The sequence below is a fragment of the Schistocerca serialis genome, chromosome 3 (genome assembly GCF_023864345.2).
Source record: "Schistocerca serialis cubense isolate TAMUIC-IGC-003099 chromosome 3, iqSchSeri2.2, whole genome shotgun sequence".
NCBI classification, from domain to species: Eukaryota; Metazoa; Arthropoda; class Insecta; order Orthoptera; family Acrididae; genus Schistocerca; species Schistocerca serialis.
Genome location: NC_064640.1, coordinates 673,852,578 through 673,996,756, shown reverse-complemented (window position 1 = coordinate 673,996,756; position 144,179 = coordinate 673,852,578). Strand labels below are relative to the sequence as shown.

Here is a 144,179-nt window from a genome sequence, read left to right as displayed (position 1 = left end):
AGCTGGCGACGGCTGGATTTTTCTCTGAGGAACAATCACGTGGGGTTCCATGGGTCCAGTGGAGCACATGCAAGGCACCATGACGGCAAAGGACTATCGTACGCTAGTTGCAGACCACGTACAACCCGACATGACAATCATGTCCTCTGCTCGTGGTCTAGTGGCTAGCGTTGCTGCCTCTGGATCACGGGATCCTGAGTTCGACTACCGGCCGGGTTGGGGATTTTCTCTGCCCGGGGACTGGGTGTTTGTGTTGTCCTCATCATTTCATCATCATCATCATTCGTGACAGTGTCTGGATTGGAAATGTTTCAGAATTGGACCGTGAACAAACTGCGACTTTGTACGGGCGTTGATAACTGCGCGGTTAAGCACCCCACAAACCAAACATCACCATCATCATCATCATGACAATCATGTTTCCCGACAGCAGAGGCATTTTTCAACAAGATAATGCACCATGTCACAAGGCCAGCAGTTGACAGAGTGGTGCTAAGAACACTGTGGCGGAATACAACTAATGTGTTGGCCCCACAACTCGCCAGATCTAAACCCGTTCGAAAACATCTACGGTGTCATTGAATGTGGCATCAGATCTCATCGCTCCCCTCCCCAGAATTTACGAGAATTTGGTCACTTGTGTGTGCAGATGTGATGCCACCTCCTCCAGCGACCTACCAAGGCCTCATTGCTTCCATGTCACGACGCGTCGCCGCTGTCATCCGTGCCAAAGGTGGACATATAGGCTATTAGGTAGGTGGTCATAATGTTCCGGCTGATCATGTACGTAATGTCGTCAGTAACAGGCTGAAAAGATCGGCCGGCCGCGGTGGCCGAGCGGTTCTAGGCGCTTCAGTCCGGAACCACGCGGCTGATGACCTCAGATGTTAAGTCTCATAGTGCTTGGAGCCATCTTTTTGAAAAGATCTTAAGAGTGCTGCAGGGAAATCGTGCTGAAAAATTATTGTTAAGAAAAAAATTCGATACGGTGTCCTTATTTCGAGTTAATTGACATAGAAGTCAGCCAATCTGGCTGTTGAGCGTGCCGTTTCAAGCGGCCCACCAGAGACGGTGTCGCCAACTTTTTTTTTTTCTTTTATTTCTTAAAACTGAACAATAGAACAATACAGAATTTGGACGTGTAACGGCAGTAAGGATTGAAGCCGAGCCATAGGCTGAGCAATCTCGAGCGCTATGTACGCTATGACAACTGACACTAACTGTATCTAGCGGGCCGCTTGAATTTGTGCGTCCAATGGACTGATTGACTAACTTCAATGGTAATTAACTCTAAAACAGCGCAACGAATCACAATTTCTTCTTAACAGTTATTTCTTAGTACACCCTACCCCGCTCCTTAGGAGCTTTTTATACTGTTTATGACCACCCTGTATATGGGAGAAACAATTTGTCTAACGGTTTCGGCTCACCCCGTCGGAGGTTCGAGTCCTCCCTCGGGCATGGGTGTGTGTATTGTCCTTAGCGTTAAGTTAGTTTAAGTTAGATTAGGTAGTTCGTAAGCTTAGGGACCGAAGACCTCAGCAGTTTGGTCCCCTAAGACCTTACCACAAATTTCCAAAATTTCTAACGGTTTAAATGCCCTACTATCGTATTTAAATCTGACTGCGAGAAAGAAAGCGAAACCACACATTTTTCACTGCACAGTGGTTTTTTTCTCGCAGTCGATTTTAACAGAATACGTGTACATTATTGTTTAAAAAAGTATATAGCCTCTGTTTGTCTGTCTGAATGTTTATTTGAGTATGAAGTAAACATTTAAAGTAAATCAGACAAGAATATTTGTATACCATGTAAATAGAAAAGTATGTAGTGTATGTCTGTCCGAATGTTTAATAGAGTATTCCGTAAAAGTCTGAAGTAAATCGCCCACGAATATCTCGACATTTTAGCTAACAACGTTCCCTCGTTATATATAATAAATATATTGGGTTGGTGTGTAAGTTAGTAGAGTTTCTCCATAAGTTAACAAACACAACTAATACAAATAAACAGAGGATTTAGTCGTCAACAAGATATTCTCCTCCATTATTTACAACGGTCTACCAACGCTGGGATAACTTTTCGATTAAGTGACTGTAGAAATCACGTGGTTTTGAGGCGAACCATGTTCGGAGCACGTTTTCATCCGAAAAGGAAGCGCGCTGCTCTCCGTTGGATCTTCTCTATCTCTTCTATCAACCCTATCTGGTACGGATCCCACACCGGTGAGCAGTATTCAAGCAGTGGGCAAACAAGTGTACTGTAACCTACTTCCTTTGTTTTCGGATTGCATTTCCTTAGGATTCTTCCAATGAATCTCAGTCTGGCATCTGCTTTACCGACGATTAATTTTATATGGTCATTCCATTTTAAATAACTCCTAATGCCTACTCCCACATAATTTATGGAATTAAGTGCTTCCAGTTGCTGACCTGCTATATTGTAGCTAAATGATAAAGGATCTTTCTTTCTATGTATTCGTAGCACATTACACTTGTCTACATTGAGATCCAATTGCCATTCCCTGCACCATGCGTCAATTCGTTGCAGATCCTCCTGCATCTCAGTACAATTTTCCATTGTTACAACCTCTCGATATACTACAGCATCATCCGCAAAAAGCCTCAGTGAACTTCCGATGTTATCCACCAGGTCATTTATATACATTGTGAACAGTAACGATCCTACGACACTCCCCTGCGGCACACTTGAAATCACTCTTACTTCGGAAGACTTCTGTCCATTGAGAATGACATGCTGCGTTCTGTTATCTAGAAACTCTTCCATCCAATCACACAATTGGTCTGATAGTCCATATGCCCTTACTTTGTTCATTAAACGACTGTGGGGAACTGTATCAAACGCCTTGCCAATGTCAAGAAACACGGCATTTACCTGGGAACCAGTGTCTATGGCCCTCTGAGTCTCGTGGACGAATAGCGCGAGCTGTGTTTCACACGATCGTCTTTTCCGAAACCGCTTGCTGATTCCTACAGAGTAGATTTCTAGTCTCCAGAAAATCAGGTTATCTGTTGATTATCCGCGTTGCACTTGCGCGATATTTCGATCACGCAAGGCGCAGTCTTCATCAGGCGCTCCCTGAGGCTGAATCCAGTGTCGAACGGGTGCTAATGCGGGCTTTGGCTCTGCGCCATCCGTCCGCACCGCGCCAGGCGCTCCGTCCGAGGTACGCGTCCGCTAGGGGCGGCTGTCGGATTATTTTCTGGCATATGGTGTTCAAACTGCCGTCCTCAGGTACTTGACTTGCTGTCTGACGTACCACCATCTGCACCCTGTGTTGCTTGTGCTGCGTTATTTGGATGTTGCCTCCGTTGCGTCTTTAGTAGATTGAGTACCGGATTCCAGGCTGAGCTAAGTTCATATCGAATATCACTGTTGATAAGATTTTGTGAGCCCTTTAATTCCATGGATTCTTTAATAACGCTATCCCAATATCTGGGTGCCTGTGTCAGAAAGTTGACATCATCTTAATTAATCGAATGACTTACTGCCAAACAGTGTTCCGCCATAGCTGACTTGGAAACCTGGTTCAGTCTTATGTGCTGTTGGTGCTCCTTACATCGATGTCAGCAGTCCTGATAGTCTGACCGCTATATGATATAGCACATTGACATGGTATGTGGTAAATGCCCGGTTGCTGTAGGTCCAGATCACCCTTTACACTCCCTAACAGAGACTTAATCTTGGTTGGTGGTCGGGAAACGCTCTTGACGTTATATTTGAGAATAATTTTGCTGATTTTGATGAATATTGGTGCAGCATATGGCAAAAAAGCAACTTTCTTTTCTTCTTCTTGTGATTCCAATGACCCTTCTGGTGGAGACGTAGACGCAGTGCCTTCTGAATATCTTTGGATAATATCCGTTTCTGTAGAACACAGACTGCAGGTGTCCTATCTCTGTCGTCAAGTAGTCTGGATCAGAGAGAGTTCGTTCCCAGTGAACCAGAGTTTTGAGTACACCGTTCTTCTGCGCCGGATGGTAGCAGCTACTGGCTGGCAGGTACAGATCGGTGTGAGCTGGTTTTGGGTAAATACTATGAACAAAAGTGCCATCTGCTTTCCTCTGAACAAGAACATCTAAGAAAGGGAGTAGTCTATTCATCTCTATTTACACTGTGATTTTTGTTAGGATGGCGCAAGTACAGGTGTTCCAGAAAAACAAAGAGCATTTCCCCTCCGTGAGGCCAAATAATAATGGTGTTATAATAAAGGTATCTGAAGAAACATTACGGTTAACCTGGGTTCCTTGCAAGCGCCTCATCTTAAAATCTCTCCATAAAGTGGTTCGCCCACCCCGTCTGTTTGCTCATAGACTTGACCACCATATAGGAAGTATGTTGAAGTTAAAATGTGCCTGAACAAGTCCAGGAAAACGCCGTCGAACCCGTTCGACACTTTATTCAGCCTCAGGGAGCACCTGATGAATATTGTGAGTTATGCGATCGAAGTATCGTGTAAGTATGAAGCGGATTAACGGCAGATATCCTCATTTTCCAAGATGACAACGCCAGGCCGAGAATGCAAGAAAATCAATATTATTTGTATTACTTGCAATGTACTCGTAGTTACGTATACAAACAACCATCAGCTGTACAAGGGAATGCCGACATTAAAAATTCGTGCCAGACTGGAAATCGAGCCCAGATCTCCCAGTTTATGCATGCAGTCGCATTAACCGTTTTGGCTATCCGTACACGACTCACGTCCTGACGCAAACTTCGGTATATCACTGTTCTTGCGTCACAAACTGCACTCATACACACAGTGTATAATTTCTGTACAGGGGAGGACATTTTAATTGAAAGTCGTGGTCTGGGATCGGCTGACAAATATTGCAGCGCCTGTGTTATTAACAAGAACGATGCAATGCAACTGTCAATACATTTCATGTATTTAATAACGTCGGTAGACGACGCAGTACCTATTCCTACGGACATTAATATGTGTCTGAAGGAACATTACATCGTTCTTCTTAACAACACAGGCACTGCAATATCGTATTTATCTACCGATACTGGGCCGCGACTTTTAATTAAAACATCCTTCCTTGTGCAGGAATTGCCTGAAGTGTGTCAAAGTAGAGGTTGTGATACAGGAACGACGACATATGGAAGTCTGGATCTGTCCGTGAGTCGTGCATGTATAGCTAAGGTAGTTAAGGCGAGTGGTCGCGTAAAGCGAGTAATCCGGGTCCCAATCCCAGTCCAGCGCATCAAGTCCGCCTTCCGCAGGGAAGCGACTTGGACGTCTTTTATACGTCCCCGCTATGATACCGCGCATGCAGTGTTGTTGTGTACCTTGGCCGTCTTCGTGCGCTAAACTTACATAGAAGAAGAATGAGCTATTCATACTGCAAAGCGACAGTGAAGCTCAATTTCTCGAACGAGCAGGCATGACCGAAGGAATTGGAAATAGAATAATTCCTATGAGACGAAGTCTGGATTGATTATAATGATCTTGTCGACAGCCAGCATTCAATCGTGAGCAGCGTGGTATACGTAAATATGGTCAGTGACATGGCTTTCGATGAGATTTTTAACTCGACGCGAGATGGTTTTAAATTTCGACATTCGGACAGACATATAAGTAATGTGTTAATGGAACATGCAGGACTCGAACGGAGGACTATTCTTTTGGGTGTTCAAATTACTGTTTGAAGTTACCGCCGAGATGGTGGTTGCTAAGCTGAGCGCCTATGGAAAGGTGATTAGACATACAGCTGAAAAACTATTGCATTTCACCACATACCCCATTCTTAATGGATTGCAATAGATCCGCATTGAATCTTCCAAACATGTCCCATCCTATTTGTACATCGGCGGCTGTCATGCCATCATCATCTATGATGGTCAACTGAAGACATGTTCGGGATGCACACAAGAAGATCGTGGACGTTCCAGATGCCTGCAACATCGAATTACCCATTTACCGCTAGGGACGAGCAGATAATGACTACACCAATGGCGCTTCCATTGACGTACTCGTAAGTCCAGGCTCTACAAGTCGACCACTACCCGCTGATCGCGGCGTCGTCTTAACCACGACCATCGTCGCCTCTGGAACGGCAACAAGACGATGCAGAAGGAATGAAGACGTCGATTGAGCCCCATCCATATATGCCTTCATAGCGAAACGATGGGAGTGACACAGATGGTGTGCCGGCCGCTGTGACCGAGCGGTTCTAGGCACTTCAGTCCGTAACGACGCTGCTGCTACGGTCGCAGGTTCGAATCCTGCCTCGGGCATGGATGTGTGTGATGTCCTTATGTCAGTTAGGTTTAAGTAGTTCGAAGTCTGAGGGACTGATGACCTCAGATGTTAAGTCCCATAGTGCTTGCAGCCATTTTTGAAGAGATGATGGGGATGGAAGTCGCCTCCATGGATGTGCCAACTGAATCTTTCGTCCCTGACAGTCAGGACCCTCTGGCTTCTTCAGACACCGATACTCATGTGCGCAAACAAAGGTCTCCAAATCATAGGACGAAATGTCAGCTGGCTCTGTAGGAATCCCGCCAACCGCTGTCTGAGGAAGAAAATGTCCCCAATGACAACGATCCTTACCTGCAGGATGAAACAGTCACGGAACCTCCATTCTGCCCTCTAGTGTGGCCAGCAATGGCGATGCACACACACAAACACACACACACACACACACACACACACACACACACACAGCAAAATGCGTATGGATGTAGGACAAAAGTCAGAACCATACCACGACTCCATGGCGAATGAAACACTGACCAATATGGACAGAGTGCCTCAACAGGCGACCAATACCACCGCACGTTGCTATGGTCCTACGACGCCGAGGAAATCCTACATGATGGGGCGTCTGTGACATCTGCAACCACGCCACTTCACGAATTCTAGCTGATGAAGGGCTTACGGGGAGGGTGCTCTGGAACACTGTGGTCTTTCCTTCCCTCATGAGTGCTTCTAATATCGCAGTTCAGCTGTGAGCTTATTGGATATGATCTATTAATCTCAGCACCACTGATACGCTGGTGAAGCTCCAGATGTTCCGTGACAAGTTGAAGGCAGCGGCCCTTGGTGTGGCCCTCTTGCAAGAAACTTGGCTTCATGTGCTCTCACCTATTTACAGGTACGACATCGACCATGTGCCATGCATGGACAACGGCAGCAGGACAGCCATACTCCTGAAGGAAGGCATTGAGCTGGACAACGTCATCTACCTCCCATCAGCTTGGGGTCTCGCCATTACTTTTCAGGGCGTCGAGATCATCAACTTATATGCTCCCTCTGGTACCCATAATCGAAGAGAAAGCAACCAGTTTTACATATAAGAGATTGCACCATTATTTAGGGATCGTTACGACCACATCGTCCTCGGAGGCGACTTTAACTGCGTTTTTGTCCCTGAAAGACCAAATACCACATTTCACAAATTGCGCAGAACTGAACCAGTTGGTGGATGAACTGTACCTCACAGATACCTGGCTACACTTACAATCGGACGGGCAAGGATTTACTTCTGTACCCATCACACACATTGTCACAAGACCAGGACTTAGGGCGGCGACGCTTGTCGTCATCACTGCGGCAGAGGCTAGACACTTGACAGGACCTTTGGTGTCGGTGGACTTTGACAGTGCCTTTGACGGATGAATCATGAATGCCTCGATGCAGTGTTGCGACGGATGGGATGGCCTTTCCCCCAGCATACTATACAGAGACGGGTGCCACCCTGAGACGGGCTGAGGGTGTGCAGCGTGTGGTCTCAATACCTCTCACGGTTGAAGGTTATTTGAAGTACCCGCATGCTAGTGTTGGTCATGCAGATGATGCGCCACCTGCACATATAGCTGCCGAGTCAGTTTTCAATCCCGAGGTGAAAGGGTACAGATATCGATCCTATGACTTGAAGGATCAAGTCTACCATTACGTTTCTTTGCTCCATCGCAGCAGCATTGCTGGCGGGGGTACCCCATAGTTCTACAAGGGAGAGACTGGCACTTGGAGATCGTTTAGAGTGAAGGATTGAGTCAGTATAGCTGGAGGATGCCTGGGGGGCAGATCTCGGGTGCTTCCCGCAATCACGCATAAAAGTGAAGTATGTGGAAAGATTATAGTGTGTCGTGCCAGAGCTATCACGTGAGTAGGATGCATATGTGTGTGAGCAAAGTGAGAATGTTGAAACTCAGTACTAATTTCGTACCTGAGGAATCGTTATATAATTAAATGGCGATTGCACAGTAAGGAATTGGCAATGGTAAACTCATATAAGCTAGTGATAGATGAGTGACCGTAATTGTAGTGTGTGTGCACTCATAAGCATTCGGAATGTCTGCTTGAATTTAAAGTGGAATAAATTAGCTGTGTTGCACAAGAGTGTTCACATATTACAGCCACTTCCTCACTATTAGAATAATTTGGAAGGGAACGAATTATGGAACAGAGTGGGAGAATAGATAGAGCATGCACTGTAGGCTCATGGTCAGAATTTTAGTTATTGGCGCGTGTACCTTGGGAGTAAGTTTTCCCACCAAAACTGTTTGCTTATGAATGTCTGATGCCTAATTTTCTAACCAGCCAGACCATAGAAAGTAATAACCAACTATAAATCGATAAACAGTGTGGGTGGAATGCTTACATTTCGCGAGTGTGGCAGGACCCAACTGTTTAGTCTAAGAAAGCCATAATAGGAAGAGTAGAACGAGTGCAAGAATAGTTTTCAAATGTTTGGATATGACAGAGCAACCGCTACAAGAAACCTGGAGCCAGACCACAGAACCAGACAAAGGATCAAACAGGTGCCACATCACAACGAACAGCAGGCAGCAGTACACCAGCTAGCAGCGGCAAAAATATAGAGTATAAGTGTCGCAAGTTTCTGTAGGCCATTAATTAAAATGATTGCTGTAGAAGTAGTTTAACAGTATAGCATAGGCTAGGATGTGATAAAAATTATACGTGTTACGAAAAGTGATATTTTAGGAATTTTAAGTATTGATGGAAATTATGTAATATGTGGGAAACGTAATAGTAAAATTAAAGTTGCAAAACTGAAAATAAAATAGCGATATATAAGATCAAAAAAGAAAAAAACAGATGAGAACGAATACCACAGCCAAATGTAAAAGAAGGACAACAACGTCTACCAGAAAAAGAAATTAAAAAGGAAAAAGAGTATAATGGGGAGGAATATCTGAGAGGTGACCATACTGAACTCTCTTTTGAGAATAGCATAGCAGAGGAAATCGAGGGAAACTCGGCCACACCCCGAGCAATAAAGGTGGGGAAAGCGAACACACCTAAAACAGGAAGGCGCGATCAGTAGTAGCGAGCAAAGATTTTGGGTATGGCATGTTAACAGAAACGTCAAAACAAAGAATTGCAACCGGTATCGGTCTCAAACAACTGATACATATTTTGACAGGTATGCGGAGGGAGCAAAAAGAAGCTTTAAAAGAATTGAAGGAACAAGGAGTGAAATCGTAAAAGATTGGAGAAACAAGAAGAAAATATCAGAAAAATCGTTAAAGTATGCGAGAAGAGGATGGGTGAGAAAATGTGAGAGAAAAACAGAAATGAAGGAAGATCCGGAACAACAGTCCAGAGTGATAGTAAAAGAAGTAACACAGTTGTAACAACAAACAGACAACCAAAATCTAGTAGTACAGGGAGTGCAACAGACAACACAAGCAGTTAATGGATACCGATACTGTATTGCAAGAAATAAATCAAGTTAAAACAAAGACCCAAGTTAATAACATAAACAACGAATTCAAGGAAGATTGTAACGAACAATTTATGGAAGTCAGGACACTAGTAAACACTGTGACGAAAGACAAGAGCAGCTAAGGTGTTGCTATCACGAAACATGTGAGAAAACTGAATAAAAATGTGTCGTGTCTTAACTATGAAGAGAAGATGTCGATGCAATTTTTGTATGCAGCGCGATTGGAGAACTGGGCGCGACCGTTTACGAAAATTATGTTCCAGATATGCCTCGTACGGAATAACATGAATAGGCACTGTGTTTCTAAGATGAAATATGCGGAAAAACTAATGAAAATGTGTTGTCTTGATTTTGAAGATCAGATATAGTTACAACATATGAATGATGCATGTGCTGATGTAAAAACATGAAATGTGCACTGTGATAGAACGCAAAATACGTGATCGCTAAGAGGACAAAAATGTAGAAACGGTGGCAGCAAAAGTGCATAAAAAGATCGCCAGAAACACAATGCAAGGTATTCGACACAGGCGGGCGATAGGAAGAAGAGCGCGGTCCGTGCGAAGCTATATACAAAGGATGGGCGCTCGGAAGAGAGTGCGCGAAACACATAACGGTTTCAGGATTGGCCCAACCTGAAATTTATTTAGGAGGACTTTGAAGAACTAGAGAATTAGACAGAAACATTTACGTAATAAGATGTTATATTGAAAGACAGGACAGTAATCACACTTATAATCGAGGTTAAAATATGCGGGCATATCAGTACATCATTAGCAGACTCGGGAAGCCAACTGTGTGTTGGAAAATGGCATGTGAGAAGAGGTACTGAAACCAGGAGATGAAATACCGAGTTTGCTGGCCAAGAAAGTAGCTGTAAGTGAACATGGGAAAACAGTTAACTGCCAAGTAGTGTTGCAAGTTGAAACCGACAGATAATCATATCGAATGGACGCTGCAGTCGTGCATAATTTTCGAGAGAAAGTCATTATGGGCTCCAATACGTTGACGGAGCAAAATGCAGAGATAGATTATGGAAGAGATGAAATGAGTTTTTACCACTGAGAAAAGGAGAAAAAAGTAAAATTTAATGACAAAACGACAGATAGCGTAAAAGGCTTTTCCCCGCATATTCCAATTGGCAGCTTGTGAAGAGGAAGTAGTGATGTGGGAGATGAAGTACTGTCCACACTTTACACCACGTAGTTAAGCAGAGTCCGGGACCATCAGCGAGATGCGATGCTGCAGATGCAGTTAGCCTACCCAGCTGGTAATACAGCACACACGACTTTTGCGACCGGTGCAGTGTGGGACTCGGCGCCGCCCGTGACTTAGCGACCTGTGTGGGGGTCGGCATGGGACGTGATGGTGCATGGACCTGCCCAGTGCATCCCGCATTTGTCTGAGTAAATAAAACAATTTCTCTCCTAGCCCAGGGCGGTAAATTTCTAAACAGCATAAATGGGCTCGCAACTAGGGTGGGGAAAATTGTTTATAGCACAAGAGCACTTAAACCTAAGACACTGGATTTTTACATTTCGCGCCAGTTTACACTTACGACAAGTGACCTACATCCATCATGACGTCAGGGAAAAACCCAGTAGGAAAAGTGACGATCTTGGATTCTAATCTTTGCACAAGCGACCCGGAAATCATGTAGGCTAGGCCATTATCTTCAGGCTCGCCATTTGGGATTCTATATTTAGCACAAGTGGCCTGGTAACCGGCAGCTCTGCCATTTTGGATCAGCATCTTAGATTCTTATGTCATAGCGCAGGGGAAATCCCAGTAAGGCAAATGGCCATCTTGGATTTTATACTTAGCACAAGTGGCCATCTTGGATTTTATACTTAGCACAAGTGGCTGTCTTGGATTTTATACTTAGCACAAGTGTCCATCTTGAATTTTTGAATTTCCAACCAGGACTTTCGAGCTAATTTCGGGAATCCCACCATTTTATACTTATGGCAATTGGCCTAGGCCTGCTGTGACGTAGATGTGTGGGGTGAGGACTAATAGGGAGAAATACGGTAACAGTGCATGATGTCATAGATAATATCATCAGAAATCTGGCAACAATGCAGAGTAGGCAAGAACTAGTGAAACCCTACAACTATCACAACAGGCACAAGAACACTATTGCATACTTTTGCAGCAAGCTTGCTCATAGGTGAACAGAATTCTATAAAGAGACTGTAGGAATATGTTCATGTTTCCCAACTCACAGATAGCCCTTATCTCGTTGTCTGGATAATGTCATCTTCACAGAGGTAGCTGCACTGACGAGACGCAAGAGAGTTAATGTCATCTCTTTCATTTGTCAGGCCTGAAATGTGGAAGACAATGCTCTTACTGGTTCAGAGTTGGGTTGGGTTGTTTTGGGGGAAGAGACCAAACAGCGAGGTCATCGGTCTCATCGGATTAGGGAAGGATGGGGAAGGAAGTCGGCTGTGCCCTTTGAAAGGAACCATCCCAGCAATTGCCTGGAGCGATTTAGGGAAATCACGGAAAACGTAAATCAGGATGGCCGGACGCGGGATTGAATCGTCCCGAATGCGAGTCCAGCGTGCTACCACTGCGCCACCTCGCTCGGTTTACTGGTTCAGATCCAAGGTTCGGTTATGGGGGTTGGGGTGGGGGTGGGCGCAGCACAGTTTGTTACTGTATCTCCTCTCCACCCTCGTCACCAAACGTAGCTTTCCTTTATTCCTACTTCTATTAAGCAACATATGCCTATGGTTTTAATAACAACAACAATGAAACATACGAGTGTTTGAATATAGTAATAAACTGTTTAATAATTTATTTCTTACGTCAGTGTTTAGTTTACCACTTTAGTATAATGTCCAGGAAATTACAGTCCAGAGCCATATACCATTTTAAGGGCCTAATATCCGAAAATCTGAGATGTATTTATTCAAAGTGGTAGCTTGTCCCCAAAAACCAGACTCTTCTCCCTGTTTTTTCTACTGTGGGAAACCTGTGAGCCACCAGCTGACACAAAGAACTCCACGGTTGTCACCAACTTTAATGATAGCGATCGGTGAATATGTGTTAATTACCACGGCATAACCTTGCTCTCCATGGCTGATAAGATATTTCCTAGAATTCTATTGAATAGCCTCCAGGCTCTTTCCACGACTGTACTTCCCGAATCTCAGCGCAGATTTCGCCCCTCCAGAGGAACTATTGACATGATCTTTGTGCACGACAACTGCAGAAGAGGTACAGGGAACATAAGCCTTTACTTATTTGTGTTCTGTGATATACTAAGGCCTTTCATGCGATGCCCAGAGAAACTTGATGGAAGGTCTTAAAACGTTTGGCTGGCCTGAACACTTTGTTCGACTGACTCAAGATTTCCACGATATGTCTGGGAAAGTGCTACACCAGAATGAAACGTTTAACAAATTCCCTATTAATAGTGGGCTCAAACAAGGATGTGCCCTTGCGCCAGGCAGCCATGCAGCAAGACATCGCCTGTAAACAATACGGGTGTAGAACTAAAATACAGATTTGACGGAGGGCCATTTAATCATTCCAGACTACATTCTAAAAGGTTCGTAAGTCTCATTCAGCTAACTAAACTGAGGTGTGCCGGCGATTATGCTTCTCCAGTTCACATATCCGCAGAGCTGCGACAGTCTGTAAATTGTTACCGTAATGCGTAAGAACGATCTGGCCTAGGGTTGCCAACTACCCCGGGAAATGCTGTAATTTCACTTAATTTGGATGAAAATACCGGATCCCGTATTTTTCAAGAAATATCCCGTATGGTCAGATTTACGTCCATTCATTCTTTTAGACGATGATTGCTTTGATGCTCTTTGTCTCCTCCTTTTCTATATTTTCCTCCCCCCTGCTATCGATGAATTTAGGCTCGCCAATGTGACTTCTGTTCGGTGTTGCATCGGCCCAACACATCTCGATGCGTGACGAGGTTCTCCCGGTTCACTTTCGCTCAATCGTTGTAGTTGTGTTCTGAGAGGGCAACGTGTGCCAGTTAGGCACTGAAACATTTTGTAAAGAGTTAAATATGAGTGTTGCTGGTGAGTATGATGGAGAAGAAAATTCACCAAGGAAGAAAACAGAAAAGTTACGAGTGTATCGCTGTAATTCGGAGGAAACATGCTCGTGGATTGCACATCTAAAGAATACTCGTCATAACACACATTGTTCTTTCTGCAACAAGGATTTTATTACTGCAAAAGGTGGCAACACAGACTGTCTACAACATTCGAAAACGATAGGTAAGTAGTATAAATTGTAGACTTATACTCATTGTTTCCTTCATGTCATTCATTTGTTAATCTGGAAAACGCAGTAGTGACTGATTAGTTATTTTTATGTCTTGGTATCTCACAAAGAGAGGGAAAGGGAAGTCAAGCAGGCAAACAAGATATCTAACATCTTCAACGGCACATCACGAAAAAATTATGCAGCACAGCTGCAGGAGAACTAGCATTTATGTATCACAATATAAAACACAACCTCAGTTATAATAACATGGACTGCAAACGTAAACTAGCTAAGGAAATGTTAGTGATTTGTGTATTTCAAAAACATTCAGTGTGGTCAAACAAAAGCTGAAAGTCTTGTGAAAGACGTTCTGACTCCTGAAACTGTGTCCGATTTTACTGAAATTTTGAAAGACCAATGTAAGTCGAGCTCATTTTTCTCTATTTGTTTTGATGCGTCTAAGCGTAAAAACGGGAAAATATTTCCAGTAGTCTTACGGTATTTTGATTCGGATGTTGGAATACAAGACAAACTTTTAGATTTACAGAACAAAGTGATGAAGCAGCCATAGGCATTCACAAATTGGTGAAAACTTCACTTGTGTCTCACGGTGTCCCCAGTTGAAAAGCGTAACGTGCAGTTAATGTAAATGTAAACTTTGGAAAGCACAATTCAATTATGAATCTGCTACATGAGCATAAAATAAATATTTTAAAGGCTCATTGTTCCAATCATGTTTCACATAATGCTGTAAAACGCACATGTGGCACCTTAAACGTTGATGTAGAAAATCCAGTTTTAAAACTGTATGGCCATTTTTGCATTTTAAAATCATTTTTTTAATATTCAGAAAGCGAATGGAATGCAATTCTTTGGCATTATCCTACCGGCTGGTTAAGACTAACCCCTGCTGTTGAAAGGATAATTAAAACCTGGGGACCCATAAGAAGTTATTTTAAAAGTGGTAATAATTGTCCTAAAGTGCAGGAGAAATGTTTCAGTGATTGTGATGACCCAGAAAAGGAATTAATATTACAGTCATATGTATTGTTTTTCTCAAACTGATAACGTAATAATCGAATACTCAAATTAGAATGTGCTGACATAAGTGTAATGGAGCCATTTGAAATATTAAAAACTGTAATTAGTAAACTGAATCAAAGAAGAGTTGACAAATTTTTTAGCAGTACTAGAAACAAAATGTTAAATGAATTCACTTCTTCCAGAACAGTTATTGTGACAGACTTTATAGATTTCTGTTCCACTTTGCTTAAGTATCTAAATCAGCATTTCACATTTGATGAAACTTTCTCAGTAGGATCTTGTATACCATTCACTTTAGTATCTGAACTTAAATTTAAGCACTTTCAGAAACTTCTGGAATTTCTTCGAATCGAAGATGATGAAGATGCTTTGTATGAGGAATTTACCAATTCCTATGCTGTTCTGAGAAATTCCATCTCTCAGGAAGGAAACGCGTATAAAAATGGGTTTACGTTTTCACTTCTTTAAAAAACTGAAATGTCATTTTGCCTATTCTTTTAAAGGCAGTTGGATTTGTTTTCACTGTGCCTGGATCAAATGCACGTAAAGAATAACAAATGGAGTGACACACGCAACAATAGTAGCGTAGATCTAATAAAAGCAGAACTTCAGGTTAAGGTAAATTTTGAATATAGCTGTAAAGAAATTTTCTCTTTTCTAAAAAGTTACACACTTCGACAGAAAGAACCACAATCTGTTGCCAAATACCAGAAAGCCATCAACAATTAAAAGCTAAGATTTTAAATGACTGTAGGTGTTATCTGTCAGGTGTTGAAACTCTGTTCTGGTGTTTTTTCTTTCTTTTTAGTATTGGCAGAAATGTATGTAGTTTGCGTTGTTAATGTTGTGACATAATTTTTATAGAGAATAATAATACAATAAGATTATTTACCATGTGTTATTCTGAACGAATACTCAACTTGAGAATCCTTATTTTTTGCATTTAGATGATGATGTTTGGTTTGTGGGGCGCTCAACTGCGTGGTTATCAGCGTCCGTACAAATCCCCAACCTTTGCTCAGTCAAATCTCACCACTTTCATGAATGATGATGAAAACACAAACACTTAGTCATCTCGAGGCAGGTGAAAATCCCTGACCTTGCCGGTAATCGAACCCGGGACCCCATGCTCGGGAAACGAGAACGCAACCGTGAGACCACGAGCTGCGGACTTTTTTGCATTTATCCTTTATTTTCACTTCTGTTATACGCTGTTATACCTTATCTCCCCGTTGAAGAGTTGGCAACCGTAGTTTGGCCTGACCATCAGTATCCATGAAACAAAAACACCTTCACAGCCAGTTCCTGGAACTCCCTTTCCAGATTTAATTATCTTTCTGTCCTGCACACCTTTTGGAACAAACAGAACACTTTCTCTCTCTAGCAAGTATATTATCAACCAACCGTTCAACAGAAAAGGACGTGGAGAACAGAATTCATGCTGCACATGTAGCTTTTGGACATCTCCTACACAGTGGCTTTCTCAATAAAGATCCGACACTATACATAAAATAGACGTGGTTTCTACTCTGCTCTATGTCTGCGAAACTTGGACGCTATATTACTCTGATCTTAAGTACCTGGAATGCTTCAACCTGCAGCGGCTTACATACATTATGACCATCAAATCGGATGACTCTGAATTAAATGCTGCTATTCTTGAGAAGCCAAAAATTTACAATATAGAAATCAGATGGATTGGGCATGTCCAGCGGATGAGAAAAAAGACTTCCTCGACAAATTTTGTGTAGTGAACTGAGCGCAGATAGAGGGCCACGTGGCGTGCCTGTGAAGCACTATAAGGGCCAATTGCAGAAATAATAAGTGTCTAAACAGTGACCCACGTAATTGGTACGCTGCAGCAGTTAATAGTAATCACTGGCACATAACTACTTCAGCTACTATCTTACATTTTGAGCAGGATCGTCCGTAGCAGGAAAATTAAAAATGTCAGAGATGCGAACTTCACCTGCCACTGTTCCCCTCACTATGTTTAATTTATGTGGCCGTATGTTTCATGTCAGGATTGGTCTATTAAGCCATCAAAAGCATCTCCACAGCTGAACTGCCATGCAGTACTGAAATGTAGGAGTATCATCTGCCGCCGCCGCCACCGAAGACGACGACGATGACTACATGTGCCATGTAGTTAATTTAAGAATTATAAAAGCAACTTAACCCTCCACATTACCGACATATTCAACAAAATATAAAAATCCAAGTCTGCACCACCGTTATCAGTATTTCGTTAGGCACTAAGATCACGAACACTGGTCTGCATACTATGAATATGCGAGGCCGGCTGTTGTGGCCGAGTGGTTCTAGGCGCTTCAGTCCCGAAACGCGCAGTTGCTACGGTCGCAGGTTCGAATCCTGCCTCGGGCATGGATGTGTGTGATGTCCTTAGGTTAGTTAGGTTTAAGTAATTCTAAGTCTAGGGGACTGATGACCTCAGATGTTAAGTCCCATAGCGCTCAGAGCCATTTTGAGAGCATGTAAATGAGGGGAGTTCTGTTTCTTTTAGTCATTTCCACATACGTTCGAGAAATAAGACTTTTTTTTATTTTTTGTGGAGAGTCTATCCCCTTCTATCTCCCGTTACTCAAATCCGAGTGATTTGCTGGTTCTACCCACGGACTAACGAACTCTGTCGCATTTTTTGGTGACAGCCTATACAGTCAGCCTCTGAATGTGTGCCTTTACGCGGCTGGAATGTCACTGGTGGATGCAAGCCCGTCCACATGGATAGGCTCTCATGGAAGGAACTGAAAAGTCTCCTACATTAAACGTAGTTTGTCATTTTCAAGACTTACTTTCGATGCAACTATATTTACTAAAATATAGCTGTAAAATATGGAAACTGATTATATATCAGTCAATTTCCATTCACAGCCAACGTACATACACTGTCGGAAAAAATTAGCACACCCTTTTAGAGATTCCCATATCACTCAAGATTTATTGTTGCAACAGTGCATATGGAGTCTATGAAATGATTGCATTTACAGATCAATAGGACAAGCTGTTCTGATGTACCAGGTATTCAACCATGCAGAAACACCCATATTAGTATGTGGTATAGCCTCCTTGGGCGACAATGCAGACGATGACTCTGGCATCTAGTCGATCGTACAGATGGTGAACACTGTCCTGCGATACGTTATGCCACGTTTACTCGATCTGTTCACGTAGTTCTATAACAGTTATTAGTTGACAAGTCGCATGAGTCGCTTCTCAGTCCAGTATATGCCACACGTGCTCGATTGGAGACAAGTCTAGAAATCGTGCTGGTCAGCAAAGTTGCTCCACGTCTTGCAGGACTCGTTGTGTTTCACAGGCAGTGCGCGAGCGAGCATTATTCTGTTGGTACAACAAATCACCTTCCTCTTGCAAGAACGACAAACGAACGCGACTAACAACATTCTGCACCTACGAAGCACTGGTTAATGTCCCTTCCAGAAACATCAAAGATGAAAGAGTGTTGTAACTTATCGCACCACAAACCATAAGGCCTTGGATGGGGCCGATGTGTTTTGAACAAATACGCTTTTCGAATAGCACTCACCAGGTCTACATTGCATGTGCAAACGTCCATCAGTTACGTGCAGGCAGAATCTCGTTTCATCGTTGAAGACCACGGTTCGCCATTCCATCTTCAAAGTGATTCTCCGAAGACACCAGGCGAGCTGTGGACGTAGATGTTGTGGCGTGAGTGGAAGACGGAATAGAGGTGTGCATGACCATAGTCGCACTGCTAATAACCGGTTCGACAGTTCTGCGCTCAGAAGCCCTCTTATCTGTGCTGTGGTAGCTCTTCGATCTGCCACTGCTGCCCTTCACAACACGACGATCTTGGCGAGCGTCTATGCTGCGTGAAGCAGCTCGGCGAACTTTTGTGGCAATTCTCCGAAAAGACCCTCCGGCCACAAGGAAGGCAAAAATTTCACCCATCCAAATCAGCTCCGATGGCAGTAGGAAGCGCGGTTGCTTCTCTGTGGCACGGCTTCCTGCTTGCTTCAGACGTTTGCACCACACTGAGCCTTCTAGCTGTGAGCGTTCCCTATTAAGCGCTCTGGTAGCTAACCCTCTACGCTATCTGCTGGCGGACGATGCTGAAACCATTACCAGTACATCGACTATCCTCCAGGAGGCAGATTATACCATCAAATTAAACTCAACGTCGTCTTTCCAGGTGTACAAATTTTTTTCCAGCAGTGTATAAATGCAAACACTTCCACTAAAATGTTTCTGGGAGCGGGATCACGGGCTCCATGACGCTCCCCCCACTCCTTTCGGTCCAGGTGTACGTGCTTTTATTCTAGCTTTCTGTGTTTTATTGTTCTTGGTCTATCAAAGGTGTAGCTCTCCTGCTGTCATGTAAATAACCTCGACGTATTGCCTGGACATTCTGTAACGTTGTTGCTTTAATTTGGTATAAAAGCGGTGTTGATAGACAATAAAAGCGGGTTAAAAGCTGTGAGCTGTCTGGGGAAGTTAACCTTGCATTACTGAGCAACTGTTTCACCAGGTATCCAGTCTAGCTTATCAAATTCCCAACCAGACTAACATTAATTATAATCTTTTATAAGTCATACGACAACCGGTGATATGTATATAAAAAAGAGAATTTAAATAAAAAGAAATAAATCAGTTTATATTTGGAAATTTATTTTAACATTGCTCATTGAAATTTCAGCATATTAAACTTGATTCATAACTAAACTGGTGCCTTATTTAGGATTTTGAAAATGTGAGTTTGTAATCTTACAGAACACATCAAATATGGAGCCAAGATTGGGAGACTGCATACAACACTGCATTCATAAAATAACACACGAAGAACGTCGAAGCACATGCAAGAGGAAATTAACCACAACCAACCGATTCAATTTTCACCCAAAGAAGTTACGTTCGTAGCGCAATCCTGTCCGTCATGTAATTACCACACACTGGTATACTAAATGCATATTAACTCTCTGTGAAATCTTCCCGAAAAGAATAGCTGAGGGCTACTTTGATGATTACACCACTGCTTCACGTGGTCAACTTGGCTTACACAAAGAGTGTAACTCCACAATAATTCTGATAATTGAAATAAATTAGATCGAAAAGCAATATACAAAAGAAAAACCTTGAACTGGTTACTATCGTCTTACTATTGACCTGATGGGTCAAACAACTGTATTAGCACGTGGTACTGGTCTCACAAAGTATACCCCACGTGGGTTGAACATAAAGAAAAGTTGCTGTATTGAAAAATATTGTCAAGACGAGACGTTATAATCTCACGCACATTCGCATTTAAGATTGATGATCTTAGTTAGAGTTATTGATCAACACGTGGTCCACTTTACTCACAAAGTAGTGACAAAGCAACTACCGGAATATATTCTGAACTTCACACTCGAATTACACTGCGTAGCAATTTAAGATAACATTAGATATTTTAGAGCTAAACCTGAAATAAAGGTGATTAAATGTTCAGTTAGGCTGAACTTAAGAAATCCATTGTCCTGCGGACTTAGCAGACACGCACTTAGCCGGAGATCTTACCACTTCACACGCTCGCCGCGGACAGACTGACGTGGTCCCTTCCTGAGGGTGGCTCACAAATACAAACGGAAGTGGCCAGAGAGGCAGCTTCCTATACCAACATGACAAGGGATGGACAGGACCATACTAAGAATAGAAACCTCTCTGCTTTTAGAAAGCGTAGCTACCTGTTCCGACGTTGGTCCTACTGTTCTCTAGCAGACAGGCTTGTCTGCTACCCTCAAGCATTCAACTAAAAATACATTTGCTCATTCATCCTCTCACACAGAAGGGAAGGGGGATGACAGTATCTTATCATATACAGTATATAAAAGAAAGCGGATGTAGGTTCCGTATGAGACTGTGTGACATGAATTACATATAAACTGTGTTTTAAAGTGTAGTAGTGTGACAGATCGTTCTTGTTTATGTGTAAAAGTAACACGTTTCACTGCTCAGTCTCCTCCCAGATAGTCAGAAACGCCACAGTAAATTTAGAAGAGGAATTTATGCCGTAAATGACAATAGATTTAAGAAATTAACATTAAAGGAATCCAACAGAGACCTTTCATAACCCCAACGCTCCGGGAAAAGACTGTGCAGGGAATTTTCTGGCCATGCTAGGACATTCCCAAGCAAGCTTCACACACCCAACTTAAACCAAAAATGTAGAGAAAAGGCAAAAGGTCACCAGCTACTTGCTAAAACACAATAATTTCAACACATCTTTAGAATCTACGAATTTCAAAGAGAAAAAACAATCTGTGACACCTATTTAAAAGATAGTGTAGACCTAATTCGGTCAGCAAGTAAAAACAATGGTTCCTGTGTCATTAATATGAAAACAAATTTCTGGTTGTTACCCTTATGGAGTTCACCAGTATTTGCTCATTGCAAGAGCCAACTGATCACAGGAAAATTTATGACTCTTTATTAACAAGTAAAATTTATGAAAATAGCAAAGGTGCCACAGCAATTTAAAAAACATGAAAATAACATCAGTATTATAAAGTAGAACATTACAATGCACAATCCGCAAAAGCAAAAAAAAAGTTAAGAGAAAAAACATGTTTTACAAAGTGGTTATCGCAAAAAAAATTCTATATCTTATAAAACTAATAATTAGTAGAATCAAAATAACTTTGTGGCACTAATTTAATCACTCTACTATATTTCAGTTAGTTAGCAAACAATGAGCACTGTGTCATTATACTGAAACTACTATTAATCATGTGATTGTTACCCTCATGGGGTTCATCACTATAAATATGCCCCATGCAAAGGCTAATCGATCACAGTCCAATGAGAATGAATAGCTATCTGACTGATAAACGAAACAATGCCACAGGAATGAATTTACGAAACAAAATATCACAAATCTAATACATCACACAAAAACAAACATTGATCAACAAAACAGCTCTAAAAGTACAATAGTCAAAGTCTAAAAAAAAATAAACAATAAATAAAACACCTGCAAAAAAAAGAGTCGAAGTCTAAAAAAAACAATAAATAGACATGCAAAATACAAGAGTCAGTGTAATAAACACCAATAAATCGAACCCCTGCAAAACACACGAGTCAAAGTTTCTCTGACAGAAACACACATATATGCATTTAACTAAGAACCGAATAATCACTGCTCACTGACACACTCAGTAGTTCCACTGTTCCGAGGAACAATATAAGGGAGGGAGGGGGGAGGTTCGTCGCCGCAGCTGTCAGTAGGGATTTTTGTCCATCTGTTGCGTGCAATCCCGCCGTCTCTGCCCTCTCATGAAGTTTCTCTTGGTGGCCCGTGTCACGTACATCTCGATTTGGTTCCATGTTTGTGTTGTCAAATTCGTGCGGTATCCTCGTTTGACACGGCAGGTTTATATTCCTGGGCAAGGATGACACTTAATGACTCTTCTTTGTGCCACCCTTAGCTACCAGTGAACATCGAACTACGATTTACTGTCGCTTGACAGTGCGCATCCGCCAGGAAATGTTGATAGGCGTCGTTGAAGTCTGTCAGTTTCTCTGGACAGTATGTGCCAAAAGGCAACACACCCCTTGTGTTGTTACATTCTTGAGTTATCCTCAATTGGCTCGCCGGTTTGATATTCCTGGGCAAGGATGACACTTAATGGCTCTTCTTTGTGCCACCCTTAGCGTCCAGAGAAAAACGAAACATGATTTACTGTCGCTTGACAGCGGGCATCCGTCAGGAAACGTTGATAGGCGTCGTTGAAGTCTGCCAGTTTCTCTGGACAGTACGTGTCAAAAGGCTCCACGCCCCTTTATCCCCTGTCTTCTGTCGTTTCACCGCGCCCGTCTCGTTACGGTCGCGTGCGTGTGGTGCGTTGCCAGCAGATGGATTTCCGCGCGGTGGACCACTCGCCCATCTCAGGTCATCGCCTCCATGAAGGGTCACACTGGTGCGGCCGCCCATTAGGTCCAGGTGCAAGGGAAAGTGTTTGCCGCGTACCCTTCTTTTGTTGGCGACCGCGTCCCCGAAGTGGCCCAGTTGACAGTGTGTCCTGCAGGGAAACCCGCCTGTTTACAACTAGTCCTCCTCCTCGCTGCTCCCGCTGTCTCGTAAGAGTTTAGCCGGTTCGCTTTCACATTCTCAACTGCATTCACAGAAATTGTTCATTACATATGTGATTACAAAATGTCATACATAATACCGCTTAGTATTGTCTTTCACAATTTTTAAGAACAAAAGTGAGACTTATTCTTTTTTTAAATAAAAAAGTTACATGAATCGACAATATAAAAAATAAAAGTTAAATGACTTGACAATAAAAAAAGAAAAGTGAAATGGCTTGACAGTATAAAAATTAAATTTAAATGAACTGACAATATAATATCTAAATCCACATTACTAATGTGGTTCACTTGCGTTTTAAAAAATCAAATGCTACTTATTAATTCACTAAAATGAATAGGATTATGCCTTGTGGAAGTATAGGTCAGGACAGCATAGGGTTCACATGTTATTTACACACACACACACACATGCACACCTGTTGTCTATACTACAAACTAACTACCCATAAACATGTATTACTCAAAATTCTACTTCTATCCACTACTAGTTAATCCAACAAGCTACTTCAATGCTACTTCAACAAAGTGTTTACACCACTACAACATTGTTCAAATTCGTCCTCTTCCTGACGCTCGCCACATATGTCTTGTCACATGATAAATATGGAGAAACTTTCCTTAAACATACACAGTAAAAAGAACAATGGTTATTTACACGCCAAAACATTTATACCAGTTGACACACCTGATAAGAGACTCGCAATTATACATTTATCATACTCATATGTTTATACATAAAACAGTAAGACAATTTCATCTAAAATTACGTTATCACAAGAGTTAATCACGCAGATGACTCTGAGAAGGTTAAATTTTATTTTTTTATTTTTTTTACAGTTTATATTACATTTTCTTACCCATTTTGCTCCAATTTCGTTCCTTCTTTAAGTTACCTTTCGCTTCCAAATCAGTTATTTCGCCTGTGGTGGTTATTCTGGATTCATTTCTCATGAATGGCAAAATTGTGGTCTCCTCTATTCTGTAAAACAGTTTCATCTTAACATATTAAACTTACAACAGATACAACAGATCCGAATGCTCCTGTACTTTAAATGACAAATGTTTTGCTTCACCCTTATTACATTAAACCAAGCTTTCCTTCGGTCCCATAATCAAAATTATTTAATCTTCCTCTACCTTCAAGAGGGAAATTTCCTCAGTACAAATCATATAGGCTGCAGTGCATCCCACACCAGCGAAAACAGTAAGCTGTAATGCTCACAGCATCAGCATAACACTTAAACGTCGCTTTTCTAGGACAAGTATTAACGCAGAATAATTTTTCAGGCTTTGGCTCAACATCAATCAAGACTACAGAAAGGATCCATATTTCTGTTCCATTCCCCATTTGCTGAAAAACTGCTCGTATTTGACTACCACAATAATATTTCAGGGCCACGTAAATTACACAAACCACAATTCTTCTTTCACCTTGAAGGGAATCAATATACTGACGAAATCCACAGACAGCACTTCACCTACTCAGCTATAAAGAACAAAAAAACATATATCATCAATATTAACATATCATCGCATATTGGGAAGCCAATGGTTAAACAATCGTATTATCGCATCCTCCTTTCAAGATTCTAAACTTACTCATTCCTTTCTCAGAGTTCTCCTATCTTAAAATATTCATACAGCACGCATACTATAGTAAGAGATCCTCATTTATACTGACAGATATAGAATAGTAATAGATAGATAGTAGCACTGAAAGCAGAAAATCGGAAACAAGGCTACTAACAGCTGAGGACCTGGGTTTGCCAGACCCATAATACCCACAGATCGGATATTCCCCTGAGTTTTGCATTAATTCAACACAGATCTTGCTTCTCTCAGGAGCGACTCTTTTCAATTTACACAAAAAAAACCATAAGTAGCATTTCACTTGTTCACAAAGAATCCTTATCTTCACATTTGAACCAACCTAAATCATAATTGCACAAGGGAAAAATAACCGCAAACATCACTTCAATCAATCACACAGAAACATCTTTATCATTATTTTTACCAACAAATTATTCAAAATGCATATGTCACAAATTTAAACTAATCAATTCTTTCTCCTCACCGTCCTCTCTACTCCTCACTATCCTCTCTACACACCCAATGTACTCATTTGCCATGTCGCTCAATTGTTCCGATTGGGCGCCTTCTGCGCTGATCATTTGTCATTGCCGGTTTTGTCCATTTCCATTTGCTGGATTATGTCTAGGGTTGGCCGGCCGAATTTCAACATCATGTGGTGCTCCGCCTACAATCCTATTCCCACCGTGTTCATCGTAGTATCGATTCTGGTTGTCGTACCTGTAGCGTTCACGATCCTGTCCACGTCCTCGATCATTTCCGTTGTTCCACCTGTGTTCGCGACTGTTACCCCAGTTTCTATAAGGTCGGTCCCGATTATTGTTCCGTTCGCGTCGCGACGACCAGTCACGCCGTTGATTAGTACTATGGCCACGACTGCTATCGCGCTGCTGTGCCCAGTAATAACTTTGTGCCTGATTAGGCGGGCATTCTGCTGTATTATATTCCAACTCTTGGAGAAGTGTCTTAAACGTTTCCACGTCCTCTTTGCATCGTCCCGCAAGACTGACGTGGCGCAAGTGCATCGGCAATTTGGTGATGCATATCCTAATTAGTTCTGCAGGCCCGTATGGGTCGTATAGAAATTGATTTGCCTGCAGCATGTGGTCGAATAGGCGTGCTGGGCCGCCGAAACCAGACTGGTTCAAATTTGGCAGCATAATTGTGCCATGCTTGACCCTATCTTGTGCCGCTTCCGACCAATAGGCGGACAGAAAGGATTGTCGAAACTCCAGAGTGGAGTTGCAGTGATGCCCTGCCTACCTCTTGCGAATCGCCGGTTTGCCTTCCAAATAGCCACACATATATTCAATCTTATGTGAACATGCCCAGTCAGGGGGAAGACAGAACTCAAATTGCTCGAGCCATGCTCGTGGATGCATTCCTTTTTGCGAATTTCGAAATATCTCAAACTGTCTCACCGTAAGGAAATGTTTGAAATCAAATCCCCGCATTTCCTGCCGGCGAGGCCCTTGAATGTTTCTATTTTTCTCATATCTGCCCCTCAAAATACGTTCTTCCCTGTCGTCAAAATCTCCCTCGTGGCCAGAGCCCCTCTCTGCACTGTGCGTACGGCTATTTTTAGTGCTATTGGCGAGTTCGGAATCACACCCCATGCGGCTTTCCAGATGTGCCACGCGTTCTTGTAATTCGCCTGTTACAGCTTTGTGCCACCTGTTCACTTCGAACTGTCCCTTCTGAAATCTAAGAAGCGAACGCACTTCTTCGGTCTCTGCGACCTCTACCGGTGTCGTATTGTTACCACTCTCCGTCACCTTCATCGTGCCTACGATGTCCGCTAATGCTGAAATCTTATCATGTATTTGTCTGTTGTCCTCCGCCCCAGTCTTCTTCAATTGTTCTACTTGCTGTTCGAGTGCGTGAATCGCTTGACTGTTGTCCGCTACTGTGTTGCTAACAGACGCTGGACAATGCGTTTCCGCCTCCTGGACACTCGAGAGTACCTGCTGGTGTTCTCTTTGGCATTCTTCTCTGAGCACTTGGAAATTCCTAAGTAGCTGTTCGCTCTCTCTCGATTCCGCATCGCGACTCCGCTTGCCCTGCTCTAAGGCTTGCAGACGGTCATCGATTTGTTCAAATGTATGGCCTAATTCTTTCATAATATCACTTTTTATTTCAGTTGCCAGATTGTTTATTCTTTGTGAGATATCATCGGACACTCTCTGCATCGACTTGTCGACTTTATTTGTCTGCTGGATTAATTTTTCGCCTATTTGTTCACCTAGCTCGCAGATCAATTTTTCAGATGATTCTTTTTGTTCTCGGAATGATTTTTCTGATTTCTGCGTCATTTGTTCGCCTAGCTCCCAGATCGATTTTTCAGATTTTTGCGACATTTGTTCGCCTAGCTCACAGATCGATTTTTCAGATTTCTCTGTCATTTGTTAGCCTAGCTCTCGAATCGATTTTTCAGATGATTCTTTTTGTTCTCGGAACGATTTTTCTGATTTCTCTGCGTTTTCTTTATTTTGTTGCAATAAGGCTTTCATGAGTTCTGCCAAATCAATTTGGTTAGTAGGGGGCAAATTAATTTCTGGCTCTGCTGTGAGCCCGTTCGTCCTGTCTTGCATTTCCTCTGAAGTATTCCCCATTGCATTTTCGGAATCGTCCGACGCGTTAACATTCGAAATCAAATTATCCCCTTGGTCCATGTTGCTTAAGTTGTTGGCCCGCCTACTTTTAGCTTGGTTACGTGTCTGCATTAGTTCAATTTATACCCGGTACGCAACACACTAATCACAATAAATGTATCCCCCAAAAATTACGACAGTTACACGAAAGGTACCCAACCTAGTACGCACTTTTTCACACGCAAAACAAATATTTAACTTTGATCGAAGCAGTGCAATTTACAAGCGAGAAAAACACACACACACACACACACACACACACATATATATATATATATATATATATATATATATATATATATATATATATATATATAAAACACACAATATAGAAAACAAAACAACAAGACAAACAACACAACGCTGCTCAACAACGCCGTGAATCATTTGAAAGTCTGCTCAGAAACAACGCAGAAGTTGTTTGAGCGCTGCAGGGAAAAAATTAAGATTATACAACGCTCGCAATCTAACGTTTCAGAGATTCCAGAGTATAGTGGAATCACAGAACAGGGTCGCCATGTGTAACGTTGTTGCTTTAATTTGGTAGGTGCTGATAGACAATAAAAGCGGGTTAAAAGCTGTGAGCTGTCTGGGGAAGTTAACCTTGCATTACTGAGCAACTGTTTCACCACGAATCCAGTCTAGCTTACCAAATTCCCAATCAGACTAACATTAATTATAATCTTTTAAAAGTCATACGACAACCGGTGATATGTATATAAAAAAGAGAATTTAAATAAAAAGAAATAAATCAGATGTGACTTTTCATGCTTTCCCGACGGATATGTTGCAAATACGCTTCTCGGGTTTGCTGCCGGATCGTATTGTGTAAATCGTACAATATTTCTTCGATGCAACTGCTCGACATCATCAGGTGGTGGTAGCTGCTGCTGTCACTGCTGCAAGGCGTGACTGATAAATCAGTTTATATTTGGAAATTTATTTTAACATTGCTCATTGAAATTTCAGCATATTAAACTTGATTCATAACTAAACTGGTGCCTTATTTAGGATTTTGAAAATGTGAGTTTGTAATCTTACAGAACACATCAAATATGGAGCCAAGTTTGGGAGACTGCATACAACACTGCATTCATAAAATAACACACGAAGAACGTCGAAGCACATGCAAGAGGAAATTAACCACAACCAACCGATTCAATTTTCACCCAAAGAAGTTACGTTCGTAGCGCAATCCTGTCCGTCATGTAATTACCACACACTGGTATACTAAATGCATATTAACTCTCTGTGAAATCTTCCCGAAAAGAATAGCTGAGGGCTACTTTGATGATTACACCACTGCTTCACGTGGTCAACTTGGCTTACACAAAGAGTGTAACTCCACAATAATTCTGATAATTGAAATAAATTAGATCGAAAAGCAATATACAAAAGAAAAACCTTGAACTGGTTACTATCGTCTTACTATTGACCTGATGGGTCAAACAACTGTATTAGCACGTGGTACTGGTCTCACAAAGTATACCCCACGTGGGTTGAACATAAAGAAAAGTTGCTGTATTGAAAAATATTGTCAAGACGAGACGTTATAATCTCACGCACATTCGCATTTAAGATTGATGATCTTAGTTAGAGTTATTGATCAACACGTGGTCCACTTTACTCACAAAGTAGTGACAAAGCAACTACCGGAATATATTCTGAACTTCACACTCGAATTACACTGCGTAGCAATTTAAGATAACATTAGATATTTTAGAGCTAAACCTGAAATAAAGGTGATTAAATGTTCAGTTAGGCTGAACTTAAGAAATCCATTGTCCTGCGGACTTAGCAGACACGCACTTAGCCGGAGATCTTACCACTTCACACGCTCGCCGCGGACAGACTGACGTGGTCCCTTCCTGAGGGTGGCTCACAAATACAAACGGAAGTGGCCAGAGAGGCAGCTTCCTATACCAACATGACAAGGGATGGACAGGACCATACTAAGAATAGAAACCTCTCTGCTTTTAGAAAGCGTAGCTACCTGTTCCGACGTTGGTCCTACTGTTCTCTAGCAGACAGGCTTGTCTGCTACCCTCAAGCATTCAACTAGAAATACATTTGCTCATTCATCCTCTCACACAGAAGGGAAGGGGGATGACAGTATCTTATCATATACAGTATATAAAAGAAAGCGGATGTAGGTTCCGTATGAGACTGTGTGACATGAATTACATATAAACTGTGTTTTAAAGTGAAGTAGTGTGACAGATCGTTCTTGTTTATGTGTAAAAGTAACACGTTTCACTGCTCAGTCTCCTCCCAGATAGTCAGAAACGCCACAGTAAATTTAGAAGAGGAATTTATGCCGTAAATGACAACAGATTTAAGAAATTAACATGAAAGGAATCCAACAGAGACCTTTCAATTCATATGATCCTTTCATAACACAGTACACAGTCACCAGCACTGGCGGTGCTTCCATATAGATTGCGTTATCGGCCATCCATTTTGACGTAGGCCATGTCTCTTATTTCAGAGTGGTTTTAGGAGCAATGCGCGGATCGCAGTCTCATTCTGCGTTAACCAGTCTACATAGTGGCTGCTTCAGTTACTATTACAATTAGGCATATGGATTGCATTATGTGCATGGAATTTCGTTCTTAATAACACTAGCAGACTTGTTTGAGGATGTGTGTGGCTTATTAATCAACCATTTTTGTAGCCACAAGCATGTTGTAGCGTCCCATCTAACATTCCACCAGCTTTGCAAACGACATGAGTGTCACATCTCTCGTGGGTAGCTGACCATCACAGCTTTACCCGTAAATGTAAATTAAAATGCGAAAAAAATCAAAATCTTAAACCTGTGGAATTGTCTCGCGCTATGTTCGAGACGGAGAGCTTTGGCAAGATGCACTGTTATTAGCCCATTCTTCCTAGAGGAACTGCTACACATAGTTCAGGCTTTCAGAGTTGCAGATACTACAGACAAACAGCTACAAGACAAAGTGTCCCAATCATTCACTGATAAGCCAAAACAGAAAACAGTATGATCACTGTCCACCCCATGACTGAAGCCGCCTGGGGGCGTTTTGGGCACATTACGCATTAAGAAAAGTATATAAGCAGAGCAGAGATGAACAGGGAATAACTGTAGTGACAATATGAGCCGCACATTGGAAAATGCACTGTCATAAGCGACTTTGACAAAGGGTAGATTGTTAAAGACTGGCACCTGTCATAGTCATCTACAGAAAGTGGTTGAAGGATGGTGAAACCACCAGTAGGCATCAAGGACGTTCACACCTCACCATAGAATGTAGAACTCGGAGGCTTGCCTACTCTCATAAGGAGTGTAGGTGCCGACCTGTGAGAAATGTGACGATGGAGTCCAATACTGGCGCAGCACAAGTGTTTCAGAGTACATTGTTCAGCACACTTTGTCAAACAGTGGACTTTGCATCAGACAGCCCGTACATGTTCCCATTTGACCCACTGACACTGTTAATTACGAAGACAATGGGCATGGGATCATCGAGATTGGAGCACGGATCAATGGAAATGTGTTGACTGGTCAGGGGACACACATTTCTTGTTACAGTAGGTTGATGGCCGTGTCCAGATACACCATCATCCAGGTCAATGGCTGCTTCGAACATGCACCACACCATGGATGCAGCAGACTGATTGCTGCAGGACCATGCTATGGAGGACATTCATATGAACTTACAATGGGACCTTTGCTAATAATCAAAGCTACTATGACAGCTGTGGTCTACATGAACACTCAGGACCATCTGGAATCCTTCATACGTCGTCTTCTCTGATGGACATGGCATGTTCCAGCAGGATAACTGTCATCTGTGTTACAAGGCTGGAATCATGCTACAGTGAGTTGAGGATGATGGCAGTGAACCCATGCTTCTACTGATGACCATCATCATCATGTGCCGCATGCCATTCTCGTGAACCAAGGGGGACGGCGGAGGGGGGGGGGGGGGGAGCAAAGGTTGTGCCCATATTAGTTAACAATGCAGTGAAGTCCGCTTCCCCTATACAGCACTTTAGGGTTGAGGTTGGACAGTTCACAAAACTGCAAAACCTGTGTAGCACTGGTGTCAGTATCGGTGAGGATGGTGGGCAGAGTTCCACCGAGGGCTTTCTTGATGTTGGCATATATGACACTCATAACGAAACTATTCTGAATTGAAGGTGGCACACCACAAACTTCACAGAGTGGTGTATCCTCTTGCTGGGGGAGGAAACTGTGTTAAAGGAGCGTATTCTATGCGCAGCCTGGTGAGCAGCACTTCCTTCCATTAGTGAGGTTGGCAAAAGTCTGCCATGCCTCTGTGGTTGATTTCAGTGACTGCAATCTGTTTTATGCCACTTTCAGTACTTACATTTCCCTCTGACAAATGATTTGTCTGTCAGATAATAAGATGACTGCTTGGAAGGGGATGGTACAGCGATGTACAACACCCTCCTGGCATGCTTCCTTGGCTGCTATTCCAATGAACCCAGGTACCCAGCAGAAGACCATCTTCTTGTCATGCTGTTGGAACCACTGTAAGGAGTCATGGATGAGATGAAAAAACTGGTCAACTGCATACTTTTGGTGAACCACTTTCAGTGCACTGAGTGAGTCAGAACAGACAAGAAACCTTGTACTGTGATGCCTGTGAACCCACTCCAGTGCCGTCTTAATGCCATATAATTCTGCATCATAATTTGTAAATACTCCAGAAGGTGACTTTGAAAACCCTATCAGGGAAAACTGAGCAACTGAACGCATTCTCCTGCTGGGATCCAACTGTATAAACAACTATTAAACTGTGATACGCATTTAAAATTGAAGGAAACAGAGAGGAGGATATTAGTGTTTAACGTCCCGTCGACAACGAGGTCATTAGAGACGGAGCGCAAGCTCGTGTTAGGGAAGGATGGGGAAGGAAATCGGCCGTGCCCTTTCAAAGGAACCATCCGGGCATTTGCCTGAAGCGATTTAGGGAAATCACGGAAAACCTAAATCAGGATGGCCGGAGACGGGATTGAACCGTCGTCCTCCCGAATGCGAGTCCAGTGTGCTAACCACTGCGCCACCTCGCTCGGTGAAGGAAACAGAGCTGTACCCATATTAGTAACGCTGTAATCTAGAGCACCAGTTTTCTTGTACTGTATCGAGCTTAAAATCACTTTAGACCTCTAAAGGTGCCAAGGCGGCAATTTCTTCCATCTCTGACTATGTATTTAGAGGTCTGATATATCCAGATCCTTCAGATAATCAGTAGTGTGTATCCCACATGGCTTGGTCACATGGGGCCGTTTGCTCAACAGCTGCTAAAAGTTGCGTTGGAATACGGCACTAAGCGTCAATGACAAGTAAACGCTGAGATTTTCTTGAAGTAAGAAATACAGGCTGATCCATAAACTATGCTGCCATAATCTATTTGTGATACGTAAATGCACTATTAAACTGCAGAGAGTGGGACCTGTCAGCTCCAAATGCCTTTACACTTACGCATTTCAATAATTAGAAGGCCAATAATTAGAAGGTCTTTCATCTGAGGCAGCCAGGTTAATTTGGAGTCAAATAGCAGGCTCAGAGTCCTTAAAATGTAAAATATAATCTCCCACTGTGAGCTCTCATTGGTTAAAACTTCGACGAGCATGGCTAAAATTGATGCACGTGGTCTTGTCTGATGAGAACCTAAAAGCAGTCTTACTAGCCCAAGCTTCCAGCCTCCTGATGGTCAGATGTAGTTACCTCATTGTCGTCGTGATCGGAGAAAGAGAAGAAGACTACAAAGTCATCTACAAAGAAAACATTTTTAACAGGGCTCCTGACTGCAGAGGAGATGCTACTGATAGTGAGTGCAAACAATGTGACACTAAGTACACTGCCTTGTGGGAACCCCATTCTCCTGAACATAGCAATCAGTCAAGGAATCAAATTCAAAAGTATCGGTCCTCAATGAAGGATTGGATACGAAGCAGCAAATGCCCACACAGTCCACATTCACAAAATTGGCGGAGGATGATGCACCTCCAAGTTGTGTCCTACGCTTTTTTTAACTAAAAGCACAAACCAAATATTTTGAGTGCAACAAAGAATCCTGTATCGCAGTCTCCAGTTGAAACAAGTCCCATAGTGCTCAGAGCCATTTGAACCTTTTTTTTTTTAAAAAAAAACAAGCTGTCACGAGCAGAACAGTGGTGCCTGAAATCACACTGGGAGCGGCACAGGCGGCTTTGGGATTGGATCTATTAAGGAGACTGTCTACACTACGCTTGTCGGTCCTCTTTTAGAATACTGCTGCACAGTGTGGGATCCTTACCAGATAGGATTGACGGAGTACATCGAAATAGTTCAAAGAAGGACAGCACGTTTTGTATTATCGTGAAATAGGGTAGAGAGTGTCACTGAAATGATACAGAATTTAGGGTGAACATTATTAAAAATAAGGCGTTTTTCTTGCAGCGGAATCTTCTCACGAAATTCCAGTTATCAGCATTCTCCTCCGAATGAGAAAATATTTTGTTGACACCGACCAACATAGGGAGACAAGATCACCACTATAAAACAAGGAAATCAGAGCTCGCACAGATAGATATAGGTGTTCGTTCTTTTCGCGCGCTATACGAGATTGGAATAACAGAATTGTGACGGTGGTTCGATGAACCCTCTACCAGGCATTTAAATGTGATTTGCACAATATCGATGCAGATGTAGATGTAGAGGTCATGTGGAACATTAGACGGTTCCTGGCTCTGTTCCCTCCATGACGATATCAATGTCCTTGACAGTAAAATCACCATGAGAGAACGCTCACTGATCCGAAGATCTAGTTGCACTTTCTTTGAGTTAGAACGACTTCTTGTGTGATGTTTTTCCTTACTTATGGGAGAAGTTACTTGCATGAGTAGTGAGGACGGCTTAGTGTGCTTCTGATGGTGTGCAGCGGTACGTGGCTGAGTTTCGATGTCCATCGTCGACAGCTTCCGAATGATTTCAGGTTCAAGTATAGCTTCCCCCCTCCCCCCCCCCCCCCCACTCCCCAGGTACTCTGACAAGTTCATGTACTCATGCTTGAATTTGTGGTCTGGGTTTATGTGGAGGCATCACCCCTGGTGACTGGCTTCTTAAAGGGCTGATGCAAAAGACATGGCAAACACTAACTTTATCTTGGAGCTCTTCCGTTTGGTCCGTGTTTGCATAGAAAAACAATAATATTGGAATTGTGAGTCCGCCTTGATGCAAAACACTTTTTGTTATTTATTTACTTATTTATTCCCCAAATTAGTTTCAGCGACAAATATCGCCAACATCAGTGGGTTCTCTAAATCTAAAACATGCATAAAATAGCATAGTTATAAAACACTGCAACACTTCATTACATTTGTACTGTTTGTTTTTAAAATATTATTTTCTGTGAATACTTTTATATTATCTTATTTATTGTACATTGCAGCATGGTTTTAAGAATTGTTGTCGCTGATTGAAGCATATTTTCAGTGCTTTCTCTGTTGCCGTTTCTCTTGGCATACATCATGTCATCTGCAACTGTGTGAGCGGATGTTAGTAAACAAATACTAAAACGTGAACTTACGTATGTCAGCGTTATGCGGTTGGGACTGCGGATACAGTTTTGGTGTGAACTAGACTGTTACTTAGTTTGTCGTATACTCACGTTTGTTGGGCGGCTTGCAGCTACTTTTATACACAGAAAAACAAAACTTTCGCACTTCGTTTATGATCCAAAACATTACGCCATCTTGAAATTTCCTGGCAGATTAAAACTGTGTGCTGGTCCGAGACTCGAACTCGGGATCTTTGCCTTTCGCTGGCAAGTGCTCTACCAACTGAGCTACCCAAGCACGTCTCACTCCACCTCCTCACAGCTTGACTTCTGCCAGTTCCTCGTTTCCTACCTTACAAACTTTACAGAAGCTCTCAAGCGAAGGAGGAGACCTGCATGCCTGAGCCAGTGTTATACAACTGGGGGACAGCAGGTGGCCCAGAGGTTGCCCACTAGAGACTGTTCTTGTCAACACATAGCACACCTTGCGGTTGGCAGCTTTTTAATAGAGGTGCATACCTTCCTCGTGGTCCGAGCAGTAAAGCTGACACCTCAGTTCCCTGAAACAAACAATGTTCCACACCTGCACCTAACGATGGTCGCAGAAGTATGTGCAGAGCTTACAGTGAAAGTGGCTGGCAGCTCTGGCCAGTCCCTAGCTGAGGAAACCTGCAGTAGCCAGAACTAGTTCTGCAAGGTTCGCAGGAGAGCTTCTGTAAAGTTTGGAAGGTAGGAGACGAGGTAATGGCAGATGTAAAGCTGTGAGGACGAGGCCTGAGTCGTGCTTGGGTAGCTCAGTTGGTAGATCACTCGCCCGCGAAAGGCAAAGGTCCCGAGTTCGAGTCTCGGTCAGGCACACAGTTTTAATCTGCCAGGAAGTTTCATATGAGCGCACACTCCGCTGTAGAGTGAAAATCTCATTCTGGAAACATCCCCCAGGCTGTGGCTAAGCCATGTCTCCGCAATATCCTTTCTTTCAGGAGTGCTAGTTCTGCAAGGTTCGCAGGTGGAGCTTCTGTAAAGTTTGGAAGGTAGGAAACGAGGAACTGGCAGAAGTAAAGATGTGAGGAGGTAGAGTGAGTCGTGCCTGGGTAGATCAATTGGTAGAGCACTTGCCCGCGAAAGGCAATCGTCCCGAGTTCGAGTCTCGATCCGGCACACAGTTTTAATCTGCCAGGAAGTTTCATATCAGCGCACACTCCGCTGCAGGGTGAAAATTTCATTCTGGAATGGTCAATCTGTTCATGGAAAAATGTTTTCTGTTGTCTATGGAACATTGATTTTATCCAGGTAGGGCATGGGTGTGCCCACATGTTAGCAAGGTTGTTGGAACGATAAGGGGCAGTCAAATGAAAACCGAACACCAAGCACAGGGTGACAATGGAATAGTTCCATTCCAAAGTAATCACCACATGTGTTAAGACGTTTATCCATCTCGGAAACGAATGATCAATTTATGTTTCATAGAACGCAATTGACCAGTGACGGCTCCACAATTGCACCGACTCTGGCACATCCTCGTCCAACTGAAACCGACATCCATCCATGTCTTTCTTCAGGTCACTTAAGATGTGAAAATCACACAGTGAAAGGCCAGGGATTTATGGAGAATATTGCAGTGTTTCCCAGCAAAATCACTGAAAGCATTGCCTTTGTCCAATTGTCAGTGTGGTGGTGGACATTATCGTACAACAGGATGATTCTGTCCAATAGCATTCCTGGGCATTTTGACTTTATGGTGCATCGTTGTTCCTACAAAGTATCTTCAGAGCACTGTGCACTGTATGTGGTTTCATGTTCGAGGAACTCGACGAGCATAAGGCACCTGTAGTCGACGAGGGAGGTCATGATGACCTTGCCAGCACTTTTGTGACCAGTTTTGGATATCTTTGGTGCGGAAGATGTAGGCTGTTTCCAGTGTTGGCTTTTCATTTGCCCTCGAGCCGTTGGAATGTTGTCAGATAGAATAATCCTGTTGCATGATAAATTCCACCACCCCACTGCCAGATGGACGAAGGCTGCACCTCAGCACTTTGATTGGGAAACACGGCAACGTCCTCCGTACATTCCAGATCCTCCACGATGTGATTTTCACATCTATTGCGACCTGAAGGAAGACATGTATGGGTTTCGGTTTCAGTAAAACGAGGACATGCAAGAGTGGGTGTGGTTGTGGATCTGTCAGTTGTCGACACGTTCTATGAAAGAAGAAGTGATCGTTTCGTCTCTCAGTGCGCCATTCGATGGCCCCGCTGTGGCGGGTACTCGGTTTAAACTTTACTGTCTCTCATACACTGCAGAAGTTTCGCTGGGAAGTCATTACACATCCTCAAATGGTTCAAATAGCTCTGAGCACTATGGGACTTAACATCTGAGGTCATCAGTCCCCTAGAACTTAGAAGTACTTAAACCTAACTAACCTAAGGACATCACACACATCCATGTCCGAGGCAGGATTCGAACGTGCGACCGTAGCAGTCGCGCGGTTCCGTACTGAAGCGCCTAGAACCGCTCGGCCGCCGCGGCCGGCTACACATCCTCCATAAAGTCCCGATCTCTCACCATAAGATTTCCATATTTTTGGAGCTCTGAAGGAAGGCATTTGTTGCGACCGATATGCTTCAGACGAGGAGCTGCATGCCTGGATATGGTCATGGTTCCGTAGACATCCACAAACGTTTTTTCATAAAGGCGTTGGCCAACATGTCGCAGTGTGGGATAAATGTTTTAACAGCTACAGCGATTGCTTTTGTAATAATAAACAGTTTACTTACTTTTTTCCATCTGTCCCGTTTTCGTCTGGCCGCCCCTCATAGGTAACATGCCCCAGCGGCGACACTCGCTCCTCTTCGGACAAGTCAGAAAAAATCTGGTACCAACTAGAGTCTGTTTTGCGTAGTGCAAGAAAGAAATGGCACGTTATACTAGTCCTAAGGCTTTCTCTATTAGTCAAAAATGCATGATAACGTCTCTTTTCAGCTTCACTGCATCTCTCTCTTTTGCTGGGACCTCATTTATGTGAAAAGTATTTTGAGTTACATCTTACGCTTTTGTGTCGGCACTACTTGACATGGTGTGTTTATTATGGTAAGCAACACCTGGTAACTGACGTCTGGTTAATGAAGTGATGTCGGTAACTTCTTGCAATCATATTGTTGCCATAAAAACTATACCTTTCCTTTCTCACTCAGAACAAGAACATAAATTTTCAAACTGATACAGGTGCTGTAACCATGTAGACCTATTTACTGACATACCAGCAATTACGAGCGCCATCCTTACCAAAACACACAGACTGGCGTTTTGTAGCAACCAAAATGTTCAAGTAAAAATGATATATCCAGTAATGGTTTGACACAAAAAAGTAATAAAACCAACAGGCGTTATAGCAGTCTCTTTGTTTTCACTTCGCTTGTGAACCACAAGAAAATATCAACATAATATATTTGATTATTTCAAACTAATTATAATGAATGTGTTAAGTCCTCCTACCAAAATGCTATAAAATTCTGGTACCAAGGAGCATATTGATGAAAAGTACACTTTATAGCGTCATTCAGATGCCTTTAAAAATTATTAGTTGCCAAAAATCGGAGAGTTTTAGATAATCTAGTATTAACTAGTATACTGCCTCTGATATTGCCATCGATCTTACTAGTTCTCAGGCCAATTGCTTTTAGAGTGTATTCAAAATCGTATTTTTGTGAAATTCTGGAAAAGATGTATATCCAGCCGCGGTTCACAAAATCAGTTCGCTTGCATAAGAAAAGAACACATCAGCACAGCTCTATTTCTCTTTTTCTTGCTAGCTGTTTACTTGTGGAATACAAAGGCAGGAGAGCTGCACTCACTTCTAATAGTTCGCTATCGTCCATTTCACGGAAGTACTATTGTCCATATAAACACTTATGGCCCAGAAATGTCTTGCCTCAAACACTAATGACAATGTTGTCGACCACATTGTTACAAATCATGTGGTGGGCATTGTTGCTGGGCAATGCTGTTGACAGCATAGAAATATGGAGCACAAACACACCATAACAAATAGGTTTGAGGCATTGCCTCTTGCTGACAATGAGACAGAGCTAAAAGGCCTTGTGCATCCTAGTCGTGCAGTAGTGTCTACTCTATCAAAGGCAGGGCAGCCACAGACAGGAAAGAGGGGACTGTTCCATTGTTACACATGTGAAAGTGTCACCAGAGGAAAACGAACCAAATTTTCACTCGGTGTGTACCCTGAGATGAATCGTCTACCAGGTGGAAGAGGTCATCCGAGAAACAACTGAGAACCTATGTTGCCATCATTGTTGCTCACATTGGCACCAACGACGTCTGTCACCTGAGTCCTGAGACCATTCTCAGTTCTTTCCGGAGATTGGTGGATATCGGATGTTATGAAGACGGAGAAGCTCCATTGTGAGGATTCTGTCTTGATCTCTATTTGCAACAACATTCTGGGGGCTGATCGGGTCTCTCGTCTGCACCCGAGTGAACGATCTACATCGGATCATCTGTCAGTTCTGTGAAGAGCTCATCTATAAATTTCTCGACATATGCTGCACAGTAGAGATTTGTGAAGTCACTTTGGATAAGTCATATCATTGGAAACAGCCACATTACTTAAAGAGTAGATGTGGAACATACTTAGGAGCTTTTCTTAATTAGGCTAATCTCCGAGACTTCCACTGGAATAACTGTCATCATGTACGGCAATTACTACAACAGACTAGATAGCAAATATATGAAGATAGACTCTTAAAATATTGGCTATAAACTGCCACAATATTCACAGCAAAGTCTCAGAACTCAAATTTCTCCTAGAAACCCAAGTTAGAGACAAAAGAAGTTTTTGTCAACTTATGGAATGTGTAGCAGATAGACTAACCCACTGACTGCAAATTTTCTTTTTTTTTTTAATCTACACTTACACTTCTGGCCATTAAAATTGCTACACCAAGAAGAAATACAGATGATAAACGGGTATCCATTGGACAAGTATATTATACTAGAACTGACATGTGATTACATTTTCACGCAATTTGGGTGCATAGATCCTGAGAAATCAGTACCCAGAACAACCACCTCTGGTCGTAATAACGGCCTTGATACGCCTGGGCATTGAGTCAAACAGAGCTTGGATGGCGTGCACAGGTACAGCTGCCCATGCAACTTCAACACGATGCCACAGTTCATCACGAGTAGTGACTGGTGTATTGTGACGAGCCAGTTGCTCGGCCACCATTGACCAGACGTTTTCAATTGGTGAGAGATCTGGAGAATGTGCTGGCCAGGGTAGCAGTCGAACATTTTCTGTATCCAGAAAGGCCCGTACAGGACCTGCAAAATGCGGTCGTGTATTATCCTGCTGAAATGTAGGGTTTCGCAGTGTTAGAATGAAGGGTAGAGCCACGGGTCGTAAAACATCTGAAATGTAACGTCCACTGTTCAAAGTGCCGTCAATGCGAACAAGATGTGACCGAGACGTGTAACCAGTGGCACCCCTTACCATCACGCCGGATGATACGCCAGTATGGCGATGACGAATACACGCTTCCAGTGTGCGTTCACCACGATGTCGCCAAACACTGATGCGACCATCATGATGCTGGAAACAGAACCTGGATTCATTCGAAAAAATGACGTTTTGCCATTCGTGCACCCAGGTTCGTCGTTGAGTACACCATCGCAGGCGCTCCTGTCTGTGATGCTGCGTCAAGGGTAATCGCAGCCATGGTCTCTGAGCTGATAGTCCATGCTGCTGCAAACGTCGTCGAGCTGTTCGTGCAGATTGTTGTTGTCTTGTAAGCGTCCCCATCTGTTGACTCAGGGATCGAGACGTGGCTGCACGATCTGTTGCAGCCATACGGATAAGATGAATGTCATCTCGACTGCTATTGATAAGAGGCCGTTGGGATCCAGCACGGCGTTCCGTATTACCCTCCTGAAACCACCGATTCCATATTCTGCTAACAGTCATTGCATCTCGACCAACGCGAACAGCAATGTCGCGATACAATAAACCGCAATCGCGATAGGCTACAATCGGACTTTTATCAAAGTCGGAAACGTGATGGTACGCATTTCTCCTCCTTACACGAGGCATCACAACAACGTTTCACCAGGCAACACCGGCAACTGCTGTTTGTGTATGAGTAATCGGTTGGAAACTTTCCTCGTGTCAGCACGTTGTAGGTATCGCCACCGGCGCCAACCTTGTGTGAATGCTCTGAAAAGCTAATCATTTGCATATCACAGCATCTTCTTCCTGTCGGTTAAATTTCGCGTCTGTAGCACGTCATCTTCGTGGTGTAGCAATTTTAATGGCCAGTAGTGTATTTCGGGTTCCCTGATTGACATAAAGACTGGAAAAATAATGTGAAATAAAAACATGAAATAAACATTGTATTTCAGTCGATCCCCAAATGGTGATCATGGCACATGTCACTCTCTTTTTACGTTTTCTTTTATTTTTGTGCCATACAAAGCATTCCATGTGGAGTCCGACATCGCACACAGATCACTGCTTCCCTGCATTTTCTGCAAATTCTGCATTTTCTTTGTTTCCCAAATGTCTTGGGTTCAATCACGCGTCCAGTTAGAGAAGTCCTTAGTTTAAGTTGTACACATGACGTGGATACTTTCGGGTAAATTGATGCCCTGACCATTTTGGATCAGAAGCAGCGGATGATTGAGGAAAATATGCCCTTGCCACGATCCTTCCGAATTGGAATAGGGCAATATTTTTATTCGTGAGGCAATAGATTTGGGAAACGCACATGATCCACTGTTTGAATGAAAACTGTTTTACATAATGGTGTCTTTAATACTGAAACGTTTGCTCGTCAATCCTCCAGCTATCAGAGAGAACCTAAAATTTCATGGATTCTTATTCAGCAAGTCCATAATGGTACGAATTTTGAAAACTTTATCTTGTTTGTCAGCGGAGACTATGTTCAGACGTGTGTTATCAATGAAGTGAAGGTAACACTTGATTTCCAGGTATCTGTTGCAGCTCATACACTATTGTACACACCTTATATCAGTGTTCTCATCATCATTCAAATATAATTGTTTCTTTGGCAGACCACGGTCTCCAGTGAGGAGCAGTATATCAAAGAACTTTTTTATACATTCAAAGGATAACTCAAAGCTGTGATTATTCTTCTGTGTAGCATATCGGACACTTTCACCAGCAGTCAAGTTCAGTACTTGTCCATCAAAAAATTAGCTTTCATTTTCTTCTTGTGATGGTCTGCATTTTCCTCGTTCTCCCTTTATTTATTAGTATGAACTTACAAGGTACTTGGCACATCAGCTGGAAGAGTATCTACCTATATATTCTTGCCACCATAGGACTTGTCATCTACGCGATCTGGAGGGAGCTTGACAATGTCAATGGTCTCATTCACTTCACCCTCGTCGTACAAGAAGCCAAGATATTGGGGTCATTTAGAATTTCTTCAATTTCCCTTTTAGACCGTGCTTTATAGCCACTCATTGTACCTGAGGAGAAATGAAAAGCAGAATGTTTTAGGCAGAACCTGCCATGAGCCCAAAATGGGGATCAAAATTCAGAGAGCCCTCCTGAGAAAATAAAATTAGCCTCGGAAATAAATAACCGATTAACATCTTCTAAGGTCATTACAGAACATGTCAGTACACATGTGTTGAAAATTATTTATACAATAACGTAACTTATGCTGTTTTGAAAATGTTCAACTCATGTAACTCTGAAAAACTTCACTTCTTCACACAAATAATCCCATAAAATTCACTTGTTTAACAAAAACTGATTAATAATCAGGGCACAAGTTTGTAAAGATCTAGACGACTATGCAAAATAGTAACAAATGCTGACAAAATAATTACAAACACAAAATTTCTGTTACAAAGACAAGTCGCCAAATGGGAATCATGGCAATGAATGGGTTAAATTCTCCAAGAGTAGTGCTGTCAGTAGCAGGGCTGCCTACGGCGCGCCAAACTTAATACGTGCAGGGTGTGCGGGCCACATGCAGGGCAAGACCAGGCCTGTCTCGACTTTGCTCGGTCCTTCTCGGAAGCATCCAGAACAGCATGACAGTTTATTGAGTATTGCGGTGTGGCTTTTTCGGTCGGCACGACTCTCTTGACTCTTCAGCTCGGCAGAATCATAGTGTCAGCAATTTTTACCCTTTTCTATTTGTTCATGGTATGGAGGACATTCACAGGTCCAGTTGCTGTTTGCACAAAAAGAGGCAATCTAGTCATCTATCGTAACAAGCATTTAAAAATGAATGGCAGTGACAGAAGAGAGGGATGAGAATTCTCAATCTATATTATGTAGTTGCATAGGCGATGGGTACCGTAAATTTGCTACGAAACGTTACAGTTCAAGCAAAAAGGATTTAAATATTTGTTGACAATGAAAGAGCAAAAAATTACAACGATCGATAGGCGGGACTCATAGTTCTGTACATCAAGAAACACGTTGTGCTTAATTTTCAGGCTTGGAGCACGTGATGAAATTGATGGTATAAAAGGTAAATTTCTGATGTCACACGCATTATTCCATTGTCAGTTGCAACAGTTTTCGATGGAATTGAACGAAGTATATGGAGCCCTTGTATGTCATTGCAAAGTACATTGATTAAATAGCATGCCAGGAACAATTTCTTGATTTAAAACTCGCTGTTATTGAATTTTTGAAGGAAAAAGGAATGTAGGGACGAAAATTAGAATAGCCGGACTGGATCGTGCAGACCTTGCGTTTTAAGTGGACTTGACTGCACACTGCCCATAGTAAGACACTGCAAGGTGAGAAACAACATCTGCTTTGATGGGGGTGCATTTAAGAAGAAAATAGCGCTGTAGAAGGGACACATGCTGACAAAGATAATCCAGTTGCCTAAGCTCACTGGCGTTAAAGAAAAGGGAAGATTTAAAGAGTTCATTGTTGGCTTGAAAGGTATTACTCAGACAGTTTCCCAAACGTTTCACACCTGTTTTCGAGCTGTTTTCAATACCGTTTCCCGTTTCAGTTGAAAGCACCCCTTTGCATGTGCAGATGTAACTGACATATCTACAAGATTATTCCCATTTTAAAGACAAATCCCTTTAGCATTAAAACTACAGAATATGTCTTCATTGCTTCCCTCAGGCAGTGTGTCCACGACTCCATAATTAGGTTACAAAGTGTTACAATATATCAATCAACATGTATATTGAAGAGCCAAAGAAACTGGTACACCTACCTAATATCGTGTAGGATCCCCACGAGCACCCAGAAGTACCACAACACAACGTGGCACGGACTCGACTAAATGTCTGAAGTACTACAGGAGGGAACTGACAACATGAATCCAGCAGGGGTGTCCATAAATCCGTAAGAGTATGAGGGAGTGGAGGTCTCTTCTGAACAGCACATTGCAAGGCATCCTAGATATGCTCAATAATGTTCAACTCTGGGGAGTTCGGTGGCCAGTGGAAATGTTCAAACTCAGAAGTGTGTTCCTGGAGCCACTATGCAGCAATTCTGAACGTGTGGGGTGTCGCATTGTCCTGCGGGAGCCGGCCGGTGTGGCCGTGCGGTTCCAGGCGGTTCAGTCTGAAACTGCGTGACCGCTACGGTCGCAAGTTCGAATCCTGCCTCGGGCATGGATGTGTGTGATGTCCTTAGGTTAGTTAGGTTTAACTACTTCTAAGTTCTAGGGGACTGATGACCTCAGATGTTAAGTCCCATAGTGCTCAGAGCCATTTGAACCATTTTTTTGTCCTGCGGGAATTGCTCAGGTCCGTCGGAAAGCTCAATAGACATGAATGGATACAGATGATCAAACAGGATTCTTACGTAGATGTCACCTGTCAGAGTCGTATCTAGATGTATTAGGGGTCCCATATCATTCCAACTGCACATGCCTCACACCATTACAGAGCTTCCACCAGCTTGAACAGTCCGCTGCTGACCTGCAGGGTCTATGAATTCATGAATTTGTCTCCATACCCGTACACGTCCATCCGCTGGATACAATTTGAAGCGTGACACGTCTGACCAGGCAATATGTTTCCAGTCATCAACAGTCCAATGTCAGGGGAGGCATAAAGCTTTGTGTCACGCGGTCATCAAGAGTACACGAATGGGCTTTTGGCTCCGAAAGCCCATGTCAATGAAATCTGTAGCAATTTGTGGAAGGGTTGCACTTCTGTCATGTTGAACAATCTCTTCAGTCATTGTTGGTCCTGTTCTTGCAGGATCTTTTTCCGGCCGCAGCGATGTCAGAGACCTTATGTTTTACAAGACTCCTGATGTTCACAGTTCACTCGTGAAATGGTCATATAGGAAAATCCCCATTTCATTGCTACCTCGGCGATGCTGTGTCCCATCACTCGTATGCTGACTATATAACACTATGTTGAAATTCACTTAAATCTTGATAACCTGCCATTGTAGCAGCAGTAACTGATCTAATAACTGTGCCAGACAGTTGTTGTCTTATATAGGCGTGGCTGACCGCAGTGCCGTATTCTCCCTGTTTACATATCTCTGTATTTGATTATGCATGCCTGTACCAGTTTCTTTGGCGCTTCAGCGTGTGTGTGTGTGTGTGTGTGTGTGTGTGTGTGTGTGTGTGTGTGTGTGTGTGTAGGGGGGGGGAGGGAGAGCGTGTAAGAGAGAGAGAGAGAGAGAGAGAGAGAGAGAGAGAGAGAGAGAGAGAGAGAGAGTAGTGGAGCACATTCCATTCTGGCACACTTTTAATATCAAATTAACTAACTAATTAATTAAATTGATCAATTAATTACCCTCTCAATCTCCCTCCCACACCTGGAAAAAAGGAAGGAAATTCAAATTTTCCTGGTAAATTTGATTTTTTGTGGTAAATTTGAATGCTAATGACACTGCATTGCAGAGGACACACTAATAATTGTAATAACAATAATTATAAATTCATTATTTATAAAAATTCAGTTTGATTATCGCTGGTGCAGAAAGATGTATGGTACTCTCTTAGGACTCCATCAGGAGCCAAAAATGAGTTTACTGCTCTAGTCCTGTGATACAAGATTAACAGATATTAAGTTGACAAGAACAGATTTTTTAACGAATGAGAGAATACTTATGGAAAATATAGCCTGTTCCATGCTTTTGTACCGGATTTTCACATCAAGAATCAGCAAGTAATGATACTTTATCAAAATGAAAATGCGTGTAGTCTCCAATTTCATCTGTCTTCCAAAATAGCTCACTTGAATGGGAGGACTCTACATTTTGTGTGAGACATTCGAGGTGTATGGACAACATCCCTGTCTTGGATTGGGTAAGGTGGATTTTTTAAACTAGGGAGTCTATGTTGGAGTTTAAATTACAGTGTGTGTGTGTGTAGGGGGGGGGGGGGGGAGGGGAGGGAGAGCGTGTAAGAGAGAGAGAGAGAGAGAGAGAGTAGTGGAGCACATTCCATTCTGGCCAAGCTGCACCAAGCTGTTTCGCAGTGTACTAGAAGTTAGCGACATTGGCAGGCATGGTCACGAGGGCTTGGTTGACTGGAAGTCACAGCTAAGCATGTTGCGACTGGAAGGGAACAAAGAAGGGCTCCAGCCAGTCAGCCCTTCACATACATAGTACACACATTAGATGGCACTGGACTATACTGGAGGTCAGTTTTTTAGTCTTGAGAAGCTGTGTTCAAGTAAGACAATGAGCACTACACTCGTAAAAAATTTAGTATGATGTATTTCCCATGTTTCTGTTGGCTAGTATAAGACATGCATCTTGTTAATAGATACAACTGTGTTTCATTCCCCAAAGCTGAGCCACACGACTCCTACATATAAGGAGTATGGATTTGTAGCAGCACTCCCTTCTCCATAACGACCACTCCCTTCCCGACAACCTCAGTAAGGCCAGCCACTTCGCTTCCCACCTTTCCGAGTTCTTCTCCATCCCTGATGATCCCCACTTTGATTATTCTCTTTTCCCCACCATCATGGAATGCCCTGATACCTTGGACACTCCACTTGCCCCTAGTCTCCAGTACATGGGGCAGTTGCCACCCTCTGACATCAACACTCCAATCACAGCACAAGACATTAAACTTATCCTCTGGTCTAAACGTAACACGGCCCCTGGTCATGACTGTGTTACCTACCGCCACCTTAGACAAAGTCCCTTCTCCTTCCTGACAGTCCTTGCCAATCTCTATAACGTCATCCTCTCTACCAGCTTCTACCCCGAACTGTGGAAGACTCCCGTGTCCTCTTATTCCTCAAACCCAACAAACCCCCTCCCGTCGCCTCTTCCTATCGTCCCATCTGCCTCACCTCCGTCTTCAGTAAGGTCTTCGAATCCATCCTCTCCTTTCGTATCCATCAGCACCTTAATCAACACCACCTCCCCCCCTTACCCAGTGTGGCTTCCGACCCTCCTTCTCCGTCGAAGACCAACTCCTTAACCTCGTCCACTTTCTCTCCCTCCAGATTAACTCCCATCACTCCACCATTTTTGTTTCCCTCGACCTCCAAAATGCCTGTGACCACATATGGCATCCCAGTCTCCTCTTTAAACTCCAAACCTACGACCTGCCTATCAGTTTTGTCCGTCTGGTCGCTTCCTTCCTCTCACGCCGTCCTCCTTATGTCACAGTCCACAACATCAACTCCTGCATCTTTTAGCCCACTTCTGGCATCCTCCAGGGCTCCGTCCTCTCTCCTCTCCTCTATCTCCTGTACACCAACGATATTCCTGTGCCACCCCCACCTGTCCACCTTCTCCAATATGCTGATGACACCGCCTTCCTGCCTCTCTCTCCCACCCTTCAATGATCCCAATGCACCCTCCAAACCCACCTTGACCTGCTCACCACTTGGTGTAACAAATGGTTCCTTCGTCTCAACCCCTCCAACACCCATGCAATCATCATAGGCTGCACCACCTGCTCCTTCCCTCTCCATGATTTCTACCTTACCATTTATGGTCATCCCATCCAGCTCACCCCCACCCTGAGATACCTAGGCCCCACTTTCGACTGTCACCTCACCTGGACCCCTCACCTCCTGACCATCCAGCAGAAAGCCCATTCCCGCCTCCGCCTCCTGAAACTCCTATCTGGCCAGAGATGGGGATTGCATCCTTCCACCATCATCCACACCTACAAATCCCTCATCCATCCTATCCTCTGTTATGCCAGCGTTGCCTGGATCTCCGCACCCACCCACTTTTACAAGGTCCTCCAAATCCTTGAACGCCATGTGCTCCCCCATGCCTTCCATATCCACCTTCCTTCCCCCACATGACTCCTGTATGACCTCATCCCCTTCCCCCACCTCCTCCTTTTCCTCCAACATCTCCGCATCCTTTACACTGTCCATAGGCTTGATCCTCCCCACCTCCTTCCTCTTCATCCCCCCACCCATTGCCGCGCCTCTATCGCTGTATCCCTCCCTCTCTCCACCTCCACACCCTCCAACTCCATCATCAGGGCAGTTTTCAGCACCTCCCCCTTCCAGATGTTGAACTTCGCTGTGACATCTACCTTTCCTTCCTACTGTAACCTGATCTTGTCCCCCCTCCCCAGGGCTCCCTTTTTCCTCTCTCCTCCTTCCCCCAGAGTGGATTTTTCTCCTAACTTCCCTGAGTCCCTGCACCCCCACCTCGGCTGCTTCCCTCCCACGTTCTTCCCTACCAGGCCCTCTTCAGTGCGCCCCTCGCCTGTCTTCCCCCATCTCCTCCTTTCCCTCCCTTCTTCCTTTCTCCCTCCTCTCCTCCCCTCCCTCCCTTCTTCTCTCTTCCCCCTCTCCTCCCCTCCTTCTTCACTCCTCCCTCGTCTGTATGCCCCTGGCAGATCCTCTCTGTTTGTTGATCGTCGTCAGTGTACTACGTCAGTGTTGTGTTTGGTGCTGTTCTCCTGTGCGTCAAGAGCTGTGGTTTTAATTGTGTGCTGGACTTATACATAGTGTTATTGTCAGTGATTGTTATTTGCTACGCCATCCAGCGATACTTTTATGATCCAGTTTGTGGTTTTGTTTTGTGTGCACTGATTTTTTTTCAGTTTTTATCTCGACTTTACAGTCGCCCCCCCCCCCTTCTTGTCTGTTCTATTCCACGATGTTCCCCCTTTTTTATATCGATTTACGCCATATTCTCTCATTTATTGTATTTTAAATGTCTTCTGTTGTATGATTAATGTCTTTTGGCTGAAGAGCAACACATATGCTGCTGCCAGCCTGCCCCAGATGGGGCACTGACATACAATAACGGAAAAAACAATAAATAGCAGCACTGTGACAGTGGGTACCGTCCTAATATTGTTATTCATCCTTACATCCCTCCCAGCAGCTATTTACTCGTTAACTGGCACGAATCTACTACCCTGCAATTAAGTGATAGTTTGCTGTCCTATTGTTACTCATCATTCCCACATAGGGCTTGTAAATAGGCTGTTTAAGTTTTTATGTTGGTAACTCCACGTAGCGCTCTGTATGAAAATCACTGACTGTGCTGTGTGCAGTGTGTGGCTGGTTTGCGTTGTTGGAATATTCGTTATTGTAGTGTTGGGCAGTAGGATGTGAACAGCGTGTAGCGTTGGGCAGTTGGAGGTAAGTCGCCAGCAGTGGTGGATGTGGAGAGAGAGAGAGATGCCAGAATTTTGAGGGGTTACTATAAGCGGCCGATCTGGACGTGTGTCCGCCAGAAAAAGGAAATTTGTAAAGATGGAGGTCGAACATTATTAAGGTAAATACATTGTTTGTTCTCTGTCAAAATCTTTCATTTGCTAACTATACCTATCAGTAGTTAGTGCCCTCAGTAGTTAGAACCTTTTATTTAGCTGTCAGTATTGGCGCTCACTGTATTGAAGTAGTTCGAGTAACGAAGATTTTTGTGACGTAAGTGATTCATGAAAGGTATAGGTTATTGTTTGTCAGGGGCATTCTTTTGTAGGGATTATTGAAAGTCGGATAGCGTTGCGCTAAAAATATTGTGTGTCAGTTTAGTGATAAACAGAAAAGTAAAGAGAGAAATGTCTGAGTACATTCAGTTTTGCTCAGCTATTAGAAAATCAAATAACGTAAGAGGTTTTCCAGCACTGTCATTTTAAATTTTTTCTAAGGGGACGTTTCATATGTCGACCCTTAGCCGAGGATACCTCACTGGAATCTTCTGATTTTTTCTTGTGGTTTGAGTAATTAGTGTAGTTATTGTTTATTGCTAGCGCGTAATTGTAGAGAGAATTTCCTTTGTAGTTGTAGTTTTCATTTGTTGTACTGTAAAACAGGTGGCACGCATGTAGATTTGCACCTAGTATTTCGCAGCCGTGCTTGCAATTAATTAGATATTATTTTCAGTGCTATGTTAATGTGTTTTCTTATTTTGCTCTTCAAATTGTGGCTTTTCTGTGTTATCGTGTGAAATATTTTGACAATTATGGCGTGTGAAAAACGTAACACTAGGCTGCAAAATAAATTGAGAAATGACAGTGAAGACGAGAGTGTTAGTGCCACCGTGTAATGAATTAGCAAATATTCAGAATAGTAATTCGGTAATTGTGCATAGGGAAATGGACCAGGCAATAAGTAATGGTGTAGACAGTGAAACAGCTAGTGAACAGGGTAGTAGTGTCGATCGATCGGTCGGCAACAGCTCGCCCCAGGAACCCGAAATGACAGGACATAATCTTGCAAATACCGTAGATTCAGGTTTTGCGTCCTCACCTTTTTCTCAATTAAGTCCAGACACATTTTCTGCTTTTCAAAATGCTACGCCCAACAGTACAATAGCGAATATTCCAACAATGCAAACCAGCCACAGACTGCACACAGCACAGTCAGTGATTTTTATACAGAGCGCTACGTGGAGTTAACAACATAAAAACCTAAACAGCCTACTTACAAGCTATAGGCTAGACTGGCTGGAGCAACTCTCTAGTGCTATACTAATAGTGAAAATACCCTCTCTACATCCAGAAGTTATTGACAAAACTGGCTAGAGCTACTCTCTAGCACTCAATAAATGGGAGCGACGCCTCTCCAACTCCCATGCTTCACAGCCAGAGGAAAAAAATTTAATTGTCCCAGTGATTTTTGAATTACCCGCCAGTAGCAGGAGGAGGGGAGTTAGACTGCCCCAGTATTCTGGGTCGGCCATCTTGTATTGTGACAGCATAATCAGAAGGCGAAATAAAGAGAGAATCCTACATCCTTCCAAACCAGCAAAATGCAAATTGTATTATTATTATTACTATTATTATTATTATTATTATTATTATTACTATTTCTTCTACAAATGGTTCAAATGGCTCTAAGCACTATGGGACTTAACATCTGAGACCATCAGCCCCCTAGACTTAGAAGTACTGAAGCCTAACTAACCTAAGGACATCACACAGATCCATGCCCGAGGCAGGATTCGAATCTGCGACCGTAGCAGCAGCGCAGTTCCGCACTGAAGCGCCTAGAACTTCTTGGCCACTGCAGCCGGCACTTTCTTCTACAATGAAATGCAGTTGTCATTTCAATTTACCAAGAAGATTTCAATTTTCTGCCAATTCTGAACTTCCTTCTATTTTTCTAGATGGGGGAGGAATGGTGGGAGGGGATAATTAATTGATCAATTTAATTAATTTAGTCAGTTAATTTGATATCAAAAGTGTGACAGAACGACCATTGCTCCACTTCTTGTGTGAAAGACGTTTTTCCGATATGAAACTAGATACGTCACGATTACATAGGAACCTGAGTGCGAAAACATATGAACTTACCTGTCTGTCCATATACTGAGTTTCCAGAATGAGATTTTCACTCTGCAGCGGAGTGTGCGCTGATATGAAACTTCCTGGCAGATTAAAACTGTGTACCCGACCAAGACTCGAACTCGGGACCTTTGCCTTTCACGGGCAAGTGCTCTACCAACTGAGCTACCGAAGCACGACTCAGAGCTTTACTTCTGCCAGTACCTCGTCTCCTACCTTCCAAACTTTACAGTAGCTCTTCTGCGAGTGCTAGTTCTGCAAGGTTCGCAGAAGAGCTACTGTACAGTTTGGAAGGTAGGAGGCGAGGTACTGGCAGAAGTAAAGCTGTGAGTACCGGGCGTGAGTCGTGCTTCGGTAGCTCAGTTGGTAGAGCACTTGCCCGCGAAAGGCAAAGGTCCCGAGTTAGAGTCTCGGTCGGGCACACAGTTTTAATCTGCCAGGAAGTTTCATATCAGCGCACACTCTGCTGCAGAGTGAAAATCTCATTCTGGAAACATCCCCCAGGCTGTGGCTAAGCCATGTCTCCGCAATATCCTTTCTTTCAGGAGTGCTAGTTCTGCAAGGTTCGCAGAAGAGCTACTGTAAAGTTTGGAAGGTAGGAAACGAGGTACTGGCAGAAGTAAAGCTGTGAGTACCGGCCGTGAGTCGTGCTTCGGTAGCTCAGTTGGTAGAGCACTTGCCCGCGAAAGGCAAAGGTCCCGAGTTCGAGTCTCGGTCGGGCACACGGTTTTAATCTGCCAGGAAGTTTCATATCAGCGCACACTCTGCTGCAGAGTGAAAATCTCATTCTGGAAACATCCCCCAGGCTGTGGCTAAGCCATGTCTCCGCAATATCCTTTCTTTCAGGAGTGCTAGTTCTGCAAGGTTCGCAGAAGAGCTACTGTAAAGTTTGGAAGGTAGGAGACGGGGTACTGGCAGAAGTAAAGCTGTGAGTACCGGGCGTGAGTCGTGCTTCGGTAGCTCAGTTGGTAGAGCACTTGCCCGCGAAAGGCAAAGGTCCCGAGTTCGAGTCTCGGTCGGGCACACAGTTTTAATCTGCCAGGAAGTTTCATATCAGCGCACACTCCGCTGCAGAGTGAAAATCTCATTCTGGAAACATCCCCCAGGTTGTGGCTAAGCCATGTCTCCACAATTTCCTTTCTTTCAGGAGTGCTAGTTCTGCAAGGTTCGCAGAAGAGCTACTGTAAAGTTTGGAAGGTGGGAGACGAGGTACTGGCAGAAGTAAAGCTGTGAGTACCGGGCGTGAGTCGTGCTTCGGTAGCTCAGTTGGTAGAGCACTTTGCCGCGAAAGGCAAAGGTCCCGAGTTCGAGTCTCGGTCGGGCACACAGTTTTAATCTGCCAGGAAGTTTCATATCAGCGCACACTCTGTTGCAGAGTGAAAATCTCATTCTGGAAACATCCCCCAGGCTGTGGCTAAGCCATGTCTCCGCAATATCCTTTCTTTCAGGAGTGCTAGTTCTGCAAGGTTCGCAGAAGAGCTACTGTACAGTTTGGAAGGTAGGAGACGAGGTACTGGCAGAAGTAAAGCTGTGAGTACCGGGCGTGAGTCGTGCTTCGGTAGCTCAGTTGGTAGAGCACTTGCCCACGAAAGGCAAAGGTCCCGAGTTCGAGTCTCGGTCGGGCACACAGTTTTAATCTGCCAGGAAGTTTCATATCAGCGCACAATCTGCTGCAGAGTGAAAATCTCATTCTGGAAACATCCCCCAGGCTGTGGCTGAGCCATGTCTCCGCAATATCCTTTCTTTCAGGAGTACTAGTTCTGCAAGGTTCGCAGAAGAGCTACTGTAAAGTTTGGAAGGTAGGAGACGAGGTACTGGCAGAAGTAAAGCTGTGAGTACCGGCCGTGAGTCGTGCTTCGGTAGCTCAGTTGGTAGAGCACTTGCCCGCGAAAGGCAAAGGTCCCGAGTTCGAGTCTCGGTCGGGCACACGGTTTTAATCTGCCAGGAAGTTTCATATCAGCGCACACTCTGCTGCAGAGTGAAAATCTCATTCTGGAAACATCCCCCAGGCTGTGGCTAAGCCATGTCTCCGCAATATCCTTTCTTTCAGGAGTGCTAGTTCTGCAAGGTTCGCAGAAGAGCTACTGTAAAGTTTGGAAGGTAGGAGACAAGGTACTGGCAGAAGTAAAGCTGTGAGTACCGGGCGTGAGTCGTGCTTCGGTAGCTCAGTTGGTAGAGCACTTGCCCGCGAAAGGCAAAGGTCCCGAGTTCGAGTCTCGGTCGGGCACACAGTTTTAATCTGCCAGGAAGTTTCATATCAGCGCACACTCCGCTGCAGAGTGAAAATCTCATTCTGGAAACATCCCCCAGGTTGTGGCTAAGCCATGTCTCCACAATTTCCTTTCTTTCAGGAGTGCTAGTTCTGCAAGGTTCGCAGAAGAGCTACTGTAAAGTTTGGAAGGTGGGAGACGAGGTACTGGCAGAAGTAAAGCTGTGAGTACCGGGCGTGAGTCGTGCTTCGGTAGCTCAGTTGGTAGAGCACTTTGCCGCGAAAGGCAAAGGTCCCGAGTTCGAGTCTCGGTCGGGCACACAGTTTTAATCTGCCAGGAAGTTTCATATACTGAGTGTTTGTACCAGATAAAAATTATAATATGTCTTCAGTGTGCCAAAAGCAATTAAATAATATGGCAAATTTGTTTTGCTTTTGATCTATGCTATTGAAAAATGTGAAACTATATCATATGTAGTGTGACTGCGTTGTCATTCAAATGTGGTGTGTGCACAGTTTTCCCCTCCTCACACCCATACAGCATGGTGTGGTGGTGGGGGAAATGTGCCAGCCAGGCTGAGCACTATGACACTTGCACCAGGGCACGGCTCATGAACCAAATTCTTGGGCACCCTTGGATGTAGTCAAAAGCAGAAACAATTGGTCTATCTGAAATCCAAAATGAATCTGACTGAAAAATGGTTGTGACAAGACTAATAGTGGTTGCTGGACTAATAATAGTATGTTTTGACCTATCACCTGACACATCTGTTTTAAAGTCTTTCGAACATAGCCTAAACTCTGTAGCAGGAAATACTCTGAGAATAGGGTAGTAGATAATAATGACTTTGACCCAGATAAATCACCTGGGGAAACATACATGTAATGTGAATGGCGCTTAGGATGAACTGCATTGTGAGGTAGCACCGAATATATTATCTGACAACTCCTTTGAACAATTATTTGATGTATCACAAAACCGGCCCCTGCCCTGACATCATAAACATGGTAGGCAGCCTGCCTAAGGATCCTCCAATAAAGCCCATAGTCAAGCCAGAGTCCCACTACCTGCCAAGTAAATCAATGTGAAGAAACAAATACAGCAGAAGTCCAAAATTACAACAAAGTTGAATGCCACACAATGTAATCAAGAGTCATAAGAAAAGAACAGCACGGTCTAAAATGATTGTGTCCTGCCAGATGGCGAACTACGTCACTTGTGTGACATCAGTGGCGACACCCTTCTCATACAGTCTCACAGGCTTATGTGAGCAGCAGAAGCATCCGACAGGCGCAACAGGTCCATGCGACGAAACACAAACACCATTGTAGCTATAGAAGCATCCTACATTGGTGACATCCGTTTTGCTGCTGCTTGTCGTCTGCTATAATTGGCGACATTCAAATTCAAATGTGTCTGAATCTTGTCACTACAGCATGTGTGACAGTGACACCTACAAGTATTCTCAGTGAAGCACTCGAGAGGGCATCCTGGCTGCTATGAAAAACTTATCATCTGATTTTAACAATACCATTAGGTGTAAAAATTTTCTTCTTTCGCCTCTTACAACTTGGTATCGTCGCTTGATGATGGACTGAATTTCTTTTGGTTATTCACCATAGTTCCTGAGCTGCGTAAAACTATGTAAATGGCTCCAAGAACTTTTTAGGGAAAACGCATTGTATGAAATTTGCATATGGTCACAAATTTCTGCATAGTAAATGTAGCTAACATATCGAAATTTTGAAACTTCCTGGCAGATTAAAACTGTGTGCCGGATCGAGACTCGAACTCGGGACACTTGCCTTTCGCAGGCAAGTGCTCTACCAACTGAGCTACCCAAGCATGACTCACACCCTGTCCTCTCAGCTTTACTTCTGCCAGTACCTCGTCTCCTACCTTCCAAACTTACTGGCAGAAGTAAGGCTGTGAGGTCGGGGCTTGAGTCGTGCTTGGGTAGCTCAGTTGGTAGAGCACTTGCCCGCGAAAGGCAAAGGTCCTGAGTTCGAGTCTCGGTCCAGCACACAGTTTTAATCCGCCAGGAAGTTTCATATCAGCGCACACTCTGCTGCAGATAGAAAATCTCATTATTGAAATTTTATTTGAAGTTGAGATCAGAATTGTATCTCTCTCAGTTCTGGAGAGTTTGGTTGTTATATCTGGCAAACAGGTCAGGCATGGCGCTCCCTATTCTGTCCCTGCGCATCGGGAATCGTGGGGTTGTGAAAATCATCATATTTTGCAAACGGTTCAAGATAAAGAAATGATCACATGCAAAGAGGCACATATTTCAACTATGATTAACACTTGAAACGTTTTGTCCAAATGTTTCAGTGGAGCAGGAAAGGACTCCCAATAAATTATACAATTGGTTTTTGTCCACATTTTCACAGCTGACCAAAGTGTGGGAAATGAACAAATAGGGTATAAAATTGACCAACATGAGTTCTAGTTCTGCAAAAAAAAAAAAAAAAAAAAAGTTAATTATTTGGAAGTAACAAGGGTAATTAAAAAAAAACTTAGTCAGTTGAAGGAACATTGAAGTGTTTCATGAACAGCCACTGCTAGCTATTTAAAGGAAGTGTCAAAAAGTTCATTTCTTCAAGGCCTAGCTAATTTTTTGCACAAAAAAATACATTAGGGTGATATTTAACTGTCAAAAAAGCTTCCTTCAAACCACATAATAAATTTAGGACATTTTGAAAACAGAAGACACTTGCAACACAAAGTAAGTTACAATAAGATCATTCTTTCTGAATTAAACTTGAAAATTAAAAAAAAAGAAAAATAAAAGATATCTGCCAATGTTTAGTGGAATTACTTGTCTAAAAGTAAGAAATAAAACAGTTTAGGCAACCATTTTACATCCCTTTGAATGATATTCTAAGTCATGTACAGTAAATTATGTGTATCAAATGTGTCTCTAATCTATTTTATTCCCTACTTTTAGACAAATTATTTCAGAAAACGTTTGACCTTTTTCTTCAAAAAATTTTTTCTGCTTCATGTATGCAGACTATTTAGATTAACAGAAACACTTGGCATTAACATTGATTGCTGATGAATTCTGTTTGCAAAAATGAAAGATCAGTTAGATTTCTTTGCTGTTCACTGTGTTTTATTAGGAATTTAATGTGTGTGATGTATTGGGATAAGTGCATATACACTTTTTGATAATAATGTCCTATATTAGATAATGTACTTTGAGATTATGTGTAAAGAGTTTAGAGAAAACTTTTTAAACAAAACAGGTGATAGGTTTGTAGTTCAGGTAGTTAAAATTTAAGTAGTTGCTGCATCCAAGCCTCGGATGAACAATGAAGTAGATTAATAGTCAAAAATGCTAGTACAAAACTACAGACCCCACTTTGCTACAGCGAGTTATTTGATCCCTTCTTACAGTCATATTCATTCTTCGGTACTTATTGGTCACATAAGAAACACTCGTTTTCAGTTCATTGATGAGATAGTCAAACATATCAGTGCTCATCCTTGTATATTCTTTATATGTAAATGGAAGGTGGAGAGGGCAAGTAAGGAAAGGGAAGGGAAGAGAGGGGATCACTATTGTCACCTGCTTCGGGCATTACACAGAATCGGCAGTGACGAGTGAAAAGGTGTACCAGGCCGGGATTCAAACCTGGGATCTCCTGCGTACTAGGCAGGTGTGGTAGCCAATGCACCATCCAGGACTCAACATTATTGCAACAGCGTAGACTGTCTTGGCACGCCTCACAGCCAATCCACATTCCCATTGAGAGACATCTGTTGCCTTACTCTCGAGCTACAACTTTCTGCCCTTTATGTGTGCCATTTTATAGAAACAGCTTGACAGCTCTAGAAGCCACCTTCAGCAGGAGTTTGTCACTCACACACAGAACACCAGGGCATGTTGAGCACTGTCAGTCGCTTCTGTTGCTTATGTAGGCCGCAGCCTTAGGGCCAACATGCCAAGCTCAAGCTCTTATTCTATGTTAATCAGTCACACCTAACCCAATATAACGTTTCCTAAGTTGGCTCCTATCAGTCAAACACAGCAAAGGACCTGTGAGGTGAGACAAATGTCTTTCTGGAGATGACACACAACACATGACTATGCTTATTTTTTATTATTTTTTTAAATTAAATTTATGTTGACATATTAATTTGTAATGTAGTGCAGTGTCTATGTTAGGTTGGAGGGTGATAGTTTCCTTGTAATGTGGCCATGCCAGGAAATGCAACATCATGAGAAACTACCATACAATTCATGCAGCATGAATTAAATTATCCCATCAGGCATGTATAATGTCTCCATACTATATGCTGTGCTGTGATTGACGTGTATTAACTGAACACACATACTTTGAATCAATTACTCATCATGGCATAATCTTCTAGGGGTAATTCAACAAATGTCACCAGGCTACTAGTGTGGCAAAAGAAAATAAATAACATCATGTGTTTCACACTGCTGGAAGTATCATGTCAGCCACTGCTAAAAGTATTTGAAAATACTATCCATTCCATCACTGTACCTTATGTCTTTATTTTCTTACACAAAAAGAAATATGCATTTGAAACTTTATTTTCAGCTCAACTACAACACTTATCACAGAGAGAATTTTAAACTTCATACACAGCATTTAAAACTCTATGCCCAAACTCCAGAGTATAGGAGGTTAAAAACTTACAATGAACTAAAATTCAGGAACAACTCTTTGTGCTATAGTGGAAAAGTGTGGTTTTTGAGGTTTCGTGTACCATAACTTTGCAGTAGAAGAATTGAACTGTATTTTTTTTCTGTACACATTGTGAGTATTGTGTAACTATATCACACCAATGTATGTAAAATAATGTAAGACTTTTTTGTATTGATCTGATAAAAAAATGCCTCATTGTAAATCTTGCCATCACAAAACAAATGAGTTGAAAACTGTACATAATGGTTTGACTAAATTGCACCTCGAAATATTAATACTTCAATCATGACAAGGTGATATTCCCTCTGTTAGTATATAAATTGTTTTAATCATTTAGTGGTCTGGTCTACATTAAACATTTCAACATTTTCACAGCATTTCCAACAGACTCACTCTCTAACTATAAGCGAAATTAAGAAATTACAAAAAAATAATACGTTTTCTTAATTACTCTGCTACACATATCTAATGACATTGTTTTGATTAAAATGCCACACTTCCATATTTTCCTCATTGTGCTATTCCTTCATCTATACGATCAGAATACCACTTGAATAAGTTAAGTGTGAAAGTGAAACTTGTCAATGATTATTATTATTATTATTATTATTATGACACGATTTTTTTGTGTAATTGACATCTTGCTCTTCAGCATCCTGCTAAAACAATTACAGAGGAGTGTCCTCAAAGCTGAATAACACTCATCTTGGCATCAGTTAAAATTAAAGGGAAAAGGGGGTGGGGAGAGTATTTTCCCACATAATTCACCCTTGTCAGAATACAAAACCTGTCTCATTTCAAAACTTACAAAATCCTTATTAATTATATTTCTACATTCATCATTAAGACAGTTTAGCAACCAGCAAGAACATTCTGTGGAGCTTATTTAAATGACATTCCACACAGTTGCAGAACATCTGCCAAACAAATTAAAAGACCACATGACAATACTGAACACTAAACTACATTTCTTTTTTTTTTTTTTTCAAAAATTAACACCTCAGGGAACAGTTTGTGATTCAAACCATAACTAAGTATGCAGCATTTTCTCTGAGACACACTTTACCTATGTAAAATGGGAAATCATTGTTCCAAACTACTGACAAGACTAAGCAGCTGTCTATGAACTACATGGGCTTAAGTAACCACAGTTCTCCTTGTCTGGACATAATACATTCTCACAACCACGACCTCGAAGAAGTAAAAAAGTCATTTTGTTCCAAAATTCTGAATTGCATTGTCTACTTACCATAATTATCTACACAGTGTATGCAAATATATATGTCTGTTCTTCATTCAAAGATGCCAGCAATGTAAGTAATACAGTGCACATCCTCCATTTGTTGCTATTACAGCATGTCATTTTCAGGGACAGCTTCTAATTAACTATAATACGTTGAAATGGGAATTTTTTCTATAGTGTCTCAAGCATTCAGAGTTAAAATTATATGCATGTAGGTGGATCCTAAAATCAGTATTCCAAGACAAGACACCAATGGTCAGAAATATGTATCTTGAAGTATGAGGTCTTGAATGAGCAACAAGTGTGAGGCACATGTAGATAACTACTTATGTTTTATAACAAACAACTGTCTGCATCAGTGTGGTAGTACTACTTTGAAAGATCTGTTTACCACTATTTGTAGCAGTTCATGACTGGTTCTCGAGATGCGGCATTACTCATTACAGGCACGCAGCAACTGACAGGCACATATTTATTGTATGGTAAAGCAAAAGGAGAAATGTACAAAGAAAAGTTTTATAACAGGTATCATCAAAATTGGAAAAAATAATTAATGCTGTGGATAGAAACTGTGTCATTCAACCACAGTGGACTGGCCAAGATTCTCAACAAGGAATTTTTCACTCAGGAGGATTTGGGATGCCAGTACTGGATTGTGAGAGAGACAATTGACCAATAAGCCTTTATCTTTCCTGTGAAATGCACACTTTGAATAATAGTGTGGAGAGCACTGGTGGAGCAAATATATATATATATATATAAAACAAAGATGATGTGACTAACCAAATGAAAGTGCTGGCAGGTCGACAGACACACAAACAAACACAAACATACACACAAAATTCAAATATAATTCAATATAATATAATATCAATTATAATATCAATATATATATATATATATATATATATATATATATAAGGAAACATTCCACGTAGGGAAAAAAAATATATCTAAAAACAAAGATGATGTGACTTACCAAACGAAAGCGCTGGCACGTCGATAGACACACAAACAAACACAAGCATACACACAAAATTCTAGCTTTCGCAACCAACGGTTGCCTCGTCAGGAAAGAGGGAAGGAGAGGGAAAGACGAAAGGATTTGGGTTTTAAGGGAGAGGGTAAGGAGTCATTCCAATCCCGGGAGCGGAAAGACTTACCTATATGTGTGTGTGTGCGCGAGTGTATACCCGTCCTTTTTTCCCCCTAAGGAGTTGTGCAAAGCAATTAGGACAAGTGATTTTGAACCCATAATTCGATTCTGTCAATAAATTACCCCAGGACCCAACTTCCAACAGTTTGTATCGGTCACAGATGATGTCTCTCTCTCTCTCTCTCTCTCTCTCTCTCTCTCTCTCTCTCTCTCTCAACCAAGATGTTGTTTTCAACTATCAAAATCCATGCATCACTCTCATCTCAGATTATCAACAATGATTCTCTATAAATGCAATTTTAGAAGATCAACAGGACATCATTACCTGCTGCCCCGTTTGGATGGTGCACATACCTGGTGTTCCTTTGATATGTGCTGCCACAGCTGGAGACTGCACCTCTTTGTCATTAGTGAGAGATGTGATTTCAACATGGCTGTGTTCCATTTCGGTGTTAATGTTGCATTCTACTTGCTGTTTTACTGTACAGATATGTGAATCCATACATATCATGAAAATGTATGTATATATGTATGTATGTATGAATGAATGCAGTATGTTTGCAAGTTCCACATCTCCTCCTACATCACTTGACTGATTTCAAGCAAACTTGGTACACATATTACCTACTACTTGGGAAGTCCAGCTTGGAATATCAACAATTATGAAAAGGGCAGATTGCCACTCACCATAAAAATGACACAATGAGTTGCAAACAGACAAAACCAGTTATCCAAAGTCTAGCCTCCAGTGGCAGATATTCCTAGAGCACTCCAGGGCAGCACCCTCCCAATAATATCCATCACATGAAAGGTCGCAGTATGTACGAAAAGTGTATCGCAAACTGGCTCATTTAATTTTTGTATACCACGAGCCCCTGCACGCAAATGATAATGCTTTTAGAATGGGTAGACTATCTGCCCCTGTAAGCGAATAATGAATGATTTTTGAATTGGTTGACTGTCTGACTCTCGGTGAACTGTCCCAGCAGTATAAAAGCAGACAATGGATGTGTGTGGAAGAGTGGAGGTACTCAAGGGTCGGGTGGTGGAAGTGCATTGTGTAGGTCTGCTTGGGACAGCATCTGTGCAAAGCAGGCAAAGTAAACAAGTAGTCCCGTGCCTGTGGTAGTACTTTCATTGTTCCATTGTGAATCAGATTGTTTGAAAGAGTGACAGTGAGTAACTAATGTGCTAGTTTTCTGCTTAAAATGAATCGTGTAAACAGTATTTTTACTAGTGGTAGTAAACACTGTATTTAAGTGTAAGAAAGAAATAGCTGAGTGCCTTGGGATCATTGAGGACAATTGTAGCAATGATTACTCAACAACCAAGAAAGCAGTTGGACTTCAGGAACTTCTCAACAATGACCAAAAGTTTCTCTTTCGGCTTGAGTTTTTCAATAAGGTCCTACCTCACTGACATTTTGTTTAATCAGCTTCAATGTAGAGATATTGATAATGTGAAAGCTCTTAAGAACGTCTCTGATTTTAAGTCAGCAATACAACTGACAAGAAATTCTCTTGATCTCAATCATCATTGGGGTAACAGGAATGGAAGTGAAGAAATTGTCAGCCAAAAACACTTCCCTTTTGTAGACTCACGTAAAAATGTAAAAATGTTGGAAAGGAAGTCTGCGATCTTGTTGTGGCTAACACTGATGAGCGTTTTGCATTTAGCAGTCACTTGTCAGTAGCTATTATTCCAGTCCAGTTTGTTTCTATAACACAAGCTGCTACTTGTACTCTATAGAAAATACACTTTCTAATGTGCATAATTTTAAAATTAGCTTGTAATTCACCACTTTGCTGAAAGGAAGGAGGGGAGAATGCACTTCATCTACAAATCCATTAATTAAAGTAAGAACATCGTTTTAATTTTATTCTGTATATTACTGTCTTGCCTGCAGAAAATATTAAGAACTACACTTGTGTGTCAATTTTTATATTTTGGTATCAGAGTAAAAAATTATGTTAGATGAAGATTTAAATATGTCACTTGCTAAAACAATAAATGCTATATTTTCCCTGTTCCAGAAATATTCTGAAGAGATGAAAGATTCCATCAGCTGCCACTACTAGCCTTCCACATCAAAGATACCAACCACTTCCTTCTCCAACTCTCTACCACTCCCACCCCTTTACCTCCTGGATTCCCACTCGTCATTCCCTACATATCAAAATCCCTAATACCCATGGTCTTGCCACTACTGAACACTACGTCTCCCAGTGTCCTTCAGATTCCAAACCCACAACCTCATTTCTCATACACCTTACTAACTTTATCTTAACACAGCTACTTCTCCTTTGAAGGGAAGGTAAACAAACAAATTGTATTTCAGCCATGGGCACTACTATGCCATCTTCTTTATGAAACATCTAGTGGAAACTTTCCTAGCCTCCCAAAACTCCAAATGCCTGGTCTGGTTAAGGTTCACTGATGATATCTTCACAATCTGAACTCAGGGCCAAGACACCTTATTCACATTCCTTCACAACCTCAACACCTTCTCTCTGATCTACTTTGCTCCTCCTCCTCCTCCTTTCCAACAGCTCCCTTCATATGTCCATCCACATTATACGTACCAAGAACCAGCTGTAGCTGCATTTCAACAGCTTCCATGTGTATCTGCAGTTACAAAAACTCCCTTGCCCAGTATGCTGAATGTCTCACAAAAGCCTTTCATAGACAGGCACTATACCCCACACCTAGCCTGCAAGCAGATTTCCTGAGCCATACCCCCACACACCCCTAATGCTCCCACCACCCCCAACAACCAGCTACACTGAAGCACCTCCTTCGGCACCCAATACCGCTCAGACTGGAACTGAACCACATCTTTCGTCAAGTCTTTGCGCTGAAATGAGAATTCTCCTACAGCAGATCCTTCCCATCCCTCCTGAAGTGGTGCTCCATTGCCTACCCAAGCATCACACCCTAGTCCATATCTATCCCACTCCCAGTCCCAGACACTGTAGAAAATCAGGGTGCAAGACTTGTCCAATCCACCCACCCAGCACTTCCTATTTCTGTACTGTCACAGTCTTGTCATCCTATACCATTAGAGGCTTTGCCACCAATTAAAGTAGCCATCTCATATACCAGTTCTGCTGCAATCATTGGACCAATCAGCTGTCCACCAGAATGAATAGCCACTGCCAAACTGTGGTCAATAGCAAAGTGGACCACCCTATGGCACAACATCCAGCTGAACGTAACATGCTTGATTTCAATGTCTGCTTCACACAACGCAGGCCATATGGATCCGCCCCTCCACCACGAGGTTTTCATAACCCCGCAGATGGTAGCTATCATCATTGCATATTCTCTGCTCCCAAAAGTATCCCAGGCTCAACCTACAATAACTTACTGCCCCACACCCTCCACCCAAAAGCTTCTGCCCCTCTGTCCTATCACTTCCTCACAATTCACATCCCCTAAGCCTCATTGTTCTCCAGTCTCTGCCAATGCACCCACCAACTTTACCCTCTCTGCTCCTCTGTTTCCCCCTTAGCCCGGCAACTTTGTCTTGCCACCTTCTAGTCCCTGCACGCTCCACCAGGCAGTGGTCTTCTGTCCCCCCATCCACACCTGCTATCCCTCCCCCTTCCCTGCCACACACCAGATTGCTGCTTTCGTTCAATGCAACAGTTGCAGTCTGGCCAGAGATAGTGGTCATGTATGGCATGAGGTGTGCCTGCTTTTGTGCATGTGTGTGCATTTTCCTCTCTTTTCTAAAGAAGGCTTTGGCCAAAAGCTGTGTGTAATAGTCGTTCCTTTGTGTCTGTCTGCTACTCAGTGTGTCATGTTTAGGGTCAGTAGAAATCTGTCCTTTTCAGAAGTGTTGTTACTATCTGGAAAGAAATACTGTGGGGGTAAAGAACCAGAAACATAGAGAGAATGGTGGGAGCATCAAATAGACAGGCAGAGGGGGGAGGAGGAGGAGATGGACAGGGACAGGGAGGAGATGGATAGATATGGAGAGCAGGAGGACATTTACATACATACTCCACAAGCCTCTGTCTGATGCATGGCAGAGATTACACTGTACCACTTCTAGTCATTTCCTTTCCTGCTCCACTCGCAGATAGCCCTAATTTCTCATATCTTATCTTCATGGTCCTTATGTTAAATGCATGTTGGCAGCAATAGAATCACTCTGCAATCAGCTTCAAATTCTGGTTCTCTAAATTGTCTCACAGATATTCCTCAAAAAGAACTCCGCCTTCCCTCCAGGGATTTGCATTGGAGTTCCCAAAGCATCTCCGAAACACTTGGATGTTGTTTGAACCTACTGGTAACAAATCTAACAGCCTGCCTTTGAATTGCTTTGATGTCTTCCTTCAATCATGCCTTTTATGGATCCCAAACACTTCAAACACTTGAGCAGTACTCAATAATAGGTCATACCAGGATCCTATATGAGGTGTGTGCTTGTTCCCATCCACTCAGGGAGGAGTAGATGGGACAGAGAGGGGGGAGGAGAGGTGGAGGTGGAGGTGGAGGAGGAGGAGGAGGAGGAGGAGGAGGCAGAAGAGGTGGTGGAGGTGGTATACAAACAGAGGGCAAATAATGATGAGGAGATGGAAAAGGACAAGGAGGAGATGGGAAAAGAGGGGAAAGGACAAGATGAACTAATAGAAGACTGAATTAAACCCACACCGGGGCTGTGCTGTGTACTCAGTTACTAATTAAGAAAGTGTGACAATACTTTGTGTGTCATTGTAATGGATGCATTGAGACTGGTGGTGGTGGTGGTTAGTGTTTAACGTCCCGTCGACAACGAGGTCATTAGAGACGGAGCGCAAGCTCGGGTTAGGGAAGGAAATCGGCCGTGCCCTTTCAAAGGAACCATTTGCCTGAAACGATTTAGGGAAATCACAGAAAACCTAAATCAGGATGGCCGGAGACGGGATTGAACCGTCGTCCTCCCGAATGCGACTCCAGTGTGCTAACCACTGCGCCACCTCGCTCGGTTTGCATTGAGACTGGCAGTCATTACTTTGACCAGTAGTAGTAGTAGTAGTAGTAGTAGATGTCATCGGAATTCTGCCATTTTTTAAATTTGACCTAAAGTTTTGCATACCTTGCATTTTTAAAATGTGATGACAGAGTTGTCACCAGCTTTTTGAATGAACTGATATTGCACACAACTGGAGCTCTAGCTCATTCCAAAGAAATTCAATGTGGTTAAGATTGGGTTCTGATCAAGCATGACCAACAAACTGGCCTAATTTTCTTCAAATAATTCAATGATCCTTGCTTTGAGCCTCAAAGGATTATCATGCTCATATGGGAGGGTCTAATTCTGAGTTCTCTGCACTCCATTCATCCTCCTGATCAGCACCACAATCATAAAAACCGAGTATTTCACCTCTCTGATATTTCTATGAAATGATTCTGCAATATCTGTCAAGTATGTTAAGCAACTGGTTTATATGGTGTGCATTTCAGCTCACTGGTGTCTTTCCGAAAATTTTTTATATCTGCTTAGGCAACAACTGGGTTTAGTGCTTCCCTGATCTTTACACTTCACAGTAGCATTGCTAATGGTATACAGGTAGGTAAAGCTCTGCATTCTGGCCCTATACAGGCCAATCAGGCCCGACCAACCGCTGTGTCATCCTCCGCCAATGGAGTCATTAGACATGGTAGAGGGGGGCAGGTGGTCAGGACACCCATCACCCTGTTGTTGAGACGTTCCTTGACTGTGGAACTGCTACTAATCAGGACACAACTATGGAGGTGGATTTGCTAATTTAATTTCTAGGATATCTCACTGATGAAATGTCTGAGCTTGAAGGATCTTCCAGAAAAGAACTACTTCAAAATTCCTAATCTCTCCGATGAGTCATTTTGACAAAAATATGTCTATAACATTGGTGATACTATGCCTGCAACAGAGCACATAGTTCTTGTAACAGTACATTCAATGTAGTGTCCTCAGGCCTAGCTGCATGGGTACAACAGTGTGTGTGTGTGTGTGTGTGTGTGTGTGTGTGTGTGTGTGTGTGTTAATCCATCAGGGACGTTCTGATGCAGTTTCCAAGTGATACTGACAAGTTTTCTCATCCAGCTAGTGATTCCCTGTTCCTGCTTCCTTAGCCTCTATCTTCTGCTATCTTACTTTCATTGACTATATAAATATAAACTTAAAACACAACTTCCCATTCTGTCCTCGCGGTCATAGTTTCCTGGGCATCTTCATGTCCTTTCTGTGGTAATGCATTCATTGAGTAATATCAATAAAATAGAGACTACACTGTGTACACAAAATTTCTGAAAACATTCTCAGGTTTGCATGAATAAAGTGAGTCAGAATATTCTTCACCCGACAATGTACTTAGTGTGAGGGAAGTTGCCCGAAACAAAGAACCTTCTCTGACTTCGTATGAATAAAACTAGAGGAGCTTCTCACAAGTGGACAACATTCTCCATTTTTTGGAGTGAGTCCCGTAGCGTCCTTCAAGCTGAGTAAGTTCTGCCGAGGATAAGTAGTATCAAGTTCTTTTTATTGAAAATGGCAGAATTTATGTTGCTTGGTAATAAAAAAAATTATGTACCCCCATAGAAATGGTGAAGAGAGAACCTGTAGAAATTTATACTGGTTTAACTATAAAAAATTATTTTACTGATGACCTTTCTTCCCGAATATCTTCAAAGAGAGGTCAACCTTTCAAATGGAGTCAAAATTAAAACATTTTTGTTGCTATTTAGCAGACTAAGGTTTTTCAGATTGTTGTACACCAGACAACCGTGTCACTGACTTTTTCAGATGTTCATTGTCTTTTTTTAAAGCATAAATCAAACGTTTTGTTATGTTAGAAGTAAGTAGGCACCTTAGAAAAATTACTAAAAGGTTTATTACGGGAAACAGGTCGCTGGGTTTATAACAAACTGCATGGACGACTGCTTACATCCTTGATGCACGAGCAGACCATTATGAGTCATATTTAACGAAAATTATCTTGCATTAGGAAACCCTGACTCAGTTCCATTTTGGAGTAGATGGAAATGCCATGTAATCTTAAGATTACCGTTCGCGTAATGTGTTCACCTAACTTCAATAACAAAAAAGTTTTGCACCAGTCGAAAATTCGATAACATTGCAAGAAAATATATTTTCGTAAAGTGTCTGTGATTGTCTTATAAATCGTTGGCGCACATAAAAGCAAAGTCTAAATGTGGAGCAGTTTCCTATATGTACACTGAGCAGTTCGCCTGTTTGAGCAAGCTGAATGAAACTTAACATTATGCACGAGTTCTGTGCCAGATATAGCAAAATACGCACACCGAGAACCTTCTCAAGGAGGGGAAGTACTGAGAAGGAGCCCCCTTCATCAGAGAAAATGCTTTGAATTTTTTATTTATATGAAGAGAACTTTCTCAGAGAATGTTTTTTTGCTCTGAGATTCTTCACCACAGAATGTTCTCTTTTTTTATTTATATGACCCATCATTTCTCCTAGACTGTGTACCATAGTTACAATGGTCAAATTTGTTGATGCTGTTCCTTACCTTTGGTAATGCTTAAAAGCTTTTTATTTTTTGTATCACAAAACATGAATTTTATGTTACAAATTACAGAGATTTGGAGTTTCTTTCTATTATGCCAGTTGCACCACATGGTCTTGAAGAGTTCTTGCAGTCTTTTGTTGTGTCTGTCTGCAACTTAACATTTCCTCGATACGATTAGTGCCAATGCTTCCTCATTTTCAAGGGTTTATTGCTGTTGGAAATTGATGAGGTTTTATACAGCCTGTTATCCATTTTCAACACTTAGCAAATGTGTGGCCAAATTTAAGCCTACTGTACTTCAATGAATGATGATCCATGTGAAAGATAATAAAAATTTGCAATTGTTGATGAAAACATCAATAAAATGTTCAATATGATACTGGACAATCAGCTATTGATGGTGTGTAGAACAGATAATACCACAGGCATATCAGAACAAAGATTGCAGTACTTTTTGCTTGGAGAACTAGCTAAGAGAAAACTTTGGAGGGACACTACCCTGCAATTGTTTAATTCTGTCCAATAAAAGATACAAAAATGAATATTTGTGTGTTTTAGAAGGAATACAACTGATTTTGTTTGCTAGTTTGTTACTGAAGAGGTGTAAGCGTAAGTTGGTGGTAGAAGTGATTTAGGGTTTAATATCCCTCCAATCACATGACTCTTTAGAGGTGGAGTGCAAACTTGAATGCAACAAGAAGTCACCATTCTCCTTTTCAAGGGAACCATCTACACGTTTGCCATCAGTAACATATGGAAAACATTGAAGATCTAAATGTTTATTTTGGACAGTGTCTCCTGGTACATATGAGATTTTTCGTATTGTCTTTCACAGGATAAACAACTGGTCAATACTAAGCAAGCGTTCTGTAACAGCTGGACAAAATAAATATACAATGAGAGGTCTAAATTGTAACAGATGAAAAGATACATATTTCAAGACAATGTGCTTACTCACAAATGTACTCTCACAATGGGAAAAACTGAGTGGAAATACACTTGTCTTGGCACCCTTCAACTACTTCCTGTTTCCACATCTGAAGAGTGAGTGAGTGAGTGAGTGAGTGAGTGTGTGTGTGTGTGTGTGTGTGTGTGTGTGTGTCTAAAAAAACACTTTCAATCTAATGAAAAGATACAACCATTACCCATTACATGTGGGTATTTTGCAGGGTCAAGGATGACACTTTACACATGCAATCTACACACTGGAAAAACGTTGGATAGCTTATAGTGATCTTAAGAGGAAACAAATTTAAAACAGAGTGCAATTTTGCCCTTAAAAAAAAAAAGTTTTCATTCACTGCAAGGTTGGGAAAGTTTTACCTTGCTATCAAATTGTCCAAGTATTTAATCTGAGAGTACCACTTTTTTGAATGTGCTCTTAGAGTGATTCCATAGATTTACCTTCATCACTCTTCACCCTTACCTCATTATCAAGTACCTTGTATGTTCTTTAAAAACAGCAGGATTGTCAGGTAAGGAAAAAGCATATTACATTCACATTCCTTTTATTTCGATAGGTTATAGACATTTAATAAAACACGTACAGACAATACAATGATGTATATGGCCATTATGCCAGACAAAAAGCATCATATCATAAATTGCAAATAGCATAAAACAACAGCCAATGAAGACAACAGTGTAAAAACAAATCACAAAACTTAGGACAGGATCATTTGAATAAAAGAACAAGCTTATCTACACACCAATGTACACAACAGACATCATAGACATAGTGTGATCCTGAAGAACAGTTTTGCATGAAGAGCAACAATTCATTACAAAACTGGGTTTCACTTTTGACACATAACAAAACATTTATCACTTGTATCTGACAACTAAACACAGAGTAAATATTCAGTTGCTGAAGTTACCTTGTATGTTTTTTTTTTTTTAAAAAAAAAAAAAAAGAGCATGACTGTCAGCAAAAAAATAGCATATTACCGTCATATTCCTCTTAATTTCAGTAGGTTAAACAGTCTGAAAAGAAATCATGAAACATAGGACAGGATCACTTGAATAAAAGAACAAGCTTATCTACACACCGATGTACACTACAGACATCATGGGCACATTAATGACACTGACGGAAAGTTCTGCATGAAGAGCAACAATTCATTACAAAAAGAGTTTTACTTTTGACCCAACACACAATTACATCTTGTATCTGACAGCTAAATGCAGAGAAATATTTAGTTGCTAACATTATCTTGTATGCTCTTTAAACAAAGCATGACTGTCAGTTAAGGAAAGAATATATTACTGTCACATTTCTTTTCATTTCTGTAGGTTAAACAGTCTAAAAACAAATCATAAAACTTAGGACAGGATCATTTGAATAAAAGAACAAGCTTATCTACACACCAATGTACACTACAGACATCATAGAAACAGTGTGATCCTGAAGAATAGTTGTGTGTGAAGAGCGACAATTCATTACAGAACTGGGTTTCACTTTTGACTCATAACAAAACATTTATCTCTTGAATCTGACAACTAAATACAGAGTAAATATTCAGTTGCTGAAATTACCTTGTATGTTCTTTAAAAAAAAGCATGACTGTCAGCAAAGAAAAGGTCATATTACTGTCATATTCCTCTTAATTTCAGTAGATTAAACAGTCTGAAAACAAATCATGAAACATATGGCAGGATCACATGAATAATAGAACAAGCTTATCTACACACCAATGTACACTACAGACATCATGGGCACAATATGATACTGAAGGAAAGTTTTGCATGAAGAGCAAAAAACTGGTTTTACTTTAGACACAACACACAATTACATCTTGTATCTGACAGCTAAACACAGAGTAAATATTCAGTTGCTAACATTACCTTGTACGTTCTTTAAACAAAGCATGACTGTCAGTTAAGAAAAGAATATATTACTGTCACATTTATTTTCATTTCTGTAGATTAAACAGTTTAAAAACAAATCATGAAATGTAGGACAGGATCAGTTTAATAAAAGAGCAAGCTTATCTACACACCAATGTACACTACAGATATCATAAACACAATATGATCCTGACGAAAAGCTATGCACGACGAGCAACAATTCATTATGAAACTGGGTTTTACTTTTAACACACAACACATGTATATCTCGTATCTGACAGTTAAACACAGGGTAAATATTCAGTTGCTAACACTACCTTGTATGTTCTTAAAAAGGAAAAAGGGAAAAAAAAGAAAGAGCATATTACAGTAGCATTTCTTTTCATTTCGGTATGTAAATGGTCTAAAAACAAATCATCAAACTTAAAGACAGGATCACTGAGTAAAAAAACAAGTGTATCTACACACCAATGTACACTACAGACATCATGGACACAGTATGATACTGAAGGAAAGTTTTGCATGAAGAGCAAAAAACTGGTTTTACTTTAGACACAACACACAATTATATCTTGTATCTGACAGCTAAATACAGAATAAATCTTCAGTTGGTGACATTACAACAAGATGGTATAATTATTCTGGTATTCTGACAAATTTGACATTTCCTGATAACGTAATGTCAACAGGACTGTTTGGGTTTCCAACTTTTGCTATGGCCCTAAACATTTATGCCCAGCTTACACATAAACTCAGTCTTCTCATGAGTACATCACTTTTCCTTACTACAGTCATAACCATGTTTGCTTTTTTTTTTTCTTTTTTTTTCTCGTGTTACACAGAAATATCTTCATTTTAATACTGAAACAGGTACAACTGACTACATAAATTTTACATAACACACATAAAATAGAAGAAACTGTTGTATGTTCCCATGTGACAAGACAAACACATGCACATAGAAGAAAATCACAGAACTCTTGCTTCATATTAAGTTAACTAACATATCATACACAGATTTTCCCTACTTGCCAGTTAACAGTCTTATAGTAGTAAACAGCAAAAATAACCATTTACTGTAAGCTCTTTGGAAGATCTAAATTAAGGATATACATATGCACTGCCTGAAATGCAATAAAGAATGTGGTAGCAAAAGTCAATGCTATTACTTAGTGTCAGGACAAGAAAAACTTTCTTTGGAAGAGGGGAAAATAATATTAGTGAAGGCAGGTAGAAAAGGTGGCAAACAGGAAAGTTAAAGTGAGGAAAAACTAAGAACAGGACAGAGACATGTAGTAAAAGCAAAGACAAACTGAACATCACACAGAAACTAAGAAAAGGCAGCTAGTTAGGCAGATACACCAGTAGCTTACTCGGAAAACATATGCCTATTAAGTGTTTTGTTTGATTTCCCACAATTTCTCAGCTTGCTTCTTTCCACATCAGCCACACCACCTCCACTGTTTTTCCATTATCCATCCAAATCAACAAGAAATACATTTCTTAGTTACAGATCTTCATAGTCAGAATTTGTTTTCTGATGCTGAAGATGAAGATAGCAAAAATAATTACTTTCTGTGTGTCTTACAACATTTCTTTAATAAATTCTTAGCTGGAATTTCAATTTTTTGCCTATTAGTACATCGGGAAAAAATTATCACAATTAGTATCAGAACATTATGCAGTAAATTACACATGCAAATTCCTCCAAACAAATCTTTGGCAAAGTAGGCTTCAGCAGCTTTGTATTAAGTATATCAAATTATTTTGATCGATCTTCATGTCCACCCATGTGTCAACTGAATGCAAACTACAAACAGGAAAGAGGCATGAAATAAAAACAGAAGACAAACTGAACATAACTAAGAAATTAAGAGAAAGCAGCAAGTTATGCAGAGGCAGGTTGATTTGCAATTTTCTTGGAGAACACATGACCATTAAATAAATGATTTTGTTTGTTTATCTGCCACATTCCTCAGCTTATTTTTTATATTTCTAACCCCCCGCCCCCCCCCCCCCCCACACACACACACACACACACATTCCACCACCCTTCCAAATCTAAAAAAACTGTTTTCTTAAATAAAGACCTCCATATTCAGAGTTTGCTCTATGATGCTGATGAGCTTAAAACCAGTTATTACTTTCAGTGTGTCATAATTTTTTGTATTCTACCTAAACTTGCATTTTCAAACTTTTGTCTACTGGCATACCAGGGAAAATTATCAGAATAAAGCATACAACATTTGCTAGTAACTTAGACTTGTTAATTCCTTCAGAATAAACATTTGACATACCAGTCTTCTAGAGGTTTTGATAAATCTTCATGTGCATCCATGTGTTTACCGAATCTCAGAAAATTTCTCTTTCCTGGACTACATAGTACAAAAGAACACAAAGTATTTAACATTGTCTGAAATATCCATTTGGTATCAGTGTGGGTCCCTTCATCCATATGACAGTGTGGCTGTGCATCTCAAGTAGCCCATAACTCTTGGTGGGCTTGAAAGACTTACAATCAGGAGAAACATCTAGACATATTCTGGGCTGAATCATGGAAACTGAACAGAAGCAATATGTTTTCCATACCTTGTAATAGTTGGAATGTAAATCAACATTAATAAATTTCAACATGCAAAATCACGTTTCAAATTATGGTGAATATTGTTCAACCACAAAGAAATGATAACTTTGTAAATATGTAACACAAAATTTGTACCGTAACACATAAAATAAAATTTGTACCATGTTGTAGTGCAGGTACTAAATACCTTCACTAATGTGTTATCTAATAAATTCCTTGCTGTTGCACTTTTCACTGTAATCAGTTTTACACAATACTTAACACATACAGTGAATAGTCCATTTTTAATACTGTAACAGGTAAAATAAGATTATAAATTATGATATCACAAATAGGAAACAAAATATTGCAGAGAAACTACATTTCAGTAATATAGATATGACACATTAGGCACAGATGCCATCACGACATGCGAACACACCCACACCCACGCACGCACTCACTCACACACACACTCTCTCTCTCTCTCTCTCTCTCTCTCTCTCTCTCTCTCTCTCTGTCTCTCACACACACACACACACACACACACACACACACACACACACACACACACAGATAGAATGAAACACACATCTGTTAACTGATTTCTTCACATGTAGAACTCATCACAGTCACAGATTACTGGATTAGTTGTTGTGGATGTCTCTCTCAAGGTCTGTTATGAATGGGCGACCTGAAAGAAATGCAAGTACTTTGTTCAAATTTGCATTATTCAAATACAAAGCACACTAAGTCCATGACACACTACACTAACTGTAACAGCATCACACCAGCTTTCGTAGGCTAGTGAAATATTATTATGAATACATTAAAATACTCTGGTTCTCATGCAATCCTGTACATTTGCACTACTTGTATGATTTGAATTTTATCTTCCTTTGGTATGGATTAACTAAACATGACATTAGGCTGCCCACTGAGATGACAATTTAGTAACATTTTGCAACACTAAATGAAACTGATGATGGTAAAGCTTACAAAGTCATAGCATAACTGTAGCACCCTCTTACAAAGTCATAGCATAACTGTAGCACCCTGCAGTCTGCAGGAAAGAACTAACAGTCAATTTGAACACAACTTACTACAATTAAAGAAAAATGCCTTCTTGGCGTACACTAAGTTTTAAACGCAAGGGAGAATCAGAAAAGCCCACAACTCTTGTGGTGGCAGTCCAGTTAAGGAAACAAGACAATGGAAGAAAATACTGATCAAAATCTACTCTACAAAATACAACGTGCTACTACAACACTAGGCGAGTGAATACTATGCTAGGACCGGCATACTGGCTGGAGCTGTTCCTAGCGGTTGGTAAACACTGCCGGTCTGACGGTCTAAGCGAGCTTATAGAGCCAGGTCGGCGGAGTGCTACACGAGTCATAGGAGTTCCGATTGGTAGAACACTGTCACATGTTGTCTGGCGAAGTAGTTCTGTGTTTATTTGGAAAGTCTGTTATTGTTTCTGTCTGCTGGCAATGCTTCTCTCTTGGTGGTGCGGAACCTCTAACTAATAAGGGGTCGCTAAGACAACAACCATAGCTTTAATGATAAAATACAACTTCATTTTTGACCAAGAAGGCAAATTTATGAAAGTTATTCATACATGAGGTCACATCAAGCTTCTATCTTCATTAGACTCAGGGAAATATTATTTAGTATGAAACAAAAGATTTTTTCAGTAAAAAACACAAAATACCTTGTAAGACCACAATTTCCAATTACCATATATTTGCCTGCAGCAAATGTGTGTGATCAGGAAAATACACATGCCATGTTCACATTAAAACTACCAATAATGTAAGCCATGGGCCTCAAAATATTTATCAACCACATTCATACTTTCCTACCTTATAGCCAATCACAGTATTTCAGATATAGCGATGACTGACCAACTTCCATAACTAACTAGACTTGGCTGAGATAATCAAGTTTTATCTGTTACTTCTCAAATTCCTGTATATTCTCCCCTTCCTACAACCCATTCCCCATAAATAATTAAATTTTCTTTGGTGCCAATCCTCTTTCTCATTTTGCACTGCCTTTTTACTATAATGGGAGAGGTGCTGTACTCATTAACAATAAAATATTCTTCCACTGAAGAAATTTTGGCGTTCTGTAACAACCCTCAAATATTTTTCATTATAGAACTACTTCTTGGTACATCTCTAAATTCAACACTTTTTTGTTAAATATCAGATACAGTGATTTCCTTCATTGCGCAGTTATTTGGCACACTGATACTTTCACACGGGAACCTTATGTGTCTTCTATTACTATATCATGAACTGCTAAACCTGAGAAGCTTCATTTCATCAAGCCAGGTTTCATGAATTGAATAAATGTTTCCCCAATTAGCATAAAAAATAAAATACAATCAGATTATGATACTTTACAATTTATTTCACATCTGATATCCATACAGAAAGAAAGCCTTGCAATTTTCAGTTTTCCTACTGCTACCTGTTAATGCCATTTATGCAAATACAGGAAGTTCCCATAATTTTAACCCAGCAGATTGAGATTATACCCTAAATTTAACTGTTTAAAAACATTAAAATACATTGGAAAGTGTTCACTATTATACCAAACGCTAATGTAAGTTGCTGCCAGTGACTCTTTCCCTAACAGCACAGGAACAAGGAAACAATTTTATCATCATTTTACAGCCCACGATCTCTGAATGGCATGTTTCTGAACAATGAACTATCATACAAAACTGTTTTACAACTGAACCTTCCTGTAAGTCTATTATTTTTATTACTTATAATATTTTGTGTGCCACTACATTGTCCTTGAAAAATTTATGGATATCCCAAGGCTGATATGACTGGTTATTAGAAATACTATGCAATTACTGTTTGAGAGAGAGAGAGAGAGAGAGAGAGAGAGAGAGAGAGAGAGAGAGAGAGAGGGGGGGGGGGGGGGGGGGGAGGGGGGGGAGCCAGGAGTGTATGTGGGGGAGGGTTATGCACGTGTGCACGTCATCATCACGAATTGATAAAATCTTTTTCCAGAATAAACTCACAATGGGCAAGGTACTTTCCAAACTGGTGCAGCAGCAGAATTTTTATTTCAACATTTAAATGCTAATGACTGTCAATGTCCACCTTTTATTCTGTATGTTTTCATCAGGATTGGCGAGACAGGAAAAGGCGTTGTCATAATTCTTCATCTCATCATTAGTCAGAAAACAATTTATCCAAAAATGTCCTGTGATGTTACGTTACATTACGTTACGTTACATTACATTAAAGACGGTAACAAAATCCCCTTGATATTTTGTAGCCAGTACATGAATTTTTAAAGACTAATTGAACTACATCAATGTGACTTGTTTCAGACAGCGTACATCCAAATTTGGGATAGTCATCAATCAATATTTTAGCTCCTGCCAAATGATTGAAGCATCCTTACATTATATTAAAGGTGGTAACAAGATCCTTGCAAAGTCAGGCAATTGTAGCCACACTGTGTGTGTGTGTGTGTGTGTGTGTGTGTGTGTGTGTGTGTGTGTGTGTGTGTGTGTGTGTGTGTGTGTGTGTGTGGTGGGGGGGGGGGGGGGCGTATTTTTGAGGAAGACCTTACTGGTCCAAAGCTTTAGTCGTGACAGTCTTTCTGTTGTGTCTATCTGCAACACAGCATCTCCACCATATGGTGAGTGGCAACTTTCCTTTTCATAATACTGTTACATTTCATCCTGGATTTTCTATTGTTTGTATGAACTGAAAAGTAGAGCAAGTTTGACCGTGTCTAGGACACGCGTTCTTGCGTCAATAAAATCGTTCACTGTACCTGCACAATCAGAGCAGTTTTTAAGGTGCTTCACAATCTGTTCACCATCACACTTTCACAACTGAACTTTTCTCCTGGCCATGGTTTTTTAAGTAGTCATAATCTGACTGAATTCAGAAAGTAATCTGTTGGTGTGCTCCATTCTCTTGTTAATACTTTGAATTCAGGCAAACTATTTCTTCGTACTGGTTGTTATGGGAGTGCTCACAGTCCCAGCAGTAAGGCGCATCATCTAGATGAGGTTCTTTTCACAGGAGGCTGTTGCCCATCCAGTGAGTGATGAATATTGCTCTGGATTTTGTGGACTTCAACTGCTTTTTTCCCTTTTTATTGCAGTAGGAGTTAACCTGGTGTAGGCCTTAAATATCCAGTGATGACAAAATATGACTCACTTAAAGTGGCATCTTTGTCCTTAGCGCGCGCGCCCACACACACACACACACACACACACACACACACACACACACAATGTCACCAGTTTGGTGTGGCACATACTTCATCAAAGTAATAGAGTATAACAATAATAAAATGTGAAGTACTGGTTCTTATTCTCCTTCAGAAACTAACTAGTTGGAGGTACCCAGCATTGCCCATGCCATTGATAGCATATGAGATTAAGTGGTAGCTTGAGTAAAAGGATAAACTTTAAATTATACAAGGTAAAAAAAAATACTGAAAACATATTGTAAGTAAAAAAAATATTGAAAACATATTCTAACTATTTACAAACTTTTTAAAGTATAAGAGGTAAAAACTTTTATGCAGAACATATTCTAATGACTTACAACATTTGTTTATAAACAACATTCTTCACTTTGTTATCTGGGGCATATATGTAGAAATTTTTCAAATTTCTTACTTGACAGCGAGCTACGTGTAGTTGACAGTGAGAGAAGAAGGAGTCATTAAGGTTGATGCCACAATATTCTAATGTTTGTTCTTGTGCTTTCTTAATTTTAAAATTGTCAGTTAATTTCATAGGAAATTGCAGTCTTTTAAATGGGAATGACAGTTTAGTGGAGATCAGTGGTATCCTGAGGATAAACAAAGTGTGTCCTCTGTACTTTCCGTCATAAGTTTTGCTTCAATGATGTTATTCGACAGCTGTTTTACGATCATACTTGTTCCATTACATAGCTTTAGTGAGTTGAGATTTCCAAGTAGTTTGATCAGGGATCCAATTTTAAGTCAAAGGCAGCGTAATGGCATTCCTGGTACCGGCAAAGAGCTCAGAAATTCCATAGGGAAGTTCACACTTACTTCAGAGTTTACCATTGTTTCAATCCATTTGGATATTCTCTCTTTAGAAGCTCACTCCATCCAGACACACTTGAAATTTTACATACCAGGAATTGTTCTTCAGCTGTATTCAATAATAGTTGTAGAGCGGAATGGGCAGTTCATCCTTCCATACGCATGGCTACAGTGCTGGATGATGCAAGTTCAATGTGGTGTTTAGCACATGTTTCCGCCAGCAATAGATTTATAAGAAATGATTTCCCAGTGCCGCTTGGTGCATCCAAGGGAATAATTCCATCAGGACTGTTGTTAATCTGGTCCATGATGATTGTAAATTTCCTCTTGATTGACACTGAGGAGTGGTGTGCTGTGAACAATGTATTGACAGTTTGCTGATTTAGCTTTTTCCTTTGTAATTTCGAAGTTTAGCACACTGATAGCATCTTTTTGTGGTGCTTGCATCCCAAGTTTTACTACGGTCTGGTTGTTTCTCTCTAAACAATTATCTTCCACACCAATGAGTGTTCCATTTAAGATGTCTTCACTGAATTTAATGGTCATTTCGGAATGAGTTTTTCAATGATTTGGTACATTATGTCATCACTGATACCATCTTTGAAGGGGTCCCATAGCTGTTTTGGATTCGATAGGTTACATGTTGTTAGAATTATGGTGAATAAGTCTCATTTGTTCAGCCGAGGCTGCAGTTGAGGCTTCTTGCAGTGTTAATTCCCAGTGGTTGTCGTTTTCTGGTTGTACTAAGTGTTTGCATGCTTCTCTGTACATCGAGCATAAGTAACCGTCAACAGCCTAGAGATCTGTGAAACTTGGTGGGCCCCATATTTAATTTAGCAACATCCAGAGATATGAACATTCAGCATTGCTCAGATGTATGGTGTATACTCTACCTAGTACACCCATTTTCAAGATTCCTTTATCATCATCTACAGGAATTCACTGTTTTCGTCAATGGAAGATTTTTCTTGTTGTGTACCACCTATAATGTGTAGGGATATCGAGATACAGTAATGTTTTCACGAATGAATCGGTTTGGCACACTTGCTAAAAAGCTGTTAATGTGTTCTGAGATGGTTCACTTGCAATTTTTCTAGCGGTGTCTTTTGTGAATAAACTCTGTCCATTCTCCAAACGTATTGCTACATGTTGCACAGTTGGTTTGCGTTCATGAACGGGAAAACCGAAAACCTGCCACACTGCTTCGTTACTGTTGATGTCTCTTCCCATTAGGTACACGAGGACCCCTGTTTCATTGTCTATGGCTATTTGAAATAAGTCATGTCACTGCCTTTGTTCACATATTTACAGACATATTTGATGGATTTCACCGACTTCCAGTAGTCTACATTTGTGTGTATTTAGAACATTTTCAAAATTAGTGTATGATATGGTACTACCCACTGATTATCTATTTCCGGTTCATCACTGCCTTCTTTTCATATTTTTGCTGTGAAGCCACACTTTTTGGGTGATCATCATCTGTCTTTGGAATTGCCATCAACTCCAGCTTGTGTGCTGTCCAAGTAAAGTTTTGGATATTTTTTTGTACATTTTACATCACTCATACATGGTGAATTGGTGTTTAATGGCCCATGAATCACATTTTTCACTACTATGTCATACAGTTCCAGTTCTTCTTGTGGATTTGGAAATTCAGTTTGGATGATTTTGTCAATATCTATGGGATGAATTCTGTCATGTAGTCGCATGAGATTGTGTGAATGAGGCAGCCTTAGTTTTTGTCATTCGACTGTGTATGTCCAGCATCTAACAGTTCCAAAGATGTGGTATTTTGTGATGACTTCAATAAATCTCATTTGTTTTCATTGGAAATCTCAGAATATTATGTCGTGCCAATGCATTGGGGCTTGTCCGTATTTTAGTTGTTCGAATTCTGGCCACACTGAGTAGCATGTGAATGTTATGAAGAGGTCAGGTCGTCCATATTTTTTTAAATGTAGGTCATGGCATCTTGAGCGTATTCGTGCATGTGTCTCAGACTTCCTACATGTGACGAGGGTAAGATTACCATTGTTCTAATGTCATCAATGTTTCTGTCATTTATGATTGTGTCTCTAAGGTGAATGTATTCTTCATATGTATTTCTTCTGATTCAGTCATACGTAAAACATCTGTCCCGCTTCTATTTTTCCATACATATCTACTGGAAATTGTTGGAATAAACTAAGAGAGTTGAGAATGTGGCTGTATGTTTCACAGTTTCTGATCATTAAGTGGTAAGCATAGAATTCCTTGGAAATGACTTGTTTCTAGGTCTGTTTCAAGTTGGATTTGTCTCAAACTAAAACGATATCCGTCCTCTAAATGCAGAAATATTTATCGATATTAGAGGGCATCAATACAAACAGTGTGTGTCTGCAATGCATTTTAGTCCTTCCCTTCTTCGTTGAACAATTACGTCACAGTGTTTTCATTGTTCACAATTACAATGGCTCCCTTGTCTGTCAGGTACATAACTTTACAATTATCACAAATCATTAGGTCTAGTGCTGCTTTGAATACGTGAACCACTTGACTGTACTTGTGCCCTCTGTGCATCTCAATCCTCTGACGCTTGTGCATCGTTAATTTCTGTTTCTTCGTTTCTGATTAAATATACTTGCAGAAATTTATGGTTTCGTTCGGTACTGGTACTGATGATCCCATGTTGTTATAGATTTGTTTATGGCTGGAAACAAACATAACTGATTTCATCTATGCTAGTGTTGATCAAAGTGACACCACAAGAAGTCATTAGGAAGCAGATGTTGTATGCTTTTATATTTAAAAAAAGAAGTTTTGATTCTGGAGTTTGCCCGGTCATGTAATGTAAAAATTCCTGCGGATGTGCGTCAAGTGGTTGTAATCGAATTTTTCAATTCATGCAACAGAATCCTGGTGATCCTCTACTGAATTTTTTCATGTTGCAAAATGGCAGATGTTATCCATTCTTCCAATTACTATGTGCTGTGTTTGTTATATTCTTTCGTCAGGTTGTAGTGGAATGTTTCATCTGTTAGCTTCCACTGTTTACTTGTCCTCATCCACACTTCTTGTAGTGTGATATTTTCATGGCTGGCTGGAGTTTACAGGCTTTTACTGTAAGATTGAGTCACAATTTTTGATTCTTCAATCTATTCATTTCGTTGTTCTTCGCTTTCTCCACTTATCACGGTGCTCATTATCATTTGTTGATAACCTAAATTTGCCTTCATCACTGATAATAAACTGACATTCAAACCCACAAAGGGTCTTGCCTCATATACACCCACCAAAGGGTGGCCCCACCAATGGAGAATTCCAGAACATACCAAAAAGACTTTGAATGGTCCACAATGTTCCAGAACTTTCCACAACATTTGAGTGTGTCCTAGAATGTTCCACAACAATCTGCGATGTTCCTGAACATTCTGGAATCTTCCTAAATGTTCCAGACTATTGCTGAACATTTCACATCATTGCGGAACATTACAGGACATTCTGGAATGTTGTGGCATGTTTTCGAATACTCTCAAGTGTTCCACAAATTTCTACAGATCGAAATTTCCCAGCCCTTCTATCTTCAAAAACATGCTTTTCAGGTAAAAACAGAAACCTGCTTCATGAATGGGGGATAGAGAGCTACCACATCATGTAACTCCCTTGATTGTACTGGGACTCATTTCTGAGTTTTAGTTGCACACACATTGTACATTTCCTTTTACGCTATAATACTGATTATTGTATTCAGAAAATTGGTAAGAGCATCATCCAATATTGTTCAAATATATTCTGATAGTAAGTACTCTGTCAAATGATATAGTAAGATATCTAATCAAATTCCTGTGTTACTGCTGAATGATCACATGTTATATTTATGGTTTAAGTTTAAAAATTCTGAGAGATTGCCTTTGTTGTTCTCAGTTTTTGTTCTCTTGTTCTGTAAATCCTTGACTGTGAACATAAATAATCTGCCATGAGAAGGAATAGGTTTCATAACTGATATGAGAACAAAGATACTGCCTTGTGGTTGGCCACTTCTCTGTAGTCTTGGTCTGTTTCACCTGATCTGAAATTTGGTAATGGATCTTTTTCAGTAGTAAGTATGCTTACAATCTTCCATAACTGTTAATAATTTGTTGTGTTTTATAAATTCACACAAATGTCTCTGCAACTTACACACAGTGAAAAGAACAGCAAAGGCAACTCTCATCACTTCCTCAAAGTTAGAAAACAATCTTCAATATGTTCAAAATTATAAGCCTTCAGCGTGTTGAGCACTCATTTCGGGATTTGTTCAGAAGTTTAAGGTGGATCAACAGCAGGTGTTAGTTAATTCAGTCTAACTCTGATACTGTGCATATGACAGCAGAATGAAATTGGGCTATAGGTCTTTGGGGGCATTTCTGCCTCCAGTATAGCAACTATTCTTACTCTGTTCCACGTTGAAGGTATATTGCTAGTGTTTCTTCAGTTGATGGACAATTAGAATATCTAAGTTCTTGCTTGTGATTCAAAATTATGTACAATTCTTCATTTCCAACCTACTGCTGATTCATAGTGTGGGTACTATAATTTAGAAATCAGTGCACACCTGAAGGCACATTTTGGCAGCCAAAGAGGCAAATGATTCAGTGTCTGTGGCCAGCAATACCCAATGGAGCACACTATAGGGTCACTGCAATCATTTCTTTGGCCACCAACATGTGCCCATGGACACAGACAATTCTGTGGTGTTCGTCCTACATGCAAATAAAAAATATAGATGCTCCATTTGCATGTAAAGTTCGAATAATTCAACCATTATTTACATCCCGACAGATGTGTACCACATACGTTTCACATTGTCCGAAACACTTTCATTTACTGAATTTGTCAGCATGTCAGTTTCATTTATTCCTTGATTTTTCTGACTTATCACTGCACACACCTTGTCACATGTTCTAGAAAGCTGTACAATTGTTGCTTGCATCCCCTTATGCCTCAAAGCTTACTTTAAAGCTGTTCGAAGCGAGTAAGGTATCATCTACTACATCCAATTATTTGTTCTCACTAAAAACATCAAGCGACTCTCAACTTTTCAATTGCTGTAGTCATATAATACCTGTTTCCATGGCATTCAACCGTACCCAGCAAACTACGTTTTTGCATGGTTCAAAATTAAATATTGGTTTAAATTATGTTTTATGCATCCATGGAAGGTATCAATTTTATTGTACTCCATGAATCATTACACATTTCATATGTAAACATGTCCTTTCTGCATACTTTAAGTGTTATCTATGTGTGCTGTAATATGAAGTGCCAAATTTCACTGCTTGGTACAAAATATAGTCTGGAAAATTTTGGAATAATGCCATAGTCATAGTACCATAATAAAAAGCTGAAGAACTAAATAATCTCACTCTCAAAAGTCAGAATGTGAACACACAGAACCATCTCCTCCTGGTGCCTTGAAAAGTAAGTTTGGAAAAAAAATTCATTTTTGTAATGTGCTTGTGCTAATTTCTCTGCAAGTGGTGTTAGCACTTAGTGGTGTCTTTCAGCAGCCAACACGGTTTGACATGCCCTACTACTATCGTGCATCTTCATTTTTTGTGGAGTACATCTACATCATACTCGGCAAGCCACCTAATGGTGTGGTGGAGGGAACTTTCAGTACCACTATCTGATCTCTCCAACCCTGTTCCACTCGCGAATAGTGCATGGGAAGAACGATTGTCAGTAAGCCCCTGTATTGGCTCTAATTTCTTGAATTTTCTCCTTGTGGTCAATACACAAGATGTATGTGGGGGAAGTAATATGTTGTCCGACACCTCCTGAAAAGTGCTGTCCCGAAATTTCGATAGTAAATCCCTCCTTGGCGCACAAAAGACCTCTTGTAATTTTGGCGAGTGGAGTTTTTTTAGCATCTTCGTAATGCTCTCTTACCAGCTAAACAATCCCGCGACGAAACATGCCGCTCTTCATTGGATCTTCTTTATATCGTCTATGAGTCTTATCTGATAGGGATCCCAAATAGATGAACAATACTCAAGAATCGGGCAAACAAGCTCCTTCTTTCGTGGACGAGTTACATTTTCTTAAGATTCATCCAATGAATCTGAGTCTGGTGTCTGCTTTTCCCACTATCTGTTTCATGTGGTTATTCCACTGAAGGTCGCTCTGGATAGTTATGCCTAAATATTTTACGGCAGACACTGTCGCCAGCTGTTTGTCATCAATAGTGTAGCTGTACAGTAGTGGATTTCTTTTCCTATGTAAATGCAATATGCTACATTTATTTACGTTCGGGGTCAGCTGCCAGAGCCTGCACCATTCATCAATTCACTGCAGGTCATTCTGCAAATTCTTACTATCTTCTGGTGTTGCTACTTTGGTATAGACAACTGCATCATCTTTGAATGGCCTTAAAGAGCATCCAACACTTTCTACTATATCAATTATTTATACTGTAAACAGCAACAGTCCTATCACACTTCCCTGTAGTACTCCGGATATTACCTTCACACATGTCGATTTAGTTCTGTTAATGAATGATCCCTTATGATTTGGGCATACAGCTGCAGAACTCCCATTTATATACAACTGATATTTTGGCACAGCACTCATATCTTTAATTTTAAACAGAAGAACCATGTCACTGTACTCACAACCACAGAATACACAAGAGCCAGTGTTGATGTTTGGCAACTACTGAGGCACTGATATCCCAGCACGGATAGTGTGTCTAACACAAGATTCAGTTTATGCAATGCTTTCTGCAGCTACATGCCCGAAACATCTGATTAATCAACATGCCGAGAAAATATGAAGGTGCACATCAAGTACCTCTACAGGGAGGAGATGGTTCTGTGTGTTTACATTCGAGCACTTGAGAATGATATTACTGAGTTCTTTAGCTTTTTATTATCATGCAAGGACTATGGCATTATTCCAAAATTTGCGAGGCTAGTACATTTTATATCATCAACCACGTTGAATTAAATATTATGAAATGCTGGTGTTGCTGTTGTTTTAGAGGATATTTGAATTACCTATTGAAAACTTATCAATTTTGTCTGCAGCTGAAGATGTCTTTGGAGTTGTCTTACAACTTGTGGAACTGAGTACATGGTATGACATGGTCTACATCAGATTAGGTTCACGAGGTGGACTCAGCCAGACAGTGAAATTTATCCTGTGTGTTCACGGCAAACAATATTCTGCACGCTCCACCATAAATATGATAGGCAGTGATCGGGTGACACTTCAGTGATGGTTCTAGGTGAAGGAGAGTTAGACAGCGGTTCTCCCAGCTGATTAAGTTAATGCTGCTGATTCAATGTCTCACAATAGCTTTCACTGATAACATGTACAGTTTACAGTGTGATGGCTCATATCAGAAGACTGGAGAAAGCCCACTAACCAGTTGGTAAGAAAGATTGCTTTGCTTCTGATTCTCTAAACGCACCCTCTCGAAACCTGGCGAGCAAGCTACACCGTGATGCAGAGCGCCTCTCTTGCTGAGTCTGCCACTTGAGTTTGTTAAGCATCTCCGTAACGCTATCACAGTTACCAAATAACCCTGTGACGAAACGCGCCGCTCTTCTTTGGATCTTCTCTATCTCCTCCTGGTACGGATCCCACACTGATGAGCAATACTCAAGTATAGGTCGAACGAGTGTTTTGTAAGCCACCTCCTTTGTTGATGGACTACATTTTCTAAGCACTCTCCCAATGAATCTCAACCTGGTACCCGCCTTACCAACAATTAATTTTATATGATCATTCCACTTCAAATCGTTCCGCACGCATACTCCCAGATATTTTACAGAAGTAACTGCTACCAGTGTTTGTTCCACTATCATATAATCATACAATAAAGGATCCTTCTTTCTATGTATTCGCAATACATTATATTTGTCTATGTTAAGGGTCAGTTGCCACTCCCTGCACTAAGTGCCTATCTGCTGCAGATCTTCCTGCATTTCGCTACAATTTTCTAATGCTGCAACTTCTCTGTATACTACAGCATCATCCGCGAAAAGCTGCATGGAACTTCCGACACTATCTACTAGGTCATTTATATATATTGTGAAAAGCAATGGTCCCATAACACTCCCCTGTGGCACGCCAGAGGTTACTTTAACGTCTCTCCATTGATAACAACATGCTGTGTTCTGTTTGCTAAAAACTCTTCAATCCAGCCACACAGCTGGTCTGATATTCCGTAGGCTCTTACTTTGCTTATCAGGCGACAGTGCGGAACTGTATCGAACGCCTTCTGGAAGTCAAGAAAAATAGCGTCTACCTGGGAGCCTGTATCTAATATTTTCTGGGTCTCATGAACAAATAAAGCGAGTTGGGTCTCACACGATCGCTGTTTCCGGAATCCATGTTGATTCCTACATACTAGATTCTGGGTTTCCAAAAACGACATGATACTCGAGCATAAAACATGTTCTAAAATTCTACAACAGATCGACGTCAGAGATATAGGTCTATAGTTTTGCGCATCTGCTCGACGACCCTTCTTGAAGACTGGGACTACCTGTGCTCTTTTCAAATCATTTGGAACCTTCCGTTCCTCTAGAGACTTGCGGTACACGGCTGTTAGAAGAAGGGGGGGCAAGTTCTTTTGCGTACTCTGTGTAGAATCGAATTGGTATCCCGTCAGGTCCAGTGGACTTTCCTCTGTTGAGTGATTCCAGTTGCTTTTCTATTCCTTGGACACTTATTTCGATGTCAGCCATTTTTCATTTGTGCGAGGATTTAGAGAAGGAACTGCAGTGCGGTCTTCCTCTGTGAAACAGCTTTGGAGAAAGGTGTTTAGTATTTCAGCTTTACACGTGTCATTCTCTGTTTCAATGCCATCATCATCCCGGAGTGTTTAGATACGCTGTTTCGAGCCACTTACTGATTTAACGTAAGACCCAGAACTTCCTAGGATTTTCTGTCAAGTCGGTACATAGAATTTTACTTTCGAATTCACTGAACACTTCACGCATAGCCCTCCTTACGCTAAGTTTGACATCGATTAGCTTCTGTTTGTCTGAGAGGTTTTGGCTGCGTTTATACTTGGAGTGAAGCTCTCTTTGCTTTCGCAGTAGTTTCCTAACTTTGTTGTTGTACCACGGTGGGTTTTTCCCATCCCTCACAGTTTTACTCGGCGCGTACCTGTCTAAAACGCATTTTACGATTGCCTTGAACTTTTTCCATAAACACTCAACATTGTAAGTGTTGGAAAAGAAATTTTCGTTTTGATCTGTTAGGTAGTCTGAAATCTGCCTTCTATTACTCTTGCTGAACAGATAAACCTTCCTCCCTTTTTTTATATTCCTATTAACTTCCATATTCAGGGATGCTGCAACGGCCTCATGATCACTGATTCCCTGTTCTGCACATACATAGTCGAAAAGTTCGGGTCTGTTTGTTATCAGTAGGTCCAAGACGCAATCTCCACGAGTCGGTTCTCTGTTTAATTGCTCGAGGTAATTTTCGGATAGTGCACTCAGTATAATGTCACTCGATGCTCTGTCCCTACCACCCGTCCTAAACATCTGAGTGTCCCAGTCTATATCTGGTAAATTGAAATCTTCACCTAAGACTATAACATGCTGACAAAATTTATGTGAAATGTATTCCAAATTTTCTCTCAGTTGTTCTGCCACTAATGCTGCTAAGTCGGGAGGTCGGTAAAAGGAGCCAATTATTAACCTAGCTCGCTTGTTGAGTGTAACCTCCACCCATAATAATTCACAGGAACTATCCACTTCTACTTCACTACAGGATAAACTACTACTAACAGCGACGAACACTCCACCACTGGTTGCATGCAATCTATCCTTTCTAAACACCATCTGTACCTTTGTAAAAATTTCGGCAGAATTTATCTTTCTGTACCTATAACGCTTTCTGTACCTATAACGATTTCAGCTTCGGTGCTTTCTATCAGCGCTTGAAGTTCCGGTACTTTACCAATGCAGCGTCGACAGTTTACAATTACAATATCGACTGCTGCTTGGCCCTCGCATGTCCTGACTTTGCCCCGCACCCGTTGAGGCTGTTGCCCTTTCTGTACTTGCCCAAGGCCATCTAACCTAAAAAACCGCCCAGCCCACGCCACACAACCCCTGCTACCCGTGTAGCCGCTTGTTGCGTGTAGTGGACTCCTGACCTATCCAGCGAAACCCGAAACCCCACCACCCTATGGCGCAAGTCGAGGAATCTGCAGCCCACACGGTCGCAGAACCGTCTCAGCCTCTGATTCAGACCCTCCACTCGGCTCTGTACCAAAGGTGCGCAGTCAGTCCTGTCGACGATGCAGCATATGGTGAGCTCTGCTTTCATCCCGCTAGCGAGACTGGCAGTCTTCACCAAATCAGATAGCCGCCGGAAGCCAGAGAGGATTTCCTCCGATCCATAGCGACACACATCATTGGTCCCGACATGAGCGACCACCTGCAGATGGGTGCACCCTGTACCCTTCATGGCATCTGGAAGGACCCTTTCCACATCTGGAATGACTCCCGCCGGTATGCACACGGAGTGCACATTGGTTTTCTTCCCCTCTCTTGCTGCCATATCCCTAAGGGGCCCCATTACGCGCCTGACGTTGGAGCTCGCAACTACCAGTAAGCCCATCCTCTGCGACTGCCCGGATCTTGCAGACCGAGGGGCAACCTCTGGAACAGGACAAGCAGCCATGTCAGGCCGAAGATCAGTATCAGCCTGAGATAGAGCCTGAAACCGGTTTGTCAGACAAACTGGAGAGGCCTTCCGTTCAGCCCTCCAGAATGTCTTTCGCCCCCTGCCACACCTTGAGACGACCTCCCACTCTACCACAGGTGAGGGATCAGCCTCAATGCGGGCAGTATCCCGGGCAACCACAGTCGTAGTCCGATCGGGGGATGCGTGGGACGAGCTGGCCGTCCCCAACAAACCCCCATCCGGACCCCCACAGTGATGCCCATTGGCAACATCCTCAAGCTGTGTGACCGAAGCCAACACTGCCTGAAGCTGAGAGCAAAGGGATGCCAACTCAGCCAGCATCTGAACACAGCAGTTGCAGTCCCTATCCATGCTAAAAACTGTTGTGCAAAGAACGTCTGAACTAATCTACAGAGAACGCAAACAAATGGACACAAAATTTAAACGGTTATTAAAATACAAGATTGCCTAGTAAATGCAGTAATGCTGCTACTTGCGCACTGCTGACACACTGCTCGGCGGCGGAGGGAGACTACGCGATTTTACACTATTCAGGTACTAAAACGCGATACTACAACTCTCAAATACTATAATACGCTCGAAATTTATGAATTAAACAATGCAAGTACCAAAAACACGCAAAGAAATTAAGAATTAAACTATGTAACAAATGAGTGAGCTAGTATACGACTTGCTGCTGCAGCTGCTTATCCAACGGCGGCAGGGAGCACACTTTTCTATTAAAATTATTGCAGTGTTTGGCAATCTCAATGGCCTCTGTACATTCGTGCAAAATAATGCGACGTCTTTGCTATGATCTCACTGAACTTTATTTCATAATCACCTTCCAGAAACACATGTTCCGCTACAGCCGATTTATCAATATGTCTGAGGTGGCAGTTCCTTTTATGTTCACCCACATGGGTGTTGACGTTTCTTTTTGTTGTGCCTATATAGACCTTTCCACAACTGCACGGAATTTTATAGACACCTGGTGTAGCTAGTGGATGTTTATCTTTTGCGGATCTTAAACATTCTTCTATTTTCGTGGTGGGTCTGAAAACAGTTTCCACATCGTACTTGCTTAAAACTGTTCCAATGGGATCAGTGACCTTACTGATGAATGGTAAGAACACTTTCCCCTTGGGTTGGTGTCGATCCTCGTCCGTCCTGGTTGTCAGTCTAGGGCGTGGTGCATGATCTCTCTCTCTCTCTGTTGGAATAGCCATTCTTCTTGAAGGTCACTCTAAGGTGTTCAATCACATCATCTAAGTGAGCTGGTTCACATATTTTGTGCGCCCTGTCTATTGATGTTTTAATCACCCCTCTTTTATGTCTTGAGATTGCCAAATACTGCAATAATGTTAATAGAAAATATGAAAGCATTAAGCTGGATAAGATATGGATGTCAACATTGCAGCAACAGCGTGGCAATCGATTAATTTCAATTGAGAAAGTTGGTAGTATCAGAGATCATAGCACAGCCGACGTCACGTGATTAACAGTGGTGCCCTCTGGATGGCTTATATATACAGTGTTCACTCGCGCTCTCATTGCAGTTCACAAATTGTCCTCAGAGGATGCCTTCCACAGTTGAAGGTGAAATGTCACAGGAGAGTATTATGTATGAACCATGGCATCTCAGCCCGGAAATGTTAAGTGATGACAACACCTTACGTGAAAGCCTTCATTCTATGATGAACACCTGTGATTTATCAATCCGCTTTGACATGGGTTCCTTATTCACCATAATTTTCATTTCAGATTTTTTATCTCTTATTGGCTGAAGTTCTGATAAAGAGGTTACAACTTCATTCAAATGTGTTCTAATCTTGAGTTAATTTTTATTTAATAACAAATTGTTTGAGCAATTTCATGGTGTTGTCAGAGCACAGTTCTTTGTCATCCTGGGTGTCCAATTTGTTGATGGATGGAGGGAGATTGGGGTTTAACACCCCATCAACAATGAGGTCATTTTAGATGGATCACAAGCTCCGATTGTTTCAAGGATGAGAAAGGAAATCAGTTGTGCAGAGAACCATCTGAGCATTTGCCTGGAGTAATTTAGAGAAACCACAACAAATCTGAATCAGGATGGCCGGATACAGATTTGAACAGTCATCCTCACAAATGCGAGTCCAGTATACTAACCACTGTGATGCTTCACTCAGAGGGCTTCCAAGAGAAAAGAACTGAAATCTACTAGTTTAAAACCCACAGTATTTTGGAGATATATTGATGAGACTTTTGAAGTGATGGCCCCATGGTGACAACGAATTACAGGAACTCTTATTAAAACACCCACATTAAATACATAGGAATATTCAATTTACAACAGATATTAACAACAAAGGCTGCCTTCCATTCTTGCATGTTTTGATGCATCAAAAAGATGATAGCATCTTGGGGCACACAGCTGATAGCAAGCTGAGATATACAGACTTTTTTTACATGCAAATAGCAACCACCATGCTTCACAGATAGTGGGTGTTCTTAAAACCTCAGTTCTCTATCTACATCTATACTTTGCAGGCCACCTTATGGTGTGTGGCAGAAGGTACTACGCATACCACTGTCACTCCCACTTTCCTGTTCCAGTCGCTACAGTCTGCAAAAAGAATGACAGGTGGTAAGCTTTAACTCTTTAATTTTACATTCATTGTTTTTTTTTTTTCGAAATATACATGGGAGGAAGCAAAATATTGACTGACTCTTCAAGGAAGACACACTCTTGAAATTTTAACAGTAAACCAGAATGTGACGCAGAAGACCTTTCATGCAGAGTCTGCCATAGGAGTTGGCTGAGCATCACTGTGACGTTTTAACTCTTACTAAATGAACCTGTATTGAAATGTGCTGCTCTTTTGATCTTCTCTATTCCCTCTCTAAACCTTATCTGGTACATATCCCAGATTGATGAACAATATTCAAGTATTGGTCTCTCCAGGGTTTGTAATCTATTTTATTTCTGGGTGACCTATATTTCTCTTAGTCTGGCAATTGCCTTACCTGTGATTAATTTTATGTGATCATTCTACTTTTAGTCACTCCATATGCATACTCCCAGATGTTTAATGGAAGCAACTGCTCTCAGTGATTGTTCTGCAATCACATAATCATATGATAATGTGTCTTTATGCTTATTTATACACAATATGTTACATTTCTTAATGTTGCCAATACTGCACCAAGTGTCAATCCTCTGCGGGTCTTTCTGTATGTCGCTGCGGTTTTCTAGCCTCATGCTACTTCCGATATTCCCTATATCATTTATGTATATTTTTAAAAGTAATGATAGTACAACACTCCCTTTGGGTAGGCCCGAAGTTACTTTTATGTCTGAAGATTTCTCTCTGATGAGAATGACATGTTCAGTTTACTGGGAACTCTTGAATCCAGTCCCAAAGCTGATCCGATACTGCGTATTTCCAGGAATCAAGGAACACAGCAGTAACCTGGGCACCAGTATCTTGCGTTCTCTGTCTTGTGGGTGAACCGAGCAAGCTGGGTTTCATACAATTATAGTTTTCAGAATCCATGTTGATTAGTACACATGTGGTTTTCAATTTCCATCAGTGTCATAATACAAAAGCACAAAACATGTTTCAGAAGCCTACAACAGACCTACGTCAAAGATACAGGCCTATAGTTCTGTGGATCGGTTCAATGATCCACCTTGGAAAGAGGAATGAGCAGCACTTTTTCCCGATCATAGAAATGTTTCATTCCTTCAGTGACCTACATAACACTGCTGGTAGAATAGGAGCAAGTTCTCTTGCATCCTCTATATAGAACGGTTTTTGCATCCCAATATGCCTGCTTTTCCATCCCTCCATTTCAAAGCCATTATCGTCACAGTGTCTGGTCAACTGGGTTCCACTTGTTTACTGGTTTAACAGAAGATCAAAATTTCTTACAATTTTCTATCAAGGGAGGGAGGGAGATTTGGGTTTAACAACCCATCAACAACGGGGTCACTGGAGACAGAACACAAGCTTGAACTACTTTTAAGGATGGGGAAGGAAATTGGCCATGCCCTTTCAAAGGAACCATCATGGTTTTTGCCTGGAGCAGGTTAGGAAAATCACATAAGATCTAATTCTGGATGGTCAGTTGGTAGATAGAATTTTACTTTCAAAGTTTTTGAACATTTCATGCATGTTTCTTCTTGCAATATGCTCAGCTTTGTTCAAACTTCTTTTCCTTTTTTCTTTTTATGGGGTTCTGGCTATATTTAAATTTGCAGTGAAGCTATCTTTGCTTTTGTACCAACTTTCTAACATGGCTGTCAAATTATGGCATGTCTTTCCAATCTCGCACAACTCCGCTCTATCCACACCTATCTACGTTGTATTGTGAAATACTCTTGAAATTTGTCAATTAATACTCAGCAATTTCGGTCCTGGATAAGAATTTTTCATGTTTATTGCTCTATTAATTTAAAATCTGTTTTTATCGCTCATGCTAAACAAAACTATTTTCCTATTCTTCTTCACATTCAAATTTACAGCTCTAATCAATGATGCTGTAATGGCATTATGAACAGTGACTCCCTGTTCTACACCGAGTCGTGAAGTTCAGATCTGTTGCTGACCACATCTAATACGTTGCTTCACGAGTTTGTTCCATGATTAGCTGCTCAGCAAAGTTTTCAGATAATGCATTGAGACAATTTCACATGGTTCCCTTTATCTCCTATTTGCCTTATTCACTCCCAGTCTATAGTTGGCAAGTTGAAATCTCCACCTAATACTGGAACATGAACAGGAAATTTATGTTAAATCTTGAAGTTTTCTGTCAAACATTCTGCCACTTCTGCTACTTAGGCAGGGTGTCTATAAAAAGCTTCTGATTGCCATTTTTTAAAACTCCTGTAACACTTACCTTCACACAAATTACTTTGCATTGAAAATCTGTACTAACGTCAGCAGATATAAATCTTATTTTTCGACAGCTATAAGCATGTCTCCACCACCACCGTATCATTGCGATATGCATTCCAAACGGATTTTAGAATTTCATTGCTATTAATGACTGGCTTCAGCCAGCTTTCTGTCTCTAGTTCTATGTGGGCATTATTAGCAATTATAAGAGAGGCTAGTTCTAGGATCTTTCCATAGATGGCATAGGGAATATAGTGTTGCTGAAGACAGCAGTACTCAGGATGAGCTTTCACGCTTAAAAAAAGTTTTTGAAGCAAATGGGTACTCTTCACAGCAAATAGGCAAGGTCCTATGGATTAAACCAAAGGCAGGCTCACATATCAAGGAAGATAAAGTAGATACATATGGCTTTCCTGCCACATGTGGGATGTCTGCCATAAAAAAGCGGTTGGATCCTCACCAAGTACAAAGTTAAATTTATCTTCATCCCTTCACTGAAGAAAGCGGCACTTTTGTGCTCCGTTAAGAATGGCTTTATGCTCCACACAGCTGCCATTTATAAGACCCCCACGAGTACGTCCCCCCATACAATGGGCGAACATACATACAGTGCATGAGAGAATCGAAGAAGAAGAAGAAGAAGAAGAAGTAGTAGTAGTAGTAGTAGTAGTATTACTGGCTCGCTCTCTCTCTCTCTCTCTCTCTCTCTCTCTCTCTCTCACACACACACACACACACACACACACACACACACACACACAAAACTGAACCTTTAGATGTGGTGTGTAGCGGCTAAAGATTTTAACACTGTTCCCTCTTTTGCAAGAACATTTGCAGATAAATGTTTATAAAAGTTTCACCTGATTGGGATTAAGCTGAAAAATTCTGCTCCCCACTGGCTTTTTTCTCATTCTGTTTCTTCTTTTACCATAGAATTGAAATATTTTCTTGGTTTTGAACATATAATTTGCTTTGTAATTATATCTCTCATATCTCCAGCGTAGTAATTTATGTACATAAACTGACAGGAAAAAGAATCACAACACCAAAAATATAATTATTGCAGAGTAATGAAATTCGGAAATACATTTGTCCATGTCACATATCTAAGTGATAAACATTGCAATATCACGGGTTAATGTAAGTGTGAAATAACCCATTGCAAATGTGAAATGCTGGTACATTAGTAACTGGTGTAACCACCAGAATGCTGAATGCAAGCAAGCTGATGTGCATGCATTGTGTTGTACAGTGGCCAGACGTCAGTTTGTGGGATGGAGTTCTATGGCTGTTGCAATTGGTTGGTCAATACAGGGATTGTTAATGATGTTTGTGGATGACACAGGAGTAGTTGTCCCACAATGTCCCATATGTGCTCGACTGGAGACAGATCTGGTGATCAAATGGGCTAAGGCAACACGTCGACACACTGTATAGTGCATTGGGTTACAACAGCAGTATGTGGGTGAGTATTATCCTATTGGAAAATGTGCCCATGAATGCTGTTCGCAAACAGCTGCTTACCTGGTTGAATCACCGGAATGATGTACAAGTGTGTGTGTGTGTGTGTGTGTGTGTGTGTGTGTGTGTGTGTGTGTGTGTGTGTGTGAGAGAGAGAGAGAGAGAGAAATAACGATGAGAGTGCTCCTGCTGTCATATGAAATTGCACCCCAGATCTAAATTCCAGGTATAGTGCCAGTGTATCTAGCATACAGACAGGTTGGTTCCAGGCCTTCAACTGGCATCCTAACCAACACAAAGCCATCACTGACACTGAGGCAGAACCAACTTTCATCAGAAAACACAAGCCATCCACCCTGCCCCTCCAATGATCTCTCACTTGACTTCACCAGTCACAAATGGCGGTGGTTTGGGTTCACTGGAATATACGTTACAGGACATCTGGCTCAGAGCAGTCCTTGAGGTAACCAATTTGTAGCAGTTCATTATGTCACTGTGGTGGCAACTGCTGCTGCAGATGCAGTATGATATGCCAGAGCCATACGCAGAACATGATGGTCTTCCCTCTCGGTAGTGCCATGTGGCCATCCAGAGCCCTGTCTACTTGTGATCATACATTCTCATGACCACTGCTGCTAGCAATCATGTACAGTGCCTACATTTCTGCCAAGTATTTCAGTAATATTGCAACATCCAGCTTCTCATAGCCCTATAATAAGACCTCGTTCAAACTCAGCGAGGTGATGATAATGGCATCTTTATAGCGTTACGGACATTCCTGACTATCGTCATCTCACCACATCCAATGTCAAAGGTAACTAACACTGAAAACCATTACAGTGTGTATTTAAAGCAAACTTTATTTGCATCCTCATAGGAGCACTATGAGTGCCACTCTTATGCAACTGGTGCCAAATATGAGCAGACACTATGTTTCACATGTAGAAACATACCTACCAACTTTCATTTATGACACTCAACCCCTTCTTTGTGTTGAGACTTTTTTTCATCAGTGTATTTGACTTTACACAAAATACCACCCATCAACAAGGATCATTTGCAGCTAGGACTTCCTAAAGGTGGCCTCTCTCTCACAAAATGGTTGTGTACCCATGCGTTGACACTTGAAGTACTGAATTATATTAGAGGCAGAAAGTCTCACTGCAAGACTAGTGTAACTGGGTGTTATGTATTTAAGTGAAGTCAATGAATTAAATGCCAGCATAACAGATGTAGCATGGAAAGTGACTGTTTGTATGCCTCTATGTGAGCTGCTTTTTTACCTAATTTTTTCCATACACTCAGTACATTACAGATTCATAGCTCTTTCCCTTGAAGCGAGTTCATAAAGTTTTTGTAAGCAGCTTCTCAGGAGATGTACCACCACTTTCTTCAATCATACGTGGGTCTCTCACACTTTTTAAGCACCAAAGTACACCTGTTTCATGTGCAGTCTCTTTGGTACATAAACAATAATAACCAAGCTATGAACTGTCTCTTACCATTTGCTTTACTTATAACTTGCCTAGGTGGTTATTCCATTTCATATCTGTACAAAATTGTTACTTCTAAGGCTTTAATGACATGGCTGACAGTAGATGTGATTCATTAATCATGAAATTAAATGTTACCATATTTTTAAATTTCATTAAGTGCACAACTTAGCATTTATCTACATTAACAGAAAGTTGCCAGTCTTTGCTAAAGGCTGACATTTCATCATCATCTGTATGGTAACATGCTACCTGCTACCTGTCAAGAAATTTTTGATCCAATTGCAAACCTGGTTGGATATCCCATAGAAATATATTCTCTTTAAGAGAGATTTATGCAGTACTGAATCAATACCTTTTTAAAATTCTAAAAAAGGAAAAAAAAATCAACTAATTTCCTCTACTCATGGCACTGAAGATATTGTGTGAAGAGCGTGAACTGAATTCGCACGATTAATGTTTTTTGAACTGCCTATTTTTCTTGAGCATGTAATAATATTTTGCTATGATAGTCTGTGGAGGCTTCAGATAGTGCCCTTCTGGTAGCTAAGAGCATTTCAATCACCAACTGCTCAACTGCAAAATTTTTTTATCATTAGTACCTATTATACAGTAGCTAGTGTTTCTAAAACTTCCTTATATTGTCTGTGTACCAAGTGCGATCTCCACCACCACCACCACCACCACCACCATCTTCAACTGTTCTGCTATGTATGTGTTTCTGGAGAGCATGGTCAACTACATATTGGATGTTGAGTCTAGTTCTTTTACTTTTTCACTACTTGAATCAACTAAGTAACTCCTGTCCAAGACATGAGATAACCTTGTATTATTCATTTTAGTGACCATGTTACACCCATCTGCTTACTTTTCTCACCCTTGTACCACGTTACCCATTGTTGCTATAACTACATCATGTTCACTGTTCTCAGTCTTTAGATAAGCATCCTCAAAGAGGTCCAGTCTTTCTGTGTCAATAAGTCTACTACATTTCAAACATGGGTAGGATGCCTGTACTTCCAAGATGAATACAGTGCCAAACTATTTGTTTCATGAAATTAACAGACACAGCTTTTATAACTGTGTAACTGTTTTGCAGAAAGTTCTCTCGTCGTCGTCTTTTTACGTAATTCTAACTCAGTCATGGAGAGATTAAAATTTCCTCTATCTAGCAACTAAAGCATGTTTCAGAAACACAAACTAGAGTAGAGATTTTCTGTAGGTGACTGATAAAATGCTCTAACTGTAATTATGGAATCTGTGACTGTTGTTTGTGTCCACCCATTTTGCAAGAAGATTCTTTATATTATGATTTCTTACACTAAGTGATCAGTGGAATTCAGGAAAGCAGTTAACACAGTCAGTCATCAGGTAGAGCTACTGAAGAGGACTCCCGCAGTACAAGCACAGAGATGAGTGACAGAACAGTCCATCAAAAGGTCATTACATCTCAAGTTTCAAATATTCTGCTATGGCACTCATCACAAGAACAAATGTCACGCATGTCAAAGGGGCACTAACAATGACATCATAGGGTAATGGACCAACAGAAAAGAGTTTTATGTAGTAATGAGTCCGATGTGCATGTTCACGTGCACATTTGTGGGCTGGATGCCTGGTAAATGGTATTTTACCCGAGTGTGTTGTGTCAATTTGTGATTTGAGTACAGTTTGTGTGATGGCTCAGATTTGTTTTTTCTAGTTTGGGCTGAGATCTGGTTGTTGGGAAAGTGAACACCGGTATTCACATACGCATATTAAACAGCATGTTTCCCACACTAACAACAATTCAGAAACTGACTTTTTCAATATCAGTACAATAGTACTACTAGCCACAAGCAAGGATGACTGCATTTTGGTTTGCTTGCTGATGATGCTGTAACGTACAGAAAGTCATCATCATTGAGTGACTTTAGGAGGATTCAAGATGACTTAGACAAAATTTCTAGTTGGTGTTATAAATGGCATCTCACACTAACTGTAAATGTTCAAGTACAGCGTTAGTAGTGTGCAGCTTGACACAGTCACCTCGATTTAACATCTACACAAAATGTTTCAAAGCAATAGTAAATGGAATGGAATGAGCATGTAAGGATTGTAGGAGGGAAAAGGAGGGCAAATGGTCTATTCGGTTTATTGGGAGAGTTTTTGGAGAGAGTAGTTCATGTGTAAAGGAAACTGCATATAGGGCACTAGAGCAACCCATTGTTGAGTACTGTTGGAGTGTTTGGGATCCGCACCAGGTTGGATTCAAGGAAGATATCGAATCAATTCAGATTCACACGCGCGCGCGCACACACTCACACACAACTAGCACCACCCCACAACTACCGAAAATGACCAACATCAGAAGTTATCAATAGCAAGTATTTATTATCTACAGTGATCAAGTAGCATTAACTCTGTCCCTCTGTTGTTTGACCGTTGAGAGAGCAGGATTCCAAGTAGAATTTAAGCAAAAACCCCCTCTCTATTTATAAGAACACTCGCTAATTTCACCTCAACTACTTCCTTAATAACACTGTCCCAATAGCTGGAAGTGAATATCAGAATCTCTGTGTTGTTATATTCCATAGAATGATGAGTGCCAAGACAATGTTCTGCAATAACAGACTTGCTTGGCTGTTGTAAGCCAATATAACAGTTCTCCATGGTCCTGACGGGCTGAGCAACGTACGACATACAACGACTGCACGTGATACGGTAGACACCCACCTTACGCAACCCACAATCATCCTTAATGGATCCTACAAGAGCCCTAAACATAGATGGTGGTCGAAAAACACACTTCACACAATGTTTTGCAGAGTATGACCAATACTGTTGGAAATACTACCTGCGTAAGGCAAACAGTCCGTAGATTTAGGTGTCACCTCACGGTTTTCATCATTGGTCAATAGTGCAACACAACTCCTCCAGACTAACACATCAAGGAAGTGAAGGCACTCGCCCTTTTCCATCATGACATGAAAATTTCAGTGAATCGTACAGACAGATCGAGCTGTGATGGCTATAATGGGGGGGCACTTTGTCACATGTTATTGCCAATCTCTTTTTAGGAGATTACAAGGAACATCCCCTGTAGTAAGCAACACTTTAACCTGTGTGCTTTTTTAGACATTCAGACAATACTTCTGTTCTTTAGCCTCAAGAAAGTGAGAATTTAAATAGCTTCTTAGAACACCTGAATTGAAGTGTATTTTCAAGCTGGTAGTTTTTACCACCTGGTTCAGCGTAATGCAGTACTTCATACATTGGTACGCAGGGCCATCGTCTTCTCATACCTTGGAAGGTTGTCAGCTGAATTAGCCCACCTAAAAGTCACCTTTCCCCAGAATGGTAATAGTGACAGGCAGGTCACATGCAGGTTGCACTATTGGCCAACTGTGAATCAGGTGAATGATGAAAAGAAGGTGGCACCCAAGTCTACAGCACTTTTGCCTTCTACACACAGTATTTCCTAAAAGATTGGTTGTATTCTGCAAATAAATGGTGCAAAATGTGTTTTTCAATCACCATCTAAGATTGGACCCTTTCAGGGTCTGTAATGGATGGTTTGCATGTGGCATGTGACCACTGTATCCCTTGCAGCTGCAGCATGGGACACTGAAACCATCAGACTGGGGACCGGTGAACTGACATAAGAACCACATAGTGACAATAGCTGAGAAAATCCGCTATTGCACAACAGTTTCTTGGCACCAATCATCCTATGCTGCATAACAATACCGAGATTATGGTGTCCACTTTCTTTTACTGGTATAGTGTTACTAAGGAAGCCACAGAGTAAATTAGCGAGTGACCTTATAAATAGAGACACAGGTTTTTCATTTAATTCTGCTTGGAAAGAATCTTGCTCTCTCTCTTTTTCTGTTCACAACAACAGAGAGACAGAGTTAATGCTATCTGCTCACCCAGTTGATAATTGATATTCATTATCATTAACTTCTGACAATGGTCATCACTGTTGGTTGTGTGGTCATGCTTGTTGTTTATGGTGCGTGTTGTCTTTCTGCATATGCCCCACATAACAAGGTTTTAAATTTCCTTGCACAGCTCTGTCTCACTGCATTTGAGTTTTGGAACTGATGGAGTTTATACCTGTCGAACTATCAGCAGTTGTAGAAAACGTTGCAAAGCTGCAGTCATGTAAGTAGTTTGAATATTTTATGTGCTGAGAGAAATTAAAGTTTCACACTGTTTGCCTTTATGTGGTGGAAATGTACCGCTGCTTATGTAAGTTAAAACTTCATAAGTAGAAGAGTGAGATTCCTACGCGCACTTTCATCTTCATTGTGGTCTCGACACCACAATGTTGTTCCAACATTTTCCAGATTTATGCATCATAATAGTTCTCCTGTTGCTGCTCGCTTAAAGCAAATCACTAGTTTACATCTTGTTCCTAAAAGGCTCCAATATACTTGTCTGGACGGAGCTTCTTAGTCACGGTATGATTGAGAATTCCATTCCAAAAACTGCCCAGTATTCGGCTCAGGTTGAACATTTCCATGATTCAGAGTGTAATGTTAAGTCTCCATGTTCCGAGATCAATCTAACAGAGAAAGCTTTGGATGGCACAGCTTTATCCATGTTGAGGAAAAATTTAAACATTGCACCAATGCCCTAGCATTTACCTGTTGTTGATTTTGTAAGTCCTGCTGAACATACTGTTTTTAAACTAACTCTTGATGCTGTGGAGGAAGTTAGGAGAGAAGCATGCCCTACACTGACTGGGGCTCCTACCAAAGAGTAATATTAGAGCAGCTAAGGGGATTGATTTGTATTCACTCAGGGTGTGTACTGATTTTTTTTTTTTTTTTTTTTGTGGGGTTTAAGGGCGCTCAACTACTGAGGTCATTAGCACCCAGTCACAGTCATTAGAGCACATGGAATCTAGTAAAACTCAAGGGGAGGGAGGGACACCAGAAAGGCTTGACAAAGATGCAGATAAAATAAGTAAAAAAGTTAGATGTCTTCGGACAAGCCAGTCAAAGTCATAAAACGCAGAACACGAGCAGCTGCTCGAGCGTCATCAGCTAAAATATCCGGTAAAGTAGATGGCAGGGACAGGACAACACGAGATTGACTAAATCGGGGACACGACAATAAAACATGGCGCACTGTTAATGCCTGACCACAAGTGCACTGCGGGGCTGTGTCACCGGAGAGCAGGTAGCGGTGGCTAAACCGGCAATGCCCAATCCGCAACCTGGTCAGAAGGACCTCCTCTCGCCGAGATGGTCGGGAGGAGGTTGTCCAAGCAGTTGGGAGCGGTTTTACTGCCCGGAGCTTGTTTCCTTGGAGGGATGACCAAGTATCCCACCACAACGATACAAGCCTCTTACAAACATCCCCACGAACGTCAGATGACGGGACACAATGGGAGGCTGGCCGAGGCAGGAGGACTGCAGCCCTGGCTGCAGCATCCGCAGCCTCATTCCCAGGCACTCCTACATGTCCGGGAACCCACAGAAAGCTGACAGGAGAACCATTATCAGCGAAAGAATGGAGGGACTGCTGTATCCGTTGAACTAAGGGATGGACCGGATAGGGAGCTCCAAGGCTCTGAAGAGCACTGAGTGAGTCAGAGCAGAGTACAGATGATGAATGGCGGTGGTGGCGGGCATACTGAACGGCCTGATGGAGAGCAAAAAGCTCAGCCGTAAAGCTGGAACATTGGTCGAGGAGCCGGTATTTAAAGGTGGCGGCCCCAACGACAAAGGCACAGCCGACACCATCGTCAGTTTTGGAGCCATCGGTGTAAATAAAGGTGTGACCGGCAAGTCGAGCACGAAGTTCGACGAACCATGAGCAATACACTGCAGCCGGAGTACCCTCCTTCGGGAGTGAGCTGAGGTCGAGATAAATATGAACCGGAGCCTGGAGCCCAGGTGGTGTCGGGCTCTCACCCTCTCTGAAGGTGGTAGGGAGGGCAAAATCCAATTGTCGAAGCAGGCGACGGAAGCGGACTCCGGGGGGCAGCAGGGCAGACACATACAACCAGTACTGACGGTCGAGAGAATCGGCGAAGAAGGACTGGTAAGAGGGGTGGTCGGGCATAGACAACAGCCGGCAGGCATACCGACACAGCAGTACATCGCGCCGGTAGGTCAATGGTAATTCGGCAGCTTCAGCATAAAGACTCTCGACAGGACTAGTGTAGAAGGCTCCAGTCGCAAGACGTAACCCCTGATGGTGGATGGAGTTGAGACGGCGTAAGAGGGATGGCCGAGCAGACGAGTAGACGAAGCTCCCATAATCCAGCTTCGATCGGACTATGGACCGATACAAGCGAAGCAGGACAGTGCGATCCGCTCCCCAAGATGAACCACTAAGAACTCTGAGGACATTAAGGGAACGTGTACAACGGGCCGCCAAATAAGAGACATGCGGAGACCAACACAGTTTCCTGTCCAACGTGAGCCCTAGAAACTTAGTTGTTTCCACGAATGGGAGAACAACGGGAGCGAGATGTAAGGATGGCGGAAGGAATGCTTTATATCGCCAAAAGTTGATACAAACCGTCTTCTCTTCAGAGAACCGGAAGCCATTTGCCACGCTCCACGAGTATAGGCTGTCTAGACAACGCTGAAGGCAGCGCTCCAGGAGGCATGTTCTCTGGGCACTGCAGTAGATCGTGAAGTCATCGACAAAGAGAGCCTGAGACATTAGGTGGAATGCAATCCATAACTGGATTGATCGCGATGGCAAAAAGGGCTACGCTCAAGACGGAGCCCTGAGGCACTCCGTTCTCCTGGAGGAAGACGTTGGACAATACGGAGCCCACACGTACCCTAAACTTTCGATCCGTTAAAAAGGAATCAATAAAAAGGGGCAGGCGACCGCGTAGGCCCCACCTGTGCATAGTGCGGAGGATACCTCCTCTCCAACAGGTATCATAAGCCTTCTCCAAATTGAAGAACATGGCTACCGTTTGGCGCCTTCGCAAAAAGTTGTTCATGATGAATGTCGACAAGGTCACAAGGTGGTCAACAGCGGAGCGGCGGCGACGAAAGCCGCATTGGACATTGGTAAGTAGCCGTCGAGATTCAAGAATCCAAACTAACCGAGCATGAACCATGCGCTCCATCACCTTACAGACACAGCTTGTAAGAGAAATGGGACAGTAACTAGAAGGAAGGTGTCTATCCTTCCCGGGTTTGGGTATAGGAACAACGACGGCGTCACGCCAACGCATGGGGACCTGATCTTCCGTCCAGACGCGATTGTAGGTACGAAGAAGGAAGCTTTTGCCCGCCGGAGAAAGGTGTGCCAGCATCTGAACGTGAATGGCATCTGGCCCCGGAGCAGAGGACCGGGACAGTGCAAGCGCACGTTCGAGTTCCCGCATAGTAAAGGGGGCATTATAAGTTTCCACATTTAGCGAGTGGAAGTAAGGTCGCCGAGCCTCTTCTGCCTCTTTCCTGGGAAGGAAGGCAGGGTGGTAATGGGCGGAGCTTGAAACCGCCGCAAAAAACCGGCCGAAGGCGTTGGAGACAGCCACAGGATCAACGAGGACCTCATTACCTGAGGTCAGGCCAGGTACCGAGGAGTGGGCCTTAATGCCCGACAGCCGGCGCAGGCCACCCCATACGACAGAAGAGGGAGTAAAACTGTTAAAGGAGCTGGTGAAAGAGGCCCAACAAGCTTTTTGCTGTCTTTGATGACTCTACGGCATTGGGCTCGGAGTCGTTTGTATCCAATACAATTCGCCAACGTAGGATGGCGGCGAAAGGTGCGTAAAGCACGTCGTCGAGCACGGACAGCGTCTCTACAAGCCTCGTTCCACCAGGGGGCGGAAACGCGACGTGAAGAAGAGGTAGTACGAGGAATGGAACGTTTGGCAGCATTGATGATAACAGCCGTGAGGTATTCGACCTGACTGTCACAACTGAGAAAATCGTGGTCCGGAAAGGTCGCCAGGGAGGAGTCAAGTCCCCAGTCAGCTTTCGGTATGTTCCAGCTCGAAAGACGTGGGGATGGGGTGTGGTGCAGGAGACGAACGACACAGGGGAAGTGGTCGCTCGAATAGGTGTCAGAAAGGACATACCACTCGAACCGACAGGCAAGAGTGGTAGAACAGATCGAGAGGTCCAAGTGGGAGTAGGTATGAGTAGAGTCCGAGAGGAAAGTCGGGGCGCCGGTATTGAGGCAGACAAGATTGAGATGGTTGAAGACATCCGCCAAGAGTGAGCCTCTTTGACAGGATGCAGGAGAGCCCCAAAGGGGATGATGGGCACTGAAGTCACCAAACAATAAAAACGGCGGGGGAAGCTGAACAATCAGGTGCATCATGTCAGCCCGACTAACAGCGGATGACGATGGAGTGTAGATGGTACAAACTGAAAAAGTAAAAGCAGAAAGAGTAATACGGACAGCTATTGCTTGGAGTGGGGTGGTCAATGGGATGGAATGGTAATAGACATCGTCCCGAACGAGCAACATGACCCCACCATGAGCTGGGATACCGTCCATAGGGGTGAGGTCATACCATTCCGAGGTATAGTGGGTAAAGGCAATACAGTCAGTTGGGCGCAACTTGGTTTCCTGGAGACCAAGGACGAGTGGACAGTGCAGGCGGAGGAGCAGTTGTAATTCGTCCCGATTAGATCGAATACCTCTTATGTTCCAATGTAACAAGGCCATCGCTAGTCAAAAAAGAGGGGGAACGAGACGGGGGGAAGAGCTGGTCACCTCGATGGCCGCGGAGGGCCAGATTTCGAGGGAACAACGCTACAACTGGCGGGAGGCGGATCCTGTTCCATCGAGTCATCGCCAGCTGCGGCCGCTGTCCCTGGTTGTGTAGGAGGGGCAGCATCATTTGCCGACGAGAGGCCAGCTGAGCGCCTGGCAGCAGAGCGTGCCGGCGAAACTGAGGACGGCCGGGAGCAGCGACTCACGGATGGAGCGTCAGACGAAACGCGCCGGGGTGGTGAGGGGGATAGAGACTTCTTCTTGGAAGCCTTCTTGGAAGTCCGACGAGGCACAGGGATGGTGGGCTGGACCCGAAGAAGGTCCTCACCCGTGGGGTCCGTTTTGGAACGCTGGACCTCGGAAGCTGGGGTCCAGAACGTTTCCCCGATGGACGCCTGAGAAGAGGATCGCTTCTCAGGCGGCGAGGGGGGGGGGGGGGGAGGAGGAGGAAGGGTGGCCCCTGGGGCAGAGGGGGCGGGGGCCACGGGGGAGGAGGATTTGGAAGGGAGGGATTTGGGAGGCGGAGGCAAAGACCCCAGATGGGGGGGGGAGGAGGCAGAGGGGGGGCAGGATAGGGGTGAGGATACCGCGGAAGGAGTGGACACAACTGAGGCAAACGAAGTGGTCAACGGCACGGGATGGAGGCGGTCATACTTCTTCCTGGCCTCAGAATAAGAGAGACGATCCAAAGTTTTGAGTTCTTGTATCATCTTCTCCTTCTGATATGCGGGGCAGTCTGAGGATCTAGGCGAGTGGATGCCAGGACAATTAACGCACCGAGGTGGTGGGGTGCATGTATGTTCCTCACGAAGAGGACGTCCACAATCGCCACAAAGGGGCTCAGCTTCACACCGTGACGACATGTGCCCAAAGCGCAAACACCGAAAACAGCGCATAGGAGGCGGGACGTAAGGTCGCACGTCGCACCGGTAGCACATCACCTTTACCTTCTCCGGGAGAACGTCCCCCTCGGAGGCGAGGATAAAGGCCCCGGTGTCGATGCGACGGTCTTTGGGGCCGCACTGGACTCGCCGGACGAAATGCACGCCTCGGCGCTCCAGGTTGGCCCTGAGCTCCTCATCAGATTGCAGCAGCAGGTCCCGATGAAAAATAACCCCCTGCATCCTATTCAGTGCCAGATGCGGGACAATGGACACTGGGATGTCCCCTAGTCGGTCGCACACCTGGAGCGCCGCCGACTGTGTGGCGGAGGTGGTCTTTATAAGAACGGACCCCGAACGCATTTTGCTGAGAGCCTCGATTTCCCCGAAGATGTCCTCAATGTGCTGAACAAAGAACATGGGCTTGGAGGTGGCGAATGTCCCCCCATCGGTCCGAGAACAGACCAAATAGCAGGGGAAGTACTTCGCCCCAAGCCGACGGGCCTGTCCTACCTCCCATGGAGTGGCCAAGGGGGAAAGGGCAGGAGAACCAGAACCAGAGCAGTACTTTTCTTTTTGAAAGACTCGGCCGCAGAGCGACCTGAAACATGTTGACGTTTCATCTGCGAAACGTCCGCCCCGATACCACGCACTCCGACCAGGGGCTCTCGCCACGGGCGCCACCCAGCCTCAGCAAGGGCCACCTGGCAGGATGACCGTTGCCGGGAGTCCTGATGCCCCAAGGAGACGGGCATCTACTCCTTGGCCGACGTGGGGAGGGTGCAGCTCAGGTATCGGCAGTACGATCCCTGTGTTGTCAGGGGGCTACAACCTAGAGGGTACATGACGACTCCACCACAATGGACTGGCTACCGTGCTGGATTTCGGGTGCCATGGAAAGTCCATCATGATCGTAGGTGCAGATGGGGATGCACTATGGGCGTAACTTTTACAATCCATCAGGCGTTTAGGCCCAATTTGATGAATAGTGGGTATGGTTACAACGCCGTTACAATGCTGAGTGCCAAGGTCTTAGTGCATGGAGGACCAGTGATACACCACCTAAGGTGTCCTTCCCCAAAAGGCTCGTACTTCTGTAGAATTTTGGAAAATGGAGGTCAAACCCCAAGGGGGACCATTACATGGAAGGCCGAAATGGTTGAAACTCCTTTTAGTCGCCTCTTACGACAGGCAGGAATACCTCGGGCCTATTCTTACCCCCGACCCGCAGGGGGATGTCCTGATATTGTAATCTTAACTGTGGCCAAGAGCAATGCTACAGTTGTGTTGTACAAGCAGGATTTTGTTCAAAAGATGCACAGTTTACTATCTGACCCAGCTTATCACGAACTCAATGCTGACCTGACAAAGGGTCGAGGGGAAGAATAATAACGTCCTGAAGGAAAGTTAATTGTTGCGAGAGACAATCAAGAGTCTTAACTATCATTGTGCTCTTCATTCAAAAGTGCCATGCAGGAACTCCAAGACACAAAATTATTTCCTGTTCTGATCTCAACTTGTACATACTCAAATATATGCATTTCCCCTTCAGATTGTAGTTGGTCTCTAAGATTGTCCTCACGTTGCTCATCTTTGATCTCTGCCCCCCCCCCCCCCCCCAAAAAAAAACAAACTCATCTTTGCCTAGATATCATATCCTTCCCTTCATCTTTATTATTGAAGAGACTTAATGTGACACCTACTTTATTTTTGGAATTATCTAGCACACTTTTATATATTTTACCATCATTGTCCCCTACTTTTCTTTCTTTTACTTCAACTCCCAATTTCAATAATCTCTCCATTGATACAAAATTATGCTTTTATTGTAAGCATTTTTTCTGACTATGTTTCCAAGACATTAGGTAACAATGTCATTCATTTGCATAAATTGTATGTCCGACACTGTCAGTCACATTTGACCAGTGATTTTAAAAACTTGAGACATAATGTTGTTTATTTCCCTGCAGCTATCACCTAAATTGTGATGTTTTCTGATGGATGACTAGATCTATTCCATGGATTAATCCACCTATTTAGTTGAGAACTATAGCAACTGAAGCCAAAAGCATTAATATTCAATTTAAAAAATTCACCTTCTTACCAGGGCAAGAAAATATCCAGATCATACATAAATAGACAATGTACAAGACTCTAATCTACATACATAAAATCAGGAGGAAACTATACAAAACACTACCGTGTTCTGACGCTACATCTGGTATGTAAGGCCAAGAGTATGAAAGGGTGTTTTACAGCATTAAGCCCGACCCCCAAAAAATTGTTAAGTCCCATAAAAAATTACATTCCACAATGGAAGAAGACATTATGATGCTGAAGTGCATGACAAACTATGTGACCTATATGAACCGTTTGGAGTAAGTGACAGAAATGAAATAGCGACATCATTAGGCTGGAGGGTAACACGAAAAACTTCATGCTATCAGAGCAATGGAAATCTGGAATAACAATTCTGATATGGGATTTCCTGGTACACAACACAGATGTGTATTGTTGGCTACCATCTCTCCATGTTACACCATGTAGATGCAAAACATTAGCCCATAGTATTTGCAGCATCTCCTTCAACCATCATGGTAATACGTGGTGCCAGCTTCACCACAAGCTAGTAGCACTGCAGTTAGCACTGCAATCGCGAGCACAGATGCTCTTCTGCCAATCATTGTGGAAACATTCTTCCTTTGTAGCTATGAAGAATGCCGCACAGTCACTCCAGGCCATAGCACTGACTGCCATCATCAATCCTTGAATTGGAGCATCCATTGTCCCAGGGCTGTTTTACACTGAATTGCATCCAAGTATCCACTCCACACCTCATTCAAGTTCTCCATACCTGCTGCCAAAGCCTTCAATCCAAGTTATGTCGGAGCTGTTGCCCCGTGTCTTGTTCCGATTTCTCCACAGTGTACCCGAAGTCACTGGGTGGCACTTTCATAAACAAAGAAACATCATCAAAGCTGATCAAGATGATGTTTCATACAAGTTTTAGTTTCTTCAGCATCTCAAATGTCCTGAGTACTTTATATATGTGTCAGTCTTCCCACATGGTACACCGAATTCCTTGAAATTTAAGCGCCTATTCACCAATGCCCAAGCACACCGGATCTATGACAGAATGGAAAGAACTTTTGTTTGTGAGCAAATTCATACAACATGGAGGTACTTGGCAAGAACGGATGAGGAACTTCTGAACATTTTCTACGAACTAAGTAGCAGAATGCATTGAGATGAGTGGAAAAAGACGGACATCATCGCTCACGGTAACATGCAAAACAAACTCTAGCGCTACACTGAGCGACAGAAGAAAACGTTTACAAGATGCGGAAGCAGACTAACAAGGTGATTCCCAACATGTCAGGCACAGTGGTCAAACTCACTCAATGACAATTGACCAAAGAGAAAGAATATGTCTTTCAAACAGGAGCGAATTTTGCTGTCATCCCCGGAGGATATCATTGCTAATACTGAAGCAACCATTCGGACCCTTTGCTATGAAAGAACAGAGGAAACGCACACCGAAACAGCCAGGATACTGCCCTGAGCAAAACCACCATCTCGCAACCCGAAGAAAGAAGAGGTACAATCTTAATGCCAACAAGAGTATATTGGTACTGCCTGCCGACAAGTGAAATGCGACTGTCATAATGAAGACTAAACATTATGAGCATAAGATCTGGGATCTATTAGATCCAACGATTTATCAAAAACTAAGCACAGATCCAACACAGTTTATTACACAGAATACAAATCAGCAAATCAAGGTGTCTTCTCTACTGGTGGACATACAGAGGAAAATGCACAACACAGAAGCCCTACCACCTTGGCTGTATGAATTACCAAAGATCCATATGAATAACGTTCCACTAAAACCGACTGTTAGTGTTCCTGGCTCACTGATGTATAAACTGCCTCTCTGCTCCAGCCCCACATGGGAAAGATTGACACATACGTAGAGGACTCAGAACATTTCTTTGAGAAGCTGAAGACACAAACTTGCATCAAATGACATTCAGGCCAGCTTTGATCTTGTTTTTTGTTTATGAAAGAGCCACTTAGTGACTCTCTGGGCACAAGACATCACTGAGCTCTTTCATCAATGTCTCACCACAAGCTATTTCACACAGAATGGAAACTTCTATGAACAGCTGAAAGGAGTTGCCATGGGTAGTCCACTTAGACCAGTGGTGTCAAACTTCTTCATGGAACATTTCGAAGCACAGGCACTGCACTTGGCACCTTGTAAATCTAAGATGTGGTACTGATACGCCAATGATACCTTCGTGTGGAGTTATGGTGAGGAACAGCTTGGTGACTCCCTAATACACTTGAACAGCCTCCTTGCCAACATGAAATTTACCATGGAAGTAGGAAATGGCAAAAAACTACCATTTCTAGAAATGTTGGTCACGAGGGATGGTGAAAACATGGGGGACAGTGCGTGTCAAAAACTGACACACACAGACCCATACCTGCACAAACTATCAACCACCACCCAAGCCAGAAAAGAGGCACGATTAATATGCTCGTAATGCAAGCAAGACAAATACATGAGCCGCAGCAACTCAGATGCAAAATGCATCACCTCAAAAGTGTTTGAGCAGCAATGGGTACTCCACAAGTTATATTAGAAGTATAAAAGAGTCAAACACTCAGCAAAGTGACACATTAGGAAAAGAAATGTTGGATACGGCCTTTCTGCCGTACATTCCCAGAGTGACAGACCGAACTGGCTGTCTATTGCGCAAACATGGCATAAACACAATTTACGAACTGACAAAGAAGATTAAAAGTGTCTCAGATTGGTAAAGGATAAAAGGGGCCCGCTTACAATGTCTGGAATGTACTGCATACCATGGACATGCCGGAAAGTTTACATTGGAATGACTCAACGATCAATCAACACCACAATCACAGAGCATCAGTAACATTGCAGGTTGGGACAGGTGCAGAAATCAACCGTGGCAGAGTACACGCTGTGAGAGGCTGACCACATAGCGAAATTCATCGAAACAGAAGTTCTGACTGTAGGGAAGAGCTATCACACCCACTTGTTCAGAGAAGCTATAGAAATAAACTTTCGTAAACAAAGAAACACCATCAAAGCTGGGCAGGATGTCGTTTGATGCAAGTTTGTGCCTTCAGTTTCTCAAAGAAATGTCCTGAGTCCTCTATGTATGTGTCAATCTTTCCCATGTGCGGCTGGAGCAGAGAGGTAGTTTATGCATCGGTGAGCGAGGAGCACTAACAATCGGTTTTAGTGGAACGTTATTCATATGGATCTTTGGTAATCCATACAGCCGAGGTAGTAGGGCTTCTGTGTTGCGCATGTTCCTCTGTATGTCCATTGGCAGAGAAGACACCTTCATTCACTGATTTGTATTCCGTGTGATACACTGTGTTGGATCTGTGCTTAGTTTTTGGTAAATCGTTTTGTGTAATAGGTCCCAGATCTTCTACTCATAATGTTTGGTCTTCATTACAACAGTCTCATTTCACTATCAACAGGCAGTACCAATATACTCTTGTCGAGATTAAGATTATTAATAGCTTGTACCACCTCTTCTCCAGGTTGCAAGATGGTGGATTTGCTCACTGCAGTATCCTTGGCTGTTTCGGTATTTCCTCTGCTCTTTCATTGGGAAGGGACTGAATAGCTGCTTCGTATTAGCAATAATGTCCTCCATACGTATAGCTTCAAAAAGAAAGAAGAAATCCTCAAGGTAAACGGATCCTGGCTTCCTGTGCTGCAGCAAATGACCGTTGCGGGTAGCAAGAGGAGACCTGCACCAGAAATGAGTGCAGAGAAGCCCTTGGATGTTGATGCACCAGGTACATATAGTCTGGCCCCAAGCTCGCCTCCAGTCTACCACTAGCAATGCCAGCCACTCATGCTAGAAAAACATCAGAAAAATCATCAGATGAACATTGGCCGAAGAACCCGACACAGAAGCCACCATCAGTTTGTAAATTTAGGTAGTCAGAACGGGATTCAAACTGCCATCCTCCCTAATACGAGTCTCGTGTCTTACCACAGGACTACATCACTTGGTCTGTATTTCAAGAAAACCAAAGTGACACTTCAGAATGAAATCTGTAAATGAAACATACTATTTCACAATTATTTTATTTTTGTTTGACAGAGTAACTGTTATACAGGAACAATTATGTCACTAAATTAAATAAACAGTAATAAAACACTTATTGAAATCAAACACTCAAGTTGTCTGTTATTTGGTATGCTCTTTATGCATTTCCCAGTGTATATGCTATTCTAATAACTAATGGGAATAAGGACGAGGAAATTCATATAAAACTGTGAATGTTTCAACAGGTAACACACCGTCTACCCACCCACAATTTTTGATGCCCAAAGCTGGTGACTCTCCACGATATAAACTAACAAAGGACAGGGTGGAGCTGCACAGGCCAAGACCATATTGGAGTTGGTACAGGAAAATATACTATACATAATCAACACTAATGCCACTGCCAGACAGACAGAACTACCACCATTATGTACTGACAGCACAAAGATGAAGGAGTGAGACAAACTATCCCTGTGCTCTTTTACCAGAGAAAAAGCAGACTGACCAATATAGGCAAAGTGGCAACTCAAGGGATCTGATAGACTTCTACATTTTGTAGACTCAGATTGTCCTTTGCATACCTTGAAAGAGTTCTTACCTTGGGAGAAAGTCTGATCACACATTGAACACCATATTTCTTCAAAATGACCAAGCTTGTATGAAATGCTCCCTGCAGAGGGTAGAAAAGAGTTTGACTTAGGAGACTCCTCCTTCACTTTCCTCACCCTCCCAACTGACACTACTACCGACCTGTTGTAATGTTTGAAAGTACAGAATTATATGTAGTACAACTAAATTGCGAACAGTGCAGTCTTATAAAGCATGCCCAGGTATTAGCTCCTACTACTCTGATACACTGACAGTGAGTAATTGCTGCGTTACTTTTCATATTGGCTAAACGTTGCATACCTGTACAGAGGAAAGGTGGTTAAAATATGATTAATATCTGCAGGTGAGGACGTTAGATCCTGAGAATCTAAGAATTTCAGGTTGTTTGTTTCTCTTGTACAACCAGTCAACGGATACCTCAAGAGTGGTCAAAAATATAGATGTAGTAGTAGTTTCTTGCGAACATGCTCTCCTTGTCATCACGTGCATGTCATGGGCCGAATGCCATCCTGTCACTATGGCATCACAGTGAACCAGCTTGCATGCACATTTCTGTGAAGATAGCTGATCTTACACGTAGAAAACAACTCCTTCTGAAGCTTAAAAAAACATTAAAATAAAACTGTTCCTAATCAGCAACAAAGATGAATGACTGACTTCAGTGAAGCACGAAGTATATGCACTAAGTCCTGCTTTGCTAATGTCTAAAATTTGTATTGCTTGTGGCCATTTTTTGAAGTTTCACTCAACTTGTAGGTAATCAATGACATGGAATGCTGACGACAGGGAGAACAACTGTATACTGCGTGAATGACATATCAAAAGAAACTGCCACTAGCTGCCAAGTGATGGGGTATCAGCATCAAAGCCTCATCAAAAAGGCCAAATAGCTGGTGTATTGAAAGCCTTCTGTGCCCTTTTTGGTATCTGGTGAGCATTGTTTTAGTTTAATTGCATAGACAAACCCTAAACTGAGATTGTATATCCAGACCCAAAAAGCAGATACATTCCACCTGCTTCCCATGACCTGTGACACATTTCAAGACATTGAGACACCTTAAGCCTTTGGCCTTCAAATTCTTTAGGTATAGGAACTGCATAATATTAACTGTTAAGATAGCTACTGTGATATTTTTTTTTACTACCAGAAGAGTGTTGTTCAAAACTAGAAGATAACACCTTTAGCAGAATACTATAGTATTGTTGTCGATATTAGTCTTTTATAGTAACATAAACATGACAGGTAATGCCAGCATAAGTTTGATAGAGATATGGTATATTACGTACTTTTCAAGAACCACATTACAAAAATGGAAATTGAGCACAACAGGCCTACTACGCAACACAGTCTAACAAACACTACTCTTCAGGAGACTGAAGATAAATAACATGTAGTTCCCCTGTATTTGGCTTTATCAAATATACCTCTTCTGTGTTGTCTACTCATAATTAAAATTGCTTGAAAGATTAACTACAACTAAATAAACCAACACTAAAAAAGCAATCTCATATTTTATTAAATCAAATTACTTAATAAGCAGTTAAAAGTATACAGTTCTCATGCAGTTATGGTAATTTTTACTGGTTCAAGTTATCACTGCCCAAATAAGATAACATAAAATCACAAACCTGGCACTCCATAGATGCGCAATGTCCTTACATCAGTCAGTTGCCGCAACTCTGTGATGTCTGGTGAGAGACGAGGGCAATGAGACATGTTCAAACAGCGCAAGCTGTGGCATTTTGTGACAAAAAACAAGTCACCAATTGTTTGTATGCAAGAGAGATCTAGTTTCTTTAGGTTTGGCATCTTCTGTAGTATGCCACACAAGAGATTACTGCTGAGAGAACAGTTTCGAAGATTGAGGTTTCTCAGTTTCCTCAACTCTGCCAGAACAGAAAATGATGTAGCTGGGACTTGGCACAAGCCAGACAGATTCAAGTCAACTAACTCTGGGCAGTGCTCAAGAAAAGATACAGATGATATACACACACAACCACCCAGATTGAGTGTTTCTAGCATTGGCAGTCGCTTCAAAATATGATCCATATGTTCCTCACGCACTGTTGTATTCATCATCGACAGATGTCGCAGACCTGAGGGTAGCAGAGCAAGGTCAAAATAGAAATACTTCTCGTCGGGTGACCATTTGCTCAGTTCAAAATGTTGCAGATTGAAGCAATGGCGAACAAATGATGTAAATGTTATTTTAGGGCAAGACTGAATAACAAGTACGTCAAGCCCAGGTGCAGCTTTACACACATACTCCAGCGCCTCTGAATTTATGCTGGTGTTGCAGATGCGCAGCGACTGCAAATTCAAACTATGGTGCTTAGCCCAGAACTGTATTTTTTTCAAGAAGGGGCAATGCTCAAGTGTGATATCTCTCAAATTTTGACATTGCTCATGGATTAAGAATTCCTTCATTTTTGAATGAACAACAGACAAAACACGTAACTCGTCTCTGCGACCAACCATTTTCCAAGACACACAAGTACATCCAGAGATTCTTAGCTGCTTGAGTTCTGGACATGATCTCAATGACAGAATAACCTCACTACCAGCACAGCTGTCATACTTAGCATCTGCTGCACTCTCACTACTAATTCGCAAAGAGCGAAGAGATGGAACAGCGCCTATGGAAAATGTGTGAGCCAATGCTTTCAAGCTGGACTCTGTACGCTTGATCATGTCTCGGTTCAATGGACCAGGAGGTATTGTCACTGAAAGCCTAAGTAAATTCTGAGTCTGAACTGCAAGACAATTCTCTAGCCCTTCATCAAGAAGGCGAACATCAACTGACAAAGTTTTTGTCATAAGGGTACCAACTATGGAATGTATTGTCTTGTCTGTCAAGTTTGGAAGCTCAACAGATGCCCCAGCCACATTCAATGACATCCTGAAACGATCTCCTTTAACAAGATTAAGATAAATTAATGCAGGCCAGACCCCTGCAACTAATAAAATGTCATCCTTTTTCTCAATTTCCTCAACATCGTATCTCTTCCCTTTCCACAGTCTTGTGTCCTGGAGCAATTCTGCCCAGCGCCTGCATACATTTGCAGCTCGAGCCAGCTCATAAACTGACAAGTGGGAAAATATTTTCTCCAGTATTTCATTAGGTAAATGATGCACTGTCTTCTGAGTTGAGAACATTTCTAACACCTGTAATCAAGAAGAAAAAGTTATTTTAGAACCCATGCCAAAACATTAAGGTAATACTGAATGTTACAAATACAAAAGGCAGAACATTGTGTATGTTCTGTACTGCAGAACATATACAATATTGTGCTTTTCATCTATAATTATGAAGTTCTACAAAATAGTGATGGAAGAATCAGTTATTATAAATACATTGTAAATACAATACTTTAGTTGCAACAACACTAAAATTGGAATTGCAAAACTTTATTATTCCAGTGCAGCATCTCAGTATACAGCTAATCCATAATAGCTTCTTTTTTCTTGACTGTCAAATAATTGCATATTTTTTTCAGTAAGTTCTTTCATTGCTAGGTCATATTAGGCACTAAAAACTGCATTTAAATAAATACAAGATTTTACAAAAAAGATCTTTTGTCACTAATGTGATTCTGTACAGAAACAGGAACAAACAAACAAACAAGAAGAAGAAGAAGAAGAAGAAGAGTGAAAAGTAGTAGTTTAACTCTCAATTTCACAGAAAATATTTTATACCATTCCTGACAAATAACAATGACATACATTTACTGACCAACTATGAGTGAACCAGCAAGACAAAACACAGGCTTCAATATCAATAACCTTTTTCCATCTCATCAGGGTTGCCGCAAGCTTCCCCAAGTGAAATTCCTTGGTTTCCAGAAAAGTTTTAGCATTTTTCCTTGACAAATTTTGAGATCTCAAGGGTAAGAAAAGACATAAGTTGGCAAAAAAAAAAAAAAAAAAAAATGAACGGACTTCTGTATTTCTAAACAAGTGAGAAAATCTTAAATACTAACATCAACATCTTTTTTAATTGACTGTTTTTGGATGGACAAAGCAAGCCAAACGGTATATATGTTTCATTAAGACAACTGTTGTTATTTTATTTAAATAAAGCACAACACATTTTGTTGTCACAAGACAGATTTAAAATACCTTCACTGCTTTCAGAAACAGCCACAGAAAAAAGTAGGCCTCTTGAAAGAAATGTATAAGGTGTGGAAGAATTGTGTAAACCAACACTATAGGTGACTGCCAATAAAATTTTGGTTCTATGTCCATTACTATCAGTTATTACCCACTGTGTTATGTCTATTATTCTACAGGTACTGTGTGATTTTTCTTTCAAGAAATACGTGAGTACATAGCATACAAACTGCCAGCGACTGCCATAATTTTCTTCCTCTTATCATCCATACTTACTAACATATAAACTACTTTCGAAGTGCCAAAATGTGCTAGAATAAATAAAATGTCTATAAAATGCCACACTGTTCAATGTACTTGTGGTAAGACAGTCGCAATTCCTGACACCCAATGCCCATGGTCTCTGGCCTGTCAAGGAGCACCACAATTCTGGGTCCATGGATAAACCATAAAAATCCACCAATTACGCCACACACAGACAGACCCGGCCTGCGGGCAGATTGGCGAGACCAGGTCGCACAGGCAGGGCCCGCACATTAGTGGGAAACTATGGGCTTCAGATCAGCAAGCCCGATCCATTAGAGATACCGGCACAAATGGTCTGCGGTTTTGGCCAGTCATGGAAGTCCACTCGTGTGGCCAGCTATTCACATGTCACAGACACCATATTGATGAAATGAGACCACAGTGATCACCCATGTAACAGATAACTTGTGCAAATACTCAGAATCAATTAGCATAGGTAGCAACTCACTGTGAAGATGATAACTGAGCCACATAGAGGCACACAGAAAAGACAATCACACTCTCACAACTAAATTTTTGGCCATAGCCTTTGTCAGAAAACAAGCGCGCAAACACACTCACAGAATCACTCAGACACAATTCATGGATACATGACCGTTGCGTCTGGCTGCTGTGTCAACTACCTCAGATAGTAAGAACCAAACAAACCATCCCTCACACCTCCCTGCCTGTCATCAGCAGCTGCTAGGATAGTAGCAAGTAGCAGTGGCAGCACTGACTGCAAGTTGAGGGGAGGGGTAGTAAGGGGAAAAGCAGTAAGAATGAGTGAGTAGGGAAGTGGCACACTTACTCAACTGCGCCTAGCCAGCAACGAAGCACGACACCTCAGTAAACAAACAATTTCACTCTAATGAGACAAAAATGAGATTTTTCCAGTTTTTCTTTCAAATTTCCCTGATACATTTGAAATTCTCTGATTTCCAGAACTTGTGGCAACCCTGCTTGTCCACACAGTTCATTCACTGCAAAGTACTACAGAATTGGGCTGCACCAATTTTATCCATTTCCCGAGAAGTAGAGATTTAATTTATTCCACATAAACTAACGAGGAACTGAATTAAAAATGGTTGTGGCGTTCACAGTTAGTAGGATTAAAACAAGACAGTAGTCCACTACAATTTCCCACACAAAGAACGAGCAGTCACATATTTCACTACTTATCTATATTTGACGATGAACTACAGTTTCAAACATTTAAATTTATTCCTGAAATTCAACTTAAACACAATAGATACAAATGTACCACCTAAGTTTGGTTCAGTCCAAGGAGTGTGCTCAGACAACCTAAGCAGTGCAGCAACCACTTATGGTAAGTTGGAAATCCAAGTTAGAGTCTCAGTCTGGCACAAATTTTAATTTGTCACTTTAGGTAGAATATCTACCATGGACCTAGCCGTTGGTGGGGGGCTTGGGTGCCTCAGCGATACAGATAGCCATACCGTAGGTGCAACCACAATGGAGGGGTATCTGTTGAGAGGCCAGACGAACGCGTGGTTCCTGAAGAGGGGCACCAGCCTTTTCAGTAGTTGCAGGGCAACAGTCTGGATGATTGACTGATCTGGCCTTGTAACACTAACCAAAATGGCTTTGGCACGCTGGTACTGCGAGCAGCTGAAAGCAAGGGGAATGCCGTAATTTTTCCCGAGGGCATGCAGCCTTTACTGTACGGTTAAATGATGGTGTCCTCTTGGGTAAAATAGTCGCCCATTCGGATCTCCGGGCGGGGACTACTCAGGACGACGACGTTATCAGGAGAAAGAAAACTGGCATTCTACGGATCGGAGCGTGGAATGTCAGTTCCCTTAACCAGGCAAGTAGGTTAGAAAATTTAAAAAGGGAAATGGATAGGTTAAAGTTAGATATAGTGGGAATAAGTGAAGTTCAGTGGCAGGAGGAACAAGACTTCTGGTCAGGTGAATACAGGGTTTCAAATAGGGTTAATGCAGGTTTAGGTTTAGTACTGAATAGGAAAATAGGAATGTGGGTAAGCTACTACAAACAGTATAGTGAATGCATTATTGTGGCCAAGATAGATACGAAGCCCAAGCCTACCACAGTAGTACAAGTTTATGTGCCAACTAGCTCTGCAGATGACGAAGAGATTGATGAAATGTATGATGAGATAAAAGGAATTATTCAGATAGTGAAGGGAGACAAAAATTTAATAGTCATGGGTGACTGGAACTCGATAGTAGGAAAAGGAAGAGAAGGAAACTTAATAGGTGAATATGGAATGGGAGTACGGAATGAAAGAGGAAGCCACCTGGTAGAATTTTGCACAAAGCATAACTTAAACATAGCCAACACTTGGTTCAAGAATCATAAAAGAAGGTTGTATACATGGAAGAACCATGGAGATTCTAAAAGGTATCAGATAGATTGTATAATGGTAAGACAGAGATTTAGGATCCGGGTTTTAAATTGTAAGACATTTCCAGGGGCAGATGTGGACTGACGACAATCTATTGGTTATGAACTGTAGATTGAAACTGAAGAAACTGCAAAAAGGTGGGAATTTGAGGAGATGGGACCTGGATAAACTGAAAGAACCAGAGGTTGTTGAGAGATTCAGGGAGAGCATTAGGGAACGATTAACAAGAATGGGGAGAAAGAAATACAGTAGAGGACGAATGGGTAGCTTTGAGAAATGAAATAGTGAAGGTAGCAAAGGATCCAGTAGGTAAAAAGATGAAGGCTAATAGAAATCCTTAGGTAACAGAAGAGATATTGAATTTAATTGATGAAAGGAGAAAATATAAAAATGCAGTACATGAAGCAGGCATAAAGGAATACAAATGTCTGAAAAATGAGATCGACAGGAAGTGCAAAATGGCTAAGCAGGGATGGCTAGAGGACAAATGTAAGGATGTGGAGGTGCATATCACTAGGTATAAGAAAGATATTGCCTACAGGAAAATTAAAGAGACCTTTGGGGAAAAAGAGAACCACTTGCATGAATATCAAGAGCTCAGATAGAAAGCCAGTTCTAAGCAAAGAAGGGAAGGCACAAGGAGTATATAGAGGGTCTATACAAGGGCGATATTCTTGAGGACAATATTATAGAAATGGAAGAGAATGTAGATGAAGATGAAATAGGAGATATGATACTGTGTGAAGAGTTTGACAAAGAACTGAAATACCCAAGTCCAAACAAGTCCCTGGGAGTAGACAACATTCCATTAGAACTATTGATAGCCTTGGGAGAGTCAGGCCTAACGAAACTCTACCATCTAGTGAGCAAGATGTACGAGACTGGCGAAATACCCTCAGATTTCAAGAAGAATATAATAATTCCAATCCCAATGAAAGCAGGTGTTGACAGATGTGAAAATTACTGAACTATCAGTTTAATAAGCCACGGCTGCAAAATACTAACATGAATTCTTTACAGATGAATGGAAAAACTGATCTTTTAACAATGTTGACTGGAATACTCTCAAATTCTGAAGGTGGCAGGGGTAAAATACAGAGAGCGAAAGGCTATTTACAATTTGTACAGAAACCAGATGGCAGTTATAAGAGTCGAGGGGCATGAAAGGGAAGCAGTGGTTGGGAAGGGAGTGAGACAGGGTTGTAGCCTCTCCCTGATGTTATTTAATTTGTATATTGAGCAAGCAGTAAAGGAAACAAAAGAAAAATTCGCAGTAGGAATTAAAATCCATGCAGAAGAAATAAAAACTTTGAGGTTCGCCGATGATATTGTAATTTTGTCAGTGACAGCAAAGGACCTGGAAGAGCAGCTTGACAGAATGGACAGTGTCCTGAAAGGAGGATATAAGATGAACATCAACAGAAGCAAAATGAGGATAATGGAATGTAGTCGAATTAAATCAGGTGATGATGCAGGAATTAGATTAGGAAATGAGACGCTTAAAAGTAGTAAATGAGTTTTGCTATTTGGGGAGCAAAATAACTGATGATGGTCGAAGTAGAGAGGATATAAAATATAGACTGGCAATGGCAAGGAAAGCGTTTCTGAAGAAGAGAATTTTGTTAACATCGAGTATAGATTTATTTAGGCGTCAGGAAGTAGTTTCTGAAAGTATTTGTACGGAGTGTAGCCATGTATGGTAGTGAAACGTGGACGATAAATAGTTTAGACAAGAAGAGAACAGAAGCTTTTGAAATGTGGTGCTACAGAAGAATGCTGAAGATTGGATGGGTAGATCACATAACTAATGAGGAGGTCTTGAATAGAATTGGGGAGAAGAGAAGTTTGTGGCACAACTTGACTAGAAGAAGGGATCGGTTGGTAGGACATGTTCTGAGGCATCAAGGGATCACCAATTTAGTATTGGAGGGCAGTGTGGAGGGTAAAAATCTTAGACCAAGAGATGAATACACTAAACAGATTCAGAAGGATGTAGGTTGCAGTAGGTACGGGGAGATGAAGAACCTTGCACAGGATAGAGTAGCATGGAGAGCTGCATCAAACCAGTCTCTGGACTGAAGACAACAACAACATCTATACTTACTACAGTCAAGTTGAATTTCAGGAAAAAATTGCAATATTTTATTGATGTTGGAACTAGACAGAAAGAAGACTGTTGCTGAACACTTCCCAATAACATTGTTGTTATAGATGGACTGTGAATTCCAACTGGAGGACGACAGGGTAGGAATGCATTCCTGCATTTTGAAAAGCAATACCTTGACATCTGTATTTGTAAGTTAAGAAATGATAGAAAACCTAAATGTGTGGGGCTGGATGGTGATTCAAACACTACCCTTCCCAAATAATATGTCTTAACCACTGTACCACCTGGTTTGGCTTAGCTGAAATTCCAACCACCTCTATCAATGATTGCATGGTGGATCTTGGCTGACGGTAGCTTGGGTAAAATGGTGTTCAGTCTTTCCACTGAAGTACTCGTGTTTGTAGACACTTCTGTCTCAGTACAATTGCTATGAGCAGCTTAATGTATATACTTTAAATCCTCCTGTGATGTCCCATATGCCTAATTATGTAAAACTGGTGGGACTGAGCTCAGGGATCAATTGCAGCAGCTTTTTCTTGCTCTTGGATTATTCAAGTGAGTCTTACCCTCAAAACCTAAAAGGTTGAAAGTGTTTCTGTGGTAGTTTGAGACTTTTGCTGTTGCTGTACCACATGCTTACCTGAAATACTGCATGACGTATGAACTATAAAAGGAATTGCTTAAAGGTATGCGACAACAGGGACAAATGATGTGTGGTACATCATTTGCAAATAATATGATTCCACTGATGGCCCTGTCCCCTGTAGGATACTTCTCGAAGATGCTAAAATTCCTTAACAAAGTGGCCTCAAAACATTTCGAGCAGAAAATGCAAGGAATTTCAATCACTCTGTATGTTTCACTACAGTATGTGGATCACGTACACAGTGAGGTTCCTCAGTGTTGGGTTCGCCTAACCCACTGCGTATCTCATTTTTCCACCTCAACAGGTTTTATTAATAGATAATACTTTGTGCTGTAATGCAAAAATAGATCCACATGTCCTCACAGCTTAAAGCCTTTTTCTATTTCTGCCCTAGAATACACAGTAAATGTTACTGCGTTAAACAAACCTCTGAAAAACAATAAAACATGAGCAACTTTTCTAATATCCTTTCTATGAGGAAAGTGTCAAATGAATCGCAGTTATTAGACAACAATGCTATAAATACATATGAATATCCTTATCTCCATTACTGACACCATTATCAAGTCTACTGCTTACAAATTGGTGATGGCTGCGTCCAAGATAATACCGATTTCTATTCCATTACTACTACTTCTAGTACCACCACCACTGTTTCTGCCATTTTCGCATATTGTATTATTTCACTGTTCATTAATTTGTAGTTTGTTTCTTGGTCTTTAGTTTTATCGGTAGATTACCTGGGCTCTGGAAGTCACCACAATCACAAACTCTGGACATTCTGATCAATAGCTTTCAACAACATAGATGCATAGCATTCTCAAATATACTCTTTTTTTTCTATGACAACGCATTTAGAGCCCAGTGTAGTCAATAGTGGCATCCTAACAATTCAATCAGCTTAACATAGGTAGCCAAGGGAAAACCTCTCCACTCACCAAGAGCTCTTAAATGGATCGATTTGCTTCTGTCTATTGCCTTATGGGATTCTCCTGGTATGATTTCCCCCAATCAACATCATCTCTTTAGTTTCTTTACATCCTGTTTTTTGACACTCATATGGTTTCTCAGTTTTATTACAACAACTGATCAATGTCCTTTAAACTATCTATGTAAGTTTTCTTTACTGAAAGAATGTTGTTTCAACTTTGCAGATGGGAGTGATTTTATCAATGATTTTTGGAGTCTTAACCTCCACAGGACGTCCAGAACGTTCAGCATCACTTGGGCCCAAATGGCCACTCCGAAAATTTTGAAACCACTTATAAACTGTTCTAATCGAAGATGCAGAGTCACCATAATGTTTATCAAGCTTCTCTTTAGTCTCCTCAGGCCTTCTGCCTTTCATACAGTAATGTTTAATCACCACGTGAAATTCTTTTTCATCCATTTTTTTATATTCACTTGACTTCCTTGATTCACGCAAATGCCAAACACAAAGAAATAGGACAATATGGTTGAAACTTGGTGTGCATTCTTCCCGAAGATGCTACTAACTAAACATGACCTCGATACGTGCCGGTGGTGCCATTTCTTGGACTTCGCGCGGACTTTCCAAACGCCCTCGTAGATGTCTATAATTGCAAAAGTGCTGGTGCAGGATTTTGTGGCTGAAATGGCCTCTCGATTATGACCAATAAATGTTCAATAGGATTCATGTTGCATGATCTGGGCGGTAAATTATTCACTCAAATTGTCTACAACGTTCTTCAAACCATTTGGGAACAATTGTAGCCCAGTGAAATGGTGCACTGTCATCCTCAGAAATTCTATCTTTGTTTGGAACATGAAGTCCATGAATAGTTCAATGTGACCTCCAAGTAGCCAAACATAACCATTTCCACTCAATGATTGGTTCAGTTGGACCAAAGAACTCAGTCACTTCCATATAAACACAGCCCACACCATTATGGAGCCACCACCAGCTTGCACAGTGCCTTGTTACCTTCATGAAGTCTGCGCCATACTTGAGCCCTACCATCAGCTCTTACCAACATAAAATGGGATTCATCTGAGCAGGCCACCGCTTTTCAGTCATCTAGGATCCAACCGATATGGTTACGAGCCCAGGTCAGGCGCTGCAGACAATGTCATGCCGCATTGGTTGTCTGCTGCCATACCCCATTAACGTCAAATTCGCCATTCGTTGTACATTTCACATTTTATTTCTGTCGTTATTTCAAGTAGTGTTGCTTGTCTGTTACCAATGACAACTATGCAAACACTACTGTTCTCTGTCATTACTTGAAGGCCATCAGCCAATGCATTGTCCATGGTCAGATGTAATATCTGATATTTGGTATTCTCAGCACACTCTTGACACTGTGGATCTTGGAATACTAAATTCCTTAACAATTTCCAAAATGGAATGTCCCATGCATGTAACTCCAACTACCATTACCCATTCAGAGTCTCTTAATTCCCGTTCTGTACCCATAAACATGTTGGAAACCTTTCTACATGTATCACCTGAGTATAAATGACAGCTGCAGCGGTGCACTCCCCTTTTTACCTTGTGTATGTAAAACTACCATCATCTGTGTATGCGCATATCGCTATCCCATGACTTTTGTCACCTCAGTGTTTATAGCTTTTCAGCGATGGATGACTGTGAAGTCGAACATCCAGAGTATACAACAGATCCCTCTACAATCCTTAAAAAACACGAAGCTTCGCCATTTAATGTCACCAATAGAAGAACACCAAGAAGTGCCCTAAATACATTTGATGCAAGTCTCACCACTTAGCATTAGAACTGCAGACAGCGTCAGGACTGTGTTCCAGTGGAAAATGTGTCTGAAGATCATGGCATGTTGAATGCAAACTGTAACAATTCAATGAAAAAACTTCAAGAGAAATTTAGCAGAAGTCATGCCAATAGCTTTAACACCAAATTACAGATGTTAAGAAAAATTCCGAATCTTTTTTAACACCAGTGAATACATGGTAAAGAAATAATGGTTTTACTAAATGAAGATGGTATTTTGTCAAAAGGAACATATAAACTGGTAAACAAAATTAGTAAGCACATGGAAAAATATGTCCGGGCTTTTTACTATTTCAATGGTGTAAGGTGAATTTCTGGTAACAAATGAGATTGTCTGTCTGCCTCTTCAGAAAATAACAAAAGATAGATAAGCAAAGGACACATTTTGCATAATCTGAAGATGTGTACTTACTTTCACAGAAAAATATCCTTCTGATAAAATTGATTTTACATAGTTTTGTGAACTTCCCCCAAAACAATGTGTTACTGTAAACAGTAGTGGAGTGCACAATGTATGTTTAATCATTTATCAAAATTGTAAAACTGATAATGCAAACTGCACATGTAAGAGAACCATACACTGAACTTTTACAGAAACTTCTTTGCAATCCAGGAGAGCATCATTTTTGTGCCATTACAAGCGAGATCACAGGACCACTGTAGAATGGAATTTTTTTGCCACTAGTCATGGCAAAAATGCATGTCAGGGTGTTGGTGGTAATATTACCATTTAGCCACAAGAGCAAGTTTACAGCATCCATATGAAAATCACCTTTTTAACTCCAAAAGGTCTGCTTACATTTGCCTATACTCATGTTCCAGGAATACAAACATCCTATCTTATGAAAGATGAGATATAATAATTCACAAATATGTTACAAAAACAATATGAATCTGGTTTTACCATCCCTGGGACAGTGTTTCATAATCTACTTAACTCATACAATTTAATCTTTGAGCTCACAGCACGGCCCCTATCACTATTAAAGAAGAACATTCATCACAGTTATCTATGATAACAAATGGTGGCTTGGAAAATGTTTTTGAGATCAGTGAAGAACTTAGATATACAAAAGGTCAAATTCATGACAGCAAGCGGACCTATCTCAGTTTTTCATCGTCACTTCATGCTGAGGTTTAGTGCACTAAACAGAATGTACGTCCTTCTGATTTTTTATGTCTAGAAATATGATAGTAGGCATTATATGAAAAAAATTAAGATGGTGAAACTCATGATGTCTGTGAAAAGAATTTCTGAAATTTACAAATAAAAATTTGTAGAAATGACTTTCATTACAGAATTGTAAACATTTGTCTGCATAATTCCTGCATTTTAATAACTGTCTATCATAGTTGATCCTTTTATATTTCCAGTGACTCTTAACTGAATAAAACTGATTCACTAATAAAAAGGTTAATATGGTTCCAACTTGTCACTCAATGCCAGTGGGTCAATCCATGCCAAGTGGTCCAATAAAAAAATAATTGGTTACTTGACCATCTCAGAAAAATTTTATATTTGCTGGGTGAATTCCCCAATGTTTAGTAGTCACAAAAATATGTAAAAAAATTGTTTATTATTTTGAAGTGGCAGCCATATTTGTTCCAGGCTGCTTGCATTTTTCATATTTGCAAGCATCTACATTTTTTATAGTTATTCAGTAGTGGATTGTCCTAAGCCTTTAAGGTAAAATGCATTTAGTTCAATACACACTGGGCTACAAATCATCAGCATTATCACTTAGCTGAATGTATTCTTTAATATATTTTTAACAGTTGAAAGTTATCAGCCACAAATTAAAAAAACTCAATTTTTGAACAGTAGTTTTCCAAAGAAAGATTAATTTCTCAGCTTTAATATTTTTTGTGCTATTACACTGTATAGAATATTTACTTTTTACGCAGTATCAATGGTGAGCAGTATACACTTAAAAAATTACACTATTTTAAAAATGGATTTTTTTCATTTTGTGGCCTGCAATATCTTTGTTGGGGGACCAGATAAAAATCTTAAAATTTCACAGTTAATAGACCTTTATGATATCAAACTTCAGTATAAATTTCAACTTTGAGATTCAATTGGCAGTTATGGAAAAAAAAATTACAAACACAAGTCAAAAATACATTTTTTAACATCTGCAATATCTAGGCTTATGGAATAAAATGTATCAGTTACAGTATATAATTTAATTACATCTATGATTACTTACTTTTTTTAATGAAAATAAGACTACTAATTACATTATATTGTTCTCATTATTTGTTTTAGTACATTGAGAAATTTGTTCATTCAGTTTGGGTGTTAGATTTTAAGTTCACCCAGTCACAGCTGTAAATTCCATGGGAGACAGCTTCCATTGTACATTTTTAAGTGGCGCCCAAACTTCATGTTTCTCAGTTTTTTTAAAAGATGTCCTTGGTCATGGAGGGCGATACTTTGACGAACCAGTTGTACAAGTTTTTCACACTAATGAAGTTCACTATCAGGCAAAGTTGATCTGATCTCACACTTCAGTAAGTTGTGTGAATGGGGTACTAAACAATTAAAAGATTGAGTGCCTTTAATCTTCTGACAAGAGTTGGACCTTTCCTTCAAGAAACTGTCAGACTTCTTGTATTTCCTCACATTGTACAAAAACATAGGTACTTCCTTTGATATGTTTTTTTTACAGAATTCAAACATTTCTTGATGTGTTATGATTGTCATCGGTCTGCAGCAGACTTGCTTTTGTGACAGCTCGCTTTGTTGTACCCCCAACACCATCACAAGCATTCTTCCCACGGCACAAAGCGAAAAAGTGCCATTCTACATCAAACCCAAAATCTTCTTTATGAAAGGCGATGTTAATAATTTTGTTTTTGTTTTTATATTGACTTGCTGCCCCATCCGAAAAAGTAAATCAGTTTTTTATGGAAGGGTTGTGCTGTTTAATGTACTTTGTTAACTTTAGTTGAAAAATGTGCACTGCTGCAGTGTTGTGTTCAAGGTAGTCACTTATGACACAAAAGCTGTGGCTTAGTAGTTTATCTTCATAATTATAATAGAATACAAATGGATGAACTGTGGCCTGTTTGTTTACCCAGTGGTGCCCTTGCACTTCATCTTGAACAACAAAGGAATAATTTTCCAAACAGTCAGCAAGAACTAAGCATTCATCAGCTGCCAAGGTTTGCTTCTTGTCTTTAAAAATTTACCTTGAGATTTTGCAATAAAATGATGCATTTTCAGATTTTCAAGGTTAGTGGCTAAAACTTCAAAAAAATCTTCTCGTGATTTTATGACTGTCACCATTTCAGTTCTGTCTCGTCTCACCCATTGTTTGTATTTTATAGTGTCAGGCATCAAATCATCTTCAGGTTCTTCAAACATGTCAAGTAAGGCTTGTTTGGCTGGACAATCTTCACATTTTACCTTGATCATAGAATTGCAACTGTCAATATTGCATACTGTAACTTCCAAAAGGTCAATTCTAAGATTGGCCCCATCTATCATCAACTTTACGTTCTGATGATACAAACAAACAAACAAACAAACACAAACATTATGGGTGCCAGATGCCCCTGCAACAATACACCATCTTGGTCTCACTCGCATCTTCCAATTTTAATGTCAGGACTTTTTTTTTAAATTCAGTGAATAGTTCATCTAAATCACACAATATTAACCTTTTTTGTCTTGTGTACCTCAGAACTAATTTCTTTCACAGAAAAACAGTCTCTTTTGCCAGACATCAAATGGCTCTTATTGTCATCATCATAATACTTAATAACTTTATTGACTGTGTTTTCATCTGCCAAATTAGATTCACTTTTCTTTTGTAATGCTGGTAAAATTCCATTCTTTTACTAATTGCCTTGTTAACTTAACAAGACGTTCTGACGCATTAAATTCATCACAAACTTTTGTTCGACTCCAAGAATTCGGCAGTAAACTGATAATTTTGTCCCCTTTCTTTGAAGTACTGCATTTAATTTTTGGTTTTTCTATCAAATCATCATATTCTGTTGGTCAAGTTTTAGAACTTCCATCTGTTTTAGTACAAATTGCATTTTGAAATGAAATTTCCAAATTCTTTTTGACTGTAGCTGCCACTTTCTCAATTTTTGTATTCAAGGCACTTTGTCTTTTATCTTGACTCAGTTTTCTAATTTTACTAACAGGCGATATACCCAGCATTTCACAAGTTGTATCTACTTTCTTAATGGTTGCTGATAAGTCACAAAATTCTGTATCTGAGGTTCCACTATTCTTTCTCTTGTGAATTACAAATATATTCCCTAACATGTTGAACACAATGATTTTCCTGGTATGAGATTGACAAAAGGGCTTTTATTTTTAGAATAATGATCAAATGTTATTTCTCGCAGTCCTTTTGTTATAGGTTTCTAATGTTTCTCAAAAGGGTACCTGCAAGACTGACCAAGAAAGTGATGAAATTTTTTTAAGTATTTCATTTCATGGTACTTCCATGCTGATTTGACCTCTGGGCAGTCTCTTAGGTAAAACAACACTTTTTTCCTTCTTCACTGTAATCTTTGATTAAAGTAATGTCTTTAGGATACACTCCATACACACTTATGACATGCCTCATTAATGATGACACCAACAGAACACTGAGACACCATTTTTCAAGTGCACACTTCAAGAACTTCTACCTAAGGAATTGTGAGTAGACAATTGTTGGTGTAAGGGGGAAGACAATAATCTGACTTGTATATGTTTGCAGATGCCATTGTTAGCCTGCTGAAACAATTACCACACCATTGTTTCAACAAATAATCATTAGCTAGTGTAATGTGGTGTGTTACATTATGCAATTGGTATACTTTATTTGATTAGCCTACCAGATATCGCAGATGTTAAAAAACATATTTTTGACTTGTGTTTGTAATCTGTTTTCCATAACTTCCAAATGAATCTCAAAGTTGAAATTTATACTTAAGTTTGATATCATAAAGGTCTATTACCTGTGAGATTTTCAGATTTTTATCTGGTCCCCCAACAAAGATACTGCAGGCCGCAAAATGGAAAAATTAAAAAATCCATTTTTTAAAATAGTGTATTTTTTAAGTGTACATTGTTCACCATCGATACTCTATAAAAAGTAACTATACTATACAGTGTAATAGCACAAAAAATATTAAGGTTGAGAAATAAATCTTTCTTTGGAAAACTACTGTTCAAAAATTGAGTTTTTTTAATTTGTGGCTGATAACTTTGAACTACTAAAAATATATTAAAGAATGCATTCAGCTAAGTGATGATAATGTTAATTTGTAGCCCAGAGTGTGTTGAACTAAATGAATTTTATCTTAAAGGTTTAGGACAATCCACTACCGAATAATTGTAAAAAATGTAGATGCTTGCAAATATGAAAAATGCATGCAGACTGGAACAAATATGGCCGCCACTTCAAAATAATAAACACTTTTTTTTTATATTTTTGTGACTACTAAACATTGGGGAATTCACCCAGCAAATATAAAATTTTTCTGAGATGGTCAAGCAACCAGTACTGGACCACTCTGTATGGATTGATCCCAGTTTGTGAAAATGACATTTCAAAATGGCCACCTAACTGTAGTTTTGGTTAAAAATTCTAGAAAAATTATTTTAAACATGTTTCATTATGTACTCCCTTACACCAAATTTCCACAAATATTCGTGACATGAGGACAAGATTTTTTTTTTTTTTTAATTTCTGTAGCTGTTGGAAAGCTCTAAAACTGACTGTGAAGTACTCTGCCTGTAAATACAATGGTGCTTCAACTGCTAGATTGTGCAATTTGAGGGCATATGAAATGAAACCAGTGGAAAGTTACAATGAATTGGGTTTGATCCCCAATCGACCTAGGATTTGTGTGTGTCACCAGTTCTTTCACCTTTGGCAATGTTTGCTTCTGTGGGAATTGCCAAGCTGCACTATGGTTCTCAGTCCACTTTAAACTGCAGATCCTCCCTGTAACTGGCTGGATGAGTCAGTTCAAATGTCAATGGAAGGCAATAACATAACATCTCAAATAGGAACATGCCTAGTACAGCACAATGCTGTTCAAATCAGTCTTCAGATTGATGACAACTCCTTCCACTTCTTTAATTACAGAATCATCAAACTGCAAGAGAGGGTTATACTGTCCGAAGTGTTGCAGAATGGAACAGCAAGTAGCAGGTGAGTACTGATGCTGACACATATGACTCCATACTTTATATGAAGACTGTTTTTCTTTGGTGCATCTACTTTTTAAGAATTCTTTGCAACACCTTTTGTAAATTCACTCTGATTGACTTTTATTAATTGTGCTTGTGTTTATAGCTCTTTGCTTTTCTTTGGTAGATGATCTGATGATGGGCAGTGCCCAAAAGGTTTTGGTAAGTAACAATTTTTTAACAGCGAGTGACGAGTTGATGTGGCAACCTACTCATCATTGACGTAAGTATCCTCAACACTGCAGAATATCTACATCCAGATGGTGAAATAAAGATCTGAAAATCCCTCCTAAATAAGAGTCCTGTGCCATTATCCCTGCACCACCTCACCTGATAAATGATTAATAAAGAAGGAAAAAATCTGGGTTTAGATAGTATCAAAATTCAGAGGGACGAAGACAGGAATCTGAAGAAGCTGTATACATGATTAGAAGTGGCGACAGAGTGAATTGACAGGGAGGGCTGTTTTTACTTATCTGAGGTATGTTTGTGTTTGGCATCGATATAAGGCAGGAAAGTATACCAACCAAATGCAACTGATCCAATTTGAAAGAAAACTAAGTCTAATCAAGAACTCTGAAGACAGTTAAATTATGCAGCTTGATTTGTTTTAGCAATCTAATTTCTCTCGGCTCTATCCAATCAGAGTTCAATTCACAATACTGAAGCAGAGAAAGAGGGAAGAAAACCTTACCTGAAAATGGTTTTAAAGGTTGCAGTGAAACACTCATTTTTCGGGACAATTTGGAGGACAGTGGTTGCTGGTAAATTCAGTGTTATGTCTTTAGAAGGTCAATTCCAGGACAGTACCTTAAAAGAAGACATGGTCAATTTCCTACATTATTCTTGTCCCACTGGAGATGATGCTCCATTTCTTACATGATCTACAGAATATTAAGCCATCAACTTTCTTGTTTCCCTTTGATTAACCATAAATGTCTCCAAGTTTTCTGGTGTATTCTGGCCTTCATTTGATTAACCCTCTTACAATCATTTGGTGATTCCAATTTATCGCAAACCATTTTTCAATTAATAACTTTACTACAAAGCATTAATGTTCCACAATAATATTTATTAGTTTGCTATGAACTGCCATTTGGCTTCTTAGACCATCGTCAGATAACAGAGTCCAAACAAGTTAGCGAGAATTCATAACTGTGCAAAAAATTCTGTATAAAAATTTGTGACATTTTATGACTATATCGATACAATTCCCATGCATATCTAAAGAGATCCTGAACAAGTAAATCTTATATTAAAACTATGTGCATGTGTGTGCCAAAAATGAGTAATGGCACAGGCTGCTATGTCATATAGACAAACTGATGAATGTGATGAACAGACCAAATGAAGGAAGCGGCAGCAAGAAGTCTATGGAATTATGGAAGGGGTGTGTGTGTGTGTGTGTGTGTGTGTGTGTGTGTGTGTGTGTGTGTGTGTGTGTGTGTGTAACAGTTAAAACAAGTTTACTATCTAATGATGAAAGAAATAATGACTGGCTGCTACTTTTATAGTGTTAAAAGCTGAAGTATATTTCCTGGCAAGAACATGTGAAGTCCTAGGCTGGGAGCCCACTTGTTATCAGTGTCGTTTTGTGCTGTCTGAGGTGGACAATGGAGTCCTGTTATCCTGTCTCATTATTATTGACTGTGTGGTCAATTAGTGTAGAACTATAACCATTGTTGAATGTTATTTCTTTAATTATTTTGAATTCATTTTCAAAATCTGGTTTGGTTGGTGGCACAGATAGTAGGTGGTGCACCATGGAGTCAAAGGCCGCATAATTGTGTGTTATGGGATGCTGTGAACTGGGTAGTATTATTGTCTGTTGATGTTACTTTCCTGTATATCTTAAATAAATACTGTTGCTTACTGATGTCAAACAGAGAGGTCTGAAATGTTGACAGCCTTCTAGCAACTCCATTGTAAACTTAGGTAACTCTACAAGTTTGAGAAATGTGAACACTTTTTCAACATATTCTGACTTACAAAGTTAGTTTTGTCAGACGATGTGTCTACAAAACATCTGTTAGCTCATGAAACTAAAAATTATAACTAAAGATATCTTCAATGCTAGTTGTAGGGAGCAAAGAGTGTTGCCCAGATTAAAGAAAAAACTGTCTTCTCAAGATGTGATTGCTACCAATGGTGACAAAGGGAACATTTTAGTGTTACTTAGTAAGTAGAATACATTGAAAAGTGTTTACATTCCTCAAACCTTTTGAGTTCCCAGAGTTACCCAAAGATTCCACAATGAAATGAAGAACCTTATTAAAACCTGTAAATCCATATTTACCGATAGTGATGGCAACCACACATGAATCCAATAGCATCAAAGTTATATGGGTTACCTAAGCTTTACAAAGAAGCTGTTCCAATAAGACTCGTTTCTTTAGTTTCAGCACCTTGCCATAAATTAGGACAAGAGTTTCATTCACTAATTAAAACAAAAACTAAATTTCAACCAAAAAAACTAAGATGTAGCCATTCCATCTAGTGCAATACATGTTTCATTTGTTGTTAGCAGCCTGTTTCCTAATACTCTTGTTGCAGAGGAAATGGAAATTTTAGCAGTATGGCTACATAAAAACACAACAAATCCTGTGGAGACGCAAGATATAAGAATGAGAACTGAAACAAGCTTAGAGCAAAATTACTTCCAATTTTGACAAGCTCTGTAGTCGGTCAGATGGATTAGTAATGAGTTCCCTACTGACTCCGTTATTACCTGAAATGTTTAGGGGTAATTTAGAGCAAACATCTTTAGGTAAAAAGCCTCTAAGTTCGAAAATACAGTATTGGGCTAGGTATAGGGAGCATGTACTGTGCTTGTGGACAGGTACCACCAGACAAATTTTTTCAACATCTCAATTCATGACACAGTAACATAAGTTTACAACACAGTTGAGAGAAGACCTCTCCATTTGACATCAGTAAGATACAGCATTTATTTAAGACGTAACCCCAACAGACATATTTTAAAAATGAATTCAAAATAATTAAAGAAATAGCATTCAACAATGGTTATAGTCCTACACTAACAAGACAACATACTCGGCAAAAATATCCACCTTAGATCGCACAAAACACTGACAACAGGTGGGCTCCCATGCTATATGTGGGTAGGACTTCACAGGATTTTGCCAGGAAACAAAAATCCAGGAAATATACTCCAGTTTTTAACACTATAAAAGTAACAGCCAGTCATTATTTCTCTCATCATTAGATAACAAGCTTGTTATAACTGTTCCATACCCACATTCCACAGATTTCTTGCTCCCATCTCTTTATTCGGTCTATTCGTCACATTCGCCAGTCTGTCCACATGACATAGTAGCCTGTGTCATTACTCACTTGTAGAGTGTTTTTCGTTTATACATTTATATAGTTTTAATATCTAAATATACTTACAGTAGAATTTATTTGTTCAGAGGCTCTTTAGATATTACATTACGCTTGTTTTACACATCAATGTAGTCACTAAATGTTTCGCATCTTTGTACAGCAATTTTTGAACAATTATTAATTCTCTTGGAAGTTGTGTGGACTATCCATTTCATATTAAGTTACCTCACAATGGCCAAAAAAATCTAAAGCCAGCCCATAACAAACTAATAAATATTATCGCGCAACATTAATACTTCTTATTCAAATTATTAATATGTCTGTGTTCTTCCAAGAACCAACTGAATGTCCCATAAATATCATTTACCAATCCCTTATACTTCAATTAATTTCTATTTGTGCTCTTCTAACCCTTCACACACTATTTATGGTAACTGACTACCATCTGATATCATAAGGCACGTGTCAAGGTAATGTGATGTAAGTGTTAAAATAGTCAGATGCTACACAAAGCATTTTCTACATGTGAGCCTTCCTGTTACCTACCATGACATACTCTCTCCTGCATGAGATCTTGAAGACTTGTCATTTTCACAAAACATCACTATGTCTTGTTTCACAGTTTCAGGTTACACCTTTAGACCACACCTGCATTCAAGAGACGCGATTATACCACTACTGTCTAACTTATCCTGCTACAGTACCACGTGCTCTGCAATACCGAAAGTACTCTGGCAACGCTCCAATGAAGGTGGAGCATTTGTTGAAAACCTGAATCTTCTCACTGCAAGTGTAACTTCTACATTTCTGAATGAGGAGCTCCATTACATCAGAAAAATGTCCGAGCTGTTCATATGGGTACTCCACAGAGTACAGGGCATTAATAGTTCTCCATTTCTTCCCAGGATATCAAATCATATGAAGGTTTTTTTGGAACACATGTACAGTACAGGTAAGACAGTTCAAGGAACACAACCGCACCAACCACACATTTCTAGTCAGTGATACTAGCACCTTTATAATGAAGAAACTTTCAACAGATTCAAATAGGACCACTGTTGCTATGGCAACTTATGAAAATGCTTTGTTGAAACAGCTGCACCAGGGAAAAGATGTGGCTTTCAAATATGACAAAAACTGGTACATAGGGTAAATTTCCCAGATATCAAATGAATTTAGAGATGCTGAGATTAACTGTACATATCCAACTGAATCAAAATTCCTTTCACAGCACAGTAGGAAAAATGCTGTTTAGGTCCCCTATTCCAATGTCATATATAAGGTGGTGTCCCATCATTAAAAGTGTCACAGTGCACTGCTGTAAAAATGTGACAAGTGCTGTAAGATAATTCTCTCATATTTAACTGAATTTATTTTATTTTTGGATTAATATTTCAAAGATAGCAATGTTACATGCAATGTGGAAGAGTTTTAAAAATACACTTTCCTTCTTTATATTTTAATTTGTTTATGAAACTGTTCTTTGCAGAATCTTTATGTCAATAGATACCGGTATACATGTAAAAAATTATTGATGTCTCATTATTGCTTCCCTCTTTTCTTTTATTTAACTAAAGTGGTCTTTTTAATTTACAGTAACAGAATAATAATACATCACCATATTTGTGTGCCCAGCCTGTCTTGCATTTCTTTACACTGAAGACATTCAGCAGTGAAATAAAACATATATTAGGAAAAATGATTGATAACTGTTTTCAGTTTTCACCTGTTCACAGTTCTCATCTACAGGTGAAACACAAATATTTAAGGACAATTATACAAGCAAATACACTTAGTTTTTATTTGCCCATTCCATGTAACACTGAATGTGAATGGCATGCTAATGAATAAAATGAGTAAGCATATTTTTCCTTACACTTACAATTGCTGCCAGATATGTGAAAATGTCAGCAAAAATTCAAGTTGAGAGCCAATTGTCTACGTAACACCCCCAGGACTTTGAAGTTAATCAAATTTGACTTTTTTTCCAAAGGAGCCACCTCTAAGTGCAGGTAGTGACTGTTAATTGCTAGGCCAAATGCTTTTCATTATTACTTATACTTACTACCAGTACTAAAGATTTACAGTGCACATGCAGACGTCTGTGCTGTTTCCCTGGGCAAAGTACCTTTTTTTAATCCAGATTTTGAAGCATGGCATGGAAATGATGTATCCTACTTTTCATTCGTCAACATAGTGGTCTACATACTAGATGTATAGAAAATGGATGCCTGTAAGTCAGCTCATTACCAAGTACCAATCTCTGAGATTAGGGAAACTGTTGCCTGATCAATGACTCTGCACACATCCTTGTGTATTCAAACCTGAATTTATCAAAGTGGTCAGAGTTAGCACAGTGCTATTTGGCAGTTTTACTATTAAGACACATAGGTATCCACATACCAAATATGACTAAATCCCCCCCCCCCCCCCCCCACAAAATGAGATTACACGGAATGACCCCCTTGCCTCAGATGCTAATGCAATATTCCAGTACACCTCACAGATCAAAAGTTTAATTCCTGGTCTACCACACAGGTTCAATCTGTCAGGAAATTTCAGGCTTTATAGCTTATTCATACAGTAGTCCCAGTAGTGTAATAAGTCTACTGTTGAAATTGATTATCTGTTGTCAAAGTCTTATTTATTTTTGTATTGGCTAACGCGCCATTTTATTTCTATATACTTAGTACTAGTCCCACGGAATAAGGAAACATCTATTATGACTTCACAATGACAATCAGTTTATATTGCATGTGGAAACACAAAAAAACCTAAACCACGAATGACAAAAAGGAATTTGAACAACATATTTTCATACTAACCCAAGATTTCAACTGTTGCATAAACAGACAAAAACGAACAAGCTTCAACACGGCAGTTCCTATGAAAGTATACAATGTTTACACAGGATGTTCACACGTTACTTTATATATTTCATAATTTAAATACTTCCGAAGTGTAAGTTGTATCCCAAGAATTAAATCAGAGGAAACAATTCAACAAATGAAAATGCGTTACTCTGAGGAATGCCAGAAATAAATTTCTATTTAATAAGCGATGCAGATGACACCTCAATCTTATTCTGTAGTAGAAAATGTAGGAAGCTAGAACCTTTTGATGTAAGTGATGTAACAGAATTAATAAAATACTTCATCCATCAGGGCCTTTAGGTAAATGTCATCAAATCACAATTACTGGTATTTAAAACAGGCAGCCCTCAATACAACACTGTAAATAATGTATGTAACATCTCATAAACACAAAGCATATCGACTTTTTAAGAGGAAAAATCTGTAGCGGCGTATATCTCCTTAGCCAGTTGGAAAAGATAGTTACTAGACGACATTAAAAACACTGTACTTTCAAATGATTTGCCCCTTTTGTAGCAATGAAATTGAGTTATAGTAATGTATTGCTGATGTACACTTAACAATGTTTGTGTTGAATTGGAGAGCAGTAAGACTTACACATATGGGACGGGCTGTAGTAGAGATACATGTCATGAAGTGTTCCTGCAGCACAAGTACTTGATGTATTTGTACGCATATTAAAATTAGTTGCAGTTTCATGTTTTTCCCAAATGAAGTTAACAGGTACAATGTAGTACATGATCACAACACCTGGACAAAATTTAACTACACTCCCAGAAGGGAAAAAAATTAAAACTGAGACTGAAGCCTACACATTAATGGTTTGATATGGTTTAACAAACTACAAAGGTCTCTGAGAACATGTAAGGGGAATGACTATCACAAAACTGAAAACTTTCCTGATAGAAAAATATTTATTTATATTCAATGTTTGAATTCAATGCTTATGATATGAATCAGAACCATATCAGCTATAAAGTAATTAATGTTATAAAATAGATATAATATGTAACAATTGGAATATGTAACATGCTTTGTAAGTGCAATTTTCATATTATTATTTCTAACATTTGCAAAAACAATCATTGTGATAGCCCCAAGCAAAGAAAATGTAAATAAATAAAAGTTCCTTAAATGAAAGTCATATTTTAAAATATGATTGCTTAGAACAAAACCAGAAAACTGTTTCAAAAACTATAGGCAACATTCCACAAGCTGACCAAGTCTTCAAATTTGTCATCACAGTCAACTGAGAATCAAATTAAATATATCGGACACAATATGCAGAGACATTTAATTATTGGGAACACAAAGTTTGTTCACTTGAAACCAACAAAACTGGTAATAACAAATATAGCACTACTGTGAAAACTGCCTACAAAGTAGACACACATTAGAAAATCTGTATTAGAGGAACAAAAGGCTTAAAAAATGTGGTGAAAGGAATATAAAAATACATTATTATATCAAAAATTACTTCTAGGGCAATTAGTCACAGTAAAAGCAAAAATTGCTGAACAGTTTTCTTCTTAATGCACTTTTCTGATACCACAAAAGTAGTATTAGTACAAGTTCATATGACAATTAGCTTATCAGATTTGATGTTGAAAGAATTTATGATGAAACAGAAAACATTATTCATATAGTTAAGGGAGAAGAAAATTTAACTGTGATGGGGGGACCCGAATTCAGCGTGGGGGGGGGGGGGGGGGGGGAGGGGCGGAATAAACCGAAGGGCAGGAATGAAAAAAGGGAGCTGCCTGGTATAATTTATAACAGAAAAATCTTGTAAACTTCATTAACACTTGGTTCAAGAATCATGAAAGAAAACTGTGTATGTCAAAGGGACCTGGGGGGACAAAGATTTCAGACTGTTTACATAATAGCGTGACATACTGAGGGCAGCCGGGGATCCCATACATAAAAACACAAGGCCTTGAAGAAATTCTTGCATTACAAAAGAGCAACAAATGAAGAAGCTAAAAAGAATACCAACATCTAAAAACCGAGAATCATATAAATTGTAAAATAGCTAAGCAGGCACTGGAGAATAAGTGCAAGGTTGTAGAAGCATGAATGACTAGGAGAAAGACATACCACCTATTTCGAATACTAGAGAGATCTATTGAGGAAAGAGAATCAGCTGTATGAATATCAAGAGCTCCGATATGAGCCAGTACTAGGAAACGGAGGTTACACTGAAAGGAATCCAAAAATAGCCTATACAAAGTAAATGAACTTCAAAAATTGTTATGGAAAAAGAAGAGAATTCCTCCAAATTACTGAGATATTTGGAGGAGCCAGCAATACCAAAACTATTCACCAGGTGTGCAAGGTATACAAGTGAAGCAAAATACTCTCAGACTTCAAGAAAAATGTAATAGTTCCAATTCCAAAGTAGGCAGGTGCCGATAGGTGTGAATATTACCAAACTGACACTTTAGTAAGTCATGGCTGCAGGTCACCAACAGGAATTATTTACAAAAAGATTGCTACGATATAAAGCTGAACTCGGGGAAGATCAGTTTTGGTTCTGAAGAAATTTCTGAACTGATGTACTAACAGTGTCCCTACGAGAAGATACACAACAAAAATGCAAACCAACATTTATGGCATTTGTAGATTTAGAGAGAGCTTTTGACAGAGTTGGCGGGAACACACTCTTCGAAATTCTGGAGGCAGCCGGCACAAAATACAGAGAATGAAATGTTATGTACAATATGTTGTACGAGCTCAATGACAAGAAGGTAGGCCAAGTTGAGAATGGAGTGAGACAGGGTTGTACCCTAGTCCTCACACAATTCAATTTGTGCAATGAGCAATCAGTAAAGAGAGCCAAGGTGGAATTTGGGGGGTAGACAGAAGCGTCCGATCCAACGCGTCGGCTTTGACCCGTGACGTAAGGGTGTGGTCGTGTGCGACGTCATGACGGCGCGGAGTTTGGTTTGAGTGTGGCTGTCTCCAGTTCCGTTATATCTTATTTTATTTTCTTTTCTGATCTGTTCATTCTATCTCGTGAGATTTTTTTTTAATTTAAAAACACTTATTACTTATTTTAATTATCTGTTTCCTCGAATTTCTGTTTTAGTTTATTATATTTATCTTTCTGATCTGTTCTTTCTATTCCGTGAGATTTTTTTTTTTTAAAAAGACAAAAAACACTAATCAGCTACTGAAGCATCTTTATCTTCTATGGATTGCAGGGGTTACGACCCCTGGGGAGGTGGGTGGGTATTCATGCATGGCTGTCTTCACTTACACGATGTAGCTACGCAAGGCGTCTAAATTTGTTTATATTTAGTTTGCCCCCCACCCAAAACACCCCATTTCCCGCGCTTGTCCCGTTAGTGTCATTAGGCTTCTTGTGGAAAGTGTGTGTGTGTTTGTTTGTTTTTGTTCCCGCCATATTTGTGACGTCATGGGTCAAAGCAGACGGGTGGGATCGGACGCTTCCGTATTTCCGAATTTGGGAAATGGATTTAAGTTCGGGAAAAAGAAATAAAAACTTTATGAGGTTTGCCAGTGGCACAGAAGTTGAACAGAATGGACAGTGTCTTGAAAACAAGCTATAACATGAATAATAACAAAAATTGAACAGGGGTGTTGATGTGTATTCTAGTTAACTCAGGTGATGCTGAGAAAATTCTATTAAGAAATGAGACACTGAAAAGTAGTCGATGGATTTTGCTGTTTGGGCAGCAAAATACCAATGAAGGAGAAAGTAGGGAAGATAAAAAAAATGCAGATGCAGATACCTGAAAAAGATAAATTCATTATCATCTAATAAAAATGTGAGGGAGAGGGAGGGAGAGCTGGTACAGGATAATTTCATTTGTTTTTTATTGTAGTAAACATGAAGTTCACACATTACAATCAATCTAGTAACAACAATGAGGTGAATCTTAACATAGGGAAAATAAGATACAACTAAAAAGTCATACAGTGCCCACAATTAAATTATGAAAGGTATCAAATACAGACTAATAACAATACTTACAATTAGAAATCATCAAGGCAATAGGTACATTTTAATATAAACGAGCTCTTGAGCTTGGCTTTAAATTTTTAACCTTCAATGTCTTTAAGGTTTTTTGGTAATTTATTATAAAAGATTGCTCCTTTCACGTATGGGCTGTTTACACTTCAGGTAAAATTACTTCTTATTCTAAAAAAAATAATTCTTATGCCAATTGTTTTATTAATATACTTGATTAATAACAAGAAGGTATTTTTGGTTCTCTTTTATCAGCATAAGGGTTTGATAAACATAGAGTGCATATAATGAGATCAATTTATATTCCATGAATAATTCTTTACATGGCCTTCTTGTATCCACATTGGCAACCAGCCATATACTTTTCTGCATCAAGAAAAATAGTTGTGAATCTGTGAAATGTGGTTCCCCACAACACCCAAACCATTCATACTGTAGAGATAAATTACCCCAAAATATATCACCCATAAAGTATGTGTGTCCAAATAATGGGAAAATCTTCTTAGCAAATATGGACCACTTAACATCCTTGAGCATACATGATCAATACATTTGTTCCAAGTAAAATCTATGTAAAAAAAATCCTGAAAACCTACAAAAAATTTTGCTATCAAAACTTACACGATTATTTACATCTGACAAGGAACATTAATTTCTATGCCAAAGTTAACTACCTCACTTTTGCTTATGTTAAGTTTAAAATCTATTTCCGTGAAGAAATCACATGTCTTCCATAGGCCCATGCACATACCCGCCACCTTACAACCGAAGCCACGATTGTCAAGTGCTACATGCATAAACTCCACGGCTGCGAATATTGTGCTTCGACCCACACGAAAGCCATGTTGGAAATCAGCCATTGAGTCCCCTACATGTAAACTGATCATGTAATTTAAGAACTAATATTTTGTATAATCACTGAACTCAATGTAAGCGATATTAGCCTACAGTTTTGAACGCCGGTTCTGGTTACCTAAATGTAAAGAATACGAGGCAGGTTAATAACAAATGAGTGGGGTACTGTGCTGAACCTGCCCATCAACAGCATCTCAATTATCACATCAGGAGATTTCAATAATCAGATGATGCTGGCCATAAACGAGACGTAAGTCAGTGAAAAAAGTGGTAATCAAATCACCATGGTATGACAATACTTCTTGCTAATATCTGTGATTCACATGGGAAAAATACGTATCTCCACATTTTAGCAACACTGAAATGTAAAATGGTTAGAGAATTGCCATGGCGATAACTTACCTGCACAACAATCCGGATTGTGGATTTGGCAGATCGAAGCTCCGGGTATCGGCGTTCTTCTGATGGCGTCAAGCTTTAAAATACATTATGCATACCAGCTTAAATAGCTGAGCCGGCAGCTAAGCGTCGCACAGCTTCATTATAAATGTCTCTCCCGTAAAGAATTTCCCATGTAAGCCTCAACTCGCTTGCGAACGTAAACAAGCACCAATCTGCTACAGCCCAGCCCCAACTTCCAATGGCGCCGAACCAACTTTGTAACTGAAAACACACCCTCTGGTTTCAGGAAATTTCCGTTAGCGACATTGAGTAGCAATGTCTCTGGAGCGAGTAGATATTGATTTTGTGTTGTCAACATTCGATGCCAACGTGGTCACGTGATCGCGGGACGACGTAGATTTGTCCACAATACGACCTATAAATTTTGAATGTCATAATATCGATAGCACAGACAGATTCCCTTCATAGATGCTGTGGTTTTGCTATA

General features: G+C 41.0%; 1 protein-coding gene across 1 annotated transcript; it reads right to left on the bottom strand.

Moving 5' to 3' along the window:
* Positions 1 to 73,304: 73,304 nt before the first annotated feature.
* LOC126470549 (uncharacterized) lies at positions 73,305 to 143,936 on the bottom strand. The gene is made up of 3 exons (XM_050098486.1): positions 143,693 to 143,936; positions 115,337 to 116,873; positions 73,305 to 74,535 (listed from the first exon to the last, which is right to left on the bottom strand). The coding sequence occupies exons 2-3, from the start codon at positions 116,862 to 116,864 to the stop codon at positions 74,489 to 74,491; spliced, it is 1,575 nt and encodes a 524-aa protein (XP_049954443.1). The 5' UTR covers positions 116,865 to 116,873; positions 143,693 to 143,936; the 3' UTR covers positions 73,305 to 74,488.
* Positions 143,937 to 144,179: the final 243 nt, after the last annotated feature.

What these genes read in the sequence shown, in the direction of transcription:
- LOC126470549 (XM_050098486.1), bottom strand. Translation starts at nt 116,864, where the DNA reads ATGTTCTCAACTCAGAAGACAGTGCATCATTTACCTAATGAAATACTG. An exon ending in GCGCATCTATGGAGTGCCAG is followed by an intron (nt 74,536 to 115,336) that starts GTTTGTGATTTT and finishes CATTTCTTTCAG; the next exon opens with GTCGCCCATTCATAACAGAC.